General features: G+C 42.0%; 10 protein-coding genes and 1 non-coding gene across 17 annotated transcripts in view; 4 read left to right on the top strand and 7 right to left on the bottom strand.

The window, feature by feature from the left end:
• The window catches only part of fam131ab (family with sequence similarity 131 member Ab), a 25073-nt gene extending 22827 nt beyond the window's left edge, over positions 1 to 2246 (bottom strand). For 2 of the 6 annotated variants that reach the window (XM_056374358.1, XM_056374355.1), the window contains exon 1: positions 407 to 609. Coding sequence is in view for 3 of the 6 variants with exons in the window: in XM_056374355.1 (XP_056230330.1) it covers positions 407 to 442 (36 nt within the window). In the remaining 3 variants the exon portion in view is untranslated. Of the gene's footprint in view, positions 1 to 406; positions 610 to 962 lie in introns of those variants that run through there. The other 4 variants (XM_056374354.1, XM_056374353.1, XM_056374357.1 and 1 more) reach the window with 4 other exon arrangements.
• A 5535-nt stretch (positions 2247 to 7781) lies between these two features.
• On the bottom strand, positions 7782 to 20852 carry alp3 (alkaline phosphatase 3). Its single transcript, XM_056374436.1, has 11 exons — positions 20348 to 20852; positions 19212 to 19328; positions 18793 to 18908; positions 18220 to 18394; positions 16403 to 16575; positions 16175 to 16315; positions 15222 to 15291; positions 13739 to 13873; positions 11649 to 11840; positions 9129 to 9245; positions 7782 to 8246 (listed from the first exon to the last, which is right to left on the bottom strand). Exons 1-11 carry the CDS (start codon positions 20415 to 20417, stop codon positions 7930 to 7932), a joined length of 1623 nt encoding a protein of 540 aa, XP_056230411.1. The 5' UTR covers positions 20418 to 20852; the 3' UTR covers positions 7782 to 7929.
• Positions 20853 to 27698: 6846 nt separating this feature from the next.
• Positions 27699 to 64904, bottom strand: LOC130167531 (eukaryotic translation initiation factor 4 gamma 1-like). 2 transcript variants are annotated; one of them, XM_056373810.1, is made up of 33 exons: positions 64870 to 64904; positions 57570 to 57622; positions 57172 to 57293; positions 56267 to 56353; positions 55296 to 55328; positions 54568 to 54588; positions 53766 to 53960; positions 53292 to 53394; positions 47059 to 47198; positions 42053 to 42145; positions 41527 to 41617; positions 39288 to 40316; positions 39073 to 39161; positions 38687 to 38885; positions 37946 to 38079; positions 37591 to 37716; positions 37080 to 37499; positions 35831 to 35977; positions 35371 to 35607; positions 35178 to 35282; positions 33275 to 33565; positions 33033 to 33144; positions 32831 to 32936; positions 32449 to 32708; positions 32144 to 32271; positions 31790 to 31962; positions 31308 to 31433; positions 31114 to 31195; positions 30770 to 30868; positions 30407 to 30541; positions 30191 to 30272; positions 29909 to 30049; positions 27699 to 29767 (listed from the first exon to the last, which is right to left on the bottom strand). In XM_056373810.1, exons 3-33 carry the CDS (start codon positions 57244 to 57246, stop codon positions 29586 to 29588), a joined length of 5241 nt encoding a protein of 1746 aa, XP_056229785.1. In that variant the 5' UTR covers positions 57247 to 57293; positions 57570 to 57622; positions 64870 to 64904; the 3' UTR covers positions 27699 to 29585. The 2 variants fall into 2 exon arrangements, with proteins under 2 accessions (XP_056229785.1, XP_056229786.1); XM_056373811.1 differs by having other exon boundaries at positions 53301 to 53394.
• LOC130168825 (small nucleolar RNA SNORD66) lies at positions 36041 to 36113 on the bottom strand. Its single transcript, XR_008827751.1, has one exon. It is a non-coding gene; the product is annotated as a small nucleolar RNA SNORD66 (small nucleolar RNA).
• Positions 64905 to 66047: 1143 nt separating the features above from the next.
• Positions 66048 to 76052, bottom strand: psmd2 (proteasome 26S subunit ubiquitin receptor, non-ATPase 2). Its single transcript, XM_056374716.1, has 21 exons — positions 75877 to 76052; positions 74922 to 74978; positions 74657 to 74821; positions 74379 to 74500; positions 73958 to 74182; positions 73682 to 73840; positions 73307 to 73451; positions 71277 to 71337; positions 71011 to 71157; positions 70770 to 70876; positions 70261 to 70388; positions 69959 to 70046; positions 69694 to 69856; positions 69433 to 69534; positions 69066 to 69217; positions 68824 to 68907; positions 68156 to 68324; positions 67355 to 67449; positions 67146 to 67272; positions 66876 to 66994; positions 66048 to 66661 (listed from the first exon to the last, which is right to left on the bottom strand). Exons 1-21 carry the CDS (start codon positions 75997 to 75999, stop codon positions 66479 to 66481), a joined length of 2721 nt encoding a protein of 906 aa, XP_056230691.1. The 5' UTR covers positions 76000 to 76052; the 3' UTR covers positions 66048 to 66478.
• A 351-nt stretch (positions 76053 to 76403) lies between these two features.
• On the top strand, positions 76404 to 90158 carry prss16 (serine protease 16). Its single transcript, XM_056374110.1, has 9 exons — positions 76404 to 76637; positions 76873 to 77054; positions 77917 to 78149; positions 79108 to 79243; positions 82754 to 82868; positions 87094 to 87295; positions 88377 to 88467; positions 88583 to 88785; positions 89861 to 90158. The coding sequence occupies exons 1-9, from the start codon at positions 76431 to 76433 to the stop codon at positions 89968 to 89970; spliced, it is 1479 nt and encodes a 492-aa protein (XP_056230085.1). The 5' UTR covers positions 76404 to 76430; the 3' UTR covers positions 89971 to 90158.
• A 1727-nt stretch (positions 90159 to 91885) lies between these two features.
• On the top strand, positions 91886 to 98791 carry serpine2 (serpin peptidase inhibitor, clade E (nexin, plasminogen activator inhibitor type 1), member 2). Its single transcript, XM_056374111.1, has 9 exons — positions 91886 to 92126; positions 93045 to 93314; positions 93431 to 93655; positions 93990 to 94187; positions 96272 to 96470; positions 96572 to 96669; positions 97655 to 97741; positions 97911 to 97994; positions 98241 to 98791. Exons 2-9 carry the CDS (start codon positions 93062 to 93064, stop codon positions 98276 to 98278), a joined length of 1182 nt encoding a protein of 393 aa, XP_056230086.1. The 5' UTR covers positions 91886 to 92126; positions 93045 to 93061; the 3' UTR covers positions 98279 to 98791.
• Positions 98792 to 100344: 1553 nt separating this feature from the next.
• On the top strand, positions 100345 to 115930 carry wdfy1 (WD repeat and FYVE domain containing 1). The gene is made up of 12 exons (XM_056374062.1): positions 100345 to 100552; positions 102871 to 102938; positions 103091 to 103164; positions 103385 to 103439; positions 105772 to 105922; positions 106013 to 106125; positions 109024 to 109150; positions 109935 to 110040; positions 110487 to 110588; positions 110679 to 110809; positions 111023 to 111131; positions 112186 to 115930. Exons 1-12 carry the CDS (start codon positions 100416 to 100418, stop codon positions 112243 to 112245), a joined length of 1233 nt encoding a protein of 410 aa, XP_056230037.1. The 5' UTR covers positions 100345 to 100415; the 3' UTR covers positions 112246 to 115930.
• A 594-nt stretch (positions 115931 to 116524) lies between these two features.
• dhrs12la (dehydrogenase/reductase 12-like a) lies at positions 116525 to 124385 on the bottom strand. Its single transcript, XM_056374063.1, has 10 exons — positions 124228 to 124385; positions 122165 to 122298; positions 121353 to 121435; positions 121116 to 121211; positions 120921 to 121002; positions 120779 to 120840; positions 120037 to 120141; positions 119504 to 119594; positions 119251 to 119388; positions 116525 to 117404 (listed from the first exon to the last, which is right to left on the bottom strand). Exons 1-10 carry the CDS (start codon positions 124281 to 124283, stop codon positions 117289 to 117291), a joined length of 963 nt encoding a protein of 320 aa, XP_056230038.1. The 5' UTR covers positions 124284 to 124385; the 3' UTR covers positions 116525 to 117288.
• A 625-nt stretch (positions 124386 to 125010) lies between these two features.
• ap1s3a (adaptor related protein complex 1 subunit sigma 3a) lies at positions 125011 to 129911 on the top strand. The gene is made up of 5 exons (XM_056373125.1): positions 125011 to 125135; positions 126097 to 126275; positions 127025 to 127133; positions 129510 to 129647; positions 129738 to 129911. The coding sequence occupies exons 1-5, from the start codon at positions 125133 to 125135 to the stop codon at positions 129771 to 129773; spliced, it is 465 nt and encodes a 154-aa protein (XP_056229100.1). The 5' UTR covers positions 125011 to 125132; the 3' UTR covers positions 129774 to 129911.
• Positions 129912 to 130064: 153 nt separating this feature from the next.
• Positions 130065 to 134095, bottom strand: scg2a (secretogranin II a). Its single transcript, XM_056373124.1, has 2 exons — positions 134003 to 134095; positions 130065 to 132527 (listed from the first exon to the last, which is right to left on the bottom strand). The coding sequence occupies exon 2, from the start codon at positions 132517 to 132519 to the stop codon at positions 130576 to 130578; it is 1944 nt and encodes a 647-aa protein (XP_056229099.1). The 5' UTR covers positions 132520 to 132527; positions 134003 to 134095; the 3' UTR covers positions 130065 to 130575.
• Positions 134096 to 141526: the final 7431 nt, after the last annotated feature.

Genomic DNA, 141526 nt, shown 5'->3' with positions numbered 1-141526 from the left:
TGGTGGTGGCGGTGTTGGGGGGAGACACGCGTCAGAGGTCGGGGTATAGCACACACAGAGGACCGGGCCCACGGCGACATTTACCCGCCAGCGGAGCGGATGGCTGACACGTACAGCAAAGGTGTAAACAACCTGGTGAGCAAGTGGATGCGGTGGCAACAGGAAGCTTGTTTCTTGGCAACAAGCAACTATTGCTGCATGTGTGCATGTGTGCCCGGAAGCTTTGATGGAGTCCGTTTAAATCTGGACATCTGTGAATGCAAACTCATATGTGTGTTTTTACTTTAATGCCAAGAAGAGATCATCCCGGGGTGCTTAGAAATAACGAGTGATGTAAGCTACATCAAGATTTTTTTTTTTTTTTTTTTGCGCAATCGCATGCGTAAGGAGCAGAAACGTGTCCTACCTTGCAGCTAAACTGGGTCAGCGCGGTCAGAACCATCGTGTCCGGATGCGTCTTCTCCTCACAAATATAAAAAGCCGTTTATCAGCGCATCCCTCAATGATGTCAAGCGCGCCTCTGCCTCCTCTGTCTCTGCCTGGCGTGCTCACCAAAAAAGCTTCTTGCAACTCTCGTAGCATCGCGATGTTTAGGCTGCAGATACCAGCCCCCCACCCCCACCCCCTCCATAGCTCCTGTCCCCCACCACCCCACTAAAACGCTCCCCTGCGCACATACACACCATTTAACCTCTAACAGACTGAAACTGTTTAAATTCCACACATCTATAAGGCTTATTTAGATGTAGGCTCCTTATTCGTATATGTGTATATGACTCAGCAGCGCTGTCATGTGTCTCACATCTCGGGCACAGCATGCTGTGCACCACAAGCACCCAAATTCTCTCATAGCCTCTGCACCCGCGAAAGGCTGCAGCAAAACAAATGCGTAAAAAAAAAAAAAAAAAGAACCAGGCTTCCTCCAGCGTGCTTTTATAAGAGCAAATTAAAACAACTCTTACCAACTGGCGCTTTGGAGCTGATACAGCCCATTTTCTCAGCTGCATGTAGAGCCTTTAGGAGAGCAATCTATCAAATCTCTTTCCCTAATTTCCTTGTGTAAGAGACGACCAGCGTACCTCACTGATCGAAAGCCTCTGTCACTCTCCTCATCTACGGAGGCTCCGCTGGGTTCCGGTGCGAGCTCAGACCTCCGGAGTGACGCCGAGGGCGGGGGGGAGTCCAGCCATCACTTCTGCTCCGTGTTTTCTGTCTTGTTTACTTGCTTCAAATCCATACACATGTGAACATAAATAAACCTGTGCTGTTTTTTTTTTTTGTTTTTTTTTTTTACTTTGAGTTGAGTCTTGTGAGAGTCTGGGATGAGTCTCGGCTCTACGTCACCGGTTGAAGGGTCGAGTCCTGCGGTTCAGCACCACAGCGGACGGACAGCTCCTCGTCAAGCGGCAGCATGAGTTTCAGTCCCGGCCTGGCAGCTGCAGGCGCTGTGGGGTTTCCCCTCTCGGTCACTGCCGGTCAAAGTCCACAGCGAATCGCAACACACGCCAGCACGGATCTCCGGTTCCCTGTGCTCTCCGTGGTGCGTTCCCGGTCAGACGGTGAACCACTGGAGGGTGACACGTTGATGCAAAAATCCCACGCTTAACCGCTTATATACAGCCCAGACGGGTTTCCGCCTCCTTCTGCTGTTTTTTTCTCTGCTAGGTAGAAGCGGAAGGAGACGTGATTGGCTGGTGTCACCTTACAAACAGGCCGACATGGGGGAGAAGGGCGGGGTTAGTGGTGAGAGCATTAGAGGAGCAGGTTGTCAACTAAGGGATTGCGTTTCCCCTCATCCATACATCAGCTGACATAATGATAAATAGGGAACATGGTGCATATTTCAACAGGTCCAGAGAGTGTCGCAGGTTAAAGGTGCTGGGAAATATTAATAACAGAGCAACACTTGTGCAGAAGGTGAAACATTAAATCATTTTTCCCCCTGTCGAGAATAATCTAAAAAAGTCCGCGAGAGAAAAGGTCGGGTTGGTCCTACAAACGCCCATGAGCTTTGTAGGCTACATGCTGTTGTGCAGTCATGTAACAATAAGACCATCCAATTATGGCGGCAAAAAGCACACATGAAGAAAGTGACATTTTTCTCACGCAAGTCTCACCAGAGCCCCGTTTCATCCTCCCCAACCCACACCGTGTACAGGCCTCGCTCCAGGCTCATTACGACCACAAAGTCCACGCGCATAAATATAGACAACGTTACCAGAAATAGGTTGTATGGTCAATCAGAGTGACCCATTATAGCGCAACGCATTGGAAGTGGGCGTGCGTAAATTAAAAAGAGAGAAAGGTCTTTTGTTGCTTGTTTGAAAGCGACCCATTCTTGTCTCCAGGCAGGACGACGCTGGATGGAGCATCTTCATTCTCCCTCAGTCGCTCTTAACGCCCACGAGGGCTCTAATCATAGACACGCAGAGCTTCTGACCCACGCGGCCGCTCCTCCACTGCACGCGCCTATTATCTGTTACCGGAGAACAGATCCACCCGGGGGTCCTCTGAGAGGCAAGTTCAATTCATCGCCCAGAAAGGGAATGATGCAACTGCCTCTGGATGTCTTACAGACCACATTTACCGGCACACAGTAGCTACTCGGGATGTCTTATTGCGCACTGAGCTCCATGATGGACAGAGGTGCACAGTGTGGCACAAAAAGATTAAAAGATTAACCACATGCCTGAAGTTTGGTGGTTACTGGTAACAGGAAACTATTTCAACCCTTGTCAGTGTATTCATAAGAACAAGGGAACAATACCGAGACGTCTCCCCTTTGTTGTATCAGTTAGATCGGTTCAGTTATACAATCTAAAGCTATTTGGGATACAATGGTCCCGAAAGAGGAGAATTTGGATCACCGATCGAAAATACGTGCGTTAAAGACAACGAATACGCGCGTTAAAGACAAAGGACAGAAGTACATTGAGACTGAAATGCCACTGGGGCCACAGTGAGTATGTCTTTCAGTGCCATCATGAGAACACTAAGTGAGCAATAATAACCTTACCTAACTTTATTAACAGTAAACATCCTGAAAGTGAATGAGAAACATGAAATCCTGATGGATGTGTCACACACCAGTCCCACTTTGATTTTGGCTCAGGTAAGGTCTCCTCATGATCTGTGATTTCACACTTTACAGCGCAGAGGACTGTAATCTGCTCTCCTCCCTCTCATCCTGCAGTGAGCACTCAGCTCTCATTTCATAACACATCACAGTTGCGGCAAAGCCAGAGCTCATTTAGGCCCGATCGGTCCTCTCCGCGCCACAGCGGCACTTTTTCTGGTGCTCTAGCGCCACCGAAAGGACGCGCTGCAGCACAGGCAGCTGTGGGAGGCAGAGGAGTGCGGAGAGCCTGTTGCGCAGTACAGTACAGTGTGTGACTGCAGAGCTGAGACCGCGTGGCTGTGCTGCATGGGAGAACATGAGAAGATGCTATTATCAAAGGCTCGGCGCACACACTGCCGCATGACTGAAAACCTCATATGAGTGACTGCACTGAAAAGTCCCATAGAAATAAGAAAGAACCAGTGTATTCAATTCACTATATGTGTTAGAAATATTTGCACATGAAATCCTTTCCAAATATGTCCAGTAAGTAACTGTTCTACACACTCATCATTTCTAAAAGTATTTAGCAATGTGCAATAAAGTGACAAAAAAGACTTTTTTGAAGAATTAAAATCTTACCAGAAATCTAATTTAATCTAATCTTTGATTCCTAAATCACAGACCTGGGAGCAGTCTGATAGATGGTTGAGGGGCTCTGTATGAAATCAGTCTTTCCAAACTTGGGGTTTGTCTGAGTGGATGAGGATTTTTTTTCTATCTGTATGATCAAAATGATTTCAGCCACACAGCTTTGAAAACACGAAGGAGAGGAGGATTTAACGTCTCAACCCCAAGCATCAAAGTTTGTGTTATTGCAGGTGCAATGTGGAACCTGAACATCAACATCAGCCTAATGAAATGTAATCTGAAGTTGGAATATGGTTTCAAAGTTTACAAATTAGGATCTGATTTAATGTCAAATGTGAGTGATTTACACCTGAGCTGATCGAATAATGCAAACAGATTATCCATGTTTGAACAAGGTGGATTGAAGCGAGTGCACACAGATGTGGAGCTTTTAATTTCTCCAGGCTTAAAAACAATCTTAAGCAGCCCTGAGGTCGTTTCTTTACAGCGGAGATAAGAAAAGAAGAAGGAAAAAAACAGCAAGAGGTTGAGTGAACTGGCACAGACTGGGAGCGGAGATTCAACGCCCTGTGGAAACAACAAAGCAGAGTACACAAGAGAAAACCGTCCAATATTCTGGGTCAAGAGGAACCACACTGCTCATATGCTGTCACAGTGTCAGCCATCTTTCTATTTTTCCAGTCAATGTCATACTCACCTGCAGTTGCCATTTCTGCTCATTTCCACCTACCCCCTCGACAGATTGTGTCCTGAGCTATCTGGGCCATATAGCTGATGCCCCTTCAGACTTGGTTACCTAACCCACTGCTGACCGATGACCACTGCTGAGTCATCAAACAAGTAAACTTTACTTTTACTTCATCTGTCCTGCCTTTAAGTCACACTTCTGGGTCCAAACCTTGTTTCACTGAACCTTTACAGCAGCAGCAGACCATAAATCCCCTCCACCTGTCAGCTGAATAACAAGCCCTCAACTCTCCGGCAAAATATGTGGGCGAAAAAGGAATTTCAACTGTAGATCTCGAGCTGAGCGATGGTGCTGTCCAGAGCAGCAAGAAACATCAGGCCAGTGACAAAACAGAAGCGTTCTGCCAGCAGCGCAAACAAACCTTAACATCCGTCTACTCCAGAGTTTCACGCTCTCGGTGCCGAGGCTGTAGATAAGAAGGAGATCTTGATCAAGGGAGGCCCTGCAGATTCAGCTTCTTGGAAAGTCTCGTGAAGGAAGATGAGGACACACACGGCATCGTCGTGCTGCCTGGCTGCGCTGAGGAACAGCAGAGAACAGCAGAGTGACAGATGCTTTGACCCAGGCGGAGAACCGAGTAGAGAGAGCCTCTGTCTCCGGCGGCGGTGGCAGGAGGAGATGTCCTTGTCCCCTCAGGGCGTCAAACGACAGCCAGCAGGCCCCCTCGTGTGGGACGGAGGCAGGAGAGCTGTGATGGACAGGAGTATTCATCTGGAGCAGGAAAACAAGTCAGGGAAGCCATCACAGCTGAAAAGAGCCCTGGTTACAACCAGAAAGAAGGAAAACTAGAAGCATTCCAACAAATTCTTACGTGTCTTCTTACCAGGAACCTGTCTTTTTCAACTGTAATAAAAAAACTAGGTCTTTTTCAGTTTTATTTTGTTGCCAACAGTTTATAATACATCCTGTGATTTACAATGTAATATCACTGTATGAATCAGGCACCAATAAAATACTGGCTGGTTCCTTCTGGTGCTTAAAGGCAGGTTCAAAAGAAGAAAACAAGACTATGTGGAACAAGGGAATAACAACCAGGGGAATCTTAGAGGAAAGGGGAAATAAATTTCACTCCAAGTATTTTTTTCGTAAATACTTGGCACCTCACTACAGGGCACAGTGCTGGGAAACAACTGAATTTTGTCAATAATGGTTCTTTCTTGTTGTGTTCCTTTCTAAAGATTAGCTCTGTTTAATCCACTTATAGTACAACTACATGTTACATGACAGTAGAAACCTTCTCCACCTGTGCAGCTGTTATGAAGTGCTGCACAGACTTGTCTGCTATAGATCCGAAAGTATAGAATCGTCTTCGCTCTTATGTCCTTACAAGGTTGTATAATACAGTGAAGTAAAAGACATGTCGATAAATCCCTGTAGTGTGGCGCGTTGCAGCAAAGAACCATCATCATAACATGTTAGTTAATGGAGTTTAAGGGTAAGCTGTAGTTGGACAGGCTAGCTGTTTCCACTTGTTTCTAGTCTCTATGCTAAGCTAACCAGCTGCCGGTGGTTGCTTTAAATATAGTATATAAACTTTAGAGTGGTTTCAGTCTTATCTAACTCTCAGCAAGAAAATAAATAAAGTATCTCCCAAAATGTCAATCTCTTTCTTTAATTATTATTTTTTTTTATAAAGAATAAGTCTGTTAAAGTTAAATTTGAAAGTTTGTTCTTGATTAATAACAGTAGATCCACTGACATCGAGACGCCAATATGCGTCATGAAATTTCCCACTTTGATTCGTATGACAACAGTTAAACCATCTTCATGACAAGTGAGCAACTCAATCACTTGAAGGCAGCAACTATCTATTTTATTTGTTTTATTGCTCATTGTTCCTTGTATTGACCCACGTATGTTGATCTGTTGCCTCTGATATTAACTCATTTGCCTGTGAGTTTTGAAGTTGTGTGTATGGACTGGGTAAGCTGCAAAGGAACTGCCCTTCTTGGGGTAAATAAAGTTGTCTGAATCTGTGATTCCATCCTCAGATATAGAAGATTATGTATGTGTTGAACATGTGTTTATAAAAGAGTCACTGTCTGTGATCACTGCCTCCTTTCTACCCACAAATATAACTTCCAATACCAGACAGAAGAGATGACACTTCCTCTTGCGTCTCCTCTCACGCTGTTGAGCTTCCCTCCACCATATGATCTATAAATGAGTGTAAAAGACGAGAACGGGCCCGATCATCTGAAACACAAATGATGGCCTCCGGGCCGCTCTAAATGAGTACAAGGTGAGTCAAAATCAGGTTTAATAAACTCCAAACCCCAACAGATGTCCAAAATAATTACCACAATCTGTCTCCCACAGATAAAAATAGGTGATCTTTAAGTATTTTGCATTATTAATGGATCGCTGTAGTAATGTCGTCAAACCCAGCCGCCTCCATCCTCAGGTAACACTGCGGATATTAGAAGAGAGGTTCAAAGGAATGAGGAGTCGTCTGTGTCGTCTGTGTCGTCTTAGCGAATACACGAAGCTATTTAATCACACAAATCTGGTCTGACACGTGACGTACATGAAAATATACTTGTATATGTAACGTATGCTGACATGCTCTGTCAAAGTGAAGCCTGAGGATATCACTGTTTGTCTGCACAAATGTATTTTAAACTATAAGTAAATAGACTGATGGGTAATTAATAATTAGTTTTGAATGAAATGAATGAAAAATAATTATTAACGACAGAACTATTCCTTTAAATGTATATGCATGTATGTTTCAACGTTAAACTTTATGCAAAAAATGGGAATCAGTCAATAAAGTCATGTGTCTCCAACTCCAATTTTTTCAGACAAATTGAAGGACTAATGTTTTCTTCCACTTCTTACATTAAATAAACCATTTAAAACAGTTGTTGTTTTTTATGGATTGAGTGAGGAATGGGAGGTTTGATAGCGACAATTCTTGGCAGTGGTGTTGTTCCAAATCTAGCAAGCTGTGTTGTGGTTGTTGAGAGTCTTGAAACCAGAGGGTATGTACTGAAGATGGTGCATGAGGTGGTAGAATGTGAAATTTGGGGCAGCTAGGCCTCCGCTGTGTCTTGGTTTCTGCAGGAGGGATACTGTAACCATTTAAAAAACCCTTTTGATTGGTTGAAAAATGCATTGGAACAAAGCTGAAAGCAACACATGACATATGTGTTGTTTTATTATATTAATATTAATAAAGTGACAGACCATCTCTCTATTCAAGGATAGTTTTATTGGTATAAGAGGGATTCAGTAAACTGCTAAAGTTAAAGATGAACGGTTGTTATTTGTAGCATGAGCGTGAATGTTAATGATTGTTTTCCAACCTTTAGGAGAGGGGGGAAACCCTGGCTCAATAAGCCACAGCGGTACACCTCCGCTCCCTGAGCAAGTCTCCGAATCCCTGCCCGCTCCTCTGCGACCCTGACCTCTAATCCCTTTAATGTGGCAACTGGAATGAGATCAATAGGCTTCACTGAGGAAGGGGATCTTACATCAACAGTGTAAGTGCTACCAGGGCACTGAGGAGGCTGCTGAGCAGAGCCGCTGAGCCGTGAACTCCCCTGTTCCCGTTCTTATGGTCGGTGAAGGTGGTGTGAACCGCAGGTGGTGCGGTTTGCCCCTGGCAGTGCCTCACGTCGGCGCCCACGCAGGCGGCGTAGCCCATGGCGTGAGCGACGTAGTTCTGCTCATGGACGCCCTGGAAGAGGTGGGCCATGGGTCCGCGGGCGAGCACCGCCACGTCCTCTCCGCTGTGGGTGGCCGACTCTGTGGGCACCGCAGACAGCTGGATGTAGTCTTTAGATTCTGGAAGACACAGAAATATTACGTTACATTCATTACACAAAGTAAATTGCGTTAAATTCCAACTGCGTCCATTAGTTTAATTCACTTTTAAGCTTCTACAATCAATATTTTTTATATTAACAATGGATGAAAATAGAGCTGAAACACATAGACACAAGATCAAATCAATGCTCATGTTGCTCAGTGTCTGCTTTGTGTGTAAATAAACTTTAACATTAACTTTTGACATTAACATGTTAGTCATAAGAACTTAATAAGGTCTGTGTTGTGATTACAGGTTGTTGTGCTGCCCCCAAGTGGCCAAAAATATAAATGAATGCAGCTTTAATTGAAGTAAGACTGAATATAAGTTACAAATGCTGATAAAACAAGACAAAATTTTAATCAGCCATGTGGGAAAAGTAATAATTAAATGCTATGTATAGTTTTTATTTCTTACTTGAACACTTAAACTCCTTTCAATAGCTTTTTTTATCGATTTATTTGTTCCATGTGTCGCATCATCATCCATACTACCTTAACTGAACTGTCATTCTCTCTTATGGTTTATAAAAAATATATATGAAAATTAAATCACAAAAATGTCAGAGAAAGAGAGACAGGAAGTAATGACGTTATAAGGAAAGGTTAGACCGTGTTAGCAGATATGGATCTAAATACAGCGGGGTAAAATTTAAAGGTCATTCCAGTTTGTTTTTGTTTGTTTTTGTTTGGAAAGAGTTTCCTCATTCCCGTTGTGTTTCTGTCCCTGAACACAATCAAACTGAAGAAAATAAAAGAAATAACTACGAAGTACTGTCTGTTTAAGGAGAGTTGTAACTGGGGAGCTGAATTCTGTGATTTTCATGTGAGGAAAATGAAGAAATAAGGTTCGTATCTTACTGGTGTTGACATTGCGGATATCAGGGCGCTTGCCGTTGGTGATTTTGTGTCCGGGTCCGTTGCCGTACATCAGCGTGGTGTAAGGCAGCATGTCTGTGGCCCACAGCGGTGATTTACCTGCAGAATACAGGGAGACCTTCAAAGATTATCTTTGAGTTATTGTTTTCATTTTTCTGCTGCTTCAGTTTGCTAAACACATGCAAATATGCACACACACACACACACGCACACACACATTCATACAGTCACACAGAGGAGAGGTCTTTGGATCCCCAGGGTGCTGCAGGAGGTCTAGAGCTTGTTGAGTATCTCAGTGTTTCTCTCTCCAGATGAGCCATTAGCCTGGCGAGTCTCCCCGCTGATGAAGAGCTCAGAGTTTCACAAGCACATTAATCACTGCTGCACCGCTGAGAGGAGGAGGAGGAGGAGGAGGAGGAGGAGGAGGAGGAGGAGGAGGAGGGTAAAATAAGGATAGGACAGGAAAGAGAGAGCAGAGAGGTGGGAGCAGCACAAATGCCCAATCAATATGACTTCTGAAGGCTGATACTGATATATGTTTAATCTTTAAAGGAGCTATTTGTAAGTTTTGCTGTTGCTACATAGCCAACGTTAGCATTAGCAGCTGTTTATTCACCAATCTAGAAGAAATGTTGCGAGTTCAGCATCAAACTTCATTCCTTTACTCGCCAAGAGCTGTGTCCAGAGGTAGAAAGCAACACCAGTGTTAACTCTTGTCTCTATCACCACTTTTCTTCGACTGAAGTTAGCATGCTAACCAGCTAGCCGCGACCTGTCTCGTCACTTTTCCAATAGAGACTCACTGTAGCTCAGGGTTCGTAGCTCCGGTTTTCCTGGATTGTTTGAGCGACTGCTCTATTCTTTCCTGGGACGCACATAATGTCCCGTTTTTTGTGAAGATGAACGTTTAATTTTGAATTTCAGAGTTTCAAATAAAACCTCATTTGTTTTCTACTACTGCTGTTCTGTTTTCGTCCTGGTTATGTCCAATCCTGTGAAAACGGGTACAACAGCGGGTGCCGTCAAGAGCGTTAATAAAAGAAAATTTTTGTTTGTGTGGTGACATGGGATTGCAACGATGGCTGAAGCTCTCGTCAATCAACAATCACCACCACCTGCTCCTAGCAACAACAACAAAAAAAACACGTTCGGCAGCAGAGAAAACTTACAGACAGCCCCTTTAAATGTGATTATTTTTACACCAAGCCATTTTTGACCTTTTTATTTTGGGCCGGGTGGAGACACGGATCCTTAGAAACAGCATTTAGACATTTGTGAGAGACTCTTCGATGATAACTTAGGTAGATTAGCAGCTTTAGAAGAGTGACTGCTTCACTTATTTAAAGGGTTTTGTTTTTATTCCCCTCCAGCTGTATGATGAAGCCGCGCACATAGTTACCTGGATTTATTCAGGTTTTTGTGATTTCTTCCACCAACTGTGTGCTGCTCTCAGCTTTGAAAAACGATTTTCATTAAACCAAACCCTGTTTTTGATTCTATTTATGGTCAACATTTTTCTCCCCAATCAATGTGTTTACAATCCGTGATTACCTTTCCTTGTAGTAGCTTTTATTGTCGGTGGCAGAGTAAAAAGATGCAGCATGTAATTAAGTGTTATTGTTTGTAATTTTATCAGCCTTACTTTTTACTTCTGCAGACAATAGCTGTCAAGTTACTGCTAATTGCTAACAAAACTTTTTCCTACTTATGCTTCTAAAAAGCATTCAACTTTAAACACAAAGTGGCTTTTACTGTGAAGTGTAACAGGAAATGCAATTTATTTGTCATGATTTATCATCAATCAATTGCATCTGCAAATCTAGAAGTGACAATTTACTGCATTTAAATGACGACAGATCAGACGGAGTAATGAAGCAAAAAGGACATCTAGTCCGATACAGGCAAACCAATAAATCATTTTAACCCTCTGCTCCTCTGTGAATGTGGGTGGTTCATCTCAGGTTTTAAACGTCCAGGTAAAGGAGAGAGGACAGAGACTTGAAGCGATATAGGTGAGTAAGGTTGATAAAGAGAGATTAACAGGTGAGAAAGACTGATGGAGCGGGGCGAACTCCGGGAGAATAATGTAAGTGAGAGAGGGGCGTCAAAGTCGACAGCCAGCGACAGGTAGAAGGAGGAGAGACAGCGAGGGACGGAAATAGAAAGGCGAGGGACTGAAAGGCTGCTGGCTATATGTGTTTACGCGGGCTGTAATTGCAGGGGAGAGAAAGCAGAGGAAATGTCAAGCTGCTGGTGGCAGAGGCGCGTTGAAGCTGGCATCACACACACACACACACACACACACACACACACACACACACACACAGCCACCTTGGGGTGTCTATTGTCATGGGATATAAAGACACCCAGAGGGAGGGAGAGCTGGATGGAGGGAAGAAAAGAGGAATAAGGGAAGGAAAAAGGAGAAGATTTACGATACTTGATATTAAACTGATAATGAAAAGCCTTTAGGAGAAATAACTGAAGGCAATTCATAATTACCCAGAATGCTTTGCCCTCGAAATGGGTATCCGTTGAAGGTAAACGGGTGGGAGTGGTCGGCCATCACTACGGTGAGAGTTTCGTGCTCTTCGGTGAGTTCAAGGCCCTTGGCGATGGCGTAGTCAAAAGCAACCGTCTCGTGGAGGGCCATGAACGCCCGGCCGGCGTGGTGACCCTGGTCGATACGCCCACCTGGCCACACAGAGAGAGGGAGGGGTTAAAGATGATGACAAAGTAAGAAAAAGTTTAATTTTCTCATTTCTCTTTATCTATTTAGTCAGTTTCACTATGACGACGGTTTCTTTTAATTCAAAGAATAAACAGTTTTCGTCTCTAAGTAAAACATTCGCAAAGAAAATAATGTGATTCAGCGACTCAGTCAATCAAATAGTAAACATGCCGTCCTGGGACTTAAGACTCACAGAAACAGGGATTTGATACTTGACTCTGACTTCACCACAGTTTCTGAGTTTCTGACGGCCTTAAAACTTGATTTGAGTTTTGAAAGAAAACATTCAGGTACCATGAATATTTAATTAGTCCTATACGTTAAAAATGTCTTATCTTAATTATGCAAAAAACACCTTTAAGGCAATTGTTAAACAAACAGTAATTTTGATTGACAGCACTCAGAGAACTAAAGGACGTACAACTGATGAGCAATTGACTTGTGAAGACTTCGACTTTGACGTGTCCTTACAGACTTGGACCTTGACAGGAGACTTGCTATTACAAGACCAATGACTTGGAACTTGTCAGGACTGACTTAAGACTTGACTTAGACTTGTCTCAAATGACCTGAAACATAATCTGGATTTGTCTGAGATTAGTTAACACTTGACTCAAACTTGAGACTTGACACAGATTTATCTCAAATTACTGGGGACCTCACTCCAACTTGTCCACTGTGACTAACAAATATCTTGGATTCGTCTCAAATGATTTGTCTTAAACGACTCCAGACTTGACGAGGACTTGTCCTGAATGATTCGAGACTTGACTGAGACTTGTGTTTGAGTCTGACTTGTCTCAAATGACTTTTGTCTTGAATTGGTTGTTTTCATTGGACAGCTCTAAGTCAAGTATTATATATATATATATATATATATATATATATATATATATATATATATATGCATGCCTTACATTGAGGTGAGGTAATTCCAACGCTGTGCCTTTGGGACCTGTTAAAATTGCAATGGATTTCCCTTCACATTGTTAGAGGTGAGAAGACGACTTATTTCATCAAGAAATGACTCTTGGAATAAAACATAAATTGGGAAACGTGTCCCACATTCTCCTGCAGAGAATCAAAGTTGAACTTTAGATCAGTCTTCTTGCTGGGAGATGTAGCTCATATAAACATCTTTTCTTTATCAAATTCTTCCAGCACCTGTTCTCCTCACCAGCTACACTGGAAAGTAGACTGCGGTTAATAAGCTGTGGTCTCGGTGAGCTGTCAGTGATTGGGTGCACCATATGCCTGCTTCTATTTATACATTTGCCTGTTATTTTAAAGTCATTGTGAAGACACTCGGTTGCATTATGGAGTCCCCAGGCAGCTGCCTCAGATTAAAGGAGAGATGAATGAGGAGGCCGGTGAGGCAGCCGTGTGGAACGGAAAACACGCCAGCCATCCACACTCCGCTAACACACACACACACACACACACATACACACACACACACTGCGGCAAACTCATTGAACTGCATGAACAATCAATGTCAAGTCAGCAGGTTCACAGTTCTATAACCTTATATATTCTGGAGGTTGTCTCTATATAGCAGCTACCACGAGGAACGCCTCAAACGAACCCAATGTCATTGATGGAAAAAGCTATTTTATGAAACACACCTTGATGTTTTCGCAAACAACCACAATTACTGTATTGTAGTCTCTTAATTGCTACTTGGGCTCCCTTTGTGATCATTACCAGGTCAGTGATTCAATTGATCCACGGGGACCAACCACGTGTTTCTTTCCCTATTTTTAGCAGAGCCATCACCCACCAGGGGTTTTGTTATCCAACCTTTGATTGGTGGAGTAATTGATGGGAGTGTGTGGAAGGTGGTTGAAGCTCTTGTCCTCACCCTCCACTAGCAGGAAGAAGCCTTTAGGGTTTTTCTGCAGGATGCGGATGGCCTTTTCCGTGGTCTCGACGATGGACGGGTCCATGCTCGGGTCCCTCTCCGCCTCGAAGCGCAGATCACCGGGTTCAAACAGAGCTGAGCGGCGAGAGGTGACACCAAATAAAAACATGCAACAGCCAAAAGTTTAATGTTAAAATACAGCATATCCGATTTTATCAGCCTACAGTGGAGGTGCAGCACAAAGGAAACGTCCCTTCCTCCCACTGCTATTACTATTTTCAGCACACAGGAAGTGATAAAGCAGAGCGCAGGGGGAAAAATCCAAAAGCAATCAGTCCAGAAACAGCATGATGACTGAATCTCTACATCTCCTCCGCACTATTACACACCACGAAGAAGACACAGAGTTTGCTTCCTGCCCAGGAATGACAGAACAAGTTGGCAACTGGCTGGTGAACATGTTGGAGTATGTTGGAGCATTTAGCTGCTGGGGCTGGCTGCACAAAACACCTTAAGTTTCCTACTTAAGTAAGGCACTAAAGGTTTAATTTCTCCTTCGCTGAGGGAGTTACTTAAGGGTGTTACACAGAATCTCTTAAAAGATTTCCTTAGTTAAGGAAAAAAGTTAATGTGATGTTGTAGTTACGATAGAGTCAGACGTACCTTTAGTTCTTTCCTTACTTTGGTGGTTAAGGTGTTTTGTGCAACTGTGCAATTCCTTAAGTAAGTAGAAAACCTTAAATATATTTAAAGGAAACTTAAGGGTGTATTGTGCAACTGTTTTTATTCTAAGAAAACTTTAACTCAGACTTATAGGAAAATCTTAACTTAAAGCATTTTGTGAGACTGGCCTGGAGTAGGTGGAGACCAAAAACAGAGCTAAAAGTGTGAATATTTGACTTCAGAATGCTAATGCTAATGCTAATTTTGACCCTCTGCTGGATGTGTAAGGAAACGACTGTTCGATTGCACAACTACTGTATTATGACATTATACATTACAATTGAATGATTTAAAAAGCTAAACAAAACAAAGAAAAAGAAATCTGTTTCTTTAAATAACTATATAGTGTAGATGGATAGTTTACTAAATAGTCAGCAGTAAACTGAGATCTTCACAGACAATTTTCACATCTATAAAATATAGCACATTGCATTGTGGGATTGTTTGCAGTAAGTAGTGTAGGTGCAAGGACACCTAACTTCTTTTGTGCAAATGAATTTGCCTGAATGATTTCGCAGCTTGAAAACACTATGTAGGTCAGGTGGAGTAGTTTGAGTGAAAACATGAGGAGTAGTGCTCAAGACTGACATCCTAAGATGACGTGACTAAGCCGGTGGGCGAATCAAAGACACTTCAGGACAGCACATATCGATGCTGTGTTCGTCAAGGGCCTGATGGGAATGCTTTACCTCCACGTACCACTCTGCTGGAAAAAGAGAAAATGAAAAACATAGAAAAATAAAAATAAAAGAAAACTCACCCATGAGGTAGTCGGTGGTTTCGGGGTCAACAGCATCAAAGTCTGTTTTATTCCACACATAGTGGGCTACCTGTGTGACACAAACACATTGGTACACTGAGTGGGAGGAGGATAGTAAAAGGTCTTGAGCTTGTTATTAGTCACTGGATGAGTTTTTCTTTTCTTTGCTGAACGAGTCACTGACAGTTTTCTCACCTGTTTCCAATCTGAGGATAAATGTGTAGCATTTTGTTTCCCTGTCAAATTAATTGTGAGACACTATGGCTGAGAGATTTTACACTCCATACTATTCCCGGTGACACTCTTACAGATATTGTACTTATGGTTAAATGTCAGTAAAATGTGGTAATAATTCAAGGATGTAAAAATAGAAAGTCATTGTGGTGATTAAAACGACACACGGCTCCTTTCATCAAGTGTTTTGAGTGTAAACGAGTGTGTCATCCCTGACGGCCACTTCTCCCTGTTAGCGAGCAACAACACTGTCCCTGCATTTAAAGGTGTACACAATAAATTATACTCATAGCAGATTAAACAAAGTTAAATAAACATTAAATAAATCAAACTCAACCCTGGCAGATATTTTGGGATACCACCCTTGAATATTCTGCTTCTACACTAAAACAATGGAGGTAAATGGAATTTCCATTGTTGTTTTTAATGCATAAAAAAAATTGTCAAGTTTCTATTCAAATATAACACAACTTTTAAAATAGTTTCTAGGAAATCAGCGGGAAAAAATGCTAATTAATGCAAGTTTCCATCCACTGCAGTTTGTGAAAATATTAGAAAATGGTTCATTGGTGCTAATTCTCCAGCCTTGTGCCATTAAAAACCACTGCTGTGGAAAATATGTTGGAAATATATATAAACTGCATCTGGTAAAATAAGAACAAGAATAAACCTTATTTGTATAGCACCTTTCATACACGAAATGTTGCACAAAGTGTTACCTTTCCAGTTTTCAGGCTCTGCCACTCATTGATGAGGTTGCGTCCGTCTTTTCTTTTGCCCCTGGAGGAGTAGTCCCTGGGGTACTCTGGGTCCTTGGTGCCTTTAGGGGTCATGTACTTTCTGCCACCACCGATGATCACCTGGAAACACACAAACACACATATTTACACTTAATTTAACGTTAAGAAGCTAACATCAGAGTGATGTGAGGGGGTGGAGAATCTTACATCTATGTCTGTGTTTTTGATGAGCTGAGAGGCGATGTCGGTGCAGCCTTCCTTCTTGGCGGAATCAGGCATGTCGGCGTCACTGTACCACTTCCTGCTGGCGCTGTGGGCGTAGCTGGTTGCTGGGGTAGCGTGTTGCACCCGGGTGGTTGTTACAATCCCAACAGACTTGCCTGAAAGATCAATTTGGGCCGTGTTTAAATGTACAGTAGATGCATAAAGGCCTGTGTGTTTGTGTAAGAAACCTGCACACACTGGTTTTAAGTAGTTATCAAATGGTGCATTGCAACATTTTGCGTCATCGTGTTTTTTAGTGGCACAAAAAGCAAAGCACTCCAGGCGCTGTTGGCTGTTCCATACTGGTGTAAATAGCCAAATAGCTGTGCTGTGTGACTAATATAAACAGGTGCTCACATGTACTATATATTCTGTATCTGTTAGAGCTAGGATTGTATCACGAGAAATATTCAACCCTGCATGCTGGGATTATTTCTCAGCTGCATCATTACACCAAATGAATGATCTGGAGGTTTTTATGTGATGTATTATTTTGTACCTAAATAGGTGGAATTCAGGATAAAGATTTGTGGTTTTGAACAATGCTTGACAATGCAAAACGATGACTAATGGTCCCACTGGTTTTTTATGAGCATAACGATCAGCTGATCCATTGATTAGTGGGTCAACAGAAAAGTTATCTGCAACAATGTTGATAATTGATTAATCATTTAAGTTAAGAAAAGAATGGCAAAAAAAACAAGCAATTTTCACACTTTGCTGACATTTGACAAGCAAATATTTAATTGATTAATCATATTGATATTTGGTTGGGAACAGCAGGTTTACATGTTCCTTTGTAGCAGCAAACAGATTAATAAAAATGTGTGACATCGAACAGAGTCGTCCTCTGGTCAAAGACTATATAAGGTTCACACCTTCACACACCTGGTGTCAGTCTCTGCTGCTGCGCCGGGGTCAGGGCTGTGGCACGCTGTGTGTGTGTGTGTGTGTGTGTGTGTGTGTGTGTGTGTGTGTTATGAGATATTTATGTCCGCAGATAACAGTGGAACATGATAAGAGTCAAGGTGCTTCCTTGTGCAGCATATTATCCTGCAGTGTAACCTGTGGCCACAGGCAGCTGTTGCCCTCAGCTCCCCGGTGGCCGCGGTAACATCGCTCTGCCGGGGCGATGCAGCTCACAGCAGAGCGCTCAGCTGTAAAATCGGGTTTTGCTTTAAGACCTGAGGGATTTTCTTTTGTCAGGAGCAAGAACTAAAGTGTGATACAGCAGGGCCTGCTGCTCAACAAAAAGTCAAAAGAAAAATCCAATTTGTTGCTTCAATCACAGCAACATGTGAAGACATCCTGCATTATCATCCCCTCAGTTTCGTCTCGAAAGGATTTCAGGAGCAGTTTTCAACATCAGTCGAGTTTTTATTTCTGCAACAACCTGCGCAGCTGCGTTGATCTCATTCACATTGTCATAGAAATATTGTAGAAATTGTTCTGTTGTTGAAGTGTTTCTGGCTCTGGTGCAATTCACAACTAAGTAAAACAAATATTTGGAAGTGGCTTCATGCTTTAACGCCACATGTTTAATGGAATAATCTATTTCAAATCTGAATAATTCTTATTTTCAACACTATCCACTTTAACATGCTGTTTTATAAAAGAAACAAATCACTATGATTAGATCATCATTGTCACCATTTCAAATCCCCAAAACATAGAGAAAAATATATGACGATGCTTGAATTGAATTACAAAAAGTTTATGATACTTTTTATTTGTTTGTCTGTTCTTTGTGTTCGTCTCACCAGCATCTTTGGCCCACTTCAGAATGGACGTGACCTCGTTGCCCTTCTGAGTCTTGCAGACTCCGTTGCGAGCCGCCGCGCTCACTCCGACAGTGTTCAGGTTGGTTTTCACTCCACACAGATACGCTGTGGCTGTAGCTGCACTGTCTGCAATCTGGAAGTCCACGCTATAGGTCTGCACAGCACACACACACACACACACACACACACACACACACACACACACACTTAAATATTAATGTTCCCCATGAAGGAAATTTGCTGCTCGTGCACCAGAAAATAATAATAACAGAAAACAGAAAACAAGCAAATGAGGCATTAAGAGCAAAATAAGCAACAATTACAGCTCTGTAATCGATCAAGTAAATGAAACCACAACAATAAACTGCAAATCCATCTTTTACATATCTGCTTACATTTTATAACACCATCTATATTTCTGTAAAAGGCTCTGACGCACGAATGATTCTAATGTAAGATCAGAGCTTTTCAGTGTCATCTTGTCTTGAAAGTGTATTTTGACACGTGTGTGTGTGTGTGTGTGTGTGTGTGTGTGTGTGTGTGTGTACGTACTTTAGCCAATCCCACATTGGGGAAGGTGTCCATGGTCATCACCGTCTCCTCTCCTGTCTGGTTCTGCAGCTGTCCCTTGAGGATACGAGCCGCTGTGTAGGTTGTGATTCCCATGCCTGGTGCACACACACACACACACACACACACACATTTTTACACACTCCATCCTTTTTATAGTCGTATACTAAAATCCTCTGCTTTAATTAAAATGCCTCTTAGTGTGTTCAAGCTTCATTTTCTTTAAAATATAAATCTTTTGTTTATTCTTCTGTTTTTCGTGAAACTGCGACACGAGGACAGGTGGCGAAAATACTTTATAAAAAAGTGGGTCAGGCAGTAATTCCTCATTCTGCTTGTCTTACTGACTCAGGCTATCCAGAGTTATTAGTGTGAGGCAATTAATGCGTTGCGTGATTTACCATCTCCGAGGAAGAACAGGATGTTCTTGGCAACATTGGTGTTGAGCTTCCTGTCCAAAGCCGACTGCAACGTCCTCCGTGCCTGTGACCTCCAGAACTCCGGGTTCTCCTCCTCGACTACAGACAAACACACAAGTTACACTGGAGTTAGTGCGAACACACTGTGTGTTATTGGCAGCAGTGCTATGAATTGCGGTGTTGGTATTTTGTTTTTTGGGGGAAAGCTGCAGATTAAAGCAAAGGAATCACACATCTCACTACAGGTGTAACTCGAGGCTTTGAACAAACTTTAAGGTCTGTGAGAAACACAGAGAGTCGAGCAGAATTTAAAACCCAGCTGACTGCTCTTTGTTCAGGCCTTAGGGATTTGAATGTGTATATTAGCATGTTTGTTTGTATCAGCACCTGTCGTACCTCTCTCACATGCTCTCTTATCTACAGTACATCTCTCTGGGCTGTAAACAGGTACCTGTTTTTTTTAATATTATAGTCCACTAACAAGCTGTAAGTGCTGATAGCAGCCAGTTACACAACTCCACAAGCACTGAGTTTGCTGATTTGAAAAGTTCAGAAGCCCCTTAAAAAACGAGAGGGTAGGAAAAATGCACAGAAAGAGTAAATGATCAGTAAAGGATGAAAAGAAAGGTGGAAGCTGAGGAATCAGTAGAGGAAGAAACGAGGGCACAAACAGAGCACGATGTGAGAGGAGAACGCCAGTAAAAAGGTGAGCGTCATACATCAAGCTCAACAATTTCAGACCCTTGTGATGTTATCATGAAGAAACCCAAATGTGCTGGTTTGCAGGAAAGCGGCCGGTCGAAAGTTAAGCACTGAAAGGTGATGAAAACTCAGCTGAAGGGAAATTAATTAATGCAGAAGAAACGTTCGTTGACGTTTAACCACTGAGAGAAGTTGAAAGGCCGAATGAAAAGAAAAAGAAGAACGCGATAGACATACAAGGTGACGTTCAGTTGAGGTTCAAGGATGGTTGAATTTTCAGAGCCTCAATGAGCAGAACAGTTCTAGTTGGAAGCTCCAAAGAAGTGTCCAAAAACAAGAAGAAGCTGATGTAGATAAAAGTAGAAGTACTGGAGCTGGACACACAGTCAGGTCTTCTGTGTTTGTCTTTTTCTTACCTTTGGCAGTGGAAGATCCAAACGCCAGCAGCAGAAGAAGAGCCAAGATGGCCACTCTTGTCGACTCCATGGCCAAGTCCAGGCTGGAGATCTGCTCCTCTAATCTTCGATCACCTCCTCGGCCGATATAATGCTCTTCTCCAATCGCACCAGCTGCCAATCATCTTCAGTAGCATGTCATAAATGACAATAATAATAATAATGGCCCGTCGGCCCTTGGTGGATTTATGACCTCTGACTGAAAAAGTCTCCTGCTTCGGTTGAAGATGAAAACAGGTAGAAAAAAAAAGAAAGAAGAAAAATGCAAATGTTGCTAAATGACTATAGAACAATAAATGGAGTCGAGATATAATTTATTTCCACTTGATCCAGTAAACAGTATTTGACAAATAGTTTAAATCTAAGGAATCAATTATTAACCGTAGTTAAAGCTTAATGACAGCGTTTCGTTCATTATTTATGACACTGTGCTAAAGATCAAGGGAATGGAAGTGAATCTACCAAACAGCTATGGAGAGAGTGTGTGTGTGTGTGTGTGTGTGTGTGTGTGTGTGTGTGTGTGTGTGTGTGTGTGATTTCTAATCATGAATGGACTGTATCTGACAGATAATACGTCGGGGGATGCAGTTATGTAAGTGAGACAGACAGAGTCCACTGGGAACTGAGCTGAATGGCACAAACACACAGCCATCTATTTTCCAATGAATGCATTAGCGAGAGGAGAACGTCTGTATTGTGTTTTGTTTGATTGCTTGTCCCAAAATTTCACCATCGCTGACACTGAGAGAGAGAGAGAGAGAAAAACAAAATAAAAAGGTAACATGCAAAAGCGTGTTTCACCTCTTATTCAACAGGTACCATGCATCACACCTTGGTCACGTCATGTTCCCAGTGATTAGCCGTGCAAATGTGGAGGAGCAAATGTGGTAATGTTTTAAATTGGGTTAAACACCATGAATTCACTGGGGGACGAGAGAGGATTTTATATTTGTGTTAGCACTGTGAATGGAAGCAGGAAGAGCCACTAAAATGACCCTCGTTCATAATGACGACACGAGTTTCAGAGAGAGAAACTGGGAGCTCAACCTGCAAAACGTGAATCAGGTATCAAAGTAAAAAAAAAAAAAATCAAAGCAGCTTCATATTTCATTCAAATATAATTGCTGATGTGTTTCGGTCAGAGGCCCGAGGAAGACTTGAAAGGCACATACTCTACGTCTAATTCATTCATTTTATTCAATTAAACCCTCAACTCTGAGCTGCTCTGTTTTCTGGTGTCAAAAAAATTGTTATTAAATCTTTGGTTTCTAATGTTTTCTTCCACAATTTTCGCAGGTGCGCTGTGAAGAGTTTTGTATTTTCATGGTTTGCTGGAAATAATAGCAGGTAATGTGTTTTCCATTTATTTTCTGGTCTTATTTAAACTTCAAAGATCTGCCACTCAGGTTGCACGCGCTGTGGCTGCAGCTCTGTGACGGGGGAGTGTGACAGCTGAACGGGTTGGTGCGGCGCTCTGCATGGTGGGTCGGACCGGCTGACATGTTGTTGTCACTGATGCCGCTGAAGAGACCACATTGTGTCCTCTCTGCTGTGGGTCTCAGCAGCCGGCGGGATGGCAGACTGTTGCGCTCACCCGCTGCCATCTGCTGCAGAGCTATGATTCATGATGATGCGATGTAGGCTCATTACTTCACTGTACACGCGGACGTGTGTGTGTTTGTGTGCAACTGCAGTGATGCCTGTGGGAATAAACAGGTCAGGGCAGCAATTAGTCAGAAAAAAAAGAAAAAGAGTCAAACATAACAGAACAGGACATTTAAATGTTTGGAGAGTGTAGTAAGGAGAAAAAGAATGAAAGTAATGTGAAAAATGAGGATTACATTTAAAAAATAGTTTGACATTTTGGGAAATACCATAGAATTAGTTGAGAAAATTGTGGCTGTATGCTAAATCTGAAGCTAACTCCAGCAAGTTGCTAGTGTAAGCTAACTCAACGTGACCAGATTTCTGGGGACATTTCCAGTTCAACGGTCAATATTTCATTAAAATATCCAACATTTTTATCTATGAAATAAAAAAAGCAGTTTCATGTATTTGACACTCAATTAAGTGCAAATGTATAGGAGATAAATGTTACAGGTTAGACTATTGAAACAATGCAAGTAGCTAGTCTAAGCTAGCTCTGTCTGAAGGTAAGGGTGAGTGTATGTGTGTCCCTTTGTGTTTGTGAATGTGTGAGAGTGTGACATCACGTGGCTTATTTGGGGATTTGGTTAAACACCGCTGTGGGTGCTGAGGTCGAGGCAGAGATTGTTGCGTTGCTCATGTTCTAACATCAGCACATCCCCCCCCGAGATTAGCTCTCAGTGATGGTGAGGGTGTCTTGCTCTGAGCGTCTGATGGTGTGGCGAGGTCAAAGCAATCAAGTCGCCATTTAAACCCTCCGCAGTTGACTGATTGGTCCTACATCTACAGCCTCATGCCACTCTCAGCTGATGTAGTTAAAAAGTGAGACTGTGAGATTTACAGTAGGGTGGCTCTGTGTCGCTTCCTCGCTCATAATGTTCTGTCTTTGTCCTTCAAGAGGGTAAATATTGTTGAAATTTGAGGTCCAACTTGTTCCGGTTATTCGGGGTCAATGGCGGCTGGAGTCCCTTCCATCAAACTCCTTGTGGTTCGTCATAAAATAGAAATTGTCGTTCAGTGGAATCATGGGGGAAACCCTGCATGTCTGGGTGAAAGATGGCTGCCAAATAAAGAGAAAATTTATTTGGCAGCAGTTAGAACCTCTATAAAGCACCAGCAGTGATATACTTCCTGGTTCTCCTCACCTCTGCTTGCCAGTGATAAAATGTTTCCCACAATCAACTGGAGCACAATGATGCGTTTGTCAGGAGCTAAAAAAGTTGCATCATGGGACTGATGTTAAATTTAAAACATGTAAAGGTTGTGAATGTTCTGCTTTCATTGTTTCACACTGTGTATGTAGAGGTTTAGAGGAGCTGCAGCAGCAGGTCAGGAGGGAATCTACAGGTGTGCAGGCAGCTGGAGAACATACTGAGGACACCTGGTGGACAGATGAGGAACGACACAAACACATACACATTAGAGACAATGGAGACAGAAAGAATAAACAACTTTTCAAACACTGATGTGACAGAAACATGCAACACTGTATTCGACATTCAGTTTCTCAGACTCACAAAGTGAACACTGAAGTGTCTTCATCAAACACAGACTGTAACCTGTGTTTTCCAGCGGAAAAATCCAAAACACAAAGCTCATTATTACTTTTTTACCTAATATATATAATATATTTTGTTGTGTTCTTGTCTGTTTTATAAAGGAAATTGATTATTTCATATATGTAAACACTGCCATCAGCAATTACTAATATACTGAATGTGGATAATATATATACAGTGCAATGGCGCCCTCTAGTGTTGGACAGTGAATAATGAAGCTCAACAGAAGTGAGTGTGATGAAGAGAAGATGCTGTCTCCAGATTATACTGTTCTGTTCAGGTGGTCAGGTTCTCTGTATTTCTGTCCTTGGGTTTTGGTTTTTGCATGTTTGAATTCTGCAATTTAAAATGTACAAATGGTTGTAATTTTATACAGCGATTCAAATATTTTAGACTCACTATATCTAAAATGGGTCGATTTTAGGTCAACTAAAATAAATATATAAATAACAGATATATTTCTCTACTATTATTTATCTACTAAACCTGGATTCATGACAAGTCTCTATTGATCCCTAGATATTAACTTTTATAATGAAATAAATTGAAATCCATAATGTTGCATATAATATACAGTATATAATATAATGAATATTATATAATAATAGAATATACAATGTTATTTATAATTAGATATGTTACTACTCTCATAGTGATAATACTGGTACTGTATAACTGCAGACATGTAAAGGTTTCAGATACTGTGTGTGTAGGTTAATGTTACTGTTAATTAAATATCACAAAAAGCAAGATAAATGTTTTTGTTTGTTTTGGTTTTTTGTGTTCCTCGACCTTCATCCTTAATTTGTGTATTTCCTTATAAAATCCCGTGAAGGTTTCAAACACTCAGCAGATGTGCAGAAGAGAGACGTGTTGTACAGACCATTTAAAATCCAGCAGTAGATGCAGATAAAAAGCACCGAAGAAACGCATTTAACAAACTTGTGCAGATGGGTTTAATGGCGCTGCTGCAGCATCTAAAACAACATCGAGCAGATGTGCAGATCTTACACAGATGTCAAACCAAACTAGAAATTACAGTCTCGACTCCAGACGAACCTTCTGCTCAGACACTTTCATGTCATTTAAATACACTTTCAGCTCATAACTGACTTGAGTTTGAGCATTCAAATGGTAAAAGATCAAGTGTGTTGAGGTAGGAATGCAAAGTCAGACCTGTAGCTGAACCGCACCTGACTTCTTACCTGTTAACGACCTGTGCAAATATGATCTGGAGGGATTACATGATGAGTTTCAGCAGTGACGCAACACTGTGAAAAATGCCATGTGAACACTGGGTTCCAGCTGATTGTGATACTGCAGCTGAGAGAAAGCTGGGTGAAGATAAAAGATAAGGTGACTCCCACCCACCCACTCACCCACCCACTCACCCAACCGGGGGCTGAGCATGTCGGCAGGGAGAGAGCAGGTCTAGTTAACGAGTGAGATAAGCTGGTAAGTGTAAAGCGATGGCCTGAGGTAACACAGAGGTTGAATTACAAAGGTTTCTGTTGCAGATCCTTTTATCTGTGAGAAGTGCTGCTGAATATGATCGTTAATGAGGAACTTGTTGGTTTATTTTATTCTTCAGTCTCTATATCCGCTGTTTTTAGGGGAACTATTGTTTTCTGAGTTGAATCAAATGTTTTACTTTTACTTTAGATAAAGTGTGGAATTTGTCACTGTTGTATTTATTGTTATTTGTAGTTTTACTGTTGTTTGTATTTGTTGTTATTCTATTGTTTCCTTTTTTGTCTTTGATTTTAATTTACATTGTTTTGCATCGTCTTGATGCTAGTTGCTACCTTGGTAGCGGCTAATGGGGATTCAAATAAATAAATAGATCCAAATAAATAAATAAAATTGAGTTTGGGTGTTTGGTTAAAAGTTGAATCTGTTAAGAGGAAGAGAAAAAGAAACTTCTTCAGTGAAAATGTGGGAGGTGCTGGGCTTTTTTTTTAATTATTTGTACAACAAAAGTTTGCTGAGCACACACACTCTTTTGGTCCAAGCGCTGTTCAGCACAACCACACTTTCTATTTCTGGCCGGTGTTGGCGGCTGAGAGCCCCCCCCCTCCCCCCTCAGCAGCACTGATATATTTCTGTTACAGTCTAGAGACTTGAACTGGCAACCCTCTGCACCACAGGTGTGCAGCGTGGGCTTATTCACAGTTATGGATTACGTGCGGCGAAGAACCTGGCAACCCGGTTCCTGTGTTGCTGTTTCGGAGCGCTGTTTTGTTTCCAGGAGCGTCTCCAGGCAACCTGACCCGCACGTCTTTGGACTGAGAGGAAACTGGAGCATCCCGAGGGAATGCTGGGTATTCACCACCTTTCCCTTTCTAGCTGTAATTCAGACCGCTGTGGTGGGAGTGCACGCCACACTCATAGTGTGTCTTTTAGATTTAGACTACGCACTCCTTCTTCTTCTTCACTGCATCACCACAGTCATGTAAATCTACACCTGTCATATCTACAAATAAAGGTTAAAATCCTATTGAATAGTCTTAGTAAAAAATTATTTATTAATACTCTAAAGTCTATGAGGATTATTGCCATGAAAAAGTCTGAGAAACACTTTCTCGCTGTGTGAAAAGGACTCAGCGTTCATACACAGTACCTCACTGTGACTGATCTTACAGCCTGAATCTACAAGGAGCATCTCGACCGAGTGGGAATCCATTTTCTCTTGAGTCTGTTTTGTGACAGCTGGAGGTTTCACATCTGAAAAAGAAGATTTCAGGACAAAAAAAAAAAATTAACATCTACATTTCCACCTGTAGAGGTTTGGTTTTTAACCATGGTGCTGTTTAGAAAAACTAAGGAAGTTTAAATGATCTAAGCAGAAATATTTGATGAGGTGGATCCATTTTAAAGTTTGCACATGTCCACACTTCCTGTATAAATCAAATCTGAACAGTGTCACTCCCTGTGTATAATTTGTTAAATGTTTTTAGTCATTCTGCAATAATTCTTTCACCTTTTATCTTGCATCTTTTCTTAATTTCAGTATGTTTGTGTGCAGTAAACCTCATCCAGTATTTACAAATCAGGACCTTGTGCCAAGTCGTGAAACTCCTGCACAGTGCATTCACCCTCAAGTTACAGTGAAAATACTGCAGAAGCTTAAGAGGAAAATACATATTTAAAATCTGTTCTTCACTATTAAAAAAACATCACAGTATTTGGAGAACATTTAGTGATAGAAGCTCATGGTATTCACAGTAAAATCCTACATGGAAACTCTGACAGAGGATCAAAATGAAACTGTGACTTACAGCTTTTGCAGAACTGTTGCGTTTCTTGAAGAAAATGCCAAAAGGTTCAACTGCGGCCAAAGTCTTATTTTCTGGAGTTCCCCGAGAAGTCCAGCACAGCTCTGTGTGATCCGTCAGTGTGAAGCCCAGCCTGTGGATAACAATCAAAACATGGGGATGACAACACAGATGCTTCACCCAGTTTTTCCTACAGTCTAGCGACCAGTTACACCAATTCTCCCAGTGACCACAGCCCTCTTCTTCATGAGCACTAAAACATCTTTGACAGGCTGTTTACAATCCACAACAGCAGCTCCCACGAGTTTTAAACTCTAGCTCAGGAGGAACTCAAAATCAAATCAGATCCAGGGCGAGTGGGTTATTTAAATGTATGAACACAAAACACAACAAGAGACGTGGCGCTTTAACTGTGTAACCAAGTCTTTAAACTCGGGCACAGACACACTGAAACGCAGATTGCATTGATTTTGCAATAATTCTGAGCTGGTTTGTTGCAGTGGCTTTTTTACACTCTTCGAAAATGGCTTCACTTTGATTACAAATTATGCAAATTGGTCTCATGCTTTCTGCAGGGAAAATGAACATGTTTTCTTGAACACAGTCAACATTTTATTCAAGCTTCTAGCTCTTGTTAACTCAAACTTCCAGCAGCTAAAAGACGAGTGTGTGTGTGTGAAATGACGTGATAGCAGTGTGTTATTTATAAATAATCAGGATGCATTGAAATGTTGCTTCAGGTCAGAGGTTAGCCGGGGATAAAAAAACAAACAACTGCTTGTTACAGCTCCAGCTCCGACAAGCTCAGTCCTGCATCAGCTCAACAGTCAGTAAAGATATAATGCAATTTTAATTGCGTAGACACCTTCAAACCTCTCATGCATCGTGAAAACACATCATCCCAGTGAAAAATACACAGTGGAAAATATGAAAAAACCACACCAGTGTAATTCACAAAGCTTTTTGAGTGTGTGAGGAATAAGAACCAGGGATTTTGAGGGGAAAGGTGCGTTGGATGTCACAGAGGTCGGTTCAGCGCTGCCGTCACAAAAGCACAAGTGTGGGAGGTTTTTTTTTTTTTTTTTTTTTTTTGCAATGATCTTTATTATCTCTTCCAGTTTTGGATGTGAAAAGAGGCATTAATTTTCTTTAATTAAATATCTTTTTAATAAAGAAAAAGCAAAAAAGTATTTACAAATTTTCAAATAAATTGTAATCAATGACTTGGGGTGGATAATTACAAGCACCTTCTGCCAGCTGAGGAGAGAAAAATATAAATACAGGGAAAAAACTGCCACTTTGTTTCAGAGGTGGGGAAATTACATCAACATTTTTTCTTTGAAAAAAAAAAAACAAACAAAAAAAAACAATCCTCCATCATATATTTACAGAACTCTCCTGAAATGCATTTTTCACTCATGGAAGCAGAAAAGGCCTTAAGGATTCGTACTGTTAAACTCTACTTTTTTTTTTTAAAGTCCTTTTTCATTAAAGTGGATTTTCGTCTCTATACTTTTTTTCAAGTTTTAATAACGATATTTTGTCATTTTTAAAATCCAACGTCAGGCTTTGTAGGAGGGTCGCTCTCGCTCTCCCTTTCTCAGTCCACAGTTTGTTTGTTTTCTTTTTAAAGCGCGGGAAACAAGTAAAACAGACACTTGGGAGGGGGAGGGAGGAAGGGCATGAATGGGGGGGGGGTTTGGGGGGGGGTTGAGGGGCGTCGGGGAAGCATCGTCGCCCCCCAGCAGCAAAATGGTCATCAATGTTCATCGCCCCTCTCCTCAGTGACGCCATCCTCCTGAAAGTCTACGTGAAATCAACAACCGTTCCTTGAGCTCCCGTCTGAAGCGTCCGTCAGACGGCTCGCGCCACTCCTCTTTGTAGTTTTCTATTTTATTATAAAACACACACTCCAATCATCCAACACTGGAAAAAAAGAAAGAAAAGAAACGGAAAGCTAGCCGTCTACATAAGCGCATCATGTAGATCAAACACCGTACATGCGACACGACAATGTTGCTGCGTCATGTCAACATGATAAAGGATGAATTCATCAAAAATATAGATGTGAACAGCCTTTTAAAGTTTTTTTTTTTCTTTTTTCTTTTTTATATCTGTCATTAAGCAAAGTGTCTTGAATAGTGTTGCCGTGGCGAGGAAAAACCATCTGAAAATCGATAAACCTCAAAAAAAAAAAATAAAATAAAATATATATATAAAAAAAAAAAAATACTGAAGGAAACAGCATCATCTCCCACGGCTTGTAACTTCTCAGCATTCGCTCTCTGTCATAACTATTCTCTCTATTTAATCCTGTATTCTCGTGTATTTCAAAAAAGACATTCGGTTGCGCAAAGAAAAACAAAAAGAAAAAAAAAAACAACCTCAAAAAAAAAAACTAACAAAAAAAGAAGAAAAAAAAAACATAAAAACAACGAAAAGAAAAAAAAGTAACATGATCGAATGTTCGATCCATAATACAATCTCTCCCAGTTGAAGAATTTTTTTCTTGCTTTTTTTCTGTTTATGCAGAAGGATTTTGCTGATTCAGATTCGTCTGAATCATCCACAGAACATTCACTTTCCCCAAGGATCCTCTCTGAGCTCCCACCAGTTCTCCCAGCAGTTCTCTGGGGGTAAACAGGGGTGGGCGGGGGAGGGGGGGTGGTTGAGGGGGGTTGGTGGTGGTGGTGGTGGTGGTGGTGGTGGTGGTGGGGCCTAGCTGTTGTCGGACTCGTCCTCGGCCTCGCGGAGCCAGGTAAAGAAGGCAGTGACGGACTTGAGGGCCACGCCCTTGCCCTGCTGCTCGGCGGGGTCTTTGCTAGACTCCCACTTGTAGAAGGCCTCCTCTTTGATCACGTCCTCGTCGTAAAGAGTGTCAAAGAACATCCGCAGCAGATCTGACGCAGGGAGGAGAGACAGGAAAAAGATTTCATAACAATTTAAATGAAAATTCAAAACATCAGAATTTGTTATTTCTGATATTTAGGGGGCGTCTGGAAGTGATAACAAAATAAAATGAGCTTGAATGAGCCACTCACTGGCAGGTTGCTCCATCTGCACCATGAGGGCCTGCAGGGCGTAGAGGGCCTGCAGCTCCTTCTGCTCATCCTTCAGGTATTTCTGCAGCAGCTTGGCTCTCTGCTTGATCTGCTCCCCGTCCACCTTGTAGGGGTTCTCACCTGCACAGGTAAACGTTAGGAAAACTTCACTTACCGGGACTCTGAGGGTACAGTCAGCGAGTTGGACTCGACATGTTAAAACTGGACAATATCTACGACTAACTACTGACTGATGAATGTGAAGAGAGCAGGTGGACTCACAGATGACTGCTGACTGGCAGATGCAGGTCATCAGAGCTCTGACAAACATGTTGGAGGACGTCTGCTGCTCGTCCAGGTTCGCCTACGCACAAGAGAAACATCTGTTAACACAGCTGGAGGTGATTTGATCAGCTTCAGTCTTCACATACTGGAATACCGGAGCATGAAGCTTTAACAGGCTGAGGAAGTGGATGAGACGGAGGCAGGAATACGAACCTCGATCCAGTCAAAGATCCTCTGGTTGTCGGCCTTTTCCTGGATCAGTCTGTCCAGCTGTTTGCTCAGCTCTGCAGAGCTCAGCTCCTTCTTCTTGCTCTTCTCTGACTCGTCGCCGAGCGTGAACTCCACATTCTACAGAGAGAGAGAGAGAGGCATCGTGATTACCTGTTCAACATCTACCTCTAGTCCCCTCGATTCACTCAAGCTCTTATTCAGCACACGGAATAAAAACTCAAGATTCCACTTTTACGTGACCGAGAAAACACAACTCAAAGGTCAGACTACAATCCACTGTTGCTTAACGGGAATTCTTGAGCCCCATCTTTCAGTTGATGATAAACCCAGCGGGTGACCTCTCACCTTTTCTGTCACAAATTTGTTGACATCTTCATCCTCAGGCAGGAAGTCTTTCCACTGCAGGCCTGCCTCCCTCCACATTGTGCCCGCCTTCTTATGGCTCTGATGGAGCGAGACACACACACACACACACACACAGAGTTGTAGACTGATGGACACTCACTCATTACATTAAGACTAGCATTCATCTCTGCCACATGAACTGATTCCTTTTGGTGCTTACGAACGAGAATGGTTGAATTAAGAAACAGTGATTAGCTTTAAGCGTTAGCTACTGGGAGTTTAAAGCCTTTAGCAGTCAGAAGAAAGTCTTGATATAAAATAGATAAAGTTATGACACTTCTCACCATTCCTTTGCAGAGTAAAGTGAGGATGTGGACCAGCAGGACTCCGGCTTTCCCCAGAGGGATCAGAGGCTTTGAAATCTCCCTGGAGACCAAACAAATGAACAAATAAATTGAATGCAGCCAAAAACTCACTCCCACCTGACGGATTTCTCTCTCTGACAAACTCATGGCTGAAGGGGGTTCCAGGCACTGACCTGAAAAGCTCTCCCATGGGGATTCCTCCCTCGTGGAGCATGGGAGTGATCAGCTCTGCCAGGTACAGCCACATGTGGGGGATGTCTATTGCCATGTCTTCAGCCACCTCCAGGATTTCCTGAAGCCTGAAGACACACGGTGCAAAGTTTATTCAAGGATTCAAGAATAAAAATAAAGAAATAAATAAAAAAAATAAAGTTAAGTTACAAAACAGATGGAGGAAAAAACAAAATGGCACCACACCGACACAAACATATGGACATTTCTCAGTTTCTGCAGCTGCTTTACATTTATTACGTCTCAAGAGACAAATTTAAAAGCTAAATCCAGCATTTTCCCCCGTGGGCTTCTCGTCATTTTAAATCCTGTTGTCAACATTTTATCAGCTCACACTTCAAGCTCTGAAATTATGTATCTGACAGAAGAATTTGGTCCAATATTAATCTGCCCTCGGCTTCATCCTTATGAGCTCCGTACTTACCCTTTGTAGTACTGCTGTGTGGGGAGGGTGCCGGTCTTCAGGAGCTGGTGCAGCAGCACGCCCATGTGCTCCCTGGCGATGGTGCTGCGCTCCAGCGTCGACTCCAGACCGTTTCGCACGAACACGAAGAGCAGCTGAGTGCTGTTCATCTCCTGCACGCACTGCAGCGCCTCCTGTTGGGACAGAGAGGGACACGCAGACAGCGGTGAGCGATGAGATGATTGTAATGGTATTTTATTGATAGATGCTTCTCCGTTTGTTGCTGCCGCTTCAACCGACAAACCACAGACCGACTTTTATTGTGAAGCCGACACAGGAAATGCGCCGAGGCAAGAGAGTGTCACGGCTTCGTACCTTCATGTCGTTGATATGCAGGTACTCCTCGATGATGGCCGTGGACTTCTTCTCCAGCTCTTCCTCAGTCAAGGCAGGCTTGGTGGGGGTCTGGGGAGGTGGAGGGGTGGCAGTTGTCTCCCGCTTCACTGCTCACACACACACACACACACACACACACACACACACACACACACACACACACACACATATATATTATTAAGTATAATAAGAATGTATGAAATGTTCTTGCCCAGAAAGATTTTCAATTTCAAGTTTTAAAAATCCCATTTAAATCCACACTGCCGCTGCGTCACGCCACCTACCATTCTCTTTGCTCCTGGCTCTCTCTCTGCTGCCTCGGTCTCTGTCGTCCGTCATGCTCGCCACGCGGCGGACGGGATCGGCCGACCCGCGCTGCTCTCTCTCGCGGCTCCGCTCCTCGTTCTCCCGGCTGAAGCTGCGCTTTGTGACCTGCAGCCGGTTGCGATCGCGGTCGTCCCTGCGGTCGTCCCGTCGGTCGAAGCGATCGCCGCCACCACCGCCGCGATCGAAGCGGTCGCCGCGCTCTCGACTGGAGCTGTTTCTGCGGAAGGACGGAGGGAGAGGAAAGTCTCATTATAATACAAACACCACAGGGAACATTTTTAATGGCATCTCTGCTCCGTCAAGTGGAAAGGCTTCCTGTTGCGTGTCGCTGTTGCTCACCTCTGAGGAACTCGTCTGTCTGAGTCCAGCGAGGAGGACGAAGGCTGCTGCAGGGCTGAGAACCTGTTCAGAGTGCTGGTGGTTGGACGGCTGCCTGACTCCGAGCCTGGGGATGGAAACACACACAGAGCACATGTTGAGTTTCAGCTCTGAAGTGTCCGACTAGATGATGTGTAACCGCGTCAGTCTGGGGGAAACCTACCAGAATCTGCAGGTTTGGCACTGGTGCCACCGCTGCTGCCCTTTCCCCAGCTGCCCCATGTGCCTTTACCTCCAGGGGCAAGCAACTGATTGTTGAAGTCAAGAACAGGAGTCTAGAAAGAGGAGACTGGTGGTTAAAAACAAGCTACCTGCAGGAAATAACAACGATGGCATCTAACAGATGTTTTAACAGATTTCCCATCTCAGGTGATTCGTCATGTGGAAATGTCCCTCTCCTCCTACCTTAGTGATTTTACTAAGGCGAGAGGTGTCAATAGGTCGGTTCTTGGAGATGGGCACGGTGTTCCAGCCCTCGTCCTGGGGAGGAGCACCGCGGCCTGGGTTGTGAGGGCCGCCGCGTCCCCCGGGACCTCCTCCGCCCATCCTGCCACCTGGGCCTCCGCCCAACTCCTTCTTGGAGATGAGCGCCTGCTGCACCTTCATCTGCTCCCTGTGCTCCTCCAGCTCGGCATCTTTGTGGATCTGGTCGATGGTCTTGGGACCCTGGTCGCCTCGCCGGGGCACCCAGTTGTTCTGGGATGAGGGAGGGGAGAGAGATGGAGGGTTGGAATAAACATGTAAATAACTTAAAATATTACTGTTATTTTTTGTCCGTATAATTAATAAAGAACTTTAACTAAGTATTTCTTATTCTGACTGAGACAAAAGCATCTTGGATCATTTGTCTCTTTAAAAATGACAACACTGTCCACCTGTCATGACTGTGGTGTTCACGAGAGAGACAACAATTCAAAGGGATCAAGAGACTGACATCCTTAACGTTTCTCTTCAGCTTGTGCCTAAAAAGGAAATAACAAAGGATACAGTGTGTTTCACAGTTAAATTGGGCCAATGTGCTGACTGGGAGCAGCTGATTTTGGCTTGTAAAAAACCCTGAAGACAGCAGGTTTTGAGGTTTTGTAACACTGTGTGGGTGGGACCGGGAGCCTAACGACAGGACTGCAGCATTCCTTCAGAGAAATAAAGCTTCGACACAACTCGACTCAACTGGCTTTACAGGAAAGAACTGAAATAAGACAGAGGAAGTAAAACAAAAATGTACTGGAAATGACCCCGAGACACAAACAAATGACAGCACTACATGTTCTATTAAATGAACTGGTGTTAATGCAGCCAAATGTCGGCTGATTAACATGCAACTACAAGTTGTCTCAGCCTATGGCACAGGGCAGCTTTGTGTTCGGGGGCTGCCCTGCATTAAAGAGCTGAGGAAGGCGATTCTTTTCTTAGCCCTTTTACGAGACTCACACAGGCCAGGGCTAAAGGACCAGTGTGGACGTCTCTGGGGGCTGTGAGCAGCAACATGCACCGTCTCAAACTACATCACATCCGAAAAAATACAACCAAAACAAGAGGAAAAGGTAATAAATGAAGGGAAAAGATGGGTCTTCAAATTCAGCCGTCGCACTCACAAAAACAGGAACTATAACACACATTTATTCTTGGACAAAAAAAACAAAACATGAACAAGCCCAACAAGATATGACAGATACTGTACTCAACATGCCAATGCAATAAAAAAAAAAAGAAAAAAAAAAAGAAATGATTGAAACAGGATCGGCACACTGTGACATTTAGTCATATTTCCAAATAATATGGTGCAACGCCCAGTTGTTCAACTGGTGCGTTCACTGTCACATTTTGCTGCTACTGGTTCATATGGAGTTAATTAATTAGTTATTCATTTTAGTGAATTATTTTAATATTGAATGTGTGACTCGTGGTCTGCTTGGATCTGCTCACTTTCCTTTAGTTGTCTATAGAGATGGGTATCGATTTTAAAGGTACTGCTTTTATCGATCAGGTACTTTAAGGGTCCTCTTATCTTTTCTTTTTGTTATCTTGTAACAGAGAAAAAAAACAAAAATCAAATTAAGAACAGAATAAACATTGCTTATTTTCTCATATGTGCTCAATTAACAGCGTGACAGAACTTTTATGTCGCAATAACAAACAGGAAATCTATTTTCTTAAATTTCTCAAGTACCAAGAGCAGAGCCGATAACGCCGGAGCTTATTGATACTCCGGTCTTTAATAAAATGTAGTTTAATACCAGGTTTCAGTACCCATCGCTATCGTTTGTTTGTGTTTGTGTTTGTGTTTGTGCTGCGTCTGCGAACTCACCCGTCGCAGGTCCAGCACATCCTGCAGCATGAAGCGGATCCTAGAGGTGGTCTTCCTCTCCTTTATTATTTTCTCCATCTGATTGAAGTACTGGTCCATACGAGGCTGAGGACAACCACAACAGTTTTATAAGTCTTGAGTTTCTGTGTTACATATATGCGTATTTTCCTCTATAACCGTGCGTGTATCGTACCTTGGCCTTCTCAAAGTCTAGGTCCTTGCCAATGGTGGACAACAGTCTACACAGGCACTCCAGGGACTCCTCGTCGTGGTTTTTGAGCAGCTTTACAATGCAGTCATGCATGATGACCTCTGTGAGCATTTTAAGCTTGAACAATTCACCGATGAACTTGATGTTACCCAGCGAGCGCCTCCTGGCCTTGTCTTTAGCATCTTCTAGTTCCTCAACGAGCCGCTGCTTCTCCTCCTCCTACACGGAAAGATGTAGGAATTGCAGAGGAGGGAGGGTTAGCTTTACACCTCTGAAACTTTTTCAGATATTTAACACAAAACTTCACAGTTTGGAATATAAATCTGATGTTGTAGTTGCTTTTGAATACTCCCCCATCACAAACCCAAGTTTAACTATCGACACGACTTCCTTCGTGCCTAAATGAGAAACCCAACCCACGTTTCATAAGGCATTACTATACCCCTGGTGCAGCTTCCAGCTCCTTCTGCTTCTTCTCGAAGTTTTCGTCGTCGTCTTTGTCCTTTTCGAACTCCTTCTGGCATCGATTGAGCAGCAGCTTGCGGAAATTCACAGTGACTCCCGGCTTATCTGTGGTTTGGACTTTAAGCTGCAAAAGGAAAAGAAAATGGAGATTAGCATTAAAGAAAAGGAAAAGACAGGGGTTAATGTAGTGCAGTTCCTCAATCCCATCACTTGGATCAGTGGCCCAGACACGTGGCACTTATTTCAGGTCGTCGCTGGAGCCCGGCAGAGGTATGTGTAAACTAAGACTGCCATGATAAACACCGCTGCCAGAGAACAGTTCTGTTTGCTGCCCACAGTGTGGAGGCAAAAAAACCCAACACCAGCCACGGGAATCATGTTTTTCCTACATTTCGGCCCGTCAAGTCATTGCCCAGGAGTTATTTCTTCCTAAATATTTGTGAATCACAGAAACACTTCCACTTTATGTTCCTTCCTCGAGCCATTTTCCCCCCATTTCAAATGTTTCTGGTCAACATCTAGCTGCGTTAAAAACATTCACAGGCTTCATTTTGAAGATTTTTAATTGGCATCTAATGGCCGCTGCGTTCCTTTTCAGCAGCTTGTCGCTGTCGTTTCCTGGCAGCATATCCGTAATAGGTCTATACGCAGCGGGGCAATCAATCTATTTCCTTATCAATTACGCAGCTTTTATTAGCCTATGGTAACGGGTCCCGGGGGTGATAAGACGCAGCGCTCCAATGCTGATTACCCATCAGCCTCACAGCGATATGACAGGAAGCAGACTGATCAATCCAGTCTTTAATTTGAGGTGATGATGTTGTCTTTTGGTTTTGGTTTTTATTGTCAGACATAGGATTTACTGAAAGAGAATGACTAATACTCTATATTCTAGCCCCATGTTGACAATTATATTTTCAACAATACAAAATAAATAAATACATTTTAAAAGCAAAAATAAAAAGAACAAAACCAAACAATGCTTGGCTTGTGTGCGTTTAGTTTAGTCTGTGTTCTCTGAGGTTTAAAACATCATCATGCAGGATTTATGCCTTTTATGTGAGAAACAAAATTTACACAGTTTATCATTTAACACGCCGTATCAAAGCGAGACAGCTTTGCTCTCTGTGCACAACTGCAGTAAACACATAAACCACCAAAGTCCTACAGTAAACACTGAAGCTTATTCGACACATATTTGGATACGGCGAGTGGGCACCACTTACCCCCATAAGGCAGCGGCACATGTTGGCATAGGCCACCGAAAAGTCTGGCTCGGAGATGGCCTTTTCGAAGGTGAGATCTATGACTCCTTTCAACCTCTCCTCAGTGTCAATGGTCAGTTCCGTCACCTGTTTCATTAGCTGTTGGAACTTTTGAGGGGTCAGTTTGTTGAGGATGCTGCGGACCCGTTTGAACAGGTCCTGGGTCTTGCCATGCTCAGAGTCGTCGATCTCCTGCGGCGGCGGCTCCTCAGCTCCACGGCTGCGAACTGATTTCTTCACCGAAGGCTTCCAAGCCTTCTCCGCCTTGTTCAGCTGCACGTCGTCATTGAGTGACATGCTGGTGATGATTTTCCTCGGCTCTTTCCTCTGGATCTGCTGCGAACGCCGTGGACCGCCGACTCCCATTCCCATACCTGGAGGCTGGAGGAAGAGACGGAGACGTTATTTAGTTTCTAGTCTGTGATCTTCAAGTGCAGATCTCCTGGATCACATTAACAAAATGTTGACTTACTGGTCCTCTGCTTCCTCCTCCCATGCCAGGCCGGCCAAGGTTGGCGAAGGAGGGCGTGAAGTCGGGACCACAGTTCATTCCTGGTAGACGGCTGGGGTCAAGCTGACGCAGAGGAGTCTTATTCGCCTGGACAGACAAAACAAATAGATCAATTTAAGTGAAACAAGGTGGAACCAACTTCAAATATTTGCTAAGATGTGATGTTGCCGTTACGTCTTTCTATATCAATCACATCTCAATGTTTGTATCATGTTCAAAAACCGAGCATAAATAAAATGAAAAGCAAGGAAAATGAAATGAAATGAAATTATTTGCACGAGACAAAACTTGTGAAGGAAAGTGTGAGTGGTTGCACCTTGTCTAGGACGACATCACTGATGGCTGGCAGACCCTCAGGCTTGTTCATGCTGGCTGAGATGAACTGGAAGCCCAGAAGGAACTCCCTGTCGTACTTCTTCTTCTCTTCTGGGTTAATTGGTTTCCATTGTTCTGAAACAAGAACATCAAACAGAAAATAACCAGGATGTTCTTTCATGGAAGACATTTTTGGGAACTCAACTTTCACGTTGTTTTTTTTCCCCCCTCCCTCAGTAGAAACTCAGAATGAAACAAGGACCATATAAAGCCAAGCAGCAGAGTGGAGGACAGTAAATGATCTGAGGTCAGTGTTGACTGTAGATAACGTCATCCCCCAAAATGTCCACAAGGTGGCAGATAGAGTAGCAAATGAATGAATTAATAAAAGAAAGAACAAGACAGTGTGGATACATTAAAGTATTTCATAACTTACACTTTGACTGTAAATGCAGATGTACCATTTTGTGTTTTTGGCAGTTATATAAAAGTAAAAGCTGTAAGTGTCATGACTCACCATTCACCTGAGCAGGTTTAAGTTTCCATCACATAACTATCGTTTTCCACTGAACCCTCATATCAGCAGAAGTGCAATAACGTAAAATGCCCCTCCCGTGTTGTCAGTGGGGCAAACAAACTAAGTCAACTGACAGACAGATAAGTCACGAACGTAGATAAGATAATTGTTCAAACTGAATTGTCAGCATAAGCCACTGAAAGGCATCAAGGTTCAAAGACCTACCTTCTTTGTACTGGTACTTCTTGTCAGTGGCGGTCGACTTGGGAGCATCTGGCTGAATGTTCTCAGCATCCAGCTTGTCCTCCTTGTCCTCCCAGGTCAGGTCCGCCTCCTCCGGGGCAGGAGAGGAGGCAGCAGGGGGCTGGGGCTCTGGCGCTGGGGCAGGGGCGGGCTCGGGCTCCGGTGGGGTCACTACCTGCTCCTGGGTCAGAGATGGAAGCAGGATTAGGACAATCAAATAGATTAACCCTGGGAGGCTACATTTGAGGGTTGATTTGGATTATACTCAGAGTTAAGGATTAATTCAGGTTATGGAAGAACTGCAGACTCATTAAAAATGGCAGCACAAGGAAATGAATGAATAAATGCATTACTGCACACACACACACCTCTTTAAAGGCATCCAAGAGGTCTCCCACTGCCTCCTTTTTGTTCAGATCCTTCATCTTCCTCTTTTTCTTTGGCACAGACACAGCAGCTACAGGAAGGAGGACAAACGCCGTCACACTCAGATCAGCGAAAAGCATCACTGGAAGATTCAGGACTATCATATGTGATTCAGGAAAACAGAAATCAAATACACAAATAGAGGTTAGTGACTGACCTTGCATAGTAGTTTCTACAGGGGTAACCGTCTGGGGAGGAGGGACGTCCTCCCTCTCCTCTGCTGTGGGAGGGGGAGGAGTGGGCACTGTTTCTGGGGCGCTGTCGGCTATGGAAACCGTCTCTGCAGGAGATGGCGTCTCCTCCTTGGCAGTGGACTGGGGCACTGGGGTATCTTCCTTGACATCCAGGGCGACCTGAGGAGCCGCGTCTTCTACCTCAGCCTGGGCCGCCGCTGCTGCCTGGACGACCGGCTCGGCAGGAACCTCCTGGACAGCGGGTGCGGGTGCAGGTGCGGCTGCAGGTGCGGCCTGGTCAACAGGTGCAGGTTTGGCTTGGACAACCGGTGCAGGTGCCGCCTGACTGATATCTGTGGAGGTCTGTGTGACGGGCTGCTGGCTGACATCGGGCTCAGCGATGGGGCTGTCGTCGTGCTCGGATGTGCCGACGGCGGGGGCCTCGGGGTCTTGAGGAGCAGGCAGCGGCAAGCCGTTGGGAAGGCGGAGCTCCTCGGGCTGAGCAATGGGAGACTCCGGAGGAGCCTCCAGGTGACTGGGTGGCGTCATGACCGACAGCTGCTCAGGCTCGGCCGCTGCTACACCGTTAGTGGTGGAGGGAGGGGCAAGAGGTGTGTCCAGAGAGGCAGCTGCCTCTTCTGCTTTAGTCTCCACCTCTTTCTCCACCTCCTCCTCCTGCTCTTCTGCAGCCTTCTTGTCTGTTTTGTCCTGTGCAGTCAAGGTGGGGGCGGGGTCGGGGAGGGGCGCAGGGTAGGCCGGCACCTCAGGCGCTGATTGAGGGGATGGAGTGCGTTCCCTTGGAGGCGGGGGAGCGTCCATCACATCTGCAACAGGGGCGCTGGGTGCAAGGGTGGAAGTAGTGTTGAGAGGGGCGTCCTCTGCTTCTGATAGTAGAGGGGGCGCAGGGGGCTTAGTGTTCGTGTCAGAGGATGTAGCCTCTGCAGAGGTGGGGTCACCCTTAGAAAGTTCAGGGGTCTTTGACAGAGGAGGAGGCGTGGGTTTACCTCTGTCATCTGAAGGTTCAAAAGTCAGACAAGACACGTTATTAAGACTGCCGACAAAATGTTGCATATACTAACTGCTCAATCCACTTCATGAGTCCATTCAGGTTTTAATATTCTACCTTTATATGAACCATGGACATGGATCGCATTCACAAAAAAGAGAGTATTGTAGTTTCAAACAGGCTGACTCAGGAGAAAGGCTTTAAAGGCTTCACCCCCCCACCCCTTATATCCTTCCAGTGTCAGATTGAGTGGCTGCATTTGATGATTTCTCTAAATCGGAAAACTGTGGAGGTGAAAAGGTAAGCAAGCGTTTGAACTTGTCTCTCTAGCTCTCTCTGTTTTTACATTCTTTAAACAACTATTTATCTCCACATTTAAACAATGATCACGACGACTTTCCATCCCGTCTTCTTTCAGAACAGCTCCTCAACACTATCTGCACGACAACACGTACAAACCGGTTCTTTTCTGGCATGACTAGCTCCTTTAAAAATCTAAATGCTACCCAAAAATATATATGTTCTCTAGATCGCCACATCCTACGGATCAGAAGAGCACGATCAACCAAACGTCCGTCCGCACACTTGCCACAATGGAAGCCACAATATACTTGATACTGTCACGGTTCAACTCACGGGTCCCTACCAGCTCACAAAATGTCGACTCATTTATTTTAATTAGGTTCAATCCTCTATTAACCAGTCACTGTGAGTAAGCTCATCCATGAATCATGAGGTCAAACATAGTAACAGGGTCAACCCGTCACTCTCTCTCTCTCTCTCTCTCTCTCTCAGCTTAAATGTCCATTCGTCCGTAAAAACTCGCACTTAACAGTAAATCAATCTAAAAAGGAAGTGATTAACTGGGAACATTTAAGTGTCATTTCCAAGCAGTAGGATTACATGCTTTGAGGATTTCAAATCTTAAAAGGCTAAATAAAAGATAACGGCAGTTTTTCGAAAATGGAAATAAGTAAGAACATGTTTTATTCTGTATAAATCTTACAGTAACTGTTCAGCACAAAAAAAAAAAACCTACTGCTGCAAAAACAAGATCCCCGAACGATATACCAATAAAACAAAAAGGCTAAATAAAACATTGTCTCTGTGTCATAAGCAGAATTAGCAGCTGAAGTAAAATATGAACAATATGAAAAAGAGATCGTACTTATATCTTTGTGTGAATATGTTTGAGGTTCTGTGCATGTGGCACTCACCTGGTCTGACCAGTGCTGGTGTAGCGGCAGCTGTGACGCTCTCACCGTTGGCCTGCGCCACTGCTGTACTTTCTGATCCAGATATGGCTGTCTGTTGGGAGACATACACACACCAAATCATGAGGTATGACCTTTGTGGGGAGGACAACACAACTTTTTCCACTTGACGAGAGGGGGAAAAAAAAAGAAAAAGTCTTGTAATAGTAACACGTGTACGAGAGTTGAGAATCTGTAGTATTTCCCATGTTGTTTTAGAAGTGCCATCAAGGTCTAATCTGACATTTAAACTGAAGAAAGTATAAGAGACGGTTTTGATGCTGACAATTATAGAAGACACCTTGGTGAACTACACCGTCATTGTGTCGTAAATTGAATCAATAAGTGTTGGTAAACCACGGATCCCGACTCCAGCTGCACGGATCTGATATTTCTGTGTTGTCACTTAACTTATTTAACTTAAATTAACTGCTGCAACAGACGCTGTGTTAACTGTGTTTGGTTGGGGTGCCACGGTTTTGTAGCTCACCTGTGGTGGGGTTGGGGTAGAGCCACTTCGGCCCCCTGACATAATCTCCTCTGTAATGTCTCGCCCTCCTTGGTTAGGGTCTCTTATTCTGATCTGTGGAAGAGAGAGGGAGGAGATCAGCTGTCAGGGAGGTAAAACCAGAAATGACAGGAAGGAACGTGGAGAAGTAATAAAACTAGAAAAGGTAGGAGAATCACTTAAGTAATGCAATAAAACTGGCTGTTTCTCTACTTCAAGTGGAGGAGTGAAAAAAGAAAAAAAAAAGGAGGAGTAACATGTTAAATAAGTTGCCTTCCCATGATGCAACGCCCAGCCCTTTCTGTGTCCTCCCTCTCGCTCGCTGCCTCTCATTCAATGAAAGCTACATTTCTTGCATTCTGAATACTGAGGTACACCAAATCCAAACACTAACCGCCGTGCAAATTCCTCTGCTGCACAACTGAGCGTGCTTCAACCTCTTAGTCACCAGCAAAGCCGTCTGACTGAGCGAGAATCGAGTTAAACCGACTTTTGAGCCAAATGGTCAAACGAATTCCACTGCTAGTTCAAGCTGTTGTGAAAATGCCTGACTCTCATGAAGGCAAAGCACAATCAGGCAGTTTTTCCTGTGTACACACTCACACACACGCACACGCACGCACACACACACTCACACACACACACTGACACACACACAGCAGTCAGGCAGAGAAAGAGAGAAAAAAAATGAGTGAAAATCAGATCACTCGCTCATAAGGAGTGCCCATACATTGCAAACACGTGTTTCCTGGTCAGGACTCTTTTTCCTCTCACTCACACTCTACATACTTACTTTTGGAAGTTGGAGCTGTCATGAAACTGGTATGAGCCAGAAAGCTAGAAAGTGACGCACAGTCACTGGACCCAGGATTTTAAGTGCACAAAGTTAACGGTGAGCTTGTACAACACAACGCTCTCCGGTCTACTTTTGACTTTAAGAACAACAATATTTGCTCGTGGCTACTGACCTTTACCTGGGATAACTCTGTCAGCAACTCCTCTCCCGGAGCATTACCAACCCTAGCAGGCCTCTCTCATCCTGGGGCTGGAGTAGCTGTCCCAGCAGGGCTTGGGGCTGGACTTTAAACCCCCGCAAAGCAGGATGGCGGGTGAATGCAGCCAGCGTAGTTTTTACCTCAGATCAACTCACACACATCCAGGGTGAGCTACACGCCAGCAGAACGGGACAGGAGCTGGGCCTGGCTGTCAGTAAGCTAGCTAGCAACTTGACTCACTCCCTCCCTTTCTCATACGCTGAACAGAACAGGGAGGGGGAAAAAAAAAAGGATAAAGCGACTGGCCTTGTAAAGCTATGGTATTGGAATGCGCACCCCCGCCCACAGAGACTAACAGACAGTTAAAGGGGCCGGAGTGTGAAGGAGGGGCAGGGTAGGGGGTAATGGGAGGGTTTCCAAGTGGAAAAAAAAAAATTTACCGTTATCAAATGAGCTGCAGCTAGCACAAGAAACTCCCCCTTTTCCTCATTCTCTTTCTCTGCTCTGTCATCCTGTACACTCAGGTTTCTCCTCAGATTTTTTTTTTTCAGGCTCACCCCTTCTGAGAGCAAAGGAAACCAGCGGAGGAGGAGGAGGAGGAGGAGGAGGAGGGGGGTGCCACAGCAGCAGAGGAAGGCTGGTTGGTTAGCCCTTCCGGCTCAGAAGGGGGAGGAGACCGATGGCCACGTGGAGCTGAGCTATGTGCTGACATGTCCTTCACCCCCCCCTCCCCTCTGGGTTTTCTCTTTGACACACAGTGAGAGGGAGAGCAAGAGAGTAGAAAAGTAGGAGGAAAAAAAAAAAGGCAATTTGCAAAGCTACAGCTTCTGCATGTCACCAGGTACAAAGAGGGCGAAAACTGGGTAGAAAAGGTGCAGCTAAAAATATGTCTGCCATTGGCTGGAAAATACTTGAATACTCAATTTAAAATACAGAAAGTTGAAACACACAAAAGTCCTTTCTTTCTCTATCTGACTTATATGTAACTACATAGAGGTTCCATACCTTTGAACAGCAAAGCAGCCTTGAAGTTCTACACACACAGTCCTGTAAATTGCTACTAAATATCTACCTGCTCTCTCCAAGTGCATCGCTCCCAAAAACCAAGTATGCAAAGCTCGTGGTGTGTACTTAAACACACAAACGCCTTTACATAGTAAAGTACAAATGTCCCTCATGCAAGCAGATTTGCGGTACAGTTCTTCTGTCTGTGATCTTGGCTTTACTGTGGGAGTTTTACATTTTGTGTGGATGTGTGTGTGACAGACACAGCGAGTGTGCTCAGGACCTTGGAGCCAGTGTTGTAGCACAGTCGGGGCCCATGGGAACGGACCAAAGTCCACCCCAGGCGACCACAGTCGCTGATAACCAGCCAAGTTCCCTGGCAGGAGGGACCCAGGCATCATGCAAGTCTTGAGGCAAGAGAACAGAGTCCCAGCACTGAACACTGAGATCCTTTTCCAGGTAATACTGCGAATAGATTCAAGGATTCATACTATACCAAGACTTAATAGATGAGGGGTTCTACATAGAAATAAAGACTTCCGATAATGTCATCATTTATCTAACGATTCGGGAAGTTTAATCAGATGAAGACAAACAAATATTTAAGTTCCAGCCTCCAAAAAGTAAAACAAACCTGAGTCAGTCGGGCCAAAAATTAACCACAAACCCACACAAAATATATTAAAAGCTGCAAACTAGACAAAACCAGTTTGAAGACAGCACAGATGATAAGGAGAGCAATCAAGGAAAATCTATGCAAATACAGACATAGGCAAACCTGTTCACACAGCGCAAGGTTTGAGGCTCTCATGATTTTACAAAGACTCTTATATGCCTTTATTTTATATATGAAAATCAGAAAACTAAAATGTGCTCTACAAGGCGACAGAGAGAGACGGCTCAACAAAGTCAGTTTCATCTTGTGAAACAGGTTGAAAAACGGCTTTTGCAGAAAGCAGAATATTTGTAATTGTAACTGTGGAATCAGGAAACTTCTCTTGAGAAAAACCAGCGGCTTATATTTGTGACTCGAATGAAACTATGAGCCCAGAAGTCTCAAAAAAAAAAAAAAAAAAAAACGATGATTACATGAGAGGCACAAACTGGGGCTTCGCTTCACAGAGAGCTACCACATACCAGGCGAGGGCCATCTTAGAGAGCAAAGGAAACACTAGACATACTGTAGAACTGGGGAATATGTCGCACAGCAGCTTAGTCTTACAGAACACCAAGTTAAGGTCGAGTTCACCACTATCTATTTCAACCAGTAAACTGAACTGTATGTGCAGACTGAAGAATGACTCTAGAATCTTCTTCAGAGAGATTGCAACACAACAGGCCAGGTTTTATTATCTCAGTACCATCAAGTCACTGGGTTACTAAGGAAAAACTGTATTACTTCTTAATATTACTGCAAGACTTTTACGCTGAAAAAAAGGTGAATAAAAAAACATTAATTTTCCCTTTCTGCCAACAGAGACTTAATAATACACACTGACTGGTAACTTGAATACAAGCAGTATCTAGCAAACATTTATAAGTTCTGCTTCCATACTGCATAAAGAGTACTCCGCTGGTTTAACATTGCACTCTTATAATGTGCTGGATTTAACGATAGACAAGAGTAGGTCAAAACCTGGTGTATGGCTGGACAGCGTTGTATTTGCATTCAGCCTAGTGTCAGCAGGTTTCAGCCCTTTATCTGTTTGCTTCGCTCCTCCTCTCTGCGCTCACATATAGTGTTTTAATACGGATGAAATTCCAATAAAGCTGTTTATTTAGTTTTGTTTTTCCTGTTTCCAAAATCCTGATTATAAAACCATGACAACGTCGGACAAAATCACCAAACACATAAATCAAAAGACAAACACTGACCTGTTCAGCTATATTTACTTGTAAAATGATCACTCAGAGAGAAAGCTAGAAGCTCATTCACGTCAGCTGCCCTGCAGTCCGGCAAAGAGAGGTGTGACTGTGGAGGCGAAGCCCGACCTCGTGTTTGCGGGGAAAAACTCTCTTCTACGGAAAAGTCGCCAAGGTTTATGCAAAAAGTCATTGAATTTGTGGGTTAATTTAGTAAAAGAAGGTGCTACGGCTGCCAACGCTGCTTGTTTGCACCAGAATGTTTTTGAAAGAGCAACAACCAATGGGGAAACTCCATCACTCGTAACTTCATCACTCACTCACTCACTAGGTCAGTCAGTCATTTGCGTTTATAGGGCTGGCCCCCCGCCGTCACGCTCCATCCAAAAACAGTAGACATCACCTTCCTTGTCAAAACATTGTGCTAAATTACCCACAATGCAAGTCAAAAATGTCTGAAACTAAATACAGTGGAACTCTTCATAGCTCAAAAAAGTACTCACATAACACACCAGCTTGGTGCTTGATGATGCAATTTGAGATAAATCTGAACCTATGATATTTGCTACTCGTTGACTTTACTTAGTTTTAGCTTCCCTTCAAGATGAGTGTCACTGATGTATTAAGTCTCTCGCACGGTAACATGACCATGCATGTTGTAGAAAACAGAAAACAGGCGACGGCATCATCACAAAAAAAAAAAAAAAACAGCAGCGATGAAACATTTTTCCATCATTTAAGAGCCGAAAATAACATTTGGCTTTAGTCTGTAATATCTCTAAGATGTATATGCAGATGTCTGTAAAGATATGTAGCTGATTGTGGCTGGGATTAACTCATGGGTAGAAAACACAGATGTGATGTATTCAAATGAAATTAACATAAAAGCCTGATCTACTCCGATAAACAGATGCTGTCCAAATAGAGCTTATAACATTTTCCATTTAAGGCGAACTGCTCTTTTAAGTCTGTTAAGAATATACAATTTTATTAATCTTATATAACAAGCTTATTCTAGGTTCACCAATAGTAGATAATATGGAAATCCTGAACCACATATGTCCTCAAAGCAATGGTGTTCTGGTTTACGGGGTGTGACATGGCGTCGTGGATCACTGACTGTACCTGTTTGCGTTCCCGTTTGGTGTGCATGTGTTGAGGAGGCTGAGGTGGTGGTTGCTGCTGTTGAGGGGCAGGGTTCATAATGACGGGTGCCGCCTGCACCGAGGGGGTGAACTGAGGCTGGGCGGGGTAGTAGGCCCCTGCTGTGGAGCAAATAAGAGAGAAAGAAGAGTGTAAATCATCATATACCAACTTAATCCTTCACCCATAACTCGGCTCAAACATATATGACAACAAATAAGCTGTGTTTACGCATCACTGAAGTCACGTTAGGTTAATCTGAGGTTTGTTAGACAAGCTACATCTAAAAGTTGACGGTTTGATTTCTTGAGGATTTGCAGCACAACAGCTGCAGCTTTATGTCCACTGCAAAGTTATAATGTCATTACACTGAGGTAATTGCACCTTTTTAAGTACTAAAGTCTTTTCGCTGCCAGCTGAGGCTGTACTGGGCTTTCATTTACATTTAACGCATCTATCTAATGCTCTAGTAAAGAACAGTTTACAATCCGTATAAACACGCCTCAATTAAACTTCCATTCCTAGATTACAAAAATAAACACTCTTTAAGACTGGGCTTTAGCGTCCAGACAAAATTCCTGTAAACACTGTCGAGTCGACCAAGAGGAGAAAAAGCTGGGAAAACGTGAATTTTTTAAATTCCTATCACAGCAGCATTTCAGGGTAACTGTCACAGCGACTTTCCAAAAGTGGACAGGGAAATCTGAAAGAATTAAGTCATGATTAATGAGAGAACAAACAAGTGAATAAATAAACAAATCAATAGAAGAGGTTGGCGGCAGTGTGACCAATTCATAAAGAAGACTGTTGAATAATGTGATTAAATGCCTGATCAAAAAGGTTTGTGTAGACCATGTTCTTTACCTGTATATCGTTAACAGTTTGAAATGTCATATATCCAGACTGTTCAAGCAAAACTGCTGTTTATCTTTTGCTCCACTTGAGCAAATTTGCCCTCTTGTGAAACGATCATGTCCACTTTCTACTAATTTGCTGACTATCTTCCCCTCAGAGCTAAATGATACTGTGAGTTTTATGAAACCATCAGTCTAAAACCTAAAGATATCCAGTTTAGTATCATAAATCACAAAGAAAATCCTCATATTTCAGGCCCTGGAGACGGTGGGTTCCGGGCATTTTTGTTGATGAAACAATTATATTATCGAAATAGTTGCCGATTAAATTTCTGATGATCGACAAATCATTTTTAAGCTCTGCACTTGTTTAATTTTACAGCCCATGTTGACATGCAGGCTTAGTAACAAGTGACTGAAATCAAGTATCAGATGATTGTAATTAAACAATTTCTAAAAATACCTCAAACTTCAATTGCTTCATTTCTGCCAGGCCCTTTTCTTGTTGCTGCGGTGAAGAAACACATCTGAACATACCTGCAACTACCAACTTGTCCACTCAAAACAGACATCTTTGCCTCTAAATGAAGTCTTTGTTCCTAATTGTGTTTTCTTTTTGCGTCTAAAAATCTCCCTTCGTGTTGTATCTGGATGCAGCAGTTTACCACAGCAGACACGGCACCTGGAAAGCAACACAGGTAGGCCTTCGGACTGTGACACAGCAGTCTCTCCCTCTGGCCCAGCTGTGCACTGGTGTCTCTTATGTCTTAAGGATATAGATATTTATCACGCTCACAAATTAATCACGACAGCAGCTGCTAACAAGACCAAGGAGAAAAAAAAGAAAACGTCTATTGGCCTACCCAGTCAATAATGTCAACAAGATTGACACTGATATTACCTGGCCTTGTAACTGGCCTCAGTTATAGTTCAGAACCAGTTGCTGCCCAGTTTGAAAGGACTGGGGGTAATAAAATCCTTGGATTGAAGAGGCCTCTCTCTTCTCCCAGTCTGGCAGTAGCTAGCTCCTGCTCTGCCTCTCTCCCCCTCTGCATGCATTTCAGTCTAACTCACATTACTGAGTCTGCATTGTTGACCAGGAGCAGCACAGCCTAAATATAGTCAAAAACCCACACCGGCTAGGGGGAAGAGAGCACGCAAGAGGGAAAGGGAGGGAAGACAGGCAAAGAGAGAGGAGGACAGAGAGAGGTAGAAGTTGAGCATGCTGGAAATCAGAAAGCCAAAAAGGCAGAATGAGACTTTTCTTGGATGGCGTCCCAACACTGTAAATAAGAGGCTTGAAATATGATTCACAAAGTGCAGGAGATTGAGAGAGTAATGGGAGAAGGGGGCTGCAAAGAGACACACTGTCTAGATGACACCTACCCTCAGAGTCCTTCTGCTCTTGAGACCCACGATTCCCCATGATAAATGCCTGCTGAAGGCAAAACTGCGTACAGAGAGAAAAAGGGAGAGGGGGTTTCTCTTCAAGCCCCCCTCTCTGACTTCTTCCTGTCCTCTCTACAGGTGCCCTCTCAGAATGACTTCTTTTAATGCTCAGCCCTCCCTCTTCCAGCGTGTCTCCATTTTGCTCCTCCCTCTGACCTTCCTGATTCCTCCCTGCCTTTCACTTTTTTTTTTTTTTTTACCTTCCTCCCTCCCTCCCCTTTCCCCCTCCAGAGTGTACTGGCACGCACACTAAAGTGTTCAGTTGTGTCAATCAGACTGGCTCCGATTTGGCTGAAGACTCCCCTATCTTTCCACCCCAGACAAGTGATCTGATCCATGCTGGTAAAGCCTACTACTAAGGGGGTGGGCTGCCTGTATGTATGCGGGATGAGTTGAGCAAATCACTCAACTTTGTGGGAGGGAGTCTTAAAAATAGTCGCCATATTCCGTCAGCACTACGTATGTGTTTGTGTGTTCACCTGACTGCTATTAAAGGACTCGGTGGTCAAAGAGACGGCACCACTGTGCCTCCATACAAAGCAAACAGTGGTCAAGCCTATCAGAGTTTGAGAGCCATGTCTCATTGTCACATGACCCCTTACTTAGGGTCATATGCCACTCCTGATGTCACGACACGTGACTCTCAGAAATGACCAATGTAACACACGCCCTCCAACGCAAACACATGGGACATTATGTCCTGTACAGTCATTCAAATAAACAGCATTAAGAGCCACACAGCTTTCTCATACCTCCAACAGCTACTGTGAAGAGAAGAACGTACGAGGATAACAAACACAAAGCCACTGAAAATTAAAGGTCCCATATTGTATAAAGGTAGATGTCAATGTCTTCTTTTATTATAAAGCAGGTCTAGGTTCTATATTAACATTGTGAAAGTATCAAAGCCTCAGTCCACAGAGAAATGCACACAGCCTGTATTCAGAAACTGAGCCTTAAAACCAGCTGTCAGGACTTCTGGAACTTTGTGATGTCACAACACACCCCAAGCCCCGCCCACCTGGACCCACCATCCATCCTTGCAGGATTTAGTGTTTTACCTGAAATCTGCTCTATTTCTATTCAATCAGAAAACAGTCAGAGAGGCTCAGAGCCTCCTCTCTTCTGATTGGCTCACCGACCTATTGTTGCTCAAACTCTAGAGAGAAGCCTGAGAGAGGAGATGTAAAACTACGCTGAGATGGTTTTTGGTTTTTAAAACCGCAAATATATCTTCTTATGGATCAACGCTTCAAATAAAACACTGGAGAAATGTAAAATATGGGACGGTTGACACTAAATCTAAATAGACATATGAGACAGTCTGTATCTCTGGTGTGCCGTTATAAGAAGAAAAAGCCAGGAAGTATTCCAGTGGTGATCAACTCTTGTTTCAGCAGACAGAAACAAAACCTGATATGGGCTTTCAGTGGTAGCTCTTTCCAATTTATGTCAAAATATATATTTAAAAGAAGATATACAGGGCTTAGGGTTTCTCCCAGAACAGCAGTGTTCAGATCATAAATTGACATTAAGGATCTATTTGCAACTTAGCGGTTCCACTTTACATTTACTCATTTGACAAATGCTTTTATCCAAAGTGACTTACAAGTGAGGGACATCACTAAAGCTTCAATGCAGCTGGAAACTTTGGCGTAAGTACTACATCTATTTAATAAGAGCGAGGAGTAAAGAGGTAAAGAAGTTTAGGTTAGACAGTTAGAACCTTTATCTAAAGTCTAGAGCAGGTATTTATTTCCAGTTGTTTAGACAAACAAGAACAAACCTTTTCAAACTCAACAACTGAGCGACAACTGCCTTGAGAACAACAACAGGAAAGGGTTCATGGTCCTCTTGTCCGTTATCTGAAATTTATCCAATTCATTGCGTCCTCTAAATCAAGTGTGCTCACCTTTTAAATCATCATTGAGCGTCTTTTTAAGATCAAGATAATATTCAGAAAACAGGAGTTACACATCCGACATTTCTAATGTTAATTAATTGCCGGAGGGAAAAGCATTAATTAGATTCCAATGTGAAGATACCTATGAGAGATGTTGACTTCATGCGATAGCTGAAATGGATGAAACAGCTAATCAGGTCAAGGTTCTTCTGCAACTACAAGAAATTGCATTAAAGCTAAATAAAGTAACTATTTGAGGTCAGCTCAGGCTAAAAGATCTGATTAGAGACTCTCGGGCCGCTTCTAAATGCAGAGAGGGTGATATCTAACATCAAAATACACTGCTACATCGTGACTGTTGGCAACAACCAACACAAGAGAATAGCTCATCTGAAAAGCTTTATAAACTGATCTTGGGCTCAATTTTAGCATCTTGTTACACAGATTTTTGATAGCATATTATTATTGTTTCCTCACAAAGAAGGTTGAATATAAGACAGTTACGCCCTTGTGTGTAGAAATCAACTGCCAACTGAAAACACAGGACAGAGGTTTGAATATGGCGATCAACTATAATTATAGAATTGTTCAATATTCAGCAGCAGTTTTAGAAAACATGCTTTTTTTCGCATATGCAGAGTGTGCAGAGGTATTGTTGAAGCACCACGCACATCATGCAGTATAGTGGAAGTGCGGAGAGCATGACATGGACGGGCCTAATAGGAAGAATTGTGTTTTTACAGTCCTGTATTCAGGCCTGTGCATTCTATTGCTGATGAGCTACAGTTTAAACAAAGACGACACATAGTTCAGATGCCTGCTGGTGGGGGGTCAGCAAGTTTGTTTTCAGGGCATCATCAGTTCTTGCGGCGCACTGACACTCGGCCGCCTCTAGAGGGTGTGACAGCCCATGGGATCAACAGCAAACACACGTCTGTGCTGCTATTGTATTCAGGAGATGTGCAGTAATACAAGTTTTAAGACAAGAGAATATGATGGGAATGAACACACACAAAGCTGAAATCGCCAAATGTGTTAATTACTAATAACAGCCGCATTTGTTTGGAGTATCATGGAAACATTAATGCGAAATGCTGAATTCAGATCTTATTCACGCTGACCTGCTTAAATTAATTTTTCAGAAACGCAGCCACACCCATCACCAAGAGCACAATGTGTCCTGTAGCTGCATTTCATTGTGGTCATAGGGAGAAAAGCCGTCTCTGCTCATTTCTCCCTGTGTGATTGCTGAATGTCACTGCACAATTAACAGTCCAGGAAAGATGTCCCCGCTCTTTGGATTCTGAGGAACTAAAACCCAACCATGTAAAAAGAAAAACAAACAAACACTCTGCTAGCTCGTCTTCTTTAAAGCAGAACAGCTCTGTGTTTGCGTGTTTGGATGCAGATTCTATTACGTCTTATTTCACACTAACCAGAAGTGTCCTAAGCCACGAGATGGTGTTGGAAGCACCGACCAGGCTTTTGGGGTCGACTTGAGATAAAACCAACAATAATCAATAGCGACATCAAGAGGAGATCTGTTTTTTTTCTAATACGATAAGATGTACAAAAACAAAAAGGAAAAGCTTAAGTGTACGCCAAAACCGGAAAGTGGGTGGATGAAACCCAATTTCCAAATCAACTGAGAATGTATGAAACAACCTGAAAGACATGAAGCCCACAGAGGCGAGAGGAAAAACCATAATGAGGAACCTGCTGAAAATCAACACCTGCCTTGATTTAGGTAATATGTGAGTTATCAGTAACCACTGTTGGTTATCTTGGTAGATTTTTTGCATTTGGGTATCTGTGTTTGCCACACTGGCTGCCCTTTGTAAATACATTTTCCTTACATTACATTGAGGAGTGTTATGCTTAATATTTGACATTGGGGACATGGTTGATTACAGTTTAATAACTGTTTGACTCTTTAATTGATTAACTTCAAGTCAAGTGTCTCTCTGTGTGTGAGTGGCTCAGGTGAGGCCCCAGGTAGAGCCTCTTACCATAAGTACCATATTCAGCGGGGCTGGTGCCTGGGTAGAAGCCTGGGGTGCCTGCTGGGACTGGGTATTGCTGGGGTGTGGCCACGTAGGTAGCTGACCGGTACTAAGGAAACAAACAGAAGGGAACATAGAAGATAAGACAAGAGGAGAGGAACAAGGATAGGGAGGAGAGGCAAACAAAGTCATTAGTCACAGTGATAAAAAGCTGTATTGAAAAAGTGTTAAAAAAGACCTGCACAACCTCTGTTCACCGTAAAGGGCTTGGGCCATATTTTGTGGAAGACAATATATACAGAATTTATTCGAAAAGGCATGAGAAAAAATATTTGTTTCTCTCGCTTCAGCAATTTGGAAATGGTTTTTGTAGTTCCAACATAAATACAAATAGAAAATGATGTGTGTATTGGTGCCCAATCATTTATATCATCTGGTTTGTGTGTAAAGAAAAATCCAGCAGTATCACAAGCTGCCTACCTGTCCCGGTATGAAGTAGGCGGGTCCCTGTGGCGAGCTGGGGAAGGACAACTGTTGCCCGGGGATCATCATCATTTGGGAGCCAGGGCCCGGCTGGTAGACATGGGTGGGCGTCACGGGGCGAGGGGCACTGCTGGGAGGGACGCCACGAGGCCCGCTGCCGGGGGGCAGGCTGGCCCTGTTGGTGTAGTAGGGCTGGACAGCAGGCAGGTGAGCAAACGAAGGAAGGAGACGACAGAGAGGCGTGGAGGGTGAGAGAGAGTAGCAGGAAACAGGTGATTGAAAGGACACAGAACAAACGTAGATGATTGTGGGAAAGACAAACGAGACGAAAGGAAATGTGGGAAGAAGAACAGGATGGAAATAAGGTGAGAGGAGACGGACAAATGAGGGAATTATTAGTTACTTTCCTGAAACCTCTGCCATAAAAAATACCCACCCCCCACCCCCATACCCTCATATGATTTTATCTCTCGGACAAAGTGGAGCTAGCTTGTCCAAGGCTCATAGTTTGTCCATGAATCTGTGGCTAGACTCCAACTGGAAACATATTGGCGCTGCCTGCCAGAGGAGATAAAGCAGCTAATGCTGGTTCATTCAGAGCCTCCTCATTGACATTCTGCTGCTGGCCTGGGAGCTAACCGCCGTAGCCAGCAAAACGACACCAAGCCAACAAAGCACAACACTGCCAAATATTAGTCACACACATATGCACTCCTCAGGAGGATGACGAGGGGGGAAAAAAAAAAAAAAAAAAAGGAGGAGGGGGGAAAAACTGGAAGAAAGAGGAAATTTCAGTTACCTGTAGCGACCTGAAGCTTCCCTTCAGCAGCGCAAACACAGATCACACACAGAGACACATCAAATGGAGGCAACAAGAGGGTGGGAAGAGAAGGGTTGAGAAAAAGAGAGCACCACAATCAGTTAGAGAAAGCCCAGGAAACATCCATTCTGAGCCAAGCAGTGAATTAACAAGCAGCATGCAGAGAATAGGCAGAACAGTGAATCCCAATAAACTAAAGTCTGGTTACTCCTGAATAACTAAACACACTAACAACACGCTAAAACTCTACAACTAGAAGACGAGCGTCAGTCACCTGGATGTTTTCTTGCTTTTCTATTATAATTCACTTAACTATGATTTTAATATGTAAAAACATTCAGAAAGTAGGTGAAATATTACATGAAAATAGTAGATATATTGTTAAATGTTTATCACTCTCTGCCATCAAGATTATCACACTTTTTGGTGGAACATTTAAATGAAATAAATCATTTTCCTTTTCAATTGTTTTCTATTGAGCTGCACTAAGACTCTCGCATGTTATTCTTTTAACGTTTCCCATATTTCACATATAAAGATTTCCTAAAAGCAACAGTGGTTACCTGTAAAACTTTATCCACATTATCAACATCAAGGTTATTAGGTTAAAGAAAAATATAGTAGTATTTGATTTTTGTCAAAGCACACCCTTGGTACCTATCAAACCCCCCCACCCCTGTCATGTTAGTCAGTTGTGCTGTTAGTACCTGTTGGTGTATAGGCCGGGGCCCTGGGGCAAACTAGAGGAGGAGAGGCAGACAGGGCAGAAGTTAAGACAAAAGCACAAGGTCCATGCTTCACTCTGCACTGACCGGCTTCCTTCCAGTTCTGCATCTTTGTAACAGCAGTTAAAGGCCAAAATAAAAACTCGCTCACACGGTGTGAAAACCGGGGGAAAGCTGTTTTCTGACAGTCATACAGTCGGGTCTGCCCACTCTCTGTAGCGCCTTTATCTTGATTTGTTTTGATTTGTTTCGCCCCCAACTGGCATTTGTTTGATCAATACAGTAAATAACTATAAAAAGGACTGTGAACAAAAAGGTTTTGAACCAATTATTTTATTGTTCGAGCCTTAATAAATTATAACAAATGCAGTTCTAGCCTGTTGCACTTCCTCCAGTCACTCAGCAGCATTAAGGAGTTTGAATCCTGTATTATAAAGCCGGTGTGAGCACGTAGCACACTAAGCTGTTGTACTTGTGTGAGGGAGAGTGCAGTGGACAGGCTGACACCGACGGTTAAAATGGTGCAGAACTGGTGAGAAGCAGGCAAACGGACACGCAGGCAGTCTAAGAAATTCACGCACAGATTCGGGAGAGTGTGCTCCGTTTTCCACTGGGAGGATTTCAGATAGCGACAGTGAGCAGTAATTATGCCAAACTTGCACACAAGGACATTTGCAGCATGAAGAAAAGACCTTGACACTCTCTATCCCGGCTTTTTTATCCGGATTGGTTTGTCTGTCACTCTTCTGAGAAAAGCGACGGTCAGGAATTTTTAAAAAAACAAGACAAACAAAACTTAGATTTACAACACACCACAGAATTTAACTAGTAACTTGCATGGAAGGTGGTGACTTGATTTGGCTTTTGACCTTTAATAACTTGAGAACTACTGTTTTTTTTCCTGAGGTCCACAACTGTGTGCTGCGGGGTGTGTGAGCGGTGGCCCGGCCTACCTGTCGGGTCTGTGGTGTTGGGTTCATTTGTGGAGGCGGTGGGGTGGCAAACACAACAGAAGTGGGCTGCCCAGGGGGGAATGAGGGCTGCAAGAGACAGGAAGTGATATCAACAGCAGAAAATAGGGAAGCAGGAGGAACAGGGAGGGCGTGGGATAGAAATTCAGTCATTTATGTATTTATAATATTTATTTAATATAGAAACTGTAGCATAATGTGTAATTATCTATTTTACTTGTTTTATTCTTATTTATTTTACTCATTGCTGCTTGTTGTTCCTTGTATTAACCCAAGTATGTTGGTCTGTTCCTCTGACATATAACTACTTTGCCTGAGAGTTTTTAAGTTGTGTGTATGGACTAGGTAAACTGCAAAGGAATTACCCATCTTGGGATACATAGAGTTGTCTGAATCTGAAGTACACAAGTGGTCAACGAGTGCAAAGATACTGAAGCCAATATTTGTGTTCAGGTTATTTATTGCTCTTCATAATACCAGCATCTTCTCATTTTTAAGTTAATGGAGAGCAGACAAAGCACGGTACCTTAAGCAGGAGGGAGGGAAACTTTCTGAGCTCTTATTTTAACAGTATGCCATGATGTATCAACCACAAGAATTTGAAGATATTACACGCTACAGTGGCAGCTGGCAACGCTACCTCTGACAATTACTATGGTTGTGTTGTGGCACTTTCTGAGACATGGTTGAAAGTCGGCTTGCGCCTGCTGCGATCACTCTTCTTCACAGAAAGTGCATTGTTGTGTGATCTGCTTTTCATTATGTGCACAAAAATGCCGTTGCATCAGCCATTTTTTTTTTTTTTTTTGTCTGTGAGAAACAAAGCGGGATAGAGCAACACGCCCTGTAAGAGGCAATACAGATAGTGAAGGAGCAGCGATCGTTACCTGTGACAGGCCAGGGGAGGGGGCAGGGTGGGGGGTGGAGGGGGGTCCCGTTATAGGCTGTGGTGCTTTATTCATTTCATGGAGTTCTGCATGGGGAGGCGGATGTGGACCTGTGTACAAATCTGTAGAAAGAGAGAATGGAGGGGTTTAATGAGTCTTTGGTTATACATAAATTATCAACCACTTCAGAAGTTACTGGCACATTCAGGGGGGCAACAACGGGCACCAATGTAATATGATGTGTAACAGAACGGATGTGGTGCATTTTCTTTAGATTACTTGAATATGTCTTTGAAAATAAAATGAACATAACACCTCCACGTCTTCCTGCTTAAACAGGAGGGTAAAACCCAAACTGATATTTCCTGTTAATGGTCACAGCTCATCTGTGTACTTACATTTATGAATCCTTTTAGGTCCTAAGTCTGGTTACACTGAGGAACCGTTTGTCCTAAAAGACAGACAGAAGAAGCATGTATTGGTTAAGAGGTTAATTTGGGGCATAGTAAATAGACACAGATATAGCAGATGTTTCTGATGAAGCCCCAAATGTTGCAGTCCAACATGTTATGATGATGTTATGGGCAGAAAAATTATCATGCGTACATTTCTGGTGAATTACAGTTTGAAGTGGACGACTGCAGGGGAGATTTTAGCTCAAGTATTAACAATGGTATTTGTTTTTAGCCAAAGCCCAAGAAAAATGAAGGCAATTTAAAAAAAAAAGAAATAAGTCAGAAATGTTTGACTAATTCCACTATAATAAAATATCAATAATAAAGAACCAGCTGCAACAAAAGTCAGTACACCCTTAATTAGTGAGATTCCATTCTTTTATCTTTTTATATTTTGTGCTGTCTGTCTGCCTTTATTTATGATGACAGATGGGCATGGATGAAACCAGTCTTGCACAAATCTGTGAGAGATGTTCTGCCGTTCTTGTGCTGATTTTTGCAGAGATCAACTTCATCCCCTGACAAGCTTCTTGGGAGTGGGAATCATCTTTTTTTTCATTTAGGATTTGGGTATAAAACCTTGCATTCATAGTGCCATCTATAAATGTCATCTCCTCAACAGCTTTTGTTCTCATGCAGCCTCGCATCTGCACACTCCCACTTCCATGTTTCACGGTCCTGTGGTTGGTCCTGGCCAGGTCCATGTCAAATATGCTGAACCCCATTTGATCCAAACACATTTATTTTAGTCTGATCCAACCCAAAAAAAAAAAAAAAAAATAGCTGCCAACATCCACCAGCTTCTGTTCATGTTCTTTGGCAAAGTTTATTCTTGCAGTTTTGTGCTGTTTTATTAGGAATGGTTTTCTTCTTTGATGCCGTCCGTCTGATCAGACACTTACACAACAGTTTCCAGAGATGGTCCTTGTGCAGAAGTCCGAAGCACTTAACCATCTGTTTTTCAATGCAAGCTTGTGTAAATAACGAATTGTGCGTAGCGTCATTCTTCAAGGGTGGGCCCTGCACCTTCTGTTACTGGTTTTTATGGCTCTTCTGCTGCAGCTGTGCTTCAGCTTATATCCAGTAACTTACTGATGCTCTTGTGTCGTCTCCCATTTTTATGAAGTCTCACAATCTGGTTTCTTACTTGTTCCGGCAGTTCCTTACAATGCAGAGCCACGTTGCATCAAACACAACTCAGGTCAAAACGGAGAAATCTGTGGTGTTCACAGGTTCCTTTATAAATTCTAATCATGCAATTAGTCCTTATCAAAAATCAAATGTGCAATTAATTTGTTGCAGTAGTCAAAGGTAAACTAGCGGTCACAGGTGTACTCACTTTTGTTGCATTGAGGTTGTACTTAGAGGGCTGTATTTTCAGTGTAGTCTTTTTTAATTTTACAATAGATCAAACACTCTACTCTTAAACTAAAAAAATAATGCGACTGCTGTAAAATGGTAATCCACTTGTATGGAATTAATTAACAGGGTACAACAAGCACCGCAAGAGCAATGTACTTTGTTAATTACACTAACTACTCTAGATGGTATTTTATCAAGTAAAAGAATTAAACTAGGTTGGTCATAAAAATGACACCTGTAGCTCACATTACAAAAATAAAACAAGCTTCCGAATATGACTGTAATGGCAGAAATAGGTTCTCTCCATATGGTAAGCCAAAACACTTTTCAGTTCTACTCCTATACCCACAAAGATCCATGTCAAAATACAAAGTTTCTGATCAGAATGGATCTTAATTCGCAGTTTGGGGCTGTAATATCTCCAAGCAAAAGATGGTGAATTCTTTGCATGTTCACTCATTCACTAAATACTTGACATAACCCGCTACAATTTTGTTAGAATAAGTTTTATCCTTGAAAACAGAGAACAACTGATTGTTGGATATTTGGGGAGGAGGAGGATATTTAATGTTTAACTTTGTTGAGAGGTGGGAAGGGGACAACTGATACATTTCCTTTACCGAAAAAGAGGAGGAAAAAACTAGCTTGTCGGGAAAATAGAGGAAATTGACAAAGAAATGTATTTATGATGATCTCTACCATTGCATGTCCCAAAATCAATTGCATGACGGTGTCTGTGACATTACAAAAGTTGACGCCACTTTGTTGCTTAAGCGCAAATTACTCTTTGTTCACCTGGGTGGAAGATTTCAAACTGAATATAAAGAATATCTGTTTATTAAGTCTACAGAGTCTAGAGAGTCAACTCTTCAGTACAGATCTGATACTGTTAACCTCAGGTAACATGAGGCTGAAACTACTTTTACCATTCGTGCAAAACTGTTTTGGGCTTGTGCAAATTTTGATTCAGATTTTTATTGTAGGTATGTGGCAGATTTACAGACTTGCATTGTTACAATTTTATAACACTGGCAAAGAAACTGTATTTCTGTTCTACCATTTCAGCTACCAATCCAATACATCTGATCTATTCGTCTAACCAAGGCTGAATTCTTTTCAACTTCAGTTCGCACCTCCTAGAATAAATATTTGTGGTTATGTATCCACTGGCAAACTTTCCTTGAATATTTTTGCAAAGGCACCACCTCATCATACATAATACATTTGTCAGAATGGCTGAAACTACTTACACCATTTTTTACACAATACCGTCACCCCTCAGACTCAAGGGTCACTTCCTGATTCGTGTAATCATCCTCCTTAGTTTATATAGTCTTCGCAATAGTGACACATTTGGTATTTATAGCCGAAGCCTACATTATATCTGCCGCTGACACACGCATACTCCTCCAATCCCTGACACACACACACACACACACACACACAGACACACACACACAGACACACACACACACAGACACACATACACGAGCAGCAGTGTGAAAAGCCTGAGTCATGATGAATCAGGATGTTTTTTTTTTTCTTTTTTCAAAAGAAGAGGAAATCACGCTGCAGAAATGGTTGTAATCACCACCGTTACCATGACTATTTCAGCACACAAACAAAAGGAGAAAAAAAGACAATGAATTTTAACTGAGTGAGGCTTTCCACACAGCCAGAAGAAATCTCTGGATTAAATAAAACACTGGTAGGCTCATCCCCAGTATACTGGAGCCTTGGAGCTTAGAGAATGGCAGCAATATAAGACGGGGTGTAGATTAAATTATGTGTGAAATGTAAATTCTGTGCATTCTTATACTTTACATCTTGCTTGTGAAACCCTCATTAAGTATTGGTTTGAGAAACTCTAGAGTGGTGACAGGCAGCACTTCATAGACTCATCCACATACAGAAAGCTTGTCAGGCTGAGCGGGGCTGGCTGGGAGATGAAATGCTGAGTAAACAATCTCAGGGCTAAAATAGGGTCTCAGTCTAACAACCTACACTGCCTCAGAGGCTTTACTCCTCTCACGGGCGAACACACTACTTAAAGACCTTTAGGTGTTTGGGGAAATGCTTTACTCTGAGGTTGTGAGACATGGTCTGATTCTTAAACACTTACTGTACCAGTGACACACACCATCAACACAGATTAGTCTGCAGAATTTATGTAAATCAGCAATGACTGCAAATCCTGCGTACACTCTGCAGCACTGCAAAACTAGCAAAGAGGGGTACGCCAGAGGCCCCTCGTTTTGTCAGGAATCTGTGTTTTAGGGGAGTTGTGTGACCTAATGCAAAGCACCCCCACCCCACTACTAATCACACACAGTCCAGTCATTCGAGCTGGTCTGACTTGCAGCACCATGGAGATCCAGCCACCAGCACCACCGCTGGTGAAACATGCTCATTCAACTGTTGCATAAGCCTCTGCATGCACTCCCATGACCCGCTAAGGAGTAGAAGGGGAGAACATTTTGTTAAAGAAGTTGGCTATCATGTCACCTACAGTATAGCGGGTGTAGCCACTGAGTTTACTTGTGTTTCTGCACAAATGATCTAGACTCACCGTACCCAGTGCAACTTTGTTCTCTAGTAAAGTGCTTCCTGCTTTTCCAAATCATACAGATGCTGAGAACTAATCAAACTTTACTGCAGGGTGACGTCATAAAAAAAGAAAATACATGAGTCACTGGGTTTGTGAGTTCATGGCCTACTGCAGATTTAAAGATACTTTAAAAAATGCCATAATATACAATGCACACACTCATTCCTCTGCTTTTGCTTTAAGCTTATTGCCCCTACTTGTGCTTTCAGTAACTTCTCTGTTGTATACAGCTCGCTGGCCTGCAGGCTGAAATGGCAATCTGTACCTGCCACAGAGCCACAGTGTTGGCTGTGGTAGTAACATAGTGACTCAAAAAGCTCCAGTGGTGGCAGGCTTCACTTAACTCAGCTGGATCATTTTAACTATAAAAGCTGGCAGAAAAAGGGAAGCAGCATGCATGTTATGTAAACAGAACAGCAATTTGGTCGGCATTTAGAACAAAGAAGGCCCATATTCAAATTCACTGACCTAAAGAGAAGAGAGCTGAAGTTATGCACGCTAGCTGGTATGTTTCTGCAGTACCATGCCTCTTAAAGGAGTATTCCACTGATTTAATGTTGCACCACAATGCAATATAATAGAGCAGAAATAAAGCAACAGAGACCGAGATGTCCTGAATTTTAGTCCATAGTTTGGGTTAAGCTCCAAAGACACTGGACAGTGCATTTCCCATGATGCAGCCAAATAGCGCCTGACATTATATTAGACAATCCCTTTCTGGTAAATACCCATATCTTTTACACTCCACACTCCTTTTCTGTTGCAAATTTAAGGTCTCAAGCCCAATGCAAGATAATTACATCAGAGTTGTTCTCTCAAGACTTTAGATTCTCCATCCAGAGCCTCGGGAGAAAACTCAGTCTTTACAATACTGGTTTTCAAGTGACAAGCACTTGCAAATGTGGCTTCAGTCTTGACATTTGAAGCTGAAAAGGATGCACAGACAGTGAAAGTTTAGCTCCAGTGACACAGCATCACACCAGCACAGCACAGCCTCCCCCGCACCCCCCCCCCACCCCCACACGTTCCCCTGCTTAACTAACATTCTGCCAGAAGAACCCACACATGTCCAGACACTTGGCTTTACATTTTCACAACAGGAAGCTCAGTAGTGTCCTTATGTCAGGCAAACTGTGACAGCCTGGTTCTGACACATCATGCGTTTTTCCTGCGACTGCATTTCTGCTATTAGCTTCATTCATTCCCTCTGGCTAAACCTGGTTTATGATCCTAGCATAATATTGGATTGATGAGTGGTAAACAAATATTTTGTAGACAGAACATCTGCCCATATTAAACATATATTGTCCCTGTGCCATGCATAGGAAATAGCATCCATTTTGGACCCACTTTCTCAGCTAAGGTCAGTCTGCAGTCCACAACACCTGCCTTGTGTCTGCTGCAGCAAGCAGGGTGAAGTAATCAAAACGGCCTAAACATGAACATAGCAGTACTTCTAAACAAATAACCTGACGCTATGTCAGTGTCAGAAGACAACTACGACGTTCATACCAAGCTCAGCATCAGCAGTGGTACAATACCGGTATTTCGTCTGATTAAACTATGGGACACTTTTGCTATGACACAGGGGCGTGTCTGCCTGTCTACTCACGCACACAACACACGACAATGACAGATATTTGCATGGGATTATAATGAACAATCGGGTCTTCCCAAAAACACCTACGAAAAAAAGGTGCGAAGACATGCTGCTGTATGTTGTGCTGTTAGCCATGTTGCTAACTTTCCTAGGCCCAATCTGGATTTACCACGTGGTTTCTCCTGCTATTGGCGCGATGCACATCACAGCTGCCGGCTTCATGCCAGCCACACCTCAGCCTGATATCGGCCATGACAACCATCTACTTAATGTAAAACATAAACCATACCAAACAAACGACGTTTCAGGGAGTCACCGGTGAAGACAGACGTGACGACGGCCGTGTCAATGAATGGGAATATTAACCTAGATAACTGTCAAGCTAAGGAGGCAGCTACTGGTTGTTAGCTCGTACATTCGTATTCAGTAGCTAAATATGCTACTGGCATTCAATCGCTAACTATGCTCGAAAGCTTTAGCTAGCTAGGTATAAACACCGTAGCAGCGCTGTCAACGGTGTCGTGACAAAGATGAGTACTGTAACTAGTCGGACTGAGTCAGCCACCTCCGTTTCGTTTTCGCAGCCAAACATCTCGCCCAGTTTAACAGCAACATCACCACTGCGACAGCCTGCGTTTACGCTGATGCATTACAAGGGATGCTGTATGTGGGGAGATGCTGATGGGAAATCCCACATTTGCCAAGTTCTCGGCAACTCCCATTACAGCTAACCTGGAGAAACAGCGACCTGTCAACCCCGCTCAGCAAGGCGCAAAACAACTGTCCGTCCTGTCAAATCAGTCTCCAGTCACCCCGTTTACCCTCCACCAGCAGAGTCTCATTATTCCTTTGTATATAATACCACTACCACTAGATATTTGGTAACATATACAGCCACATATTTTAGGTTGTCCGGGTAACTAGAGGAGTTATGATCTTTTAACCACCTTTCCGTACTTTACCGCCCTACGCAAAATGTTTCAGATTGCTGGCACGAACTTTACATCGTCATCACATGGTTTCAGGTATCAAGTTATCGGTATGCATGTTATTTACAATCACAACTGTCAACAGACATCTCTTTACATGAAGCCACGCTGGCAAATAGGAGTACACAAGCCTCACCTCGTACTGCTAGGAGGCTGGCACCAGGGCAAAACACGGCTACGACACAATCAGTGATTTAACCTACTGCTACCTATATAGCATAGTGTTTAGCTAGCTAGCATGTAGTTGGGTAGCTAGTAGCATAAATTACGCTAACCGGCGAAAACAACAACATTGCGATGCGACAGTCTATTTGTCGCTTGGCATATATAACATACACACACATATTATAACATGTTTCTGAACACAGTCGTAATGACTCAACTTGGCTGTCTATCGTAGTGTCAACTTGCTAGCTGAACTAGCTAAAGTGAAGAAAGAACACCCACGTCGTTTTAGCATGGAATGCTAGCAACGAGCTAGCTAGCTAATCCCTGAAAACACAGCAGGAACACCAGTCCTCAGAAACCACTGAAGAAAGTCACCGCACGTTGATATATCTCCGGACTAAAAGATGAAACATACAGTTGAAAGTCCTTACAGAGTCTCTATGTGCCGGCGACCTGGCACTTGAATGATAAATTAAGCATTTTAGTAAAGAATACAGCTTAGGACCGTGGCGTTACCTTTCTCTCCTTGAGTCCGCAGAGCCGGACGGACGGAAAATCTTCCCGGAAGCCGGTAGCTAGGTAATTCCGGCAAAATCCCATCACGTGAAACTTTCCCAGTAATAATCATGTTCTTAGCTGGAAATTCTGTAATGTCATATCTTTATCGTGTTTGCGTGTGAGCAACATGTTTGGCGACTTTTTGATATTTAAATATTTCTGAAAAACTTTGTTCTCAAGATAGAGACAACTTCCCATTATCCATCGAAATAAATTAATTAGAAATTAAAAAAAAAAAGGCAGTAAACTAGGTTTCAGTGATGACTATTGTAGAATATATATACTCTAACATATTTATACGTAAATATGTATAAATATGAAGGCAGTAATAATACACTTTCTGTAAACCTTGTACAATTTCTATTATATTTTAAATAATGCATAGAGCAATTATAAAATTCAAGGCTTCCCATGGGGCATATTTTGGATTGAAATTCTATAGGCCAAAGAAAAGAGCCACTTGTGCATCATAACAAAAAACACAGACTACACAGTCCAGGGTCTTGGAAAGCTAAGTCTTATAGCTGGTTCATAGATATTTTGAAGTATAAATAATTGATTTAAAAGCTACAGCTGTGTCCAACAGCCACAGGTATGATTGTAGTTCTGCATATTTAATAACTGGAAGTTACAAATATGGTATGTCCTATTAATTCACTTCAGTTAACAAGTTTTGTAAAGTCTCAGTCACAAAAAACCTCATAAATATTTAATTCTAATTACTGTTGCCATTACTTTCCTCAATAAATATATACATGTGTTTATACAAAATATGTGTTTAGCATCTTAGGCTTTTTCTTTCCCATAGTTCCCTGTGGAGAACCTGTAGCCTGCTTAATCTGAATAACAGCACTCGAGTTTCACCAAATTATAACCAAGTTTCTTGACATTTTTGCACCTAAATCAACACAACAATGAGCCATCACATTTCCAACATGTGGATCTGAGTTTTTATTTTTGATTCAACCTTGTACAGTACTGTAACAAACAATTCTCCCCACCCAAACCCCCACCCCCCACCAAAAGAAAACAGAAGAAAAACTTTATGAGGAATACATACTTTTAAATGCTCTAATTACAAAAAAAAGACTCAAGTTGTAAGTAGTTGGAAAAAAAACAATTCTGAAGCACTGATGTGGACTGAGCAGTTGTTCATTTACTGAAGACTGAAACACATACAGGTGAACAGTTCCCACTTTACAAGAGGCCCCCGGTCAGTCAGATAGCTGATTCAGTACATGTGGGAGAGGTGGATCAAACTCAGAGCAATGAGGAAACCATCTATGTCGAGTGGATAAGGTCCCAGTTAAACCTTCTCTGTGTCATACCAGTCCAATTAACCAGACCCCAACCATCCATTTTTAATGAGTGCTGGAGCTGGGCCACAGATGACAGTGAGAAGACAAAGCAAGGGAGAAGGATAGGCCTGCCTCGCTCTTTTCAGCCATGCAGTAAATAACTAAATATAACAACTGCCAAGAGCCATGGAGGGCTACCCTTACAAACAGAGGGAGAAACCAGTGAGAATGTTTTGTTTTGTTTTTTGTTTTTTTATTGTGGGTGCAGTCTAGGTTTCGTAGTTGGGGTTCTTGCGGAGGATGACAAAGCCCTCCAGGATGGGGGTGACAGGGAGGTACTCCTCTGTGGCCAGCTCAGCCCTCTCTCCATGAGCCAACAACACTGGCGTGGTGTGAGTCTGGAAACCTGTGATGGCCTTGGGCTTGCCTGCCTGGCCCACGACATCCACAGCCTGTACACAGAACATACAAATTAATTCATGAGATAAAAGAGCCACTTTTCTTTCAACTATTTTACCACAACTTTCCTTATTGTAAATCTGGGAAAGCTGTTTATTTTCATGATGATTTGTGCTTTGTTTGTTTGTTTTTTTAATATCAAGACAAGCAAGAAAAGCAGAATTTGTAGTCTTTACATTTCTCAGTAGTAATGATCTTTGACTTTACCTGTCCAACTCTGACAGACACAGGCAGTGGTCGGAGCTCCTCATCGAATGTGACCAGCATACGTGGCTGCATGGCCGCTACCAGGCCGTACAGAATATAGTGAGATTTCCCCAGGATTACTGTAATGCACACAGTGAACACCAGGGGGAATATTAACACAGGGGAATGACTGATAAACACAAACTTCAAATTTCATAACCATAATGGACAATGTTAAGTGTGTGGACGCAGAGAACTGAGGCAACAGCAAGAGGAGGAAAATAAACTGACTGTTCTTGACATCAAGGAAGGAAACGAGCACGGTGAGCAGTCCGGCGACGGCAACCTGGCTCATCAGCTGCCTGTCGCTATGGTAGGGACAGAGTGTCAGTGTGCCTTTGCCCAAATGAGTCAGACCCTGTGGAGGCACAAACGGCAGAGAGTCAATAGTCACTCAAACACACTGTCTGGTACAGAGTGCCTTTTGTGCTGCCACCCACCTGAGCCAGTCGGACCATGAAGAGATTGTTAGGGTCTTTGGCGTGATACTGTGCCAGCTGCCGCAGCATGGCGGCCAGACGGGCGTTATTTGTGCCTGAGGAAATGGAAAAAATGAATAGTGTGTTAAATGTGTTAAGGAAGTTGACACTAGAGGCTCTCCCGGAGGAGGCGGCACTGTGCATCACTGAAAATGGCAAATATGTAACGTGTAACCTTCAAGTATTCAATGCTATTTCTCGTGAAAAGCTTGGGTGGGGTCGGCTTTTAATGTTGGAATTCAATTTGCTGAATTTTAAAGCTTCAGCATAATAAGCCTCTATGTAAAATAATCCACAATAACAAAATGGAAACACTCACTTCTAACAACCAAACTTTAATGGCCACCATAAGCTGATAATATATCGGTGTATCATTGTAATCAAAATATTCAGCCTCATCTTTATAACCCCTTTTTGTTTTTAACAGAGTTTGAATGAATGGGTGTTAGTTTATTATTTCATGGTATAAGCTTTATTTATTATAGTTATTTTTGTTCCTTATGTTCCTTTATTGCATCACAACTTGTTTTGTCCATTTTATTTAAAACAGCAAACACTGTATCAAGGTAAAACATGCAACTCTAATACTAATACTGCTACTGTGACCTACGATCACAAAAATTAGCGATTTATTTACACAAAAAAAAACCCACTGCGCATGAAAGCCTTCAAGTTAAACATTTTGACAGAGGGATTTGGTATCTTGGCAGCCATTACTGCACAGTTAACATTATTCCATGTAAAGCCCAGAATCCTACTCACCACTGCCCACCATGCCCATGGCAAAGATGGAGTTGTGGGAAACCTCGGGGTCAGCATCGTGGGAAAACTTGCTGAGGGTGTCCAAGATGTTGAGACGAGGGTTGGACACGGAAATGAGAGCCAGGGCGAGGGGGACTGCTCGCCTCAGGGTGGGCTCGCCATACCGCAGCTGATGGAACAAGTACAGAGAAAACAAAGACAGAGTTTATTACAGTGTAAATGCATCAAAGATCGAGAAAAGAACAAAAAATGTGGCTTTAATTATTTGAACTGTCTCCTCAAACTGTCACACCCCAGTATAAATAGTTGACAAAGGACAGAAAGGAACTCTTTGTTACGTTCTTAGTCTGATTCATTAAGAACTTTAGGGCAAGTAAGAACAGAGTAATAAATGTCAGATCACAACTGAGAAAACAAAAGCAAAAACTGTAGGGAGCAGGATCAAAGGAGGGATGATGTAATGTGAATCAAAAGAAAGAAAAAAGGGAGATAAATGGTGAGGTCTGAAAAATATGAAAGCACTGTTTAATCCAGATAACCAGGCCTCTCTTCCTAGAGCAGAAATAGTGGAAGGAACAATGTCAAGTAAATGAAAAGAACAGGAAATAAGAGGTTGTGGGATAGGGGAACAATGATGTACTCAGCAGAAACAAAACAAGAAGACTGACCAGATGTCCAAATGTTCGCAGTGCCATCTCAGAGCCGATCTCCTCCCCCATGGCAATCAGGGCAATACCAAGAACAGCAACACCCTGGCAGGAAATCATCAAAATTAACATTTTCTCCTTTTTCCAAGTGGAAACCCTCATATGCATCCATAATATAGCTGATAAAGGAACTACTTATAAGAGAGAAATGTTGGTAAATAACTGATTTATGATGATAATCATGGTAGTAAATTACTCCTCACCTGGTGGGAGCCCATGTCAGCAGCTGTGTCCTTCTTGTCTTTGTCCTTCTTATCCTTCTTGTCTTTGTCCTCTTCTTTTTCCTTCTCCTTGGCTTCGTAGTGTTCACTGCAGATATGGAGAAGCTGCTGGACCTTCAGCACATTCCCAGAACCTTGAGATAGAGACAAATTATTAGTGTTTTGTGAGTTATGGCAATCCTGGAAAACGAAAGATTAAACTCAGTAGATGTGTGTAAGTATATGGTTGACCTATGGAGGATATGGAGAGGTGAATGAAGCAGGGGCCAACTGATGGATATCTGCATGTGTGCCAACTTCATCAAATTGGAATGGCTGGAAAAAATAAAAAATAAATACAGAGACTGACCTGCATATGCACAGATATCCACTAGTGTGTTGGCGAAGCTGCGGAAAGGCTCAGGTACAACCTGCAGAGCTGCCAGGGTTGTCTCTATGGCCTCTCCTTTACCTGAGGACAGTGAATGACACACACACAGTAGTTAGAGCAACAGATACAGTAGTAATGGAATTGATGTCTACAATAGATCTTGACCCACACAAACTTTCACTTTCCACTACAGCTGTTTTCACACAGTTAATGTTGAAGCCAGCGGCTCCCTTCACCTACCGAGGTGGTTGAGTCCCAGACCCAGAGGAAGCCAGCGGGCATATGTGTCCTTCAGCTCCTGTTCGTTCTTCTCCATGATGGTCTGCACGATGGTGGAGGTCACGTCGCCGTTACACGACCCTACTGCGATCATACCGCACGCCAGCGCCGTCACTCCAACCACCTGGAGATTAAAACACACACACACACACACACACTTGAATGCTGCTAAACTGAAACGTATATAGAACGTGAAGAGCCCTTGACACAAAACAAACATCAATACCTCCATGCTTGATTTGGAGTCTCCCATGACGGGGAGAAGCAGAGAAAGGACATCTTCTCTGTTGGAGCCAGCGTAGGCCAGGCCCAGGCTGAAAAACAAGACGACAATGATAAAGACACACAGACACAATGCGTCATCATAAGATAATACTTGACTGATCCCCAGAGGACTGAAGTGTGAACATCAGAACAGACTAAAGCGATAAATTTTCTCTGCTTATCTGTGCCTAAAAATAATACAGTTAAAAAGTATACACAGCAACACTGGATAAAACTGCCTTGCATAATTTTTGTTCTCCTCACCCAAAGATGGCTCCTATCCTCATGACATTGCTGTTGTGGAGGACATAGTCAGAGAGCAGGGCGAGGGCCGGATCACATTCGTTCCTCACGCCCGAGTTTACGATGCCACAGGCCAGGAGGGCACCAGACTGCACACAGAGGGAGATGACGCAGGTGTGTAAGACAAGCAAGAAAGACACCTTGAGGGCTTCATTTCCTCGCTGGTAATGAGCCTTAGAATAGCTTATGTTGTTTAGAAAGTCAAATTCACACGTAAATGAAGACACAGTTGTACTCCAGTCATTACAGTGAATTCAGTTGACTGGAAGCTAATGCAATGTAATTTAAGTACTGAATGCACATGGAGTATCTCATTAAAAAACTGCCAGGATATAAAAAGCAGTGGTGCAGAGCAGTTAACAAAGTTGAGATGGGACGTTGATACTTTTAATGGCTCACCTTAAAAAGATTGTGAGTCATATTAACTCTGTGATGGAAAAGTTTCCTGTACTTCCTAGCTTAATGTTTACCTTGATGTAGTCCTCAGAGGAGTAGAGGTATTTGTCAATCTGGGTCAGACCCCCATCCACGTCCCACAGCAGGATCATACCCAGGGAAGCTGCAGCACTCAACATGCCTGAAGACATTTATATCACTGTTAGTCACTGAACAACCACCACAAAAGAAATCCTCCTAAATATATGCATGTGGTAATACGTCTGCAAAGCCTACCGAGTACAACTACTACTGTATATGTGTGTTTTCTATTACCGTGGTCCTTGTTCTTGTACAGCCATTTGTTGCCGTCGTCTGTGAGCAGCTTGTCCTGTCCAAAAGCTGCGTTGACAAAGCCGTTCACAAAGGAGGAAGCCAAATTCATCCGAGCAGAGTCCACCTGGGAGCCACTGCCTCCAAACCCTGTCACATACAGCACGGACGTCATACAACATGGCTAAAATCATACAGTTTCACCATCAATGAACACAAATAACCTCCAGTTCACTTGCCACAGTGGCCAGTAAATCACTTTGACTCACTGTTGTTTTCCAGGTGTGTTTTGTAGATGTCATCAGGGACTTTGGGTTCCATGATGTCCAACTGGGGAGGACAGCAGGAGTGTGTTGTTAATAGGTGAAATGTGTTGAGTCATACTGAGAAACTAAAAGCCATTAGAAAGAGACGATCTGAATTTATAATCCCACACCTGCTGCTGTGAATCATCATCATTATCCTTTCAGTGCCCCCCCCCTCTAAAAAATGTCCATCCCCCAGGGGTAAAAGTGGCCATCAGCCTTTCATCCATTCTACCTCTTATCCCTCACATACTATTTATCTTAAAATATCCTCAAAACACTTTTGTTTTTCATAATTATAAGTCATCCAACACACTTTTCCACTTCATCTCAATCTAATCCAGAGCTGCAACCCCTGTTATGTTCCTGCTATTTTTTATTTTGTTTTTGAACAGGAGGCAGAAAATTCAAGGTTATGATATGGTTTTCCTTCACCATTATGGGATGCACCTCTCCGAAAAGCTGGACTGATATCAGTGCCCAAAGCTGACCTTAATAACCAAATCAGGTATCAGTCATGACATTCACTCACACAGGTGTTATTATAAAAGTCAGTGTTCCTACTATCAGTTACAGTCATTTAGTCAGAAAGGGAATGTGACTCAGCCGCAGTATCTCTGGCTTCGTGTTACTTTATACAAAAGTGATTCTGAAGAGTTCCACACAGTGAAGCACACAGATTTTACATTTGCGAAAAAGAAAGCACTGAGCAGATACCCTGAGGGAGGGTGCAGGAATCAGCATTGGGAGAGAGAAAGTTTTGTCTGTGAAACCCTATTGACCCTTTAATTACATATAGTGCTAATATAACACCCATGACTGCTTTTCTATGTAAAAATGAGGGTTTGGATTTGTAATACGTTTCGGACAGTTTAGGACTCAAACAATGCAGGGCTGTGCAATACAGAGGAAAAGATGCTATGTGATAATCTGCTGATGATGGTTTAAGCACATCGAGGTGGTGGAGAACTACAAGTTCCTGGGGGTTGACCTCAACAACAAACTGGACTGGTCCACCAACACCCACGCTCTCTACAAGAAGGGCCAGAGTCGCCTTCACCTGCTGAGGAGACTGAGGTGCTTTGGTGTGTGTGGGGCTCTCCTCAGGACCTTCTACAACTCTGTGGTGGCCTCAGCCATCTACTTCGCTGTGGTCTGCTGGAGAGGGGGCAGCACTGACAGGGATAGGCAGAGGCTCAACAAACTGATCCGGAAAGTGAGCTCTGTCCTGGGCTGCCCCCTAGACTCCATTGAGGAAGTAGGTGAGAGGAGGATGTTAGCTAAGCTGACATCCATCATGAACAACAACTCTCACCCTCTGCATGACACTGTAGGGTCTCTGAGTAGCTTCTTCAGCAGCAGACTTTTACATCCTCGCTGTAAGAAGGAGAGGTTCCGCAGGTCCTTCATTCCTTCATGCAAACTTGCACTTTCATGTACATATATATATTGTATTTATTAGTGTATATTTGGTGTATTTTTGATGTATATTTCCATAGATGTTTATTCTATAGATGTTTATTTTCTGCTGTGGTGAATGAATTTCCCAGTTGTGGGATTAATAAAGTTAATCTAATCTAATCTAATTTAACACCCAAGACTGCTTTTCTATGTATAAAATAAGGTTTTCAATTATAATGTTCGCTACTGATAATGACATTTATTTATTTTTTTTATATCTAATATGAAAGTTAACATTCAATGGCACCAAAAAGAAAAACACTCAGCAGATGCTTCACAGTACAAGCCTTCCAGCAGCATGCAGTTGGCTCATGTCATACTTGCTGTGCATATTCTCCACGTTTACCATGAAACTTAAAAATAAACACGCACACAATATTAAAAACAAACAGAGCACAGCAGAAAGCACAGGGCTAACTGTGGGTTCAGCAGCAGAGCCGTGCCCCATTGCATATTAGTCTGTGATGTCTTCTCCCCCCCCCCCCCAATCTCAATACACTCTCTTTAATCCTGCCCTCCACCTCATCTCTTACCTCTCTGGCCAGGGCCAAGAAGTTGCTGTTGAGCTGCACATTTGACATGATCTCTGTCAGGTCCTCGTAGTCCTCTACATCCTCATTAAGCTCCAGGAACATGCCGTGGCGACCAAGCATGAAGGCCATCTGCTTCTGGATGACACTGCAATAGACAAAACATACAGGAAGTTTGCCTTTCGTATAAACCAGTGGAAAAAGAACTAAACAGAAAAAAATCAAATGTGAGACAGGATCAAAACAAGCACACTGCACTGAGGTAAGCAATATCCATTTTTACTCTTAAAAGTTGCCGTGCCAATCCACCATGATGGGTTAACACCTTTTATCATTACTATAACTATCTCATGTGAATAGTGGTTTAATAGTCCTTACATGTCTTTGCAGGATGTGAAGATGTTTTCCACCAGCTCCACATCATTGAGCATCAGGGCCAGACGCAGGGCCTCTGGATAACGGTTAAATTTACGGAAGATGTTCAGGGCGCATCTTAGCAGCGCTGAGTTTTCTGGCTCAGGAACATAACTCACACAACTAGAGGAATGATGAAGGAAGTTGGTTTTAATTCAGTGACAAATTCAAGTAATTTTACTAAGATGCTTAAAAACAGGGTTTGTGTTTTTTTCTGAGCATTGTAAAACCTGAACACACCTGGTGAGGTAAAGGCAGACTTTGCCATAAGCGTTTTCATCAATGTAGTCCTCCAGCATGTCCAGCCTCTCAATCTCCATCAGCAAGTCGCACGCCTCGTGCTCAGCATTGTGGGCCATGTTGTAGGGCACAATCTCCTTCACTAGTTTCAGCAGCGTCTCCTGCTGTGTCTTGTCATTCTCCTCCACTTCCTGCCACTCCTTAGCCACCTCACCTGCCAGGTGCCTGGAAGGTGACGGACAGAAAAATTTTGTCATCATGTAATGAAGCAAACAGGTAGGTTCTTCTATTAATTTGACACAGTGAACCACGGTATATAAACAATAAAAATGCATCAAAGAGTTGTATTTCCTTTGTTTAATTTACAGCGTCACCAACAGCCACGAGACTTCTACATGTTGTTGGTAGTTAGTTGTCTTACCTTACATATTCATGTCCCCATGAGGCCAGCTCTTCCTGTGAGCCCAACAGACGGTACTTCAGACACTCCCTTTCACCGCTCATCGTCATGGCCAGCACTGACACCACATCAGCACAAAAACGCTGCAAATACAAACAACATCCACAGTTTAAACTTGATTCATCCATGTGCGGGCTGGTTTTAATGTCAGTGTTTTGAAACAGCTTAAACATTTATACTGTTAATTTTGGCAAATAATACAAGTTAATGAATTTATGACTCCATCTGTAGAACTTTACCTTATTCTCTCCGGGAGCCATGCCCTCAAAGATCTCTTTGAGTTTGCCATAGTGTGGGCGCAGGAACTTCAGGGGTTTAGGTACTGAGGTCATGGAGGTGGTTGAGGAGCGAATTAATCTGCGAAGCTCTTCCAATGCAGGACGGTACAGCGCTGTGTTCTTCTCCTGTCAATGTGTAGAAAATTATAAGATTTTTATTTGTCTTGTAAGGGATTTTACACCCAGACACAGGGAGGGAAAAAAAACATCTAAATTTAATACTTACACTCAGTCTCTCAACCATCATCTCCAGGTCCTCTTGTAACTGCTTGTCTTCCTCTGACTGAAGTTGTGAAATAAAAGATTAACATTATTACAAATCAAGAACATGAAAATGAAAGCACGGACTCAAATGTCACTCCTTCCCATTTGATATAAGCAATTAGATTCAATTGAATAATGAATATTTGAATAAAAAAATGAATGTTGCTAAACTTTGAAAGTGATGGATTTTTATAGCCCTATTACATTTATGATATAGCTGTCCAATTTAACAGTGAATACCCTACTGGTGCATTTAGAGCCACTGCAACCTCTGACTTATTAATGTTAATACTATATAGAGACAACAGTAACGCATGTCCGAGTTTGAACTAAGTTTCACATGACCGTCCACTAACTAAGTGAAAAACTATTATCTGACCATTGACACTTAGCACCGGCTAATTCATAAATACGGCTACAAGCTGACTATCAAATCAGACTGTTGTAACAGTTAACGCCAGGTTAGCGCTAGGTTAACTGTTATTGTGTTGTGTAGCAGTTTATTTTACTTCACGTTAGCTGCTGTGTCATACAATTCGTAGTCCTGTGCTAACCGTAGCTAGCTGGATACACTGGCACATCAGGGAGCAAAGCTAGCAGTGGTGACAGTATAGACAGCGGCGATAACAACTAGCAGGCTAACGTTAGCTTACCGGCTGAGTTAGGCTAGGCTAACATGAGCTAACGGGGTGAGTTTATCTGCAAGATTTAAAGGACTACAACAAATAAATAAGTCACAGTGGGGACATTTCATGTGGGAATTAATCGCAAAGTAAATTAAAGTTCATTTGTCGTCTATTATGAAATGCATTGACTTCGGCCTGCTCAACCATGTTGTCAAAGCGGCAGTGACTAAGGCAAAATAACACCTCTGGCTCCTCTGACATTACCTAGCACACATCTGAATGAGAACTCACCAGTTCTTGCTCCTCTTTCTTGTCCTTATCTTTATCCTTGGGCTGCTGGCCCTTTTCTTTGTCCTTCGCCTTCTCATCGGTCTTTTCGGGATGCTTATTCTCTTTCTGTTTTGCCTCCTCCATGGTTGAGACTCTATGAACTATCAGCTAGCAAACGGAACTGAGGAGGACTCGTCATGGGCCGCGTCTTCTTCTACGGTAGAAAGAATGTATTGTATATTTTCTTTACCGCCCCTGCTGGCGGTGAATTATAACGGTTGTTTGTGTGTAGTTCAGGTGCTGCAAAATATCGGGACATTCACAAAAATGTTTTTAAATAGATTTGTAAGCATTCTGAGTAAACACACACTTATAATAAAAAATATACACTACTTTTGCTTAATCAAAGTTATATATGATAATTTACTGAAGTTTGAAATACAACTAACGGTATTTGAAATAGGAAACTCATATTCCCCACGCTTTGCGAGCAATTAAAAGTACCATGAGAACTAGTCATATGACCAAAGGAAACTAAGTCACATGCCCTTAACAGTCTCCCTGTTGAAATCAACATGGCTTTTCAAACGTATGGGTTACCTCTGTGTAAAGTAACCTTACTTTTCCTGTTGGGTCTCTTTGCTGTTGGAGATGGACAATACAAGGGCTTCAGGAGGTTCAGTCAAGTGCAGGATACCAAGCAGAGAGATGTGTTTGAGGAGCAGTGGTTCACCCAGAAACTGGATCACTTTAATGGTGCAGACAGCAGAGAGTGGAAGCAAGTAAGTCTGTGTATGTGTTATGTGTATCCTTTAATGTGTTGAAATATATGTGGAAAAATGGGAGATCCCATCAAGGCCATTTAAGTGTCTGTGTGCACATACCTACCTGGCCATAGGTCAAGAACTGTACCTTCTTGGCTCATCATATCAAGACTACTGACATACAGATGCAAAACTGTCTCACAATAATCATAATACAGTATTTCTGAATAACTCTCTGCATTTTTTGCTCCAGAGGTACTTTGTAAACGAAGCCTTCTACAGGCCAGGTGGTCCAGTGTTTCTGATGATAGGTGGAGAGGGTCCAGCCAATCCAGCATGGATGCAGAACGGAACCTGGCTCACCTACGCTGAGAAACTGGGAGCCCTTTGCTTGATGCTGGAACATCGCTTCTATGGAAAGAGTCACCCGACAGTGTATGTTTCACCTTGCAGGTGTCCGTGATGTTGTTTAAGGGTGTTTTCCTAGCTTGTTCAATCTCTAGTGCTTTCACTCCTTCGGTAATTATGGTTTTACAGACAAATTCATCAATCTTAGTTTATCACGGTTCAAAAGTTTAAGTTGCAAGAACTACAATCAGATGTTTAATTAGATTTACCAAAATGTTTAACCTGTCGTTTTGGTGTTAAAATTTTAAATTGACACAATGATTATGAGTTTACATGATCCCTTCAATTTTGGCTCATGTGGAGTTAGTTTGAGCTAGACATAAATAAAAAGCCGAATACAGAAGTGCAACAACCACAGGAAACAAATTATATGTGAAAGCTGAATCATGCCTTTAAATATCAAGTTTCCTGTTTCGGGCCCTATCTCTAGATATGATGTATAATCCAGCAAACCTGAGTCTAAGCATTTCACAAGAAACCTTTGTTGAGTCATTACAAACAGAAAATACAGTCAATCTGTTGTAATGAAAGAAAGTGGATCTTAATGAATCTTGATTGTGAATTCTGCTCCTCCAACACTGTCAGAAAGGACGCTTTTCAGACAGAAAATTGGTGCAGGGTTCAACGTCTTGCTCATAGAATGAACAAAGAGTTTCCCAAGTATCTCTTTCCAGAATGACAAAGGGCAGCCAGCCATTACCATCAACCTCATCATGTTTTCACAAGAGTAACTCTGGCTGAGCAATGCTGAGCTGATCCTGGTGAAGCTGTTGTACCACTAGATGGCAGCCCTGCATTCAGAGACAGACAGTCCCATGTAACACTGTACAAACACTGACTGTCTCTCAGACTACTTTTTAAACTAAGCTTCCCTCTTCTCTACATCCAGTGACCTCAGCACAGACAACCTGCGTTTCCTCAGCAGCCGTCAGGCTTTAGCCGACCTCGCACACTTCCGCACCGTGATGGCCGAGGCCCGGGGGCTGACCAACAGGAAGTGGGTGGCGTTTGGTGGGTCGTACCCAGGTTCTCTCGCTGCCTGGTTCAGGCTGAAGTATCCTCACCTGGTCCATGCCTCTGTGGCCACGAGCGCACCTGTTCACGCTGCTGTCAACTTCCCAGGTATAAGGAGACATTGCAAAACATCATAGCTTTTAGATAATCAGGGTTTTATACCTTTAAACTCTTTTAAGTAAGATTTGCCATCAGGACGTAAATTAAAAACACCAAATAAAATATTGTTAAATAGTATATTTCACTATTAAATAATGCATCAAATCACACTTCCGCCCTCAGTTTGACATTGCGTGGATTCCCCACAGTGTTCCCTCTAGAATCAACATCTTTGTCGAACACATCAAGTCTTAAATTCCAGTTTTCTTCAGTGTCTTGGAAGTAAGAGTCCCAGACAGATCAAAGATGAAGACGGGTTTATTCTCTATCTGTGTCTGTGTTGTGTTTGGCCGAGCCCATTGTTTTCCTCCGGAAGGCTCCGGGCTGGAATCAAGGTCAGAGCAGCTTTGAACGCTGTGCTGTGCTGTTCCGCCCACACACTCCTGCTATCGTGAAGACACTATCGCTCACTTCCACATTCTCGCAGACTTTAGGAGAATATCCAAGACAAAACACACACACACACACACACACAGAGAGAGAGAGAGAGAATTGCGTATATGGTGGACTGACGTGGGGAATCTTTTCCTCCTTTAGTCCTAAAGTTATTATTTCCCAAAGCAGCAGTGCAGTTACTCAGCATTATTGCCAGTAAGAGACTGGCTTTCATCCCAGATAAAATATTCCACGATTTTGTAATGTGGAACCTGGAGTTTCATAAACTGTGAAATCCACTCATCATTTCACTTTTAACCTCACTTTCACCCTTTTTGAATAAACACTTTCTCAGGCTCTCGAATAGAACTTGATTCAGACGCTGTTTTGAGGATGAACCGGTGCTTTCGTAGGCGCCCCAGACTAGTCTTATATGTTTTTAACCCAGGCTTTTTTGTGTATTATTGTGGTCTTTTTATAGCAGCCCAGGTTTAAGTGTCCACCCCTCCCTCTTGTCTTGATGTTTTGCCAGAGTACTTGGAGGTTGTGTGGCGTTCGCTGGCGTCGGAGAACGCGGAGTGCCCCCTACTGGTGAAAAAGGCTTCAGATACCCTGCTGGAACGCCTGAGGGATCCCAAGACTTATGACAACATCACTAAAGACTTCAAGTACCGTACATTCACTCTCTGTAACCTGTCCTTCTCCATCCTGTTATTTACTGCAGAATCTAACCTGACTTCATTCAATAGTTGATTAAGTTGTTGTTCGAGTTTGAATTACATAAGTGCTTATATAAAGCAACCTAATACTTTTTACTAGACCCAGCAGTGCCTGGGATAATTTACCCCTAAAACTGTTACACTGCACAGGTGTTTTCACTTTGCCTGATCACACTTCCTCTCTGGACTGTGTGGACATGTATGTACGTTGCTGGTTTGGCATTTCCCTCGCTCTCCTGTTAGCGTTGTTGCTGCTCTTAGCGCACGACAAATTACACCTCGATTACTGTCATTAGCTGACGAAATTCGGTGACCTCTGCGTCAGTCCCAGCGCGGCTCCAATCAGACAGAATACTTAAAAAACACCTGGGTGGTATCTTGAGAGCACTTATGGACCTTTTTCCTCAGAAAGCCTTTTGACTTGTCAACGCAGGAGAAGCACAGATTTAGTTATTATCAGCTCTGTTCCATGAATCAGGCCTGCGTCATAATACCAGGATGAAAATGGCAGAAAATTACTATATAGGTCATGTGTCTGAGCAGCTGATAAGTTTGTTACCACAGATATGGACATAAGGAAGTGAACTGTGTTGCAGGACTGATAAAAAGTTGAGCTTTCACAGGTGTTTTGGGACAATCACAAGATTATGTGCATAAGGTGTAACCTTTATTTAAGGAGGATTAACAATAGTTTGACATTTAAGATCAATACAACTTATATGTGTAGCTTACCTTAGCAGGAAGAGTGGAAACACAGGGAAAGCCTGGCTGCTAAACCCACCTCCCAGCACCTCTACAGCTCACTGTAGCTCAGTTGTTTAAGTATTCGTATCCATACAAACGCCAGACTATTTTCTTGGCCAGCTGCAGCGGCTTCCTGGAGTCTCCGACGGTTGCCTGGTAACTGCACAGTTACAACAAGATGCAAAAACAAAAACTGAGGTTTTTACACTTTACAGTCAGGTTTTTGTACAGAGCCAGCGTTCAGACATGAGAGCGGTATTGATCTTCTCATGTAACTCTCAGCTGTTCCTTTTTTTAAATGTGCTCATTTCTAGATGGTTAGCAGTGCTGCACGGGAAACAACATGATTATATATGAGCAGATATAGTTTTAGTCTAAGAAGAGGTGGACTAATATTGATACCTGGAGCTTTGTGAGAGGTTCAGAGAGCAGCGAGGGGTTGTCTTGGAGTCAGGTCCGGTTACAGCTTCATGAGCGTCCCTCAAGCGTTCTTGGACTGAGCTCTTGGACTGGTATGTCAGACACGCTGCAGAGAGAGTCTGCTTTAGACACTATGTATGTAATACAATGGGAAAAGATCAGATTCATGAGCCAGTTAGTAACATCCACTTGTGACAGAACAGATGTGATGCAGCTGGATGACATTTGTGTATTGTAAGGATCAATATTAATGCTCATCTCAAAGGTTTTATCACGCAGTTTTAGTGTCAGGGTCTAAAGACCATTTACAAGAATATAACTACTGTTTAATACTTTTTAAAAGGTCAGTCCACACAAATAAAAACTTATTTTCTCAAATACTTTTAGCAGTGTCGCAATAGACAGATTTTAGCTTTGGGTTCACTTCCTGAGATAATGAGATCTTTCATCAACTGTCCTTTGTTTATAGAAAGGGATGTTGCTATTGCATCAGTCAGTATTTTTATATTAACAATGAATCAAATGAGAATGTGTAATATGAAGGAAATTACTCATGAGGAACCCATTAAGAAATCTAAGTGTCTCTCCACAGAGTCTTTTAGCATCTTTTAGCTCATTTAATTTTCTGCCCCGTGAATTTCGCTCCCATTTATCTTGGTTCCGGTTTCAGCTTACAACTATTTTCAGAAAAACTGATAAACCCACTGTATAAGTTGGCAATTAGCTGGTGAACACACAGTCAATGAACATTTAGCAGCTGAAGAGCCAGATGTTTCCCTCAAGACTTGGTGGAAACCAAATCTGAGCCAAAAGCAGAGCGAATCTTGGATTTACATTCTTCAAGTGACCAGAATCATGACTGTAAATAAAGCCTTATGAGAGCCGGACTGCTAACATGCTAGCTACAACAATCTTGTAATGCAGAAACATTTCAGGGCATTTGTGTTGCAGCTTGTTGAAAGGTTTTTTCCCCTACTGGCTTAAAAAAATCAATTTGTGCAGCTTTAATAGTTTTCAATAGAATTACATCCATTAATAATCAGCTGTCTTGTGTATCTGTTTTACCTCTTGTTTCTAATTTGGGTGAACTAACCCTTTAAGAAGGCGGCGAGCCTCTGCTTCAACAAAAGTGACTCCGCCTTGCATTTATTTTTGGACATTTTCTCATTCCCTTGTCACATTATTTTCTTTCTCGGTGTCTCATTGTTTGCTGTCTCCGGTGCTATTTTATATTTGTGTATTTAAGGTTGTTATAGTGACTGTAAGGTCAGTCAGCATGATGATTAAGCATGCTTAAATTGCTTTTACAATGGTGTGGTTAGACTCACACAAACTAATACTGTCGCGGAGACACACTGAAGCCTTGTCTTTGTGTCTGCACCGGCCACCGACCACACTGGACATCTTTTATTTTAGCTTTTTGCAGATGATGCCGGCAGGAGATGCAGACATGTCCTCATGCAGGCATAAACACACAAAGGTCACAAAAGGTGGTTTGGCGTCCAAACCACAAAGCCTCAGAGAATACAGCGCTTACGTCAGGATTTCATCATGAAGGAAATAATATCTGCACACACTCACACACACACAAATTACACATCATCCTCATGTTACCAAAATTTATCAGAATAAAGTTTTGACAAACAAGTAAACAATTAAAAGTAGGACCGACTCACCATCATTAGTCAACAGGGTAATGTGGCAAAATTCAAGCTAGTACTCCGACTTCACTGACCAAAGGTCAGATGCAAGTAGTTCCCTGCCTCTTACATTATGTTCTGGACATCCAGAGACTAAACCAGTTGTGAAAGTCGATTCTTAATATTCTCTCTAAAGTACTAAAAGAGCCATCAGAGCCATCTCCTCTTTTTTGCTTTATTTGCACAGAGTGTGAATCTAAACAATCAAAAGTGAGATGGAAGACCTCCTCTCCCGCCTGTGTATCTCAAACTACAGGAAGATAAGATGCTCTCTTCACGGGTCTGCTCTGAATTTCTACGTCATTTGGCAGCTATTCTTGACATTTTTAGAACAAATGGAAGCAGAGAATGTAGGTCCATAATATCTATGTTGCTGCTGTTTAGTAGTCGTTCAAAATGAATGACTTTAATTCAGTGGTGCAGGTCGGATGGCTGGGTAGATACTTGGTATTAGATTGGATATAACGCTCTGTATGTGGAAATATTCAATAAATAGACCTTGATCAACAAATGTAAATCCAAAAACTTAAAAATAGTGTGAACAGGCCTTTTTTCTGGGATTAATTTACACTTTACAACTTCTCCTGCTCTCCAGCTTGTGTTCCAAACTGCAAATCCAGACAGAGACGGACTCTGCCTACCTCCTGGAAATGCTGGCTGGCAACTTCATGGATGTTGTCCAGTACAATCAAGACAACAGGGGGTTTGAGGTGAGAGAGACGCACACAAAACATCATAAAACATGGATTATTGGAGGCAGTTAGGAATCGTTTTGGATGAAGTAGCTGAAATCTTTGCTAAAAGTCTTTTTAAATGTTGTTAATGTTCTTTTTTTTAATGGCAAAATGGCAAATCATTGTTTCCTCGGTGCATTTAGAGATTTATGAGAAGCCGAAAAAAGCTCTTAATTACAAGTCATGCAAGCGAAAATCCACTGTGTTGATTATTAGTTGCTTAAAGGACAATTTCAGAATTTTTCAGTGCATGCCACATTTTCCATTGTGCTGACTGAGCCTAAGATAATTTCATAATGAAGACATTGACTTGAGACACAATAAAGGGAGTCTGTGGAGAGGCTTTGTAGGTCGGAGGTTGACCTAGTATCCAGTCTTGGTTGAGTGGAAGGCAGCTATGAGGTGTAGGAGGGTTGTAGACGGCCCAAGCAGTATCCTGAAACATAATAAACCCTGCATTGTTCAGCAGCGAGAGGCCCACAGATGCTGTCTGTATCTCAATATGAGAAGTAGAGCCCCCATTTCTAATATACATACGTTATAGGTGGCTTGTGACTCTGCAAAGAAGGCCGAGCTGAGTGAGATAACACTGGACGAAGGGAAGTACGTTTTGACTTTGACTTAAAGAATATTTAATGTCTCAGATTCCTCTTGTATTATAATAGAACGGTCTCTGAAACACAATATGAACGAGTAAAACTTAGGCTCCTGACAAAAATATTGATTTTAATATATAATTGAGTCTGAAATGTGAAAACGTTGCATGATAATAGATTTAGCATAAAGTTTTTCCCCATAGACGCCATTCAGTCTCGACTGGCTGATACTGGTGTTAAATGAACAGTCGAGTGTATCTGTCGTTACCTCGGGAACAGGAGGAAGAAGAGATCCTGAATAAGACTGGGGAGGAAAAATTACATAACCAGATGGATTTTTCCAACTTCTCTGATCACACGTGGAAGGTGTGTGGTTGAAATATTGACAACATTGTAGGTTAAGTGTATTTTTGTGACATGTCTGTTTTCTGTGCCGCAGATTCTTTAATCTAAGACACTTTTCTCTCTCAGGAGACACAAAAAGTTCCCATCGTAAAATAAAATCCCGTAATACAATTATATAGACAATAAACTATATTGCTTTTTCAGAAGAAGTCTCCACTGTGGTGAAATGTAATACACACAATATTTCTTTTCTTATTATCTGTTACTGTACATCTGTCCACTTTCTTGCTGTCCTTTTTTTTTTTTTTTTTTTTACCAGTTACCCCTCTTTTCCCCGTCTCTTTTTTTTCCCGTCCTATCCCCTCTCTGTTCCCCTGGTGCCTTGAGGAATACGTGAGTCCGGTTACCAATAAGCTGATGTGAAAAAGTAACAAAAGACTCTTTGGTCTCTCTGGTTTCCTGTCGCCCCCGAGCAAAAGAGACGCTTATAAAAGAGCTGAGGAGAGCGGTGGGCCACAGAGTCCACAGCACGAGCGGACAAACGCAGCCAACAGCTGCCTCGCTGACAGAGCGGCCCGGGTGTAGAGCAAACCGCCAGGTTTTAGGTACCATTCAAGGAATGTGGGTGAGAACCAAGAGAGAGGTGTAACTCAATCAGAGGAGGCAGAGCAGCGGCTTCACAGTCGAGGGGTTATCAATGGGGCGCTTTATAAAATACAGCAGGACGTGATGTAGCGCTACAGCGGGAGGAACAAGCACTGACAGCTCTTTTTTTATACACAAGATGCAGATAAGATAGGAGACACACACGTGAGATCTGTAACCGCTGCCAAATGTTCACACTGAGCGCTTTATTAGGAACACCTGTCACCCGCTTATTCAAGGAGTTATCCGATCAGCCAATCATGTGGCAGCAAATGTTCACATCAAACATCTGAACTGGGAAAACGTTTGAGTGTTTCTGAAACTGCTGATCTCCTGGTCTCTAGAGTTTAGAGCCAAAACCCCTAAAAATATCCAGTGAGCAGCAGCTTTGGAGACAGACGCACTTCGCTAATGCGAGAGGTCAGTTGGTTGGTAGGGCCACGGTCACTCAGATAACCACTCTTTACAACTGTGGTGAGCGGAAAAGCAAAGCTTCCGAGTGAACAGCACGTCCAACCTGGAGGTGGATGGATGGACTACGAGAGCAGAAGACCACGTCAGGCCAAGAACAGACACCTGAAGCTGCAGTGGACACAGACTCACCAACACTGGGCAGTTGGAGATGTAGCCTGGTCTGATGGATCTGAGTTTCTGCAGAAGTAAACAGATGGTCGGGTTACAATTTGGCGTCTACAGCATGAATCCGTGGAGCCGACCTGCCTTGTGTCAGCAGTCCAGCCTGGTGTAATGATGTGGGGATGTTTTCTTGGCACACTTTGGGCCCTTAGTACCAATGAATCATCAGTCATGGTTTGAACGCCACAGCTCCATGTCACGAAGCAATAGTCGTCTCAAGCTGGTTTCATGAACTTCGACGGCCTCCCCCCGTCTCCAGATCTGAATCCAGTAGAACTTTTTTGGCATGTGGTAGAACAGGAGATTGGCAGCATGAGTCTGCGGAAATGATGCGATAAAGTGATGTCAACGTGGAGCAGAATCTCAAAGGAAAGTTTCCAACATTTTGTTGAATCCATGACATGAAGAACTGAGGCTGGTGTTCCTAATAAAGTGCTCAGCGAGTGTATTGTTTTATACCTGGAACAGTGCTGGACTGTGCTGGCATAGTTTATAACTTAAAAAGCAAAGTAAAAAAGTAAACAATTCCCTTGAGCCTTCACCTCTAACTATCAAACCTGATTTATATAGACCTCATGAACTTCACCAGTTGAACACAGAGCTTGTAATGTACTCAACCTGCGATCCATTCAAATGTCTAGTTATTGTAGTCGTACTTGAGGAAATGTTACTTTCCACCACTGCAGAGCTGCTTTCAGGGCTGTAAACTCTCCTTGTTCTTCAATAAATAAAATGAATAAATAAAGAAATCACTGTGGCCAGTTTTGATAAACCAGGCCAATGATAATTACCTTTCTCCATTTATGTGGAAGGTGCATAATGAAAATAATTTGCAAATATATTTAGCATGGGGAGAAAACCACAAAAGCATCATGAACCTAGTGTCTCATAATGACATTGAAGGTTTAGAACGTGGGAAACATTAACGACAACAAATCTCGTTAGATCCCTGGCCATTCGCACAACTGATTCAGAGGATAGATGTCTTCCCAACTTGCCTGGAATCAATTCAGCTCAGTGTCATCATTGCTCCATCTACACAATCTGGAAGCTATAACCAGTAATGGGCACAGTCATCCTCAAAGAGAACATCGTGGCCCACATGCAGAGAGACAAATGTTCATGTGACATTAATAAAGAATTACAATTAACAGTTTACATAGCGATCCCTCTACAAGGTCCCTTTGAATAACTGTTTTGGAGTTGTTGTTCATAACAAATCCTGAGAGGAGTTTGTTTCTCCAGCTGCCGAAAAACTCTTTCTCATTTATCTCCTGCGGCGTCTGTCCGTGCAGGTGTTTTGGTTTCACATTTTAACATAATGGCCTCAAACCTCCCTTGATTCAGGTGAACCAAACTTTTAACTGTTTGTCTACGACGCTGCATTGGGCGTCTTAACAACCCTGAGAAAATCTGTACTTGTGTTTGGCTGATTGACTTTTCTATTGCAAATGTAGTTTACAATCAGGTGAGAAAAACACACCTGTCCCAAAGGCTGGACATCGAGGGTGTAACATTTACATCAAACTGTAAAATGCCTCCTGTAGAGGCTCCAGTGTGTGAATAAAAACTGACGAAAATGACATCAGCTTTGGCAAAACCCGGCCAAAAAGACGTATAATTAAAGGTTTAAATTTCCAACAGCAATAGTCATACTTTCAGGAAACGTGGAGAAAATGGTGGATGATGTTATTGGGTGACTCCATTGTACATTGCGGGCATCATAATTGCTTCATGACAAGACTTCAGGCTGCATGGGTTGATCTCAGCAGTCACAAAAGAGTTTTATTTTTTATCATATTACTTGGCGGTACGTTGCTACACTTCATTCCTTATTTATAAAATATTCACACGTTACCATGTTTCATCTAACTGGGAAACAGCAATCATAGAAAAACCTTGGGACATATCTGCTTTAATCTGATATATAAAGTTAAAAGTTTTTGTCTTTTTGGTTTGGTGTTGTTCTGTCGATGCAGGGCGTGATAGGCACCAACATCACCATCAAGGTGCTGTGTGGCGTGATGGGTGACACCTCGCTGGGGGAGCCCTACGCCCGCTATGCCGCTGTGGCCCGCCTCATGATGGACACCTTCTCTGTGAAATGCCTGGATGCCAGCTACAGCACCTACCTGAGAGACATGAGTAACCCGTCCTGGGAGGGGCCGGCTGCAGGGGGAGGTGGGTCCCAGCGTGTCATTTTATTTTTGTTATGTTCAGTGATTTTATTTAATCCATTAATAACTCCACGACTGGTGGAAAACAGCTATTTTTCTGGCAGGGGTTTTTGGGGGAGGTCCGATTTGTTTTCAGGTTAGCATGTTTTTGTTCTCATGACAGAGGAGAACTGGCGCAGACAATGTGATGTCTCATGAAAACAATTTTCCACCAGTAACACAGGAGCGATCAGCTGCAGCAGAGGCCAAAACACCAGTGATAAACACCATCTGTAGCTTCAGGAGACCAGAATATAAGGCAGCTACAGGACATGCTGTGTGTTGAGTAAGGGGATGTGGTTTTTGTCATAGCGCAGCAGATCCTTTTCTGGCTGCTGCTGAAATGCTTTTCCTGGAAAAGTAGGATATTACATATTCAAATAAAAGCAGACTACACTATTTCTGGAAAACAACGTAGACCAAACATGTGATTACATCACTTTAGACCTAAACAAAACTCCTGGGATGATTTGAGCATCCTAAAATAGTGTTTTCTTCTTTCTGCGGTTAAAAAGTTAAATTAAGACCATGTTTTCTGGCAGTGTTAACAATCCAAGGTGTGTTTATTTTGAAATTGTACAGTGACTATTTTAAGACTGGGTATGCTATTTTCTTTACTGTTGTCTTATTTTGGAACTCGGTATTGAGACACATCTTTGCATGTTTAACCAGAAACAGGTTCTCTATATTCCCTGTTGTACCCTTGCCCTGGGCTGTGGTTCCTTTTCCCAGCTTTGGTCTCATGAGTGGGAGGACTGGAGTGGGATCACTGGAACAGGAAGTGGTCTTTTTCCAAAGCCATTTGGATGCGTCTACATAAACTCCCCCAGCTACGCCCCTTGTTTTGTGGGTTTCAGTGAAACTCTTTCCTCTCGTAATTGGGGCTGAAAAGTGAGAGTGAATACTGTTTTGGGAAGAAAGACATTTTAAAGTGGCGTTACCTGCCCTGTGGTGTAAGTGACGTGATTTCTATGAAGCAAATGAACATTCTGGCCATGGGTAAAGTGTGTGTGTGTGTTTGTGTGTGTGTGTGTGTGTGTTGTCAGGGAGACAGTGGGTCTACCAGACCTGCACTGAATTTGGATTCTACCAGAGCACCGATTCGCCCAATCAACCATTCATTGGCTTCCCTCTTGTGTGAGTCCACTAAACACTGCCTCTCTACCCAATAATAAACTCATAATTGTGCTTTAACCCCTGCACCTGCCTCCACCTTCTCCCACTACTGCTCATTTTTGTTTTTCTCATCCAGGTATCACGTGAAACAGTGTGCAGACTTCTACAATGTCAGCGCCGAGCAGCTGGCCGAGGCCGTGGCTCAGACCAACGAGTACTACGGCGGCTACGACATCCGCTCCAGCAGAATAGTTTTCCCCAACGGGTCCATTGACCCCTGGCACGCCCTGGGAATCACGCAGGACATCGCACCTAGCCTCCCTGCTGTTTTCATCACAGGTGAGAAAAAATATGCATGAGAGGTGATCCCACTCTGGAAAAGCTCTGTGACTATATATATATATATATATATATATATATTATGGACACAACGTTTTGCCACTGCTGCACTGGAGTAGAGAAATTTCTGATAGCATGCACAAATAAAATATAATAATAATAATAATAATACTCAGAGTTTACAAAGTGGTTTGACAAACAAATCAAAAGCAATGATAGTCAAAAGCAGGACAGAAATAAGGTGGAGTTACAGAGGGAGGACAAACGATAGGCTTCATTATAAATAAGGACAATTAGAGGGAGCAGATGCTGTATAAAAACATACGTGCACATGCATGCAAACAGTAAAAGCAATAAAAGGGCGATATGGAGACGATAAAAAGAGAAAAGAACGACATCACATAAAAGCAAGTCTATAAAAATGAGTTGAAAAATGAGTATAAATGGGGTTCAGTGAGAATAGTGCACTGTATAGTAAATGGAGATTTCAGAAACAGCCCAAGACTTTGTGATCTTCAATTGTTAAACTGTCAAAAGTAACATTTAAGATTTTAACCATTGTTTCTGTAAAATATATCATTATTATTATTAATACAGTCTGGCGGGACCTGAGTAAGTGTTGAAACATCGTAAAAACCATGTTTCACCAGCCAAGTTAAATTAATATTTTGCAGCCTCCTGTTTTATGATGCAGATGTGGTGTCTGTAAGTTATGATTTAAAACATAATAAAATACAAAGCCCAAGTAAAAAAATACATATCACCGGAGTTATATATGGCCTTCTTTTTGTGTAGCAGGTGTCTTATGATAGGTACATGTCTTCATTGATCAATTCATCATCAAGCTTTTTAACAGCTCTTTGAATTTCTGTATATCCAGGTCTAAAATCTGTTGCAGGTTAATTTTTTTTTTTTGTGGTTTCTTTACATTATGAGAACCAAGCGACTCTTTCAAAGTCAAACAATGACTCGCTTGTTCAGCTCTAATTTTATTAGGTGGATAATTGTTCTTGTAACTCTGTTTTACCACTTTTCCCTGCCACATCCTTTATACATAAATTTCTGTCCGATCCAGGAACAGCACACTGTGCCAACATGTACCCTGCCAGGAGCGAGGATCTCGCCCAGCTGGCTCTGGCCCGCGACCACATCTACTTACTCCTGCAGCAGTGGCTGAAGCAGTGACGGGCAGCTGAATCAGTGGCTTTGCAAAACAAACTAATTATTCTTTTATCCAGATCGTTGACATTGGAGTGAGACTGCTTATTATGCTGCAACATTTATGACTGATTGAGAAGGCACTTTACAAAAGCACGAGTGGGTACAAAGTTCAGGCAATTCTGAGCGAATTAATAAAGATGTTGTTTTTTTTTATAACCGTGTATTTCCGGTTTCATTCTGAGTTAACATTGTAAAGGTCGACATTATGCACTTAATTCACGGGTTTGCAGGGCACGGTATACATGAACATGAAACTAGGAAGTGGTTTTTAAACCAGATAAGCATGTTTGCTGTTTCAGGAATAGTTTAGAATAGTCTTAGCCTTAGTTAAACTTTCAGTGGATTGAATATCTCATCAAAAGACCAACAAGAACATTGTCTTGTGTCCAACCCCCCCCCCCCCCCCCCCCCCCCAAAAAAAACGAGTGCAAATATGTGAAACTGAAATTTCCCCAGCATGACATTCGCTTATGAATACAAAATGCAACGTCACTGCCTTTTGTGTCATGCTTTTGCATAGAGGGCACATTGTGCGTCCAACTCTTGACAAAACACATTTCATATTGAGAAATTGCATCTTTCACAGCACACTGAAAATCAATGAAACAAAAACTTTATAACAGAGTTTGTCCAAAACCGGTTTCAGCTCATGTGTTTTGCATGGGACATGTGGTGCACAAACATGCACTCATCTGGTTTTGTTCAGCACAAGTTACAGGTTTGGTCTTGTTTGATGATAAAACTGCAGTGTTGTTGTGGCTGCTCAGCGTGAGCATGATATCATCTCCAGCAGCACCCAGAGATGGCATCTTTGCCACACCAAGAACATCTGGCAATTGTGTAATTTGGACAACATACTGCAATGTTCTAATGTTTTCTCTTGAGATACATGTATTTAGTTTTAAAAGCAGCATCTGCAATAAGTGGCTTTGCGTGGTATGATTAGAGTACACAGCTGTGTGTTCATTAACTACCTCCTCAAAACTCAAAACACACACACAATGACCCCTCCCCACTTCTCGCTGAACAGTGTTTATTTTCACAACAGTCCCATCTCTCTGCATCCCAGCTGGACTATGCACGACCCCCACCCTGACACAAACCAGCATCCACAAAGACTGTGGACCAAAATCTGCCCTGAATCCACCAACCTATTAAAGCACAGGTTCAACCCATATAATACACATGAAAAATATATATTATTATTATTATTATGACAGCCCACAATCCAGTCTTTGTTGAGGAAAATGTTCATGATGGATTTAGTCATAATTTGCCCACATACTCTCATTTAATCCCCTGTAATTCAAACCCCTCAAGCACCTACTCATAATCCTCTCTTTGGCAAGCAGCAGGGATGTAATTGAGCCTCAGCCTCTTTTCAGGTGTGTGTGTTTGTGTTCGTGTGTCGCCACCCAGCTGTGTCACCTCACCTGACAGAAAAGCATCAGGTGGTCTTCTGAGAGTGTGCCTCAGTTACGGGCAAGCTCAACCATTTTGCACTAAATATGACGCAGCATGACTAATATGACTCTTACATGTTGTTTCTAAACTCTCCCCGTAAACGCGTCTTCCTGTTGTGCACAACATACAAGTTTTTGGTCGCGTCATGTTAGCCGGAGTTAGCTAGACTGTGACCGGAAGTAGCTGCGTGGACTTAGACATGAAGCTGAACTATTTTTTTATTTGCTTATAAAAATAAAGGCGATGACTCGGTTAAGTACAGCGACACAATTATATTATAATATTATGTGAAATTGTGAGCGTTGTATTATAGAGGTTTGGAAATTTCAGTACGATTCAGACGATTGCGTTTTATTTTGAAAGTCTACCGGAAAATGTTATTCTGTACGTGTGTATTTGACGCTAACAGACAAACCCCCCCTTCTTCTTCTTGCCCTGTGTGGTCTGAAGGCGGAGTTGAATCTATTAAAGTCTTCTGAGAAACAGCGGTGGAGTCAGTTGAAGCTCTCACTTTAACTAGAATATAGAGTTGGTTGATTTTTCATTTATTTTACGGACCAAACGTCGTTTCTGAGCGGGACGGCAGCGAGAAGTGGACTGATAACGTTACAACTTCACCTGCGAGATAAGTCGACCTAACGTCACGTCCTGAATCGGTAGGAGTGTGGGTTTTGACGTTAATTGTTGACAGCGTTGTACGTTATATCTAAGTTTAACAGCATTTAGAAGATGCTCTAGCTTTTAAATACAACTTTAACACGTATTTCTGTCAGGTGGGTTTTTTTTGACACCTTAAATAAGCTATGAATAACTGAGAAAACTTTAAATTCTGTTATCTATGTGTCAGTATTGAGCTGCTTTCACGGTCTCCCTGCAGTCAGTGTGGACTGAGTTCTGGTGTAATGTAATGATAAGCATGCTGGCTTTTTATCAGTGCTCCATCCCTGCACATTTATCAGACAAACTGAAGAAAAAATGCTCCCAAAGCATATTTACGTCTGACATATTTTAACACAGTGACAGTTTTTATATTTCCTATAATTTATCTACAACAAAAAGGTAAACTTTAGAGTGTTTTTGTAGGTTCTGAGAACCACTTAAAATCTTATAGCTGCTTCAGTGGAGTGGGGCTGCAGGCTGAATCATTTTCCTAAAATGGTCCAAAATATCTAGTCTGAAATTAAAACGGAAGAAGAGAGCAGTTTCAGTGGGCAGGTTGTGGTTAGACTATAATATTTATGTGTGAGTAAGAGTTAGTCACACCCTGCAGCACTGGATAAAAGGTTTTCTTGCCTGAGGACAAGAGAAGGTGCATGTGATAATTGTGGTAAACCATGATGAGTCATGTGAAAAGGACATTCAGCTCTCTTGGAAGTGATTTTAAAGAATGCCACTGGTTGTAGACTGATGTTTTCATAAATCTGGAGTTGTCGTGATGCCAGGTCTCCTGATTGATGGCACTGGAAACAATGCATGTAAATAAATCTTGTGTCTCCAGGAGAACAAATCAACAATTAAGACTGTCTTGGTTTATTCAAAATGCCTACGATAGTCTGTATTCTGTCTCTGACTAGGTGCTGTATAAATCACAATGAAGCACCTCTCCTTGTTTTGCCTGTGTGCACTGGTGATCCTTGAGGGTGTGCTGCCCCAGGCTCCATCGTACGGTGAACGGGGCTCAGATCTTGGCATACAGGTGTTTCAGCAAGTAGTCCGTTCCAAGCCCCTGGAAAATGTGGTGTTTTCACCCCATGGAGTGGCTTCCATCCTGGGCATGCTGCTACCTGGAGCCCATGGAGAGACCAGGAAGCAGATCATTAGTGGTCTCCGTTACAAGAAAAATGGTAAGGACTGTTTCTGACCGTAGACGTTAAGAGTTTTGCTGACGAACCTTTTGTATGTAAGCTGTTTGTTAAACAGTGATTTTAAAAATAATAAGATGTTCATTTGGTCTGCACAGGTCCTTACAAGATGTTGAAGAAGCTTCACAAGGCCCTGACAAAGTCCAACCAGGACCCTGTGCTGATTGGCAATGCCATTTTCAGCCAGGAGGGCTTCCCCATGGAGGCGTCCTTTGTCACCACCAACAAAGACAACTTCCAAAGTGAGACCAGGAGCCTGGACTTCAGCAACTCTCAGGGGGCAGCCAATGAAATCAACGATTGGGTCAACAATAAGACTAAAGGTAGGAGCCGTAAATACAGAGAGAGTAGAGAGTAATTAAGAAAGGTTTGGATAAAGTCGTCTTCATGATCGCCCCAAGTCTGTGACAGTTCCAAGCTATGTAGGGTGATTGGACCCCTGTATACTTACCTGCAACAAAGGCAAACACATATTCAAACTAACACTGAACTTGTTTCTATTTCACAAATTACAGTAAGAGTCAGTTTTCTGTGTGTTCTCATATGATGCTGCATTATTACTTCATCTGTACTGACGAAAACATGAAAGAGATGACTCTTCTCATCGAGCCTTGCTGATTGAATGTATTTCGCCCCATGTTGCACCTTTTTATCCAGGTCACATCCCCACCTTGATCAACCCAGGCATGCTGGACCCGGATATGACACGCCTGGTCGTTGTCAACTCCATCTACTTCAAAGGCTTATGGAAGTCCCGCTTCCAGCCGTCGAACACCAAGATGAGGCCCTTCACCGGGGGCGATGGAAATGTACATTCAGTCCCGATGATGTCCCAGCTGTCCGTCTTCAACATGGGTGAGTTGTGATGTGCGAGAGGTTTCCATTGATGACCCTCTGTGTGAGACTACACATCGCAATATTTCGAAATAGAGCTGTTATTCAGTATTAATGATTTTTGCTTTGATGTCATCGACTTCTTTACATGCAGCCAACATTTCGGATGCATATTGATGCAGAATACGAGGTGTTTTTTTTATTACATTTCAACACCAAATGAGATGTAACATTAAAATTAATTGGCCAGTTGAGGTTATCCTTTAATTGTATTTGACTTTTCTTGACTGGCTTTTACACTTCAACAATTTCATTCTATAAATCTTATTTTGTAGATGCGCTGGAGTATGTTTAGTCATACAGTATTATAGTTTTGTTAGATAATGTGTTTTCCATATTCTAGTGTTTAGAGTAAATGCCATCATCAAACCCTAAACTGAACCTGAAATTAAAATGATACCAGTGCCAACATCTAAAAAAAAACATCAGCATACACTGTACTTTCAGTGGCAACAGGATCCAGTTTGAATGTGTGTCAAGAACTGCTCTTTGTTGTTTTTTTTCCCCTGCTACACTTGAAACTATTTTGAAGGAAAATGTCAGCTCTTAAGTTGCTAAAAACAGAAGTGGTCATAGGGAGTGGATGGCAGGAGGCAGGAGAACAATCGAACATCTTCCAGGAGATGGGAGGTGTGTGCTGCTGCTGGCAGCTGTGCTCAGGAGGGCACGAGAGAGGACACAGACTGCCCGTCTGTGTGCTTCAGGCATGGTGGATGATATGAGCTGAATTTTACACATTTTTGAAATGCTGAGGGGTACTGTAAAATTAAAGGTGGAGTTTTTCGTGGGAACAAATAAAAGTTATGTTTATATTCAGTGTTTCCTATCAAAACGCATTGCGTGCATCCTTGAGGTCTAAGAAATGTGTTGAGTGCACTTCAGTCCTCTTTAAAACATTAGCAAAGCCAAGTCTCTAAATATGTGTAATTCTCTATTGTTCAAAAACCCCACAAGGCACCTTTAACACTGAGCTTTCACAAAATACAAATGTCAACAAACTGATATACTGTAGATTTCACGATTAAACTGTTTAATTTAGTTATTTATATTTTAGATGGAATCCTAGGCATTGCCAGTTTATGATTCATAAGATCAGCTTGTGTCGAGTTGTAAAGAACTGCAGGCTCAGACATGCCCCATTCGTGGGACATTATTTAGCCCTGTGTGAAATGAAATGGTATACCAGTCAGTTGTCTATATTTAGATGAGCTGTCAAAGTTGTGTTAGCATGGTGAGTGCTGTGGGTAGATTCTCATACAGTGTGAGAGTTAAACTAAGGCTGCGTTCAGCTGTGAGCTGTGCACAGATGTTTCTCCAGTGTCCTGCAGTGTTGCTGTCCCCTCATTCCTGCGCTTAGGTCATAAAGAGAGCAAAAGCTAAAGTTTGTAAATAACATAGGTTTGGCTTGATACACTTAAGTTTTGTGGCTATAAAGGGATTTACATACACATAACGTATTTGCATGAAGAGAAAAGTTCTCTAATGCATCGTGGAAAACTTGATCTAAAAATAGTATCCCTTTATAAAGTCATAAACTGTGATATTTGAATATCACTGTTTGTTTTGCTGCTCCCCATTACCAACTGATAAAACACAGTACTGTTCCAGAGAGAGTGCTGCATATGATCTAATGAATATCTGCTGTGTGGTCGGTCCTCACTGAGAAAGAATTTGATTGCCAACCAGGAAATGATGCATTTTCCGCTTCTAGTTTGTTTAGACTGAATAAAAATATTGAGGAGCGATAACCACTAACCACCAGGGTCAGCGAGACAGAGAAAGTACTGTCATCCACAGAGAGAAAATCCACAGGCTGCAAACGAAAATCCAGGCAAAATGGAGACTTAAAACATTCTTACTTAAAATACCAACATTTAAAGACGTATAAAAGGGGAAAATATATCATTTCTCTTGCTTCACAAGATAGTGAAACAGAGAAAACAGGTATGGAATAAAATTAATTTCTATATCAGTGATGATACATGAACCAAGTTTCATCCAGACCTGTGAAATCATTAAACCAGTAACCTCTCCTCTCCTGCCAGGCATGGCCACCACACCTCAGGGACTGAAATATAGGATCATTGAGCTGCCCTATCATGGCAATGCCATCAGCATGCTGATCGTTATGCCCTCTGACGAGGACACGCCTCTGTCCCGTGTGATCCCACACATCAGCACAGCCACAGTGCAGAGCTGGACCAAACTGATGCACATGAGGAAAGTCCACCTGGTCATGCCCAAGTAAGACACAAACACACACACAACGGTTGGTTTTAAGACTTACTAGACTGAATGAGACGAACATTAACATTGCGTGTTCATACTTATGTTTGTGTCTGTAGGTTTAGTGCTGACGCAGAGGTAGATTTGGAAGCCGCCCTCTCAGCACTGGGAATAACGGACATGTTCAGTTTGGACAAAGCTGATTTCAGACACCTCTGTGAGTGAAAACACTAGTCAGACCCAAACCTAAAAGTGACGCAATGCCTCCAGCACCTCCAAGTATTTACAACTGTTGAAAGGATTGTTGGCTGTTTACTGCTAAGAGCCGGTAACAAGTGTGAGAAACTGAATCACTGCTGTTCTCCTCCCTGAGCAATGAAAGGAGCTCTGAATGAAGTGCTCTAGTGCCATCTTGTGGTGTATTGTATAAAGCAGTTTATACTTTTGCTCAACCATTTAAAATGTGTTTGTTAGGTCATTCATAGATAAATATTTTTATTCAATCATTTAATCATCATCTGATTTCCACGTCACTGCTGTTTTATGATATTGATAATAATATTTGACCCTATTTGTCAGACACCTGATCAATAAAATCAAAATACTGGACCACAGATTCAAAAGGATTGCTGTGACACATGCAACCACATGCTAATTTATTAGATCCACCTAGATAAAATTAATGCAGTATAATAGAACAGGCCTGCAATAAATCCAACGTAATGAGGATTATAAACTTCAATCTTGATTGAATGTGTTTGAGAGAGAGTTGATTTAGAGAGTTGGTCATTTTGGAGGTTGTAATTTATAGTGCTGTTGAACTGCACTGTGTTATACCGAGAGGTGAAGATTAACCTTGTCAAATAGATTCAATAAAAACTGAACTGAAGGGAGCATTTATTGCAGGCCTGTTGTATTATACTGCATTAGTTTTTATCTTGGTGTACATAATAAATTGGCATGCAGTGCGTCATAGCAACCCTTTTATCTCAACTGGAGAATCAGTATTTTTACTGAAGAACTTTTCTTCAAACTTAAATTGGGTACGACATGGATTCATTTAATCACTGGAGTAATTTGCGAGTAAGAGAATCACTGGCAGATGTATTTTTGCATCAGTAAGGAAAATATCAGAAACGATTTACAGACTGTAACAAGACTGGATTGTCTAAAGCTAGAATTAACAGAAAGTGTTTTCTCAGGTGCTGAGCCTTTGTTCGTATCCAAGGCGCTCCAGAAAGCCAAAATTGTGGTGAATGAAGACGGAACAAAAGCAGCAGCTGCCACTGGTCAGTATTTGTTTGTCTTGGACTTAAATGTTGAGCCAAGCACAAACCTGTGTGCTAAGTTTGTGGGAATGTTCTATACAACAGTTGTACTTATAGTATTAGTACATTCATAAAAGTAACTTGTTATAGTTTCTGTCATGTTTTACAATCTGTTTGCTGTTCTGTTTAGCTGCCATTTTGCAGGCTCGGTCCTCTCCACCTTGGGTTACAGTGGACAGACCTTTCCTCTTCCTCATCAGACATAAGTCAACAGGTACAGTCTCATATTTCCATCTGGGTTTAGTCACCTTTTTAAAGGTATATATAAATACATTTATATAGAAGATCTAACATTTCTGCAAATATAGGAGATCATTTAAGCAAGATGGCTCAAAATGCAAATTCAACTTGCATAAAATCTTGTTTTACTCGTTCATAGTCTTGAAATATTGAAAAAATAGGATTTTACCTGTAGAAGCAGTACTTGACCATGAGGAGTTCTTCATGTCTCTGTCCCCAGGTACCATTCTCTTCATGGGCCAGATCAACCAGCCTTGAGCCCAGTCATCACTGGCCAGCCCCTGGTAACATCATAGGCCAGCAGAAGAAATGCTTATACACTGCCACGCATGTACACACACATACACATGAATACACACCCACATACAAATGCACACTTTGCTGTAGACTTATGTACAATGTGGACATATGATGTTTTTTGTTATAAATATTGCTTTTTATGTTACCCATTTTCTGTAATGCATAACAGGCTTTATAAAATGTTTTGCAGACTAAATTTTCCACCTGTTTTAATTTTTTTTTATACTTTTTACATTTTAAAATACTTTGAATGTCAATTGTGTATTTTCGCAAGTCTGGAATAAGATAATTAAATTTTTTTGTTTTATCATCACTTTCAGTTTAAATGTTCTCCTTGGGCCAATGTACATCCCAGCTTGAACGACTTGCATTCAGCTACTTTAAAATGATTGTTTCCCTCATTGAGGAAGATTTCTGTTATCATACTTGCTTCATATTTGATAAAATAAATACACATATTTATAACACCAATGATTTTTGCCTTGCTTATATTCTGTAATGGTATTTCTGAGAAGAGAATGTTTGTTTACATGTGGCTTTCTGTAGTACCGTGTTTGTGTTTTCACACGTCTGTCACATTTATAATACAAACTCAATCACAATCACTTCCTGATTGTGGAGGCATAGGTATGGTGAGTACAGTATTGGAACAGTTGGACGTTCAAAATCAAGAATTTAAATTGTAATGTCAGGTTACAGTTCTAGAATTGGATCTTTCAAATCTAAAAATCGTCATATTCAGTTTTCCGTATTCAAATTTTACAATGCTATGAATTGGAGTTACATTTCTGAAATTGGCAAAAAACCCCATCTTATTTTTTTTAAGCTGTACCATTAATTCCAGTTTCAGAGCTTTAATTTTAAATCCTAGCAATAGAATTTCCAAATCTAACACTGCAATTTCAGTTTTAAAATGTTGAATCACAGTTGTAGAATTGGAAATTCTGATTCTAGAATTGTAATTTGACATTCTAGAAGCTGACCTTTCCAGTCAAGATCTGGAAAATCAAATGCTAGTACTGTAAATTAAAAATTCTAAATCTAGAATTGGATTTTTTTTTTGTTCTGGAAGTTTATTTTTCTTTTCAAAAATGTGCATTTCCATTTCATTTTGCACTGGATAACAGGCACAGTATACAAACTAAATTTAACACTAGTGTGTTACAGGTCTGGCACAGTAAAGACACACTTTTCATCCCTCTGGTTTCACATTTTCAGACAGGGACAGATCCGGGGCTTAGCCCCAACTTAAGTCTATGTTCAGGGGGCATGCTGCCGTGGGGATTTCTTTCCCCATTCACAGCAGCTACATGGACTATTTACTGTATCAATCCATTTGCACATCATTTGGAGAAAACATGACTGTTACCCAGGAAAAAAAAAAAATCATCCAGAGCTTGCATCATATTTTGAATCTAATTATTCTCTATGAAGGTATTTTTGGTGCAAAACAACTGAGCACCTGTGCCAGTGGAATTAGTAGTTGTATGAAATAGTCACATGTGTGTATCAGTAAATCTGAGGTCACAGAGGAAAATATGCTCTCGGAGTTGCATACTTGTAGATTTTTTCTCTCTCCCACAAACAACACAACAGTTACACCCTCTCAAATTCTTCATTGCAGGTGCACAAATCCTGTTTTACAAATCACAAATTAAGAAACTCATACGCTCACATTTTTGCTATAGTTACTGCAGAATACTCTGTTACATACAGATCACTTGAACAATCAGCTGAGTATATGATGGCTGCTTAACAGGCTGAACCGGCTGAATCAGACACTGATTGCTTTAGTTGGTTGTGTCATCTCAGGCACTCTGGTTGTATGCATCTTTTATCATGTTAGTCTCTTTGCTGATGCTGTGACTTTTGAGATCCTTAAAAACTCAGGGCCCCTGGGAACTCTGACCTACTTGCTTTGTGATTAATATGGCATCTGTTGAGCTTCAATCGGCTCATTTGAATGTGTTGTGCGCATTCTTGCGGCCATTACGGTAATCCTGACAGCAGCTCCGGGTGTCAGCTGATCCTCCTTTTACTGGCGACTGAGGAGGAAAACCAGCTGAAGGAAAACACTGCTGGCTAGTCAAAAACCATGGCTGCGGAGATTCATTCGAGGCCTCAGACCGCTAGGCCGGTTCTTTTGAACAAGATCGAGGGACACTCAGACACTGTCAACGCGGCCGTTTTAATACCAAAAGAAGATGGAGTGATCACGGTCAGCGAGGACAGGTGAGTTTGACTGGCTGGCTAACGGTAGCCTACACCAGTAGCTAGCGGGCTGCGTGTATTTGCTGGTCATTACACTCATAATTCTCGGTGCACTAGTTCAAGAGTGACTAATCGAAAGACAAGAAACTACATTTTTCGCTCTCATGATGAGATATTTTGGTCGTGATTTTCCATATGGAACCGAGGTTAGCGCAGGAGGGTGTGGGGAGAGAAATTCATCTAGGATGAGACCTCTCCATTAAATATCCGCGAACAAATAACCACAACAGTGAACGGGAAAACAACATTTGGTTTTCAATCTGTAACGTCTCGTTTTAAGGCTCGTGCTCTGCTTCACGTAACTGTATTCAAACGTGTTAGACTAACATAACGCTTAGCAGCTGGCTAGCTACCAAGCTACAGCTCATAGTAAACATTACTTTCTCAAAACTAACGACCTGGTGCCTTCAAGTGCTCGTCGTAATCTACAAAGATTTTATTTATCGGAGGTGTTTTTAATGAAACTTTTTCAGATGGACTTTGTATTAAAATTCGATGAACACAGCAGTAACAAAGGGCACATTTATAAGTTGTTAATACATCTTATTTACAAGTTGCATTATACTTGCGTGGCATAGTCAGTTACGCATGATTTAATGCTTGTTCTTATAAGCTGGGGTCTCCCTGAACATCACATCCCGACAACTTTGGTGTATTAAAACCCCTTTTATTGTGGTTGTTCGTGAATGATTGAAATCTACACCACGTTTTCAACAAAACCTGAAAGCAGCGCTCACTGTCTGTTATTGTGGCTGTAATCTTTGGCTTCAAGTGCGAAGACGCAACATCCCCGTTCAATAAGATAAGGGAACTTAGGTGCTGTGAAGAAACACGATACAGTTTCCATCACACATCTAAACCACTTGATATTCAAAAGGGAAGTTGTGGGATGATAATGCAGAGTCTAACATTCCGGTTCCTCGCTTTTGGTGTTGTTTACAGTTTGACTTTGTGGATATTTTACTGTAATAGAAGTAAAACCACAAACCTGCTTCCTTTTAAAAGGTCGATGAGAACTTATTTTAGATGCACTTGAACCGAAAACCACGTGGTTTTTAAAAACACAACAAAACAGTACATATGAGCTTTGCAGAGTTGTTCTGTTTCTCTTGTTGTTTTTAGGGGTTTTGCTAAAAATGTACCATAATATGTTAAACAGTATTAAAGCACGACACAAAAAAACTATCAAAAGGTCTTTATGGTATATACTTAAGCAATATCACACAAGAGGGAGTTATGTACTGAATATCAGCATGGCTGTGATTCGGTCTTAGGTAAATCGAGTGTGATATTTCTTTTATACAACATCTCACGGACTCCATATTAGTTAAATAAGTAACAACAGTTTATGATTTGTTTTTGTATTTATGGTTTTGGCGACGCCAAAACAAATAGTCCCGCAACTAGACTGTTACCAGACTGCTGCTAACCAGCAAATAAACATGTTCCTGACCTTCACAGTGCAGACTAGCTAACTACTTTATCAACACGTTACCTCAGGAATACGCTGAAGTATCCAGGCTTCTTCCCCTTCATCATCATTTCATTCAAATGTTGTTTCTGGAAATGTATTCACCTTTGCAAAGTTTGTTACAAGCTAACATAGATAACGACCGTTAATGTAACGCTAATCAACGGTTAATAGAGCACCTGTGACGCGGAGTGATACCATGTAGTTAAAAGTCCCAGTGTTCATGGAATGCCTCTCGTCCAATCAAATCACTTGATCCGGAAACTAATACTGTTGTATGAAATGCAGGATTAGAAGTAGATAAAGGTGAAATGCACAGTTTCAGAAGTGGTTCAGTTGTGAGTCATCACCTCTGTAATGTGGTGTCAACAGTAATGTTTGCAGAGCGTGTGTGCATGGCGGGGGCGTCATTTAGCTAATACTGAAAATGTGACCTGCCAAGAATAATTTCCCCCGACTGAAATTATTGAAACTAATAAATTTGTAATACTCGCCCTTTTCTGTGCTGTTTCGTGAACAGAACCGAGCTTTGTCTGTAGAGAGAATTAGGGCTGCTTTCCCAGACGAGGATTAAGTCTTAGTCCTAGACGAGGGCGTTCTTCAATGGATATTTCCATTGATAAGTGCCAAGTCTCATCAAGTATGTATTTGTCTCAGTTTAAAGTAGGCCCCTATGTACAGTAAGTTAAAGATTATAAAATGCATTTAAAGGTCTGTATATAAAAACAGAATCATTGATGCGGATGTTGCATGTAACATCAGAGACAGGAGAGTGCTTTGAATGTGATGATTCGACATTTTCCTTCAGGACGATCCGGGTATGGCTGAAGAGAGACAGCGGTCAGTACTGGCCAAGCATCTACCACACAGTCTCCTGTAAGTAAGACTGCACTGTTTCTGTGGGGGGGGGGATTGTGAATGTTTGCACATGATACAGTACAGCTCTACAATACGAACCTCTCTGCAGCACGCCATGTGTACAGTGATGTCCCCGGCTCATGGAGAATGTCTGCTTCTTTCTCCCCTAGCTCCATGCTCCTGCATGTCGTACCACCATGACAGCAGACGCATCTTCATAGGCCAGGACAACGGAGCTGTTGTGGTGAGTGGAGCTAACTCAAACAAATGGCCTCATACTCTCGCTGCAGGCTCACTCTTACAGTTCTTCAAACAGTCTAGTTTAAAGAAAAGAAAAGAAAAGAAAAGCCTGCATATCTGGTTTAAAAGAAGCCACAATCTCAATATTTAGACTCCTCCACATGCCTGTGGGGGCAGGATGGTTATTAGAGTTAAAACTTTGTGTGTGTTTGCTTGCCTTCCAGGAGTTTCTCATCTCTGAAGATTTCAACAAGATGAACCACGTCAAAACATATCCAGGTGAGAACGAGGGACTCTAAAGGGGACAGCTACATAAAGCATGAATGACGCATCAGCACACTAAATTTAGAGTCAGTGGAGAAGGGGGCTATATGACTGTCCATAAAACTTTAGAAGCCCTGAATGCTCAAATAGACAAAACACAAGCAAAATATCTTCATCAATTTGACAACACGTGCTGCAAACACTCATGGATGAAGATGTTTTCTGTATTTGCCTGTGTTGCGGTGCATTGAGCTCTCAGGGCCACTGTATTTTCCAGGAAGGGGGGAAAAAACAACCCTTTTATTCCATAATTAAGTTAAATTATTATTAGAAGTATTCTGCCTCTTGTGTAGTCGTCATTAAAGTCACATTTAACTGTGGTCTGTTGAGGTCTCTTGTCTTATAAACAAAGTTATGTGTTTCTCGCCAGAGCTCAGTCTGTGTATCCTTGAGCATAGTGTTGCCTATTTTTGCTTCTTGATATTGAAGATGAGGAAAAAGCCACAGCCCTTATACAGTCATTCCCTCTTGATTTCATCTCCTCTCATACTGTCGTGATTGGATGACTCCTCCTGTGACTGTATCAACATCCATTTAGCCTCATCAGTGGAAAATCAGGCCTGGGGGGGGGGGGCTGGCCCGGGCTGTTACTTTAGAGGACCAAACACCACATGTCACCACTGGAATGCTCCATCTGGTTTTCCACCACTTAATGCAGAATCAAGCAGCAGAGCCCGAACAGCGAAAAAACATGACTCACAATCTGATCAAACAGGCAATAAGAAGCGTGTATGCACTTCAAAGCCAGGCAGGGCTTAACGCTGCCATTTGCCTTTTGGCAGTTGCTCTCCTCGTAGGTGCTGACAAGGAAAGTGGCCGGTGATCAAAACCGGCTTACATGTGTTCAGTCAGGTTATAAATTATTATGACAGAATGATTGAAATCATTTCTCTCTGTTGTTCAGATTAATTACTTGGCAAGAATCTGTGTTGCGTTATTATGTAAACAGGTTTGCAGTGTCTTTTGTGCACACTGCACAGGGGACAATAGAAATTTATTGCTCCGTCGGACGGCGAGGAGAGCAGCAGGTTACAGGAAACACTTTGACTAGATACTAAGAGGAAAAACAAATAAAAGGAAAAGCAGAGAGAGAGGATCAAAGTTTGAGCCTCAGAGGCCGGATCCATGTCCACGGTTTGGTCATGAGGCACTTAAATGCATCCGTCCATCCATCCATTAGCTATACCGCTTATCATTTGAGGGGGGGGGGGAGGACATGACCTCAGTTTTATTTTCTCCCGAGTTCTAATGGTTCAAATACTTCATCTTAACACAGTCATAAAGCCTGTCTAGTTTGCATGTAATGTTGTTTGTCACACTGTGCAGCAATGCTTTTCTTCTCGCTTCCCTTTTTAAATTTGAAGAAAAATGTTTCCTTCAGTAATTCTTTAGATTTATTTGATGTTTAAATTGAGATAAAAATTCATTTATAGCTGAATTGTTGCATCAAATTGAACCATTTTACGTGCAGTCCTCCTCATCAACCGTTACATTTTTACCCAGACAGTAGGTTTTGGCTCTTTTGGTTTCATCCATGCTGCATAAACATGCACATGAGCCAATCAGTGTTTTTTAATCTCAATTTTTATATTAACAAGGGACAAACATAGTATTGATGAACACACACAGAATTATCAGCAGTTCCTTTCAGCTCTGTGGAGCGTTTCAGTGTCTTTCACTTCACTGTTTTGTGTTTATGTTTCCTGCAGCAGGCAGCTGTTTTCATTTCCTGCTCCCCCAGTGAGCAGAAAATCAATTAATGTAGCTGAAAATATAATTATATATATAATTAGATAGCATATCGGCACATACCGGGTATTGACTGTTCGCAGGGGTTTTGGTATTGATTTTTGTATCACGTCAATGTAGCTTTTGGCCACTTGTTCTAAACAATGTGGCGCTTCAGACCGGGTTAAAACCCAGCTGGCTGTGAAACACAGAAATCTGACAACAAGAGTGTGCACCATAGGGGCGATCCCAAGATGGACCATTAAGACTGATGGGAGCACAAATCGTTTGAAGGGATTGGTCAGTCTTAGTGTGGATTACTGCGACACTAAGCAGAGCCTCTGATGGGATCAGCACATGGAAAGGGCAAATTAGTCTTAGGTGGCGCTCATCCACGACGCCTTGGATAAAAAGCCCACTCGAGTAGATGTGATCTCGTTTGATGTTTATCCAACATGACTTGTGTCTGTTAAACATGCCATATGTGTGTGTGTGTGTGTGTGTGTGTGTGTGTGTGTGTGTGTGTGTGTGTGTGTGTGTGTGTGTGCGTGTTTTGCAGCCCACCAGAACCGCGTGTCGGATATGGTGTTCTCCCTGGAGAGCGAGTGGGTGGTGAGTACCGGGCACGACAAGAGTGTGAGCTGGATGTGCACCCAGAGCGGCAGCATGCTGGGGAGACACTACTTCACAGCCTGGGCCTCCTGCCTACAGTATCCTTCATTCACTCACTGTGCGTTACTAGTCCATAGGAGCATCCCTCAGTTAAGTTAAGCCTGTTGAAGCCATGACTCTCCGCTCAGATACGACCACGAGACGCAGCACGCCTTCGTTGGCGACTACTCAGGACAGATCACGTTGCTGAAACTGGAAAAGCAGACGTATTCCACAATCACCACACTGAAGGGTCATGAAGGTAAAGACACATAAAGAATCACTTCTATCACCAGCACAGGATTCGTTTTCTCACAGTGCAGCGTATCGCCTGAACATTTTATTTTGAAAATTGAAAAAATTTGGCAAAATAAAAGTGGTAAAAGCTAAAATATGGATGCATGCTTTGGGAAGTGACAAGCAGAAGGTGTGAACAGATGGTAGTTATTTGGCTTAAATATGCTAAACCACTGGTATTTCCTGTAACCACCAAAATATATTATGTCAGAGTAGAGTGTTGAGCCACAACTCGCCGCCACAGAAGGTCTGATAAAAGCCTGACATTTCCTCTGTGAGCGAGCACAGTGTCTCGGCAGGATGTGACACCACTGCTCCACAAACAATTTCATTCCAATTCCATATTGGACGACGACGATGATGGAAAGTACTATCTCACTCGCAGCTCCAGAAATCCCCATCTCTGCTTGTTTGGGTTGAGATCTGGTAACATGCTCATCATTCTGTTCACTGTCCGTTTGAATCCTTAACACGGTGGAAAACTCCCTCTCCTCCTGCATCGTCAAAGGATGAATATGTTACTCAGATGGGAGTTATAATCAGGGGTTCAGTGTACTTGAAGCGGGGCCAAGAAAATGAATCCCACAACAACAACAAAAAAATCCGTTGCCAAGACACTTCGCTGTGTGAGACAAACACTCGCCTGTGTTCTTCTTTGGCCGTTTATCACACAGGAGGTTGTTGAGAACAGGATGAGCCAGATGAGGCAACCATGTTAGTGTGTCCTATGCATTGTGAAATGTAGAAAAACATACAACCATAACATGTTTGTTTTGTTTTTTTTAAATTTCCTACCTGTCTCTTTGATCTGTAAATGAGCCTCGGTGCTCATGATAATACATGTTAATGGAACTGATGATACATATTAATGAGCGCAAGGTGGAGTCCCTTCCAAAATATGTCATGGAAATTAGGATGGAAAGCTCAGGCTACACATCGGAGTGAGAGAAACTCTTTTACTATTTATGAGTTTTGCTATTGCTACATAGCTAATGATAGCATTAACAGCTGTTTGCTCACCAGTCTAGAGGAAACAGTGCAAGTTCAGCATCAAACTTGATTCCTTCACTCGCCAACAGCTGTCTCCAGAGGTGGAAACCAACACAAATGTTAACTCTTGTCTCTATCATGTCTTTCTACTGAAGTTAGCACACTGCAAGAAACCACATTCGGCGGCAGAGAAAACGTACAAATATGGAAGTATAATATAAATGTACAGTTCGTTAACAAATTTCCTGACTGGAAATACTCTGAAGTATTTCTTTTTCTTTCCTGTCAGCTCATGGAAAAGTAGCTGCAGCAAAGGAACATGTAGTTATGACTACTGTTTCTCCACATTGGCTCAAAACGTTGTCAATAACTCGGCTATGAATGGAGCTTCCGCTGTTTGGTTTCCCCTGTGGTTCATGCAGCTACAGCCTAATCAGTCCTCCACCACCTGCCACAGGCTATAATTCATCATATGACTGGTCTGAGTTCAAGATCCGGTCTGTCCCACGGTTCCTTTCCTGTACATGCTCGATATTTTACAAAAAACGTGGACAAAAATTACAGTTTTGCGAGTCGGTTTTTCTGGAAAATCTGTGATTCAAGCAAACAGAAATGCAGTTAAAAGCATTTTAAGTTATCATAACTGTGGGTTAAAGGGCTTGTGCGTAGCAGTGTGTGGTATTTTGGCTACAGCCACAGAAGGCTGGTGTGTTTATCATGTGTTATAAGCTCTACCCTCTGAGATGAATGGACAGATGGTCTGTGTCGGGTGGTTGATCAGCTGAATACAACTGAGTTCACAGAACAGGACAAAATCTTCTTTTGCTCACCACTGGTCCCCTGCACTCCCAGTGAAGCGGACATGATTTATTTACTTGTTGCTGCCCTAATGCCACTTCACATGTACCATTCATCATCATTATACTGAGAGGTTAAATATTTACTATGATCCACATTTTATTAGACTGTCATATGATCTGTATTTCATCTATTTATCTGTGAAGTAACAACAGCTTTCAGATAAATGTAGTAAAGTAAAAAGGAAATCATGTAATGAGATGATGTAGATATTTAAAGTTACACAAAATAGCTTGTTACTTTCTAACTGTGACAGACACAGATGGCGACAATTATCAAGTTGGTTAGCAGTACTAGCAACAACAAATACTGCTACTTCAATTTAGCAAGTGAGCTAACTAGCAAGAAGCTAACAAACATGTTTCTCACTCATTAGCGAGCTTGTCTACCTTTACCAACTTGCGTCCAGCATTAATGCAAAATAATGTACCATACTAAATTAATTAGTTTCAGAATTAGGATTTTTTAAAATGTTAAATAATAAACATTTACATTATATTCACTGGGTATTCAGACACCTTCACTTTTTGCACATTTTATTATGATATAGATTTAATTTTAAATGGATTAAATTACAATTTTTGCTCATCAATCTAAACTCAGTGACCTATAATGATGAGTTCAAACATATTTTAACAAATTTAAATATTTAAAAAATATATCTCATTTATTATTCAGACCATTTGCTTTGCTAATAACATACTTTAAGATCATAGAGTTGTGTCCCGAAGGAATGCCACACTCCTTGGCAAGCAAGACTAAGCTAAGAGCAGCTCTTTACTGGAGCAGTCAATGAGATACTGGTATAACTGGTATCCACTAAAACGCTGGAGAAAAAGAAAAGAGCAAATTATGCCTTTAGAAGGGGGGGGGGGTCCTCCAGTTTCAAGTTCACAGTGTTTGGCTGGAGCTGCCTGTAGTTCCTCTAGCATGCACTAGGTGGAGCCAACAGGTCAGACCATAACACTGTCCCTGTCTAACAAGTATGTGTTCCTTTGTCTTTCGACTCCTCCAGGAAGTATAGGAGCTCTGTGGTGGGACCCCGTCCAGAGGCTGCTGTTCTCAGGGGCCTCCGACCACAGCGTCATCATGTGGGACATCGGGGGCCGCAAAGGACGGACGCTATTGTTGCAGGGACACCAGTAAGTCCTACGCTGTTTCGTACATATATGGAGGCAGAATTAGCTTTCCCTGGGAGGCTTGAAAACCTTTAATTAGGGAAATTGGACTGTAGGTGTTGAAAGGACACACAGTTTCGCCACTTCATTTCCTTTCACAACAGTGTCCATCTTGTCCCTCTGTGACACTCGTCTCCTCACTGTCCTGTCAAAGGCAGCTCTCGGTGGTGTCAGTAACAGCTGTCCCCAGGCACTGACTCTGTTTTTATCTCCTCCTCTCGGTCTACGTGCATCTTTCAACGCCTCCTAGTCACCAGCAAAGCTCATGTACGCTGATGCGTGGCAGAGCAAGCCTTCATAGATCCTATTGCACCCCAGCAGGATTTACAGAGGTTTGTCTCTCAGACACCAATAAAAAGGAGAGTTGTTGTCCGACAGGCGCTAAATCTTGTTTTGGCCCGGTCTTTATCTCTTCTCAAGCCTTTGTGATGTCCTTCTCACTCCTTTTTTCTCCTTCTCCTGTATTAAATGTATTAAACTTCCCTTTTATGGGATTTATCAGTAAAAATACTGATTGTAGCAGATTTAGATTAAAACAGTTTTCTGCATCAGTCTGTTACCCTCAGCTGCTAAACTCTCCACTATGTTCACCAGCTAGTTGCTAACTTTGTCTGTCTGCTGTTTGGTTCTGGGCAGACAGTGTGCGGTGTGTTTCAGGCTGTCCGTGGGTATTTTGTAAGAGCTGCTTCGATTTAACCTTCCAAGAGATGTGCCTCTGTTCTTTCTCTTTGTTCTTTGACTCCCTCAGCGAACGTGTTCAGGCGCTGCGTTACCTCCAGTTGACGAGGCAGCTGGTGTCGTGCTCGGCCGACGGAGGCATCGCGGTGTGGAACATGGACACGCAGAGAGAGGAGGTTTGCTTCACTGCTGCTGTGACACAGTTACAGTCAGATACAGGGTTTACAGTTGGATCCACTCTTTAAATCGCCTTATTTTTCTAATTGTATTATTTATGGTTTATAATAGTTCTTCTCATAGATGTAGTGTGAAACGCAAATAATACGAGAGTTGGACTTGTTGTAAAAAATAAATACTCCAGTGATGATGTAACTTTCTTCAATGCTAATTGACAATAAATGTTAAAGCTCCAGCTGCTCACCAGTATATTAATCAAAGTAGTATACAGTAGTTACCATGGAAGCTGTTAAGATTTCTCCTCTTTATTTTGGTCTCAGTTGCTGCTTGCGTGACAGTTTTTGCAGCACTATTCCACTTGTAGAGTCAATTTAATTTAGTGGGCTTCATTATGGTGTTTCTGCATGTTTTAACAGTGGTCTTAAACGTGTCCGTGTCTCTGCAGGCGCCTCAGTGGTTGGACAGCGACTCGTGTCAGAAGTGTGAGCAGCCTTTCTTCTGGAACATCAAGCAGATGTGGGACACTAAGACTCTGGGTCTCAGACAGGTACGAGAGCGTGATCATTGTCCTTAAGCGGAGGTCGTTCACCCCGACCGTGAGTCGCTCTGACGTACGCGTGTGTTTCCTGTGTTACAGCACCACTGCAGGAAGTGCGGCAAAGCTGTGTGTGGAAAATGTAGCTCAAAACGCTCCACGTTCCCAATCATGGGCTTCGAGTTCCCAGTGCGGGTGTGTGACGTCTGCTTCGACACCATCAAAGAAGAAGAGTGAGTAAAGGCCTGCTCTAACTTTTTAGTCACGTTTTACTCCTGTCTTCAGAGGGCAACTCTGATTAAACGCTGTCATTGTGTGTGTGTGTGTGTGTGTGTGTGTGTGTGTGTGTGTGTGTGTGTGTGTGTGTGTGTGTGTGTGTGTGTGTGTGTGTGTGTGTGTGTGTGTGTGTGTGTGTGTGTGTGTGTGTGTGTGTGTGTGTGTTGCAGTCGAACACCATTGGCCACGTTCCACGAGGGGAAACACAACATCGCCCACATGGACATGGACCCAGCCAGAGGCCTGATGGTCACTTGTGGAAGCGACCGCATTGTTAAGGTCAACAACAGTTCTTTGATACCAGATAATTCATGCATGCGTTCAGCCTGTAACACACACACACACACAAACACAGTGAACCTTCTACACAAAACTCAAACGAATCAAATCAGTATCATTTCCTTCACACTGCTGTTAACCTAGATTCATATCGCTGCAGGCAGACCTAAACCCAAAGCCTTAGTCATATATATAAGTCATGCTAACGTTAGCTATGTAGCAATAGCAAAACTTGAAATATGTCCGGCATAAATCACCATGGATGGAAAAAAATCACCTATTTTGATAATTACTTTAATAACTGAAGCCATTTTTTCATGCAGACAGTTGTGTATGTAATAATGACAGCTAATAACTGTAATAATAATTATTATTAATTATACTAAATGTAGCCGCAGGTGTTGAGCAGGATCGTTGGGGCAGGAGGTAGTTTTTACAGTTTCAAATTAACTTAATAGTTAATAGTTACTTAATAGAAGATTTGCTGCATTTCTTTATTATTTCTGACATTTTATTAACCATATGATACATTGATTAATTAAGAAAATATTTGGCAGATTATTTGAATATTAAAATAATTGATAAGTGTTTGTCTCGTGTGGATTATGCCGGCAGATGGTTATAAAAACTTTCTTATGGACATTTTTAATTGTCCACATTTCTTTCCCACCATGTAAACTTGTCGCTATTGAGCCTGATAGAATAGAATATAATAGAACAGATCTTTATTACCATTGTTAAAAAAACAATGAAAGTTAATAAGTTAAGTTCCATTAAAAAGCAAACTACAAACTTTCAACCCTACATGGGTTAAAACATGAGATTTTTGGTGACGTATCACTTTGAGTTTTAAGTTTTTTAATTTGTTCCTTTATATCACCTTTACTTTATATCTATTTCCTTTGCATCATTTGGTTGAAATGATCTGTGATAGAAAAGGTTAATGACCTGAGAGCAGAGTAACATTCAGTTACATTCAGTTCACCTGACAATAACAATGCAGCTCTGTACCAGGCCTCCTCCTGTCACTGTTATTGGCTGTTTGTCTCCACAGATCTGGGATATGACGCAGGTGGTTGGCTGTAGCTTAGCAACAGGCTTCTCTTCGCGCTGATTGGCCCAGCCCACTACATGCTTCTCCCTGTGCTCCGCCCACTCTTCCTGTTACATGGAAACCCCTCTGTACAGTGCATCTCCCCATCACGCCTGGGATCTTCTGCTGCAACCAGGCCTGTTCTGGGTGAATGGGTGAGTGTGTGCGAGTGTGTGTGAGTGTGTGTGTGTGTGTGTGTGTGTGTGTGTGTGTGTGTGTGATAGTGTACCCCTCCACTGTCCTTTTGCTTCTCATAAACAAACTCTTTAATTTCACTAACTGTCAGTCCTACATGAAAGTGTGTGTGACTGATTTTTGACTTTTTGCGCTGATCCGAAACAGAACCCTAAGCACAACAGTGTGTGTGCGCGTGTGTGTGTGTGTATGTATAAGTGTGCATGTATTGTAATGGTTTCTCCTATGGGAGGAATTGTATTGATATTAGTGTTTACATTCAATATTTCTGATGCTTCTTTTGACAAAGGTCTTTTTCTTTTTTTTATTATTACCCCTGCACTGTAAAATTCGGTTTCATGGAATCGACCTGCCGTTCACACTAGCTTCTCCTCCTTATTAATGTGGCCCACTAACTGCATCTTACTCACTGTAACATGTACAAAAAAAACCCTAATCATCTGTATATAGCTGTGCATCATGTGTATAGCAGATACTCGCTTGAAATGACTCGCACTGATCAAAGTGATCAGCTTTGTTCTGTCTTTTCTTTTTTTCCTCTCTTAATCTGTTTCTGTTCCTCTCTTTCACTAGTTGGCCTTAAATCACTCTCAGGAGGTTTTACATCAGTAAATTGGGGGCGGGGTCTGTTCATGTCAGTCGTCACTGTTTAATAAGACGTGATTACTGAAGAGAAGACCGGCTTCTTTCTTAGTGGATTAACTAAATCTCTTGATAAACTGCCACAGAAATTTGATAAAGTCGAGCCAGCCTCCACCTCATGATCCCAGGTGAGGCAAACTGGAATATGTTGCCATAGTAACATTTCCTGATGTTTCTATTCCCAGCCATACTGATGTGTACCGGTGAAATTAACAGTTCAAGGTTTGATTAGTGTGGGTTTAAGTCTCCAACTTTACTTAGAAACTATATATATATATATATATATATATATATATATATATATATATATATATAGCACAGCATCACTGTCTCCTAGGTGATTCTCACTCCCTTTAGAAAACAAACACAGCACTGATGGTGTAAACCCGATGCCTCATGAGAATTAGTTTTCATCTGTAATCTAAAAAGAAAAAATATATAAATAGTAATGTTTTTTTTTGGTGTAAATTTAAGTTTCGTGCCACCAGAAAGGCAACAGGTACTGAACAGGTACTCCAAACTAAATGCAGCAGTAACAGCTGTCATGTTGAATCGTCCGCCAACCTCCCCCTCCCCCTCCCCCTCCCCCTCCCTCCCTGCTGAATCGTGGGTCAGATCAAGGGTGCCTGTCTCCTTTCAAAAAAGCCTTAAAGAGAGACGGATACACTCACAAAGCCTTTTTTAGTGGTTTGTCAGTGCTCGCAACTGTTTCACTCACTCACTCACTCACTCACGCTCGTTCACTTTCTCACGCACTCACCTCATTACGAAGCTCTGGATATCTCGACGGCATTTCATGTCTTCCTGTCTTTTTCACTTCCTGCTCTGAGCTCTCCTCCTTCCCCTCACAAATCTGTGTGCATCAAGGACGTCTCATTACACTCTCACCACTGCACTGAATTGCACAACTCGGTGGTCTTTGTCTTTGAATCAAAACCTTCTTTCTTTCTTTTTCTAAGTTCAGATTTGGGAGGGATAATAGCTGAATTCGATGTAGCGTCCCTGTAAATAGCGGCTAATATCTTCTAATGTTAGACTTGATGCTTGCCTTATTGTAAGTGGAAAAATGAGCATTATAATGTTGGGATTCCTGATTTGAAAATGTAGTCACATTCCAGTTTTCTGATCATGTAGTGTATATTTATATTTGTAGTAAAGTATTTATCTATTATCACTGTAAATGTTGTTTACTTTTCTTTGTGCCCATCTAATAGTCTTTATTTCTGTCGTAGTGACAAACGAAAAACATGTTGAATGCTCTTTATGAAGCAAACTCGGTAATGTTGAGATGAGCTGCAGTGTTTTACATCTTAACATGGACAGATATCGACTGGTTGATCGCGTGACAGCGGTGGTTACAGCCTCTATTGTTTCCCCACACACACACAGTGTCACACAATATCATACTTGGGGTTAGACTGATTGATCTGATTTGTCAGTAGCCAGTATTTTATTTTTAAATCTGAACATCCCTCTGTCGTTTCCCTTCAAAATCAGATTTTTGTAAAAGATGAAAAAGCCTCAAAAGACAGGACTTTCTCCCAAACAGGAGTGAATTCAGAAAGCTCTTGGCCTTAAAATGATATAGTTATAAAAAAAAAAAAAAAATATTTTACGAAAGCTGCAATAATTAATTTTTTTGGGCCACTTTGGGGAAGTGGAACAAGCTGATAATGTAATACCATGTTATAAAGATGTGGTGAATCTGCTAGCAAACGGTTATACAAGAAGCAATGTTTGCATTCAATAGGAGCTGTGTTTCTGGACATCTGGTTAATATTTTGTCCACTTCCTGTTTACCACGTCTGCAGATAGTGTACAGAGGGCTTTATCAAAGCATCAAAACAGGGAGATTTAAATCATTAAAAGCTGCACAGAGCTGAGCAACTGCAGAGATAGGTGATAATTTTCTGTGGGGTCATAGCAAGAAGTGACATCTTTCACATGACACTGAGCCATTTGTGCTATTGTTAATATGAAAATATTAATTAGTGCAGCTTTAAAGTCTTTTGCATGTTTTAAAGACTCATATTATAACTGAACTTCTGTCGTATCTGAAGTATTGAACTTAGGTTGGCTGAACAATTTTTAGTCAGTCAACAGTACTGGCAAACTGATCTCAGTCCAACCCGTAAGTGTGATTTTAAAAAATCATAAAAGCGTCATCAGGGATCTACAGGGTTATTGACGATGCTACCGTACAATCAGGAGTCAAAGCTCTCCCTTCCTTTTTTTCTGTTAACCGGACATTGAAGCATCTTCCAGTCATCACTCCTCATCATGTCACTGCAACAAATCACATTTAGTGATAAACAGAGTTTCTCCACAGCAGATGGACAAGATGTTTAAGATATGATGGATGGGCAGGATTTGCTGTTTGCAGAAGCAGCTAATGAAATAGATCTTCAGATTGTCGGACCGTCACAGGAAGGACGGGAGTAGATTTGTGTCGCGCTGTAAATGGTTTATCGTTTGTTTCACCAGATGGAGCATTTATAGGAGTCGTTTTGTTTCTGTCATCTTTTAGTTCATTAAACACTAGAACGGATGGCCTTCATGTTGATGGGAGGCCATCAACACTTTTAAACATGAGTCATTTTCCTAAAACACCGTGGCCCATAAACTCAAACTGTGTAAATTGTTTTCTGCTTGGTTTGACTTTTTCCTCTTTGAACTGCTTGTAAAAAAAAATAAATAAATAAAAAATAAAAAAAAGACACTTGCTGTTCCAACATGATGTTAATGTATATCTCAAAAATACTTGTATTTTTTAAATACTTTTGCTGACAATACAGTACTGACATTAGGCTCTCAGTGCCCTCAGACACAGAGAGTGAATCGATGCTTAATAAAGATATTCTGATATGTTTATTTGACTGTTTGTTTGTTTGTTTGTTTTCATGTCTCCGCGCCGGCGGGTTGTCCGTCCGTCCCGTTGTCGTGGACACGATATCTCAGTAACGCCTTGACAGAACTTCTTCAAATATGGCACAAACGTTCACTAGGACTCAAGGATGAACTGCTTAGATTTTGGTGGTCGAAGGTCAAAGGTCAATGGCGTGGTGACTTCACAAAACATGGTATTGGCCTTGTGAACGCCCCGAGGGAATTTCTTCAAATGTGGTAAAAACGTTCACCTGGACTCAAGCACACAGTGATTAGAATTCGGTGGCTAAAGGTCAAAGTTCAAAGGTCACAACAACCTCACAAAAACATGACTTTTTGGATCTGTGAATGCAATATCTCCAGAACTCAGATTTGGCACAAACGTTCACTTGGGCTCGAGGATGAACTGATTAGAATTTGGTGGTCAAAAGGTCAAAGGTCACGGTGACCTCAGAAAAACAAAATTTCACACAAATGGTTAATATTTTATGACTCTGGATAAACAGGGATGTAACCTGGATTTAGTCTGAATAGCCGGGGGGGGGGGGGGGGGTTTAGCTGCACAATGACACAGAAAAGTTATTAATGTTCTTTATTCAAACGTGCGTTTACAAGACCAAAGACACACCAAAGTCAGTCAGTAAAAGGCTTTTTTTTTTTTTTTTTTTCCTTTCTTCTTTCTAAAAGGTGCTGGACAGACAGGTTTTATAGCACATGTCAAGTGATGCTGCTGTGTTTTTGTGTTTAAGGCACACGGCTCATAGAGAGAACACTTCATCTCCAGCCTGAGCTCAACCTGCACAGTACAGTACATCACATAAATGAGTTAATACATAGCTGTTTATTAATACACGTCAACAACATGACACTTTTGTAAATCACGCAGACAGTAGCATCAGACTGAGCCCATGACTGGTATCATGAATTAATAATGGGGGGGGTGGGGTGTGTGTGAGTGACTTTTGGTCGCATCAGATTCCCATCTGATTGACAACTTCTGTAAAGTCACAGACTGGGCGGCTGTTTGTGTCTCTCTATCAGCAAGAGAACCTCCTCAGAAAACAGCATCACTATCCATCACTCATAATAAAGTTTCACGGTGGTTGAGCTCATGAATAAGAAAATGTATTTATCATATAAATAGTTAAAAAGCATTTAAAAAAAAAAAAAAAAATCTCGCTAAGCCCTCAGTTACAGGCGAGTTTAGTCTGGGTTTTTCCATTTGTCCCATTTTAAACCAGTGAGCAAAACTAACCAGATCCATCCTGGAGCCCAGCCTCGGTCAGTGTGAGCTGATGGTGTTAGTGTCAGTGTTGTACTGGTTCCCAGTTTCCCGCTGCCTCAGTGGGGCTGGAACGTCTTGGCCAAGTCCTCCAGCAGAGACATTAACTTCTGCTCCTCCAGGGGGGAGCTGTGGGTCCAGGCCAGTGGCAGGTGGGTGGACACCATCTTTCGGTCTGAGCAACAAACACACAGACGGTACATGTTCACATTAATGTATACTGGCTCATATATTATGGTATATACTGGTTCTAATGTTAAGGAATACTGACATTAATAATTCAAACAGCAGAGTTTCTGCTGGGCTCTTTTTAACGCCAAACTGAATGTAGTTTAATACCTGTTTCAAAATCACAGCCGCCAAAGTATGAAAGTGTGATGAATACCCAGTAAAGAAGATATTGGTCATTAATTATTCATTATTATAGTTTTTTTTTTTTCCTTTCAGTAACTCCCTGCAGAATATGACAATAATTTCAGGTGGCAGAAAAGAAATTGATGGATTAACCAATGAAAAATGATTAACTCACAATCCACTGTGACAACTATCCCACTTTTAATTTATAGGTTTTTAACGTCTCCTGAAAATTAACTTATAAGACTTTTTAATACAAAACTCAACTCTTTACAAAAGGAAACTAAATTAAGACGTTGTAGGACTTCAAGTCTGGTCGTGTGCAACTGGATGTTCACCTTTGACCCTAACCTCACAAAACAAAATGTCAAGACTTGTATGGTTTTCAACAACAACCAAACACAGGAAAGAAACGGTGGTTGATAGAAACACTACAGCTTGACTGAACCACAGCATTTCAGGAAATATGTCAGTAGAATATTTTTTCTATTCATCATTATGATTCCACAAAACCAACCATTGACGTCAGAACGAGTTTGAGTAGTCGCAAATGTTGAATTTTATTTAATAAAAATAAGCGAAAACAATGAATCTGCCTGAATTAAAAGTATCCAACCTGTTGTATTATATTACTTAATTAATGACACTACATGTAAAAGCCCAACTAGGGACAAGAGTTGAAAATTAGCAGTGTCTCTGCAACACATCAGTTTCATGCATAATGCATAAAATCAAGTAAGAAACTTTTTCTTTGAATTAAAAACTTGTCTTTATACACTGGTTTTCAGCTTGAATGGGAATGCCAAAATCAAAATTCATCAGTGTTGCCGCAGTAATAGTAAATATTTCCTTCGCTGACAGCTCCTGTCCTTGGCACCTGTAGCTGTTCGACTGAGCGAGTGTAGACGTGAGATAAAGCAGCGGAGAAAAAACCAGACAGACAGTTTGACTGGTGTTTAGTGAGACGACTCAGATATGTCAGAGTTTTCCCACAACCAAAATCCAAACAGACACGATGTGATGTGACGTGACGTGATGTCGCCTCCTCATCGCTGTCACTTCAAACTGGTATTCGGTGAATAAAAGTGGCGAGTTTGATCAAACTGATCAAAATAAAATTAAAAACGAGGACAGAGGACAGAACTGCCTCATGTTTACATCACATTAAAAGATGAACGCTGAAGTGTGTTTTTCTTACAGCCTTCCTCCTCAAGGCCACTGGGGTCATTGTGTGTGTGTGTGTGTGTGTGTGTGTGTGTGTGTGTGTGTGTGTGTGTGTGTGTGTGTGTGTGCATGTATACCAAAGTGCACTGGCGTGTGTGTGTGTGTGTGTGTCTGTGTCTGTGTAATCACAGAGGCACTGTACACTCTGGTAGTATCTGGCACCAGAAGCAGCCCACTCCAGCTGCAATGGACACAGGCCAAACTCTCACACACTCACACACACACACACACACACACACACACACACACACACCATCTAACGCACAACTGACAAACACATAGTTCAGCCAGCAGTGCTCTGTCTCTCCTCTCTTCTCATTCTTACTGTTTTCTGATTAAATTTTTTACTTTTGTGTGTGTGTGTGTGTTTTTTTTTTTAACATAAACTCCTCATAGATAAATTTGTACAATGAACATGTTAGAGTTTCGTTTCTGCATCGTACCCTGATAGAAGCTTCCACTGGGGTTTGTGGTTGTGGCCTCGGACACGGCCAGCCACACCACGGTGTCGGCCCCCTGCTCCGGGGTTCGCAGGCTGTCCTTCATGGAGCTATGGAAGTCTGGCATGGCGTTGGCCACCGCTGGGACAACAGGGAGAGGAACAGGATTAGATTTTTAAATAGGGACTGATTTTTATTAATTTTATCCAAACAGTGTCAGCAGTTATCTCTTGTGTGTGCAATGGTGGGCAATTACCTGGAGTGTCCACCCAGCCAGGATGCATGACGGAGAAGTGGATGTTTGTGTGAGTCTTTGCCAGCTGGTCTGTCATCACCACCTGCTGCCTCTGTAACACACACACACACACACACACACACACACACACACACACACATACACACACATGAATAAACGTGTCTTAGAGGATGGACTATAAGCAGGTGAAGTGCAAGCATCTTACAGCTTCACATTTCAAATCCTCGACATTAAACACATGAAACAGACACAGATGCAGATTTGAGGCGTCAGGTGTCATTTCATGTTTTCTGTGACATCATACAAAAACAAGATCCACCTGACATGGGCTTTTGAGAGGCCGATACTCTTAGTTAAAGTTTTGGACTGAAATTTGCGTTTTGCATTTGATACATTTTTATATTTTGGCCAAATTCATCTCAGACATTTAGTTAGTGATTCATGAATGATCTCAAATCAATATCTACTGCAGTATCTCCCCTGTAGAGCCCGACAGTCTGTCAGTGACAGTCTGGTCCGGGATCAGGTCTTACTTTGTGCTGGGCGTAGACCATGGTGCCGTCGTAGCGGCCTCTGTCAGACTGCAGGTTTCCTGTCCTGAGCTTCTGCACCAACATTCCCCCCGATGACACTGTGATCTGAACATGGAGGAACGGACAGCGGGGTGAGGGGCAGGAGAGGGAGCTGCGGTTGTTCAGAGGTCATGATATAAAATCCAATTATTACAATTATGTGTATATGCTGTATTTTAATCTTCAGTGTGTACACTGGTGCAACAGTAAGTAGGTTTATTTAAATACTTACAGTACATACAAAACCAACAATCACCTTATAAGACATGATGCACTGTTCGAAATTATACTACTGCTTACATAAATAATAATGGTATTCGCCCTAAACATTCGGCTATCAGGTCGCCTCAACCTGTCTGTGTTATATAAAATAACAGGGAGCAATCAGCCACATCTGGATAAGATATATATGATACCAGGCCATTTATCAAGGTTAACACTCATCCAGAGCATCTCTTATTCTCACTGCGACCACCGTGGAAGTGATATCGAAGCATCGAATTGAACATCGCTCGTTTTAAAAGACAGGCTGTAAGACTTTTCAACAGTCTGCAGGTGACAGGGACAAGACGCTGCTAACCCACTGTGCTTCCTGCTAAAAGTTCTGAGGACTTCTGTGAGATCAGACAGACCTACAGCAGAGCAGACAGCGGGAGATTTTGACCATGTGAAACAAACAAAAAATTGCGTCTCTCAGACTCACCACTCTGGGATCTGCGCTCTTCTCCAGCAGAGGGATGAGACTCTTGGTGAGGATGTAAACCCCTGGTGGGAAAGACAAGGATCAAACAACACTTTCCTTCTTCTCGTTTCCTTCACACCTCACCACCTGACCTTTGACTCACCGAGGACGTTGGTGGCGAAGCTCTTCTCCAGGCCCTCGGCGTTCACATCCCTCTGGCTCATGATGGCGCCTGCGTTATTGATCTGCACACACGAGGCAATATTTCTTCTTACTTATACTGGTCAAAAACATATCAGACTAAATCAACACTGACATACACAAACGCCATATATTCATATACGCAAATATGACTCACCAGCACATTCAGGGCCTTGTACTTTCTCTTGAAGGTCTCAGCAAACTCCCAGACCTTCTTGGTCTCAGACAGGTCCAGGACGTGGACATACACCTCCTGTAATGACACCAGCCATTTGGAATAATGAATAATAAATAATGAATCATGTCTGAGTCAGTTTGAAGGTTGTCTGTCCCTGTGTTTTTTTTTTTTTATTTCATTTTGTTAATATCTGTGGAGAAGTGAGTCATACTGTACCTTATTTCCCGACTCCTTCACGATGTCAGCCCTGGCCTCCTCGGCCCTGTCCTTGTTCCTGCACACCATGTGGATCGTTCCACCTGTGACGGAGACAGAAATGAACATCGCTCTGTTATAATGTGACAGAGCAGCTGCAGAAAACAGGAGAGGAGTGTTGGATTTATCATCGGCTGCCTGTGATGCATCAAACTTTATGTGAGCTACAGTGAAACATACAGTGGACAGAATATACAAAATATTACTCTAAAATTAAAACCTTTGAAATCCTCCCACCTTTAGTTTTGTGCAGATTTAATGAGGCAAAACAAAAGGACTGTGGAATAAAGCTTCAACATTTCTACATAGAATTTCTTTTTCTAAAGCCGTTATGTGTTAGACTGGACCTGAATACATCATGGGGAGGTGCATATGCCATTCTCTAGCTTTAATTAACATCTTAAATAAGGTGAATATGTCAGGATTTATAGTTTGTATGACACAAACTGTGAAGTTTTATATTTTCTAAAAGTAATTTTTTTTCTATTTCATGTACAAAATGTGCAATTTACAGACGTAGATGGGTGAGCTTACATGACAACCACTGTTTATTCAACTTAATATAAAGTACAGTTTGTATGTGGGATGATGTGTATATGTATGGAAGTGTAGGCACCTGTATAATATGTTGTAGAGGTACAAGTATGTACTGTATACCTGCTTTACATACATCCTTAGATGCTGTGTTTGTGTATGTATGTATGTATGTATGCATGAACGTTTGTTAAAGACATAACTGCAATATAATAGATAATCAGTGGTTTGGTTGGTACCTCTCTTGGCGATGGCCATGGCGGTGGCTTTCCCGATGCCACTGTTGGCCCCTGTTATCATGAAGGAGCGTCCGGCCACGGACACCTCCAGGTCCTTCTCCACAAACCTCTTGGAGGCCGACAAGAAGGCATTCCTGCAAGAGATCAGCATTTACCACATCAGCAGCCGGTTTGTCTGCACATCTGTACTGCTGCATCTCTGCATCAGAGTGTGTGTGTGTGTGTGTGTGTGTGTGTGTGTGTGTTGTGTGTGTGTGTGTGTGTGTGTGTGCAGGTCATAAAGGCTCAGTGTTTGAGGTCAGCCTGCGTTACTGTATTTCCCTTCAGAGCTTTACTGTACAGATACAATGAAGGAGAGAGGGTGCCTGGCATTGTCTCTGGGGTTTGGGATGCGACTAGTGACAGCAGCATCAGAGTGTGTGTGTTCGTGTGTGTGTGTGTGTTTGGCACCAAGGACCTCAATTCCCCCCATTGTCCTGGATGCCATTGTTGAGGGCGGCTGAAGGGGGGTTGGGGGGTGGGGGTGGGGTACTACTGAGGCTAAATGCCCGCTCTGTTCAATGGTGTCATGCAGAGAGCTATTAGTGCAGGGTCAGAGCGGGTTGCCGGGCAGCTCTCTGCGAGAAAAGATAACACAGAACAAAGGGGAGAAGGGAAACAATCACAAAAGCACCTCTTCAGACAACTTGGCGTTCTGTGCCGTGATGAGGAGAGGCGCCGCAGGGCCGCCACGCATCAGATAGGACCGATGTTGTGGTTGAACATCTGTCTTACATGACTCCTGCCGAGTCATTATCATAATAACTCAGTGATATTTCATTATGTTCATTCTGGTCAGTGATGCAATTAAAGGTTTGTACATAAGTTTCAACCTCACCTTCTTTAAATTTTGATCTTACTTCACATTATGACTGAAAATAACAATACTTGTCATTATAAATTAATGTGGCTATTAGTTATTTTTTAAATTAATAGATTTGTTGGAAGGAAAATGATCACTACAGTTCCCCATAGCTCAAGGTGAGGTCTTCAAATATCTTGTTTTGTCTGACCGACAGTCCAAAACTCAAAGATGTGAGAATGGGAACTGCTGGTGTAAGGTCCTGACCTCGCCCTGTGAAGTGCATTGAGATAAAGTATATTGTGATTTGGCACTATACATATAAAACTGAATGGAAAGATCTGTGATTCACAATGATACCAAAAAAAAAAAAAAAAAAAAAAAAAAAAAAAAAAAACAGAAAAGCAACAAATCCTCTCATTTGTCATTTTCACATCATAGTTTTGGTGTTTCTGATTGATAAGTCATCAAGATGACTTATTTTCTATTGACCAACTCTTTGATTATCGCTTGTTTCAGCTCCACTTCTCTCGGTTTTAACTTTGATCAGAAATTTCTTCCAGACCAGTTTATTTAAGTTTAGTTTCTCCATTTCTATTCTATTCTGTTCTGTGTAGATTCTGTAATGGGGTGGTCCCAACCCATCCTATATCTTAATGGCTATTTATATAGACCCATACTGGTATGTTTTTTCAAATGACCAGAAACTTAGTGTAGTGTGACATTAGAAATCAATCACAAATAATAATGGTAATTTTAATTTTACCTAGATAATGAAATAAACCAAAATTAAAGAAAAACTAAATCTATTTTATTTTCAAATTAAAAATTGAGCCCTACGGAAATTATCTCTTTTCAATAGAATAATTCTGACCCATTGCAGACACAAAAATTAAAAAGGTAGTAAAAAGTTTTTGCTCTCACAATTAAATTTTATATAAAATCATGAGGCAAAGAGAAGAAAGTTACACCGAGTTTGATACTAGGCAATATTATAATATAGCAGTCACTTCACTCTTTACATTTTCGTCCATATTGAGTTTCTTTTATACAGTTTCTCTGAAGTTATTGCGACGTGCTGATCTGGAATAAGAGATTTTTCCTCCACATAAACAAACACACACACACACACCCACAGTAATGAGGATGCACACCTGAGGTCCCAGACTGTCTCCAGCTGCACTGATGCAGTGCTGGGGCAGGACAAGTAAAAGCTTCTTACCTGGTGAACTCGGTCATTCCCTTCAGGAACCAGGCGGAGTTGCGGTACAGAGACATGGTGTCGCTCTGGAAGCCTCTCGCCGAAGCTCCGCTCTCGGCTCCGCTTTAACTCTGGAGCCGAACCACGTGGAGCTCCGCTGAATTCAATTAACGGACAGCGCGCGAGGACTCCAGCGACCGCCCAGCGGCGGGAAGGAAGGATGCATCAGTTCACCACCAGTGTTACCGAGCCTACAGACAGAAACATAGTCCTATCACTCCTTTACTGTAGGCTTAGTCTACATCATGAGCTTGTAATATTCCTGCTGTTTGATTTTCCCTCTGTATTTAATTTTAATAGGAGTTTATCAGTTGGTGATTAATTTGAGTTTCAACATACAAGGAATTTGCTTTGGTGTTTTGGTGCATGACAAAGAAATATAAACAGATGAAACAAGCAAGTAGCCTACTGCAGGTCAATATATAAATACAAATAAAATAAATATAAATATTGTGTGTTCAGCATCATAGAAATGAACGTGGCTTATGCCAAAACAGGCTGCACTGACTCACCTGTGTGTGTGTGTGTGTGTGTGTGTGTGTGTGTGTGTGTGTGTGTGTGTGTGTGTGTGTGTGTGTGTGTGTGTGTGTGTGTGTGTGTGTGTGTGTGTGTGTGTGTGTGTGTGTGTGTGTGTGTGTGTGTGTGTGTGAGTGAGAGAGAGAGAGCAGCTTTAACTCCCGGAAGCCAATCAGCAGCTGGAGTGTGGAAGGGCGCGGCTCTGAGCGGAGAAGGTGTGCGTACGACCTGGAAGCAACATGTCGGGTCTCCCCAAAGCGCAGCAGGTGCAGTAGGATTCTGGGAAAGTATTCATCACAAACCTGCAGCATCTGAACCTGAGTGACTTCTGTCGGACCGCGCGTGACAATATGGTGGGTATCCCAGCACGCTGCTGTATCTGGATGTATTGAGTTTAGTCCAATGCACGAGAGATATGTCCTAACAAACGGTGTAATAAACGTGTTAGGAGTGTATCTGCCTGTAGTTTAACTAAATTACAATTTTTCAAACAAGTGAAAACTACCGTCAGAAGGGAATTATTTAACTTTTTAATTTAACTTTTTACTTCATGGCTGCAAATCAGTTCAGGTGAGCAACTTCCTTGATCAAAGGTCATAAAATTGATGGTGGAGTTGAATCACTGTGTTGTTTCAAGTTCCTGAATATTTCTTTTCTTTTCCTTTTTTTAACATATGGAAATTACAGCAGAAAAATAAACTGTTCCCTTTTATTTAGAAAACTAAGATGAGAGTGAAAAGCTTAAAAACAAAAAAGGATACTTGCAGTGAAACAATGTCTGACAGTCAAATGAATGCAAATGTCTTTGAAATGCATTTAAAGAAAACATTACACCAGATAATCCAGATTCACAGACATCATCACACTATGTTAAAATGAAGTGTTTCCACCAGTAGCTGATATATTGTTGTCCTGTTTTATCTTGCTGCAGCTGCACCTCGGGGCAAAGAGCTCTCATTAATTGCCCTTGCACAATGCAAGCATTGTATTTTAGTGTGTTGTAACACATCTCTATTACTCAAAGGTGATAAGGATGTGTTGTTGTGTTTCTGTGGTGATCTTTAGTCACGTTTCTAGTTGTGAAATCCGATTTCTGTTTGGGTGTTTTCATTTTTAGTTGCAGTGTTAGGACTGCAGGAGGGGCGAGTATCACTGAAGGCGTTTGTTTCCGCATGTATCTGTATGTGAAGTTAACCCTCACAACACAAGATGTCCCTCCTGTTTGGTTATTTCATAACATTTTCCACAGTTTTCCTTAACGCTGCACCACACGAATGTGATAAATCAGTGTCTCCCACCTCCTGTCGTCTTCAGATGCACTTCCTGTTACTGTTCAGTCGGCAGGGGAAGCTGCGACTGCAGAAGTGGTTCACGCCGGTAACGGACCGGGAGAAGAAGAAAGTGATCCGGGACATGATGATGTTGGTGTTGCCCCGTCTACCACGTTCCTCCAACTTCCTCCAATGGAAGGACCTCAAGATTGTTTACAAGAGGTGCCTGCAACAGACACAGCTGTGTTTATTGTCTCTGATCACTACGAGTTATTGTGTTTTGTAAAATGCCGTGTCATCGGCATGTCTTTCCTGGCCAGTACCGGCTTGGGTGTTGGACAAAACACACCCCATTCTCAGCAACGGGTTAACAAGACCTATAAAGAGTAAAGGTCGAGTTAAACACACCGAGCGTGACCCAGATTACTGGCAGGACAATGTTGGTGATGGTGCAACACAGTACTTATCCTCTGATGGCCTTTTAACTTTTCTTCTCACAGCAACAACCTTGTAATAAAAGTAGAGTCACTGGCAGTGGACGAAATAATACCTCACAATATACTGGGACCCAGCGCAGTAACCAATAAGAATAATTTAAGGGCAATATATAGCATCTTTATGAAGTATTTAATGAGGAATTTGTATTGAGACTGTCAAATTAAACCTTGTTTTGACTGTCCCTATTATTTTGACTACCCCGAGTATGTGTGTACATACTATATGCAGGCAAAATAACATAACATAAGCATTAGAGCACATGATTAATTCTTTAATAGTAGAATTTATGTCCTTGTTTTTCAGCAATCTATAATTTAATTTATGGCTAATTTTCTCACTCCAAGTAGAGCCCTGCAGGCAGTCGTATGAAGACATGTGCAGCCCAAAATGAGCTTGTACTCTTACCTGGTTTCTTGACAACATTGTGGCAACTGCTGCTGCAACATGTGACCTTTACCCTCTTCTAATTTCAGGTATGCCAGTCTGTATTTCTGTGCCGGTCTGGAGAACCAGGATAATGAGCTGCTGGCCCTCGAGGTGCTGCACAGATACGTCGAGTTGTTGGATAAATACTTTGGAAATGTGAGTGGAGCTGAATGTTTTGGTCCAAGCAGAATTCATTTGGTCAGGTGTTTTCAATTATGGTGTCTAATTAAGAGTTGTGTTCAGGCAGACTTGAGTTGGAGCTATGTGAAGACACCAAACCTTTTTTATAAATAAATTCCACATCTGGATCAATTCTGGCACACACAGAGAAAATGTTCCAGCTGTCAGCCAACAGGATAATCTGCCCAGACGTGGAAGTATATGGTGTTGGACTCTGGCAAAAACATTCAGAGCAGAGTGAGCGAGATGTCAGTGAAGTACACTCTGCACATGCTCACAGCAGACCTGAGAAGAGGTCTAATCAAGCAAAGTGAGAACACCTGTGTGGGTTGACTGTAGCCGTGTAGGACGACCTCCTCTCTCAAACACTACTGTTGTCAAAGAGTGAATTTTACACCAAATAATACTTATATTAATTATACTTATGGAGGTGAAGTTCATCCAAAACTAAACTTACAATATGCATCTAACCGTAGCTTGAAGAATGAGTGAAGTAGTAGACCAGAAGTGCGTTAGTGTATTGATTGACAGCCGTGATCTCCCACCCCCTGACTTTGGCTTTCTCTGATTGGTTAGAGGGTTACTCAGAAACTTTAGGAGAGAAAATCTCTGCAGCGGTGCCAGGATTTGAAATGAGTCTGCACAGAAACGTTTGACAGCACCTCTCCACATTGAGATATACATAGATATTTTTAGCATATTTCAACCACAAAATATCAGAAAATACATTAATTTATTTATTCTACTGCCACAAATCAAAGAAAATAGTGAGATTTCATTTTCTCTCTAAAAAGTCTGATAATTGTCAGTCATCCTTGTCATGGGATTATCTTGTGCAACGTCATAGCTTTGATAGAGATATGACATACTAGACATAAGCTACAGTTTAAGGATGAATATAAATGTACTGTCTTAATTTAGCTAGTGTGCTAACTTGTTGCTTTGTCAGTTAGTCGTTATTAGATCTAAAACTTCTCCATCGCGTTTTAAACGCTGGTGGTTCAGGTTAAAAGTAGTCGACTCTTTGAATTTTGTGTCAGTAAAATTTACTGCATAACAAAATCAGGTGTTACTTTTTGTTTAATGAGTCCATATTTTGACATCTTGGATCAAATCATCTTTACAGCCCTGCAGTTGTAACAGAGATATCAATACCTGGCAGCACATTAATATAAATGTGAATACCTGAGTCTAAAGCCATGAGCATTAATCTGCTGCTTTAACAGACAGCCTCCGCTCTTCTGAGAAAGCTTTCCACAGGATTTTGGGATTTGGCTGCAGGGATTTGCTCCTGTTGAACCTCAAGAGCATTAGTGAGGTCCAACACTGATGCTGGGTGATAAGGCCCGAGTCACAGCTCACAGTTCGTCACACAGGTGTTGGACGGCAGGAGGGTTCAGATCAGGGCTCTGTGCAGGCCGGCCAAGGCCTTCCACAACAACCTCAGTTTCTTTATGGGCCTGGCTCTTGTTTACAGAGGGATTGTCATGTTGAAACAGGAAAGGGACAAACAAAACTGAAGCCGAAGCCAAGACTATCCATCATACATGTGGCCATATAGTGAATGTCTGTGACACAGTGCCTGTGCTGCATTGCACACTACAATGAGAAAGTAAAATAAGTGATCACAGTCAGATTCGGTGGAAACAGAAAGCTGGATTCTTTACAATGTTTGAAAGTACGACTGAGATATTTCTGAGACAGTCTGTGGTCAACTGTGAAAAGACACTGTGATACTCAGTACGATTAAATACAGGTCAAACACTCTGAACTAAAGCACGTCTTGTGTTAGACTGTGCAGTTCTCACTGTGCACATCCACATCACTGTGATCTTTGCCAATCAGACTCCCCCTGGTGTTCATGAGATGCCTCTGCTTCAAAGACCACTGTGATTCACCTCAAAGAAAACAAGACGGGGGGGGGGCTCTCTTATATACAGAAACACAAACTGTGATAAGGCAGGAAGTGGGAAAGAGCTGTCTGTTTTTGTCTAAATATCTATGATCACTCTGCACAAAATTCCCCAGAATCTATAGAGTTAGTTGCCCAGATATTTCAAACTATGACCCCATACATGATGAAATCCAGACTGGACATGCTCCGGTCACAACATTGCTGCAGATATGATCCAGAGTCTTGCAAGAATCTAAAAATGATATTTCAGGATTCTTGGGGTTTATTTTGTTTTGTCATCAACTTGCTATATTATTTAAAATATTCAGTTAGGGCTTGGTCATATGGCTTTTTTTCCCTTATGGCTGAATTTTCCTTCCATATCAGTAACCAACGAAGTGTATCTTATCTCTTCATCTATTCATTGGATGGTATATTGCTCTGCCTTCCTCTGTCAGGTGTGCGAGTTGGACATCATCTTCAACTTTGAGAAGGCTTACTTCATCCTGGACGAGTTTCTGATGGGAGGAGAAGTCTTAGAAACTTCCAAACTAGCTGTGGGCGCCTCCATAGAGGAGGCCGACACGCTCCAAGAGGTACGATCTCACAGACCGTTCAGCTAATGTAGGTTTCTGTTATTACTCATATGTACGAAATGTGTTCACGTGCCTCCTCTCTCACCACAGACGATGGAGGAATACATGAGCAAACCTGCCTACTGAGCCGAGAGACGAGGAGGGGTTTCAAGACTTGAGCCAAAAGGTTTATGATCACATGGTCATAATGCTTATTACTTCAGTTTTAAGAGTTGAAATTGTGTTTGCATCTGCAAGTGCCTCATATTTATTAATCTCAGGGTTTATGACACATTTCATATCGGAATAAAAGTTTTAAATATTTAAATATGCGTCTGCAACCTCAGTAAGACGTGAAAGGCAGAGTGTATTTATGTTTAAATCGATGGATTGTGTGATGGTGAGTAAATGAGGAAACACGACACAGTAAGGAAAAAATAAAGTCAATGCTTTATTAACCTCAGGTATGTCACATATGACCACATTTAAGAAAGAATTACCAAAAAACACAAGTGAATCTAAGGGATCCAACACTGATTTTGGTTGTGTGTGTGTGTGTGTGTGTGTGTGTGTGTGTGTGTGTGTGTGTGTGTGTGTGTGTAAGGCTGGTGAGTCCACATGTAGGCTACTGGTTGTTAAATGCTGTTGAGCAACATGTAAAAAAAAAAAACAGAAAAGCATCAAATGAATGTCCAAACATATTTTTCTGCTAATAAATAACAGCTTTTGTAAACCTACAGAAGAACTAAAGTTGACATGTTTTATTCTTTAAAATACTTTGTTTTCACCCTCCACCTCCACCAACACACACACATATATATATATATATATATATATATATATATATATATATATATATATATATTTATACTGTATGTGTATATAAATATAAATATATATATATATATATATATATATATATATATATATACAGCCTTATTTATATTCTTTAGACAGTTTTGCCATCACTGTCTTCAGTTTCTGGGTTCAGGTAGCTCAGCAGTTTTATCATTGCCTCGTTTTCAAAGCCTTGCATTTGCGTGCCCCCGCTCCTCTCGCCACTCTCCGACTGTCTCTTTTCATTTGGGCTTTTATCTGAGTCCATGTGATCAAAATAATCCTGAATGGCCTGTTCAAAAGAGCCTGTCACGCTCTGTCCAGCCTCGTCCCGCTTTTGGCTCACCTTGCTGTACGTGGGGTTCAGATACTGTGCCGGCATCTGAGCCGCTAAATACGCCGCCAGTTCGTCCTCGTCCATGGTGTTGTCATAGTCGTCCTTTAATGTGGCGGGAAGGCGCCGCTGCGTGGGAGTGGATTCTCCCGGACGCCCCACAGGCAGAGTGTGAAGTCGTGACAGCGGGCTTTTGTACTGCTTCTGCTTCCTGGCGGGAGCTCGGTCCTCCGCGGCCCCAAACCCAAGGATGTTGAGGATTTCTTCTGTCCTCAGCTCCTCTGGGGATTTCTGACTGTCAGGAAGGCGTCTACTGTAGAATTTAGCTTCAGGAATCTTGTGTATCTTCTTTGAGGATATCTGAGAGAGCTTGTTTTGTGCTCTGGTTAATTTGTTTACCTTTCGTGACCGCTCTTGATTCGTCAATTCTCCGGTTCTGAGCATGTCCATCAGGTCTTCAGGTGGAATCTGGTATTTCTGGGAGATCTGAATGAACTCGTAGATGGTTTGTGGGATGATATTATCTCTGTACTGCGTCTGAGCCACTCTCCTCTCAGCCCTCTTCTTCTCCTCCTCTTCCTCCTCTTCCTCCATCTCTCGCTTCTGCTCTTCTGCTTCGGTTTTCTCCAGCACTTTCAGGAGGTAGTAGTCCACCAGGTTGGCGACATCATCTGTATCTTTTGACCTCTTGACTGGGTAGCTTTCGTCATCTTCCTCTTCATCATCCTCATCGTCTTCTTCATCATTGTCGTCAACATAATCAAGCCCTCGGTCTGCCTCATGTTTGTTGTCCCTCTCCTCTTCCTCTTCTTCTTCTTGCTCTTCCTGTTCTCGTAGCGGACCCCAGTTGAGCGCGAGATCCCTGCCTACGTCATCGTACGCCACATTCCTCACATTAAACATATCGTCGTCCTCTTCCTCATCATCATCATCATCATCATCATCATCCTCCTCCATGTCGTCCTCCTCATCTTGGCGTTTATGCACGGTCTTCACGCTTGTCAGCTTGTCCAGTTCGTCAAACACAGATTGCAGCGTTGCCAGATTCTGAGGCGTGTACTTCTCCTCCACATTCTCATTGGTGCGTTTGAAGTGGCTCTCGTGCTCCAGATCTGGCCCCTCATCTTCATCTTCCTCACCCCCCTCACCCTCTTCCTCATCCTCAAACATTAACGGCAGCTTCTTGTGGAGCAGGATGCCGTGTTGCTTCTGCTGCACCTTGGGATACATGCCGTCCCTCGTGACTTCTCCTTCGGCGCCAGGGCGAAGTGACTCTGGCTTTGACGCCTTTTCCGTCTGCTGGAGGGTGCTGAGCACTGCCTGGAGCAGCTCTTCACTCTTATCCTCCCTCCCCTCCTCTTCCTCATCCTCATCTTTACTCTGCACAGGGTTGGAAGCCAGTCTCAGCATCATACGCAGCTTCTCAGCATCGTCCACGTGGCTGGCGTCGTAGCCCGCAGAGAGAGGGTCGTGCTGCTGGGAGTCCGTGTCAGTTCTCTGACGGAGGCTCTCGATGTACTCCAAGGCTTTGAGCATGTCAACGTTAGGAGCCTGGTGGACATTTCCTCTCTGGGAGTCTGATTCACTTCCCTGCAGTCTGTGCTGTCTGAGTGCCACCCCGTGAACACCAGAGGAGCTGAGGAAGAGGAGAGCTAAGAGGAGGTGGGTGAAACAGACGAGGAAGAGTTTGCTTGTTGTGCAGGTCTCGGGGAGAGAGGGCATGGTGACGCCTGCAGAGGGAGGACAAAGATGCACATGTCAGCACTGACCTTTACACATTAAGCTAACCGGTTCGCAACAGTTTTAGCGTTCTGGCAGTTCTCTGTCATTTTTTGCTCTTATTACTTTAATTGTCTGATGATGACATCACAGACCGCGGAGACATTTGTATTGATTTTAAAGTTGAAAACTGATCCATCAATTTCTGTTCTGGTGTAAACCAGTTGAAACAACTAAATTTAGTCCAGTTAAAAAAAAACCATTGTCATTGTAATTATATTTAGACCTATTATTATTATTACTAATACTACTACTAATAATAATAATAATAACAATGATGATGATGACGATGTTTCCTTTCGGATGCTCTAGTGAGTCGTCACCACAGAGGATCACCTTCTGGATATTTGATTTGGCATCGGTTTTACGGAAGCCCTTTCTGACGCAACCTGGGTTTGGGGGAGCCGGGAATCGAACCGACAACCTGCTCTACTACCGGTGCCATGGCCCCCCTTTATAATTATAGGCTACCACTATTATTACTACTACTACTACAAATAACAACAACAATAATAATAATAATAACGGAATCCTGCCGCGTGTTCACCAGCAGAAGTAACAGTTGCGGCATTCGGCGGCTCCCGTGCAAATCTCATTAGTCGTCAAATTGCTGCTCACCGTGAGTCACAGCCCCGTTGTCAAGGCAACCCGGTAAGGCTGTTGTTCACATGGAAATCTCTCCTTTAACCGCTTAAAACCTCCAAACTCCAGTTATTAGTTTTTTTTTCACGCTTTAACTCAAAACGTTTAAACAAACCGCTCCCCAGCGGGATGAAGTCAGACTCTGGGTTTTTATAAACACGCGAACAAAATGTGTTTAAATGATTATTTAATGCAAAAATCAAGGTTATGTTATTATACAGATAGGCTAGAATTGATCAATAATAGTGATTTATATATAGATATACATAGCCTATACATAAACATAAATTATTTATATATATATATTCATATAACATATTATATATATTGATATAGATATAAAATCTATATTGATAAACTCCACCGGAACTTTTACAATTAGAATGCAGTAAGAACAATGAATAACAGACCAGAAGCTGCACGATGCATAATTGCTGTCATTTCGCCATGTTTACTTTTTGCTTTTCCAGCCTTAATTGAAATTGTTCAACTTTACGTAGTTTTTTTTTTTTTTTTTTTTTTTACATGTAAGAGAGAGAAAAATTACAAGCGCCAAAGCGTAAGCAATTCAAAACAACACGTAGCGAAAAGAGAACAAAGAAACACGTCGCAACCTCTTCGCCTCCACATCTGTGGCGGTGCATCAGGTTGGTAAACAGCTACTGGAACAGAAAGAAGCTTGACTGACTAAAAACAAAAACCTGTGTTTAAATGAAGCGTGATAGAAAAGTATGCACAGTTTATTGTAATGTGACTCATGCCGTTAACAACAACCGGGTCTTACCTTTGTGATTAGTTTCTGTGGAGGGTCGTGAGTGAGCTGAGCATCTCTCTGCCTCGAGCACTCGAGTCTGGTTTCAGCACCGCGGACAGCTCCTCACGCTATTAGAGGAAGCACCTGACTCGTGCGTCACAGAGCGAGGAGATACGCAACACACACACGAGCCCGCGCGCACGCACGCACACATACATATAAATACACATATACATACACGTACACACACACACACACACACATAGATATATATATATATATATATATACTTATATATCTACATATATACGCACACGCGCAGGTAATTTGAGTCAGCCAAACAAAACTGCTTCGCTCTTTGAATATGAACTAAAATAGTTTGGAGGCAGCACATCTCACCGCTTTTGTCGCAGCTCGTGGTGAAATGAATAAATTCATAATGATGCTATATTTAGAAAAAAGTGACTGAATGATTGATGTGGCTGCGCGCTATTATGTGAAATAGTCTGTATAGGATGGCGCTCATTGGCCCATAAGTCTTAATATGTGGCGGTGAGTGAATGAATTAATGCTGTTAAATTGCTGATAAAAAAAAGCTTAATAAATGATATTTATGATGCATTATGTTTCCACGCTGACCGGTTCTGTAGCTTTATAGCAGCATATCATTTAGCAGTGTAGTAGTGACTGTTGCACGGTCATTGACTGTCGTTTTGTCTCTGCTGCGGCACTGAGGGACAGAGACAGTTAAAAGTCCACCGATGACTCACATATGGACTCCGCCAGAGCCTAAGACGGGCGGGGTGACAGAGGGACTGCAGAGGAGTGTGTGCGTGCTTGTGTATGCGTGAGAGAGAGAGAGAGAGAGAGAGAGAGAGAGAGAGAGAGAGAGCGAGAGAGAGAGAGAGAGAGAGAGAGAGAGAGAGAGCGAGAGAGAGAGAGAGAGAGAGAGAGAGAGAGAGAGAGAGCTCTTCCGTCAGCCAGGCCACTGTGGTCTCTATTTTTGGCTGCCTGTCAAATCTTGTGTAGTATGGATCAGTGTGTGTGTGTGTTTACTTGCAGCTCCATTCATAAACCCCTCTGTTGCTGTATCTGATGTGAGCTCAGACTATCCTCCCCTGACCTGCTTGTCTGATATTCAGAGGCAGTAAAAACCAGGAAAAAAACGAAGATTCTTCAGCATGTTTGGGTTTGTGATTCTTCCCACTATGTTTTTCTGCCAGTATTTGTAATTAATCTCATTGAGAAACACAGAACCGTTCGTAAAACGTTCATTGTGGCACCTGAAAAGGTTCTAACACATTAAAAACCAAAACAATAATTTTCTTGTGCTTCAAAAGCCCAGTACCAAAAACCTTTTCAATCTCATTTAGGAACTTTTTAAAGACTCAGCTCTGTCACATTCACAACTTCTGGATATTGAGTCACACAAAATAATTTTAAGTGATCTTTTTTTTTTAAATTAGAGAGCAGCTGGAAGTATTGACATTTTTAAAACGTAAACTCAAAACATACCTCTTCAGCTCATCTCATTGTCTCATTATTATCTCATAATTATTATTCCTGAATGACTGCGGTGAGAGTGACCTTCATTAGAATAAAGTCGGCCTCTCTAATGTTGTCATACCACACGTTTTAGGATCAGGAGACCAAAAGAAAACCAGGACAAAAGAGCTGATTTTAATCTCATGTCTCCTTCAACCTAATTACACTCTCCCTCATGACTAACACACACACATCCATACATCCACACACACACCCACTCACGCACACACAGTGCCAGTTTTGTACTGATAAAGCCCGAGCTGTCTGGCTAATTGCTTGTGGTTGTGTCTGTGGCAGGATTACTGGTAAACAGAAACCAATTACAGCTCAGTTCCACCCCCATTTCCACTGCCTGTCCACTACAGAAAAAAAAAAAAATGCAAGGTTTTTCTCAGGTCATATGAGAAGTTTCTTACTGGCAATTACTAGTTTTCCCATCCAGACGTATTTGCTGAGAAGTGTGGTGTGACTGTCTGGGTCACATTTGTCGTAAATTGGTGAATCTGAAACTTTAGCCAGCACAGGAAGTGGTGCAGCCACTTTCATTTTAGGTTACAGTCTCATTACAAGGTTTGTAAAAGGGCTGCAGTGACTTTTGTTTGGGTTCTTTTCTCACAAGACTGATTTGATTTTCAAAACCAAAGCTAAATAATAAAAAGAAAAAACTTTTCTGCCTAAGTTTTAAATCCAACATGGATGAGAATTGATACAGTTGAAAGTCGGGAAAGCAAGAGTAAGTGGATCTTCAGTTGGGATTCATTTGTCTTTCTTTTCTTCTCTTATTTGTATAATTATTCTATTGTTTTGAGAGAATTTCCAGTAATAGATGCATTAAAATCCCCAGTGAAGTTGCTTTATGTGCACTGTGACAGTTCAGTGTGATTTTCTGCTGCTAATGGGTACATACTGCAATAAAATGGTGTAATAACCCAAAGCCATTACAATCAGTAATTTGGTACATATGACATGAGGGAATAGAAGTATGATCATCTGGATTTGGGGCATGTGCATGATGTTGGATTTACAGGTAAATCAGGATAAAAGTATGTTTTATTTCTGCCTCCAAACACCTCAAAACCCAGTTTCAATCTTGATTAATTTTCCACAAGATGATCACTGATCACGAACGAGTTATAAAACCGCTGTGTAATGTCATCTGTGGCTCCGAAGAGAGTTTTCTAAAGTGCGACAAACAACCAATGATAATCTTTAGGGATATCTTGGATTGATATATAAAAGGCAGCATTTACCATTACCACTGAAGCAGAAGTGTCCCTCTGTCTTCAAGGATCTCTTGAAGACTCATTTCTTCTTAGAGAACTTCCTCTAACACCCTAACAAGCCTAACTAACACTCATTATGCGCTTTCGTTTCAGTTCTTTATGTCGTTTTCACCTTCTCTGTTTGGGCCCCCGCTCTTTGGAACAACCTCCCTGGGGAGATCAGATTGACGAGCTCTTTAGCCTCTTTTAAATCCCTTTAAAAGACATATCTTTATAGGTGTGCTTTCTCTGGGCTTGGGGTCTGAATCTACTAATGTTTTAAATGTATTAGTCCTCATCCTGTTTCCTATTGATTAATTAAATAAATTTAGACTGTTTTATCTCATTTTTACTGAACCTCATTGCCCCCCCAATGTTGTAAAACCTTTAAACTGTTATTTTATCATTCAGTTTTTATTGTTCCTCTATTTATCTATTGAAAGGTGCTCTCTAAATAAAGATTATTATATTATTATATTACTATAATTATTAAATATGATACTATTATTATAAACGTAATGGGTGCGGTTTGATCAGATTTGATTGACAGTGAATGAATAACCCAACAGCTGTCATCAGATTCTGATTCATATGTTGCTCAATCCTGATTGGGCCACAGAAGTAGGTGACATCACCTTTTTTCCCCCCTTTTTTCCCCATCTGAGCCCCGCCCACTTCAAACCACGGAGAAGAGCTCAGAGAAAAATCATTCCCCACTGTGTGTAGTAAGAAGGTGAATAAGTTTTTAAGGACTTTAAGACGGTAGAGATGCTGTGTGTGTGTCATTTTGAAATGAATAAATCTGAGTGTGTGCCTCAGCCACATTAAACCACATGAGAGTCTGTAACTATAAGGGCTCGTTACAGACAAACACTCACCTCTCCTGGTCGAGGGCATCATCTTCTCTCCTCTTCTTCTTCTTCTCTCTGTGTGCGTTTGTCCCCTGGTGACTGACCGGCTGCTCCCCATTCATTACCACCGGGTTTGACAGCCAATAACTCTGCTCCTTAACTCAGGTTGTCAGAAGCTTGGCAGACACAATGTAGAGCGAGAGAGGGGGAGGAGGGGGGAGGGAGGGAGGGAGGGAGAGGTTGTGAATGGGTTTACAGGGTTTGACGTCAGCCTCATTTCTCTCTCCTCTGGTCGATTATGTGCCTGTGTGTGTCTGTGTGTGCGTTTGTCTGGGAATAGGTGTGATGCATCATTTTTTTTTTTGTTGTTGTTTTTTTTTTTTTTTTCCTCTTTTGTGAAATGTTAGATGTGGCACCAGATTGGGTCACAGCCTCTCCACGGCATTTATAGCACACTGGGGCAGATATACAAAATGTTCCCCACCACATTTGTCACCTTTCCTTGAAATGATGAAAACAACGAAGTCATTCATCTCTGAAAATCTGCGTGTTTACAGCCCTCACACCTGTCTGGCAGGTTTACATAGGAGGGCTACAGGAGACTGAATGTTACTGCCACAGAGAGAGAGAGAGAGAAAGGGATCAAAGGGATAACGCAGAGAGCCTGACATTTATAACATGTTTTTGTGAGGCAGCCATTAAAAGCCTCCTGGGTGCTAATTTTGATATTTAACCATTTATATAACCGTGCTCGAGTCCATTCTCATGTTGCGTTTTTTCAGTTTTTTCTGATCTGCGTGTCAACAGCAGGATGAGTCATCCGGTTTACTGATGCTTTGTGAGGAGAATACAGCAGAAACAATCAGACCACTTTGGCTGTTTATGAAAACCAAAATGAAATTGGCAGGATCTTTAGCACGTCTGGAAATCAAAAACAGGAAGCTAATGATAAAGGATGGGCTTTGAACAGATAGTTTTAGAGGTGTGACTCAGATGTGTAGCATAACACAGATAACAGCACTCTTTTAAACTGAAAAACATCTGGAAATAGCATATCTTAACAAACGTAAATATAAAAGTGTTCAATACTAAATAATAAGCTAAATGGAAAACATACATGACATTAATAATCATATATAATCATTAAATCTTAAGCACACATTTTTATCCGTTTATCAGTAACAAGAATTCCCAATATCGCTCTATAAATGCAGCTTGAATTATTACTCAGCATCAATGTGAAGAGCCAATGTTAGCAGTGTAAGCTGGCACCTGTTGGCTAAAGCAACCACAGAGAAAGACTAGCCAGAGGATTGTGTGTGTGTGTGTGTGTGTGTGTGTGTGTGTGTGTGTGTGTGTGTGTGTGTGTGTCAGAATCGGTGCAGATGTGGAAGTTGCATCTGACAATCATGCTGTATATGGGCCAGATTTGGGGCCGTTGAACCAGTCGTATACTGGGCCAGAAGAATACAAGCATGAGGTCCAAATGTGGGCCGGACTGTCTCTTCACTTTGACGCAAAGCCTCGCTAGTTAAGCCAGCTTGCTAGCGTGTCCACCCTTAAGATAAATACACAGGGTATTGTGTCTGCGTCCAGTTTATTTACAGCAGCAGCCTTAAGTTGGTTTATCCAAAATTACTTTGACATACTTGTTGTTATAGTTAACAGGAGCTAAATTTTTTCCACAGCTAGCTTCAGAGAGGCTGTGGAGAAATTCTACTACCATGAAAAATGTCATTATGAAATTAAAAAAATGACACAAAAATAAACGTGTCATTTTGAAAATAAACTTCAAAATAATTCAGATAAACTCAGTCAAGAAAATAAGATGAAATTCAACATTATAATAATGACTGAGTTTTAATAAATTCTTAAATTATCTAACAATATTGATTAATTTATATATTTTATACAATTTATTCATGTGATGATTTTTTTAATTACACATTTACTTAAATTATTGAACATTATTGGGTCTCTGTACCTGACTGAATTAGTGTAACTGACCTATCATCACTACAACTTGAGATGAATTTCTGTGAAGTAAACTTCTCTAAACCTTTATATAACAAAATGTCTCATGGTTTCTAAGAGACAGTGTTGTCCACCTATCCACTCAACAGCTTTATCAGGGATGTCACGACACGTAGAGAAACATGGGTTAATCACATTAATGTTACAATAGTGCATGATCTTCCTTCTCTGATGAATTCCACATCTCTTTTCTCTCTTGCTTCTCTTGCCCTAGGCAGCTGATGAGACCCAGAAAAAGAGGGAAGTTTAAAAAAACAGATGAAGAGAAGTTGTCTGATGAGATTATTAAAAAAGGAACACATTGCACAAGCCATACTTATGCTTGCCACAAGCATAAGTATCTGGTTCCCATATTACTGCAGCCAAAGTTACACTGTTAGGATCACTTTTGTTTGAGGAACATAAACATCCACACTTGTTTGCATATGAATTACAGTATGTTGCGTGTTGACTCCCGTTGTCTTTTCCAGGTCTTGGACTTTGATGTTGCATTTTTTGAACAAGGCCTCTGCCTCATTCCTCCATCTTAAAGCCACAGAGCAGATGTTGTGTTGTCGGCACATAAGGGAATATTTGTTGTTTACCTCCTTCTGAGAGACAAAAATAAACCTGCCCCTCCCTCCTCTGCTACCCCACCAGCATTACTGAGAAACAGCCTCTTTGTGCTGCGACACATTAGAGGACAGCAGGGATACTTGTAAAGGAGCAGGGGGGCTAAACGAGAGGTTTCTAAAATAAACTATATTGCATAACTATTTAACATTTATACAGAGGAAAAATGAGGAGAGCAAAAGATGAGGATGAGCCCCTGCATCACAGAGGATTTGTGACTCTTTGAATGCTTTGTTGATCTGAAGGGATGAAGCTAAAGCTCCAGTTTGAGCTCCATGTCTTCATGGTCCGCTCGCAGGGAATTCACCCTCTGCCTTAGGGACAGAGTGGATACCAATTAGACATACACCTTGGTACCGCCACAGTACACGTACCGCCACTTGAAAAACATCAGTGAAACATCAGTGACTTACAGTGATGAAACTGTGACCAAAACAGATGCTCCGGCTGAGACGCTACAAAGCCTGTGAAGGACTTGATGTTGAACATCTTTATTGTATAATTCAAGCTCAGCCCTCGAGTGGAAGCGCAATCCAAACATCAGATGAGTAAGAGTGGCTCACTTTCTGAGGGGTTACAAGAGGAAAGACTTATTTTCTACTACATAAATACATCATCAAATGGATTTTCAGCCATGGTAGCTAAGGACTGCAATGTTGGTTGGTTTGGTATATTGGTCTACCACTTCAGTCCAGACTAAATATCTTAGAAAATATTGGCAGGACTGAAACTTTTTCCAAATATTCGTGGTCGTCACAGGATGAATTTTATCCAACATTTTCTGACCATATACCTGCAAAACTAATGACCTTCCCATCAGCCTCAACTGCACTTTGTATTTAGTGCTTATTATTAAATGTTAGCATGCTAACACGCCAAACTAACAGCTAAACATCTGTATATTAGCATTATAATTGCACAGATGTTAGCATGCTGATTAGCTGTTAGCTCAAAGCTGTGTCTAAGTGCAACCACACAGAGCTGCTGGTCTACTGCAGGTAATGCACTTGACTACAGGTAAGTACCTCACTCAAACCAATGCCAAATAACAGGAACTATCACTTCTATTCTTCAGAACTGCTAACCCTTCCCCCTTGAGTAGAGTTTGAACTTCTCTCTAGCGCTCCGAGTAATTCTTCGCTTGAAAACCCAAGTGGAAAACTATGAATGTCCTCTTGCTTTTGTATTGTGAAGAGGTGTTATCCACTTAGCCTCGCTGGAGAATGAGAGGAGATCTTCACCTTATTGAG

Source organism: Seriola aureovittata, chromosome 4 (assembly GCF_021018895.1).
Source record: "Seriola aureovittata isolate HTS-2021-v1 ecotype China chromosome 4, ASM2101889v1, whole genome shotgun sequence".
Taxonomy (NCBI): Eukaryota; Metazoa; Chordata; class Actinopteri; order Carangiformes; family Carangidae; genus Seriola; species Seriola aureovittata.
This window is presented reverse-complemented; position numbering and strand designations above follow the sequence as displayed.

Coding starts and splice junctions, on each gene's coding strand:
- alp3 (XM_056374436.1), bottom strand. CDS start 20,417: ATGGAGTCGACAAGAGTGGCCATCTTGGCTCTTCTTCTGCTGCTGGCG. Junction 13,874..15,221: donor AACCACCGACTACCTCATGG/GTGAGTTTTCTT, acceptor CTCGCCGCTCAG/CTCTGTTTGAACCCGGTGAT. Junction 11,841..13,738: donor CTTCTTCCTGCTAGTGGAGG/GTGAGGACAAGA, acceptor CTGTGTGGCCAG/GTGGGCGTATCGACCAGGGT.
- LOC130167531 (XM_056373810.1), bottom strand. CDS start 57,246: ATGAATAAAGCACCACAGCCTATAACGGGACCCCCCTCCACCCCCCAC. Junction 47,199..53,291: donor CGCTGAATATGGTACTTATG/GTAAGAGGCTCT, acceptor TTTGCTCCACAG/CAGGGGCCTACTACCCCGCC. Junction 38,080..38,686: donor GAAGTACCAGTACAAAGAAG/GTAGGTCTTTGA, acceptor TTCTTGTTTCAG/AACAATGGAAACCAATTAAC.
- psmd2 (XM_056374716.1), bottom strand. CDS start 75,999: ATGGAGGAGGCAAAACAGAAAGAGAATAAGCATCCCGAAAAGACCGAT. Junction 68,325..68,823: donor TGCGAACATTTGGACATCTG/GTCAGTCTTCTT, acceptor TTGTTCCATCAG/CTGCGGTATGGCGAGCCCAC. Junction 66,662..66,875: donor TGTCTGTCAGAGTTGGACAG/GTAAAGTCAAAG, acceptor TTCTGTGTACAG/GCTGTGGATGTCGTGGGCCA.
- prss16 (XM_056374110.1), top strand. CDS start 76,431: ATGGCTTTTCAAACGTATGGGTTACCTCTGTGTAAAGTAACCTTACTT. Junction 88,468..88,582: donor TTCATTGGCTTCCCTCTTGT/GTGAGTCCACTA, acceptor TTTCTCATCCAG/GTATCACGTGAAACAGTGTG. Junction 88,786..89,860: donor CCCTGCTGTTTTCATCACAG/GTGAGAAAAAAT, acceptor TGTCCGATCCAG/GAACAGCACACTGTGCCAAC.
- serpine2 (XM_056374111.1), top strand. CDS start 93,062: ATGAAGCACCTCTCCTTGTTTTGCCTGTGTGCACTGGTGATCCTTGAG. Junction 94,188..96,271: donor GCTGTCCGTCTTCAACATGG/GTGAGTTGTGAT, acceptor CTCTCCTGCCAG/GCATGGCCACCACACCTCAG. Junction 97,995..98,240: donor CATCAGACATAAGTCAACAG/GTACAGTCTCAT, acceptor CTCTGTCCCCAG/GTACCATTCTCTTCATGGGC.
- wdfy1 (XM_056374062.1), top strand. CDS start 100,416: ATGGCTGCGGAGATTCATTCGAGGCCTCAGACCGCTAGGCCGGTTCTT. Junction 100,553..102,870: donor ATCACGGTCAGCGAGGACAG/GTGAGTTTGACT, acceptor ATTTTCCTTCAG/GACGATCCGGGTATGGCTGA. Junction 110,041..110,486: donor TGGACACGCAGAGAGAGGAG/GTTTGCTTCACT, acceptor GTGTCTCTGCAG/GCGCCTCAGTGGTTGGACAG.
- dhrs12la (XM_056374063.1), bottom strand. CDS start 124,283: ATGTCTCTGTACCGCAACTCCGCCTGGTTCCTGAAGGGAATGACCGAG. Junction 121,436..122,164: donor CATGGCCATCGCCAAGAGAG/GTACCAACCAAA, acceptor TCTCCGTCACAG/GTGGAACGATCCACATGGTG. Junction 119,595..120,036: donor TGGTCTACGCCCAGCACAAA/GTAAGACCTGAT, acceptor TGTGTGTTACAG/AGGCAGCAGGTGGTGATGAC.
- ap1s3a (XM_056373125.1), top strand. Junction 126,276..127,024: donor CTCAAGATTGTTTACAAGAG/GTGCCTGCAACA, acceptor TTCTAATTTCAG/GTATGCCAGTCTGTATTTCT. Junction 129,648..129,737: donor AGGCCGACACGCTCCAAGAG/GTACGATCTCAC, acceptor CTCTCACCACAG/ACGATGGAGGAATACATGAG.
- scg2a (XM_056373124.1), bottom strand. CDS start 132,519: ATGCCCTCTCTCCCCGAGACCTGCACAACAAGCAAACTCTTCCTCGTC.